This window comes from Oncorhynchus mykiss, chromosome 9 (genome assembly GCF_057628025.1).
Source record: "Oncorhynchus mykiss isolate SJ-2025 chromosome 9, ASM5762802v1, whole genome shotgun sequence".
In the NCBI taxonomy this organism is placed as follows: Eukaryota; Metazoa; Chordata; class Actinopteri; order Salmoniformes; family Salmonidae; genus Oncorhynchus; species Oncorhynchus mykiss.
In genome coordinates this window covers 39,724,166-39,854,388 of record NC_143030.1, presented here as the reverse complement: position 1 = coordinate 39,854,388, position 130,223 = coordinate 39,724,166, and the positions used below count along the sequence as shown (strand labels likewise).

The following is a 130,223-nucleotide window of genomic DNA, read 5'->3' as shown; positions in this document are numbered from 1 at the left end:
GTAATCCATGGCTTCTGGTTGGGCTATGTAAGTACAGTCACTGTGGGGATGAAGTCATCGATGCACTTATTGATGAAGCCAGTGACTGATGTGGTTTACTCTTCAATGCCATTGGAAGAATCCAAGAACATATTCCAGTCTGTTAGAAAAACTGTCCTGTAGTTTAGCATCTGTGTCATCTGACCACTTCCGTATTGAGCGAGTCACTGGTACTTCCTGCTTTACATACAGTATTCTTATACACAGTGCAGACCTGAGATGACACAAAGTGAAAAAAAACTGCTCAAAAGTAACATATAAATGTTCCTCAACACACAAACTGTGAACACATTTGTGTGTTTGAGGTTCTTGTTGTGGGTGTGGGGGGGGGGGGGTTCAATCCAATGCACTTACAATAAAAACACTCAAAACATCATCACTGTGTAATGAAACCATGCAATGATGAGATCTGGTGTTTGTTACTCTTGCACATGTGCAACCTGCCTAAATGACTACAGACCCGTAGCACTCACATCCGTTTGAAAGGTTGGTAATGGCTCACATCAACACCATTATCCCAGAAACCCTAGACCCACTCCAATTTGCATACCGCCCAAACAGTTCCAGTTTCATTGATTATGTTGGAGTGTTTGTGTTGACCAAATGCCCTCAATAGAGAACTGTGTTCAATCAAGAAAACCTACTCCTGACTCGTTTATTCCACCTTTCCACTTTAGTGACGCCCAATTACTTGGTCCGCTCACATTGACTACAGCTCAGCGTTCAACACCATAGTACCCTCATAGCTCATCACTAAGCTAAGGATCCTGGGACTAAACATCTCCCTCTTCAACTGGATCCTGGACTTCCTGATGGGACGCCCCCAGGTGGTGAGGGTCAGTAGCAACACATCTGCCACGCTGATCCTCAACACTGGAGCTCCCCAGGGGTGCGTGCTCAGTCCCCTCCTGTACTCCCTGTTCACCCACGACTGCATGGCCAGGCACGACTCCAACACCATCATTAAGTTCGCAGACGACACAACAGCCTGATCACTGACAACGACGAGACAGCCTATAGGGAGGAGGTCAGAGCCCTGACCGGATGGGGCCAGAATAACAACCTATCCCTCAACGTAACCAAAACTAAGGAGATGATTGTGGACTACAGGAAAAGGAGGACCGAGCAAGCCCCCATTCTCATTGATGGGGCTGTAGTGGAGCAGGTTCCATGGTGTCCACATCAACAACAAACTAGAATGGTCCAAACACACCAAGACAGTCGTGAAGAGGGCACGACAAAGCCTATTCCCCCTCAGGAAACGAAAAAGATTTGGCATGGGTGCTGAGATCCTCAAAAGGTTCTACAGCTGCAACATCGAGAGCATTCTGACTGGTTGCATCTCTGCCCGGTACGGCAATTGCTCGGCATCCGACCGCAAGGCACTTACAGAGGGTAGTGTTAGGGCTAAGCTGCCTGCCATCCAGGACCTCTACACTAGGCGGTGTCAGAGGAAGGCCCTAAAAATTGTCAAAGACAACAGCCACCCCGGTCATAGACTGTTCTATGAGTACCAGAGTGCCATGTCTAGGACAAAAAGGCTTCTCAACAGTTTTTACCCCCAAGCCATAAGACTCCTGAACAGGTAATCAAGTGGCTACCTGGACTATTTGCATTCTTCTTTTTACGCTGCTGCTACTCTCTGTTTATCATATATGCATAGTCACTTTAACTATTCATTAATGTCCATAATACCTCAATTGGGCCGACCAACCTGTGCTCCCGCACATTGGCTAACCGGGCTATCTGCATTGTGTCCCGCCACCAACCACCCGCCAACCTTTTTTCTACACTACTGCTACTCTCTGTTCATCATATGCATAGTCACTTTAACCATATCTACTTGTACATACTACGTCAATCAGCCTGACTAACCGGTGTCTGTATGTAGCCTCGCTACTTTTATAGCCTCGCTACTGAATAGAGCCTGTCTTTTTACTTTACTATTATTTCTTTACTTACCTATTGTTCACCTAATACCTTTTTGCATTATTGGTTAGAGCCTGTAAGTAAGCTTTTTACTTACTTACAACACCTGTTGTATTCGGCGCATGTGACAAATAAACTTTGATTTGATTGGATTTGAATTTGCTTAAATTAATAAGAAATACACACCTGGTGTGAACAAGAAACGAATTGTTCAGAGATTTGAAGTAATTGTTTTGAAAAAAAGAATTATCATTCGAGAATTGAGCCAAAGCTATTGAGAGAACCTGTAACATACACAACACAAAAAATCATACAAAAGAATGCCAAAACAGCTCCTACACCATTTTGCATGTCTATTTGAATGTATGAGAGACACTGTTCTTTGTTACCTTTTACATGCACAGAAACCCGAAAAAGTGTTTTAAACACCAATATGAAGAACCACATATTTCAGAGAACTTCTATTCTGTTTGAAAACACATTGTGTGTTTCAGAACACTTAAATTGGCTTTACAGCCTCCAAACACCAGATCTCATCTTAAGTACATTACTTTGCATGGTTTCATTATACAGTGATGGTGCTTTGAGTGTTTAATAGAGGAGGGAGAAGGCAAAGAATAAGTCCCTGATGAAATCAGAGCCACAATTGTGGACTGTGTCATCAAGCACAAGACATTTGCAATGTGGATACAGCAAACAATTCCATCAGGCTAAGAGGGATCCAAAGTGCAATCATAAATGACAACATTGCAAATATCACTTCTGTCAGCATTTCCACTCTAGATGGAGTTTAGAAAAATAATCAAATGACTATGAAACAACTCTACAAGGTGCCACTTGAGAGGAATAGTGACTGAGTGAAGGAGCTGCGTTACCAGTATGTCCAGGTAGGAGCTGTGGGACCAGTATGTCCAGGTACCAGTATGTCCAGGTAGGAGCTGCAGTACCAGGATGTCCAGGTAGGAGCTGCAGTACCAGTATGTCCAGGTACCAGTATGTCCAGGTAGGACATACTGCCCTGCCTATCTAAGGTCTTCGAAAGCCAAGTCAACAAACAGGTCACTGACCATCTCGAATCCCACTGTACCTTCTCCGCTGTGCAATCTGGTTTCCGAGCCGGTCACGGGTGCACCTCAGCCACACTCAAGGTACTAAACGATATCATAACCGCCATCGATAAAAGACAGTACTGTGCAGCCGTCTTCATCGACCTTGCCAAGGCTTTTGACTCTGTCAATCACCATATTCTTATCTGCAGACTCAGTAGCCTCGGTTTTTTCGGATGACTGCCTTGCCTGGTTCACCAATTACTTTGCAGACAGAGCTCAGTGTGTAAAATCGGAGGGCATGCTGTCCGGTCCTCTGGCAGTCTCTATGGGGGTGCCACAGGGTTCAATTCTCGGGCCGACCCTTTTCTCTGTATACATCAATGATGTTGCTCTTGCTGCGGGCGATTCCCTGATCCACCTCTACGCAGACGACACCATTCTATATACTTTCGGCCCGTCATTGGACACTGTGCTATCTAACCTCCAAACAAGCTTCAATGCCATACAACACTCCTTCCGTGGCCTCCGACTGCTCTTAAACGCTAGTAAAACCAAATGCATGCTTTTCAACCGATCGCTGCCTGCACCCGCATGCCCGCCTAGCATCACCACCCTGGATGGTTCCGACCTAGAATATGTGGACATCTGTAAGTACCTAGGTGTCTGGCTAGACTGCAAACTCTCCTTCCAGACTCATATCAAACATCTCCAATCGAAAATCAAATCAAGAGTCGGCTTTCTATTCCGCAACAAAGCCTCCTTCACTCACGCCGCCAAGCTTACCCTAGTAAAACTAACTATCCTACCGATCCTCGACTTCGGCGATGTCATCTACAAAATGGCTTCCAACACTCTACTCAGCAAACTGGATGCAGTCTATCACAGTGCCATCCGTTTGTCACTAAAGCACCTTATACCACCCACCACTGCGACTTGTATGCTCTAGTCGGCTGGCCCTCGCTACATATTCGTCGCCAAACCCACTGGCTCCAGGTCATCTACAAGTCCATGCTAGGTAAAGCTCCGCCTTATCTCAGCTCACTGGTCACGATGGCAACACCCATCCGTAGCACGCGCTCCAGCAGGTGTATCTCACTGATCATCCCTAAAGCCAACACCTCATTTGGCCGCCTTTCGTTCCAGTACTCTGCTGCCTGTGACTGGAACGAATTGCAAAAATCGCTGAAGTTGGAGACTTTTATCTCCCTCACCAACTTCAAACATCAGCTATCTGAGCAGCTAACCGATCGCTGCAGCTGTACATAGTCTATTGGTAAATAGCCCACTCATTTTCACCTACCTCATCCCCATACTGTTTTTATTTATTTACTTTTCTGCTCTTTTGCACACCAATATCTCTACCTGTACATGACCATCTGATCATTTATCACTCCAGTGTTATCTGCAAAATTGTAATTATTCGCCTACCTCCTCATGCCTTTTGCACACATTGTATATAGACTCCCCCTTTGTTTTCGACTGTGTTATTGACTTGTTAATTGTTTACTCCATGTGTAACTCTGTGTTGTCTGCTCATACTGCTATGCTTTATCTTGGCCAGGTCGCAGTTGCAAATGAGAACTTGTTCTCAACTAGCCTACCTGGTTAAATAAAGGTGAAATAAAAAAAAAAAAGTACCAGGATGTCCAGGTAGGAGCTGCAGTACCAGGATGTCCAGGTAGGAGCTGTGGTACCAGGATGTCCAGGTAGGCGCTGTGGTACCAGTATGTCCTGGTACCAGTATGTCCAGGTAGGAGCTGCAGTACCAGTATGTCCAGGTACCAGTATGTCCAGGTAGGAGCTGCAGTACCAGGATGTCCAGGTAGGAGCTGCAGTACCAGGATGTCCAGGTACCAGTATGTCCAGGTAGGAGCTGCAGTACCAGGATGTCCAGGTAGGAGCTGCAGTACCAGGATGTCCAGGTAGGAGCTGTGGTACCAGGATGTCCAGGTAGGCGCTGTGGTACCAGTATGTCCTGGTACCAGTATGTCCAGGTAGGAGCTGCAGTACCAGTATGTCCAGGTAGGAGCTGCAGTACCAGTATGTCCAGGTACCAGTATGTCCAGGTAGGAGCTGCAGTACCAGTATGTCCAGGTAGGAGCTGCAGTACCAGTATGTCCAGGTACCAGGATGTCCAGGTAGGAGCTGTGGTACCAGGATGTCCAGGTAGGCGCTGTGGTACCAGTATGTCCTGGTACCAGTATGTCCAGGTAGGAGTTGCAGTACCAGTATGTCCAGGTAGGAGCTGCAGTACCAGTATGTCCAGGTACCAGTATGTCCAGGTAGGAGCTGCAGTACCAGGATGTCCAGGTAGGAGCTGTGGTACCAGGATGTCCAGGTAGGCGCTGTGGTACCAGTATGTCCTGGTACCAGTATGTCCAGGTAGGAGCTGCAGTACCAGTATGTCCAGGTAGGAGCTGCAGTACCAGTATGTCCAGGTACCAGGATGTCCAGGTAGGAGCTGCAGTACCAGGATGTCCAGGTACCAGTATGTCCAGGTAGGAGCTGTGGTACCAGTATGTCCAGGTAGAAGCTGTGGTACCAGTATGTCCAGGTAAGAGCTGTGGAACCAGGATGTCCAGGTACTAGTATATCCAGGTAGGAACTGTGGTACCAGGATGTCCAGGTAGGAGCTGTGGTACCAGTATGTCCAGGTAGGAGCTGTGGTAACAGTATGTCCAGGTTAACCATTTGTGTGCACATGGTATATTGTAAAGGGAGTTTTACTGTACTTCAGTGATGCCTGTATATATTTCCTGAAGTTTTAGATACCCATAAAAACATTTCTACTTTACTAAACTGTCTGATTCCAGAAAAAGCTATGTTAAACTAACTTCATGTTTTGTTTCTGTGTTACTATATAGATAATAATGGAGCTGGAAGGACATGCAATGACCCACATTCTTGTTTTTGTGGAAGAGGCTAGGTTCAATCTGGCCGAAGGCAGAGACGTGGAAGCAATCTCATTGGCCACGAGCCACAATTGTCACACCAGGCCAACGTGGGGGCAATATTACAATGTGTGCTGCCATTTCTGAGAATGTTGTGAGCAAACATATTCCACACATTGGGTCCTATAACACCCAACTTCTCCTGTCCTTCCTAAATACACTGTACAGAGACCTAATACCAGAACATGAAAGAGATTGCATCGCAAGGGAAAACATCAGATGTGATTCTGACTAAAATCTCTGGCCAGACCAACAAGAGCAACAGGGTGTCCACCAAGAAGATGGGAACTTGTAGTGTGCGGAGGTACTATTTATTGTTTTTTACAGAACTGTCGCAGGTATTTTTTGCATAGATGTCATTTTGTGGCAAATTTTCTGTTCAATATATATGACTTTACATCTAAGAAATATGTAAAAATGGACATGCAAATGTGAATGTTCTGTAACACATTGCTATAAATGTTCTGTATACATACACATGTGCATATCCTTTTTCTGTGTACTACAGTATTGTTCAGTATTGAATTTTCCCAGTAAACTTTGACCTACTGTTGAAGTCGGTATCTAAAAAGCTCAGTGTGATACACAATAGCATTCAGGTAGACAAAACTGGTGTTCTGGTATAGTTCAGTTAGCAGTCAGTGTCCACAAAAAAGTAGAACAAAACTGAAATGTGTATTTAACAAACATTTCCAGGGTTGACTGCCATGGTGAAAAAACATCTAAACATTTTGACCAGTACGGCTCACACGATGACAAAAAAAACATTTTATTTTGGTGGCGTTGTTCAATTTACTGACACAATAACTAGGCTTTGAAGCACAAATAGAAAAAATTGGGTGAGTGACTACATTTTGCAGACATGCAGTAGAGTTGTGATGTCCCATAAAACAGTTGTGACAATTGCACTTACAGTTTAGAGAATGTTAAGCCTGTTTAAAAAATTGAGCCAAAGCGATTGAGGAAAAACTAATTATTTATATATATTAGCTTGTTTATACACTAGGGGGCACTATATGTTAGGGTCATTGGTCACTGGGCAACTACAGTTGCCTGGCACATTGTGATAGTATGCTGTTACAATCAAAATGTTTAAGGCTATACAAGTTATAGCAGAGCTAACATGTATAAAGTAGTTATTCATCTATGTTATTTACGTATTTCATGTTTATCATCATTGCTTGGTATGCTATTTCTCTGTCTCTGCAGAAAACCATACATGCAAGACAAGGATCACAGACAAATTCCATTAGAACTGTCAACGCAACCATGTTATCTAACGCTAATGTACTGTGATTCAATTAGAACAACACAAATGTCCCAACACAAAAATACAAATTTCCCTGACAGACAAAATAATGGATGACTATTTGATAGCATTGAGCCCTGGGCTGAAGTTTTTTAAGGGCTACTGTTTTAGAGAGTAGCACTATTTTAGACGACCATAAGAGCGTTTTAACCTTTCCCAGTAGTGCTCCCAGTCTCTGGCAAGGTGTTTCAGAACATGCAGGGTTCTCCCCATTAATTTCTGACAAAGTGGTGCTGATGTAAAGCATGGGGAGGGGGGAAGCTGGAGTAAATGCCATTTCTTGAAATCTTGAGCCTCAAATTATGGGTGCGTTTGTAAATTCACTCTGGCTATCTATTCCGATTTCAGAGCACTCTCGTCTGTGTGCCAGAGCGCAGAATAATTTATGATTTTACGAACATGCAACACCGTATATGACCTGTCAGCTAAAAAATGAATTAAATTGTTGCCAGCTGCACAGTTAGTCACCATAGCTCTAGATAACATGAAAACATCTTAACTAGCTCTGCTAGAGTCAGCAAAATGATCAGAGTGATGTGTTCTCTCATTTGTGTCTGGAAGTAACTAGTAAGCTAGCCAACTTTAACCGTTAGCTTGGGTGCTTCACTGCCGTTGTGGGGTCAGAACGCTCAAATCTATCCTACTCCTCTGCCAGAGGGTCCAGTGCGCGTTCTGAATGCTAGCTAATATCAATTCAGCAAAAAAAGAAACTTCCCTTTTTCAGGACCCTGTCTTTCAAAGATAATTCCTAAAAGTCCAAATAACCTCCCAGATCTTCATTGTAAAGGGTGTTAACACTGTTTCCCGTGCTTGTTCAAAGAACCATAAACAATTAATGAACATGCACCTGTGGAACGGTGCTAAGACACTAACAGCTTACAGACAGTAGGCAATTAAGGACACAGTTATGAAAACTTAGGACACTAAAGAGGCCTTTCTGCCGACTCTGAAAAACACCAAAAGAAAGATGCCCATGGTCCCTGCTCATCTGCGTGAACATGCCTTAGGCATGCTGCAAGGAGGCATGAGGACTGCAGATGTGGTCAGGGCAATAAATTGCAATGTCCGTACTGTGAGACGCTTAAGACAGCACTACAGGGAGACAGGACGGACAGCTGATCATCCTCGCAACTTTTTCACTCCGGACGCTTTATCTGGACACGATTCGTCAGGACCTCCAACAGCCGAAGCTAAGTAGTAACATTAACATGATGCCTTCTAATTGCAGTCGCTGTACTCGCCTTACGGCGAGGATAGCTGTGCTACAAGCCCAGCTTCAGACGCAATCGCTAGGCAAGGGTAATTTCAGTGTAGGAAAGGATGAAACAGCGTCTGTGCCACCAGTAAGTACAGATAGTAGTATAAATCCCCTGGCACAGTCCCCGCAGCCGGACAACTTTCTCACGGTTTCTGGAAGGAAATGCTGTAGGAACGCTCAACCAGTGTCGCTCATTCAGCCGACAGAAACTTTCAACCGGTTTTCCCCATTAAGCAGCGGGTCGGAGTCAGAGGCCAAGTCTTCTCTGGTCTCTACTCCTCCCGTTACGGGGTCTGAGACGCCGAAGCTTCCCACCATTAGCTCTGACAAATTGAAAACTCTAGTCATTGGCGACTCCATTACCCGCAATATTAGACTTAAAACGAATCATCCAGCGATCATACACTGTTTACCGGGGGGCAGGGCTACCGACGTTAAGGCTAATCTGAAGATGATGCTGGCTAAAGCTAAAACTGGCGAGTGTAGAGAGTATAGAGATATTGTTATCCACGTCGGCACCAACGATGTTAGGATGAAACAGTCAGAGATCACCAAGCGCAACATAGCTTCTGCGTGTAAATCAGCTAGAAAGATGTGTCGGCATCGAGTAATTGTCTCTGGCCCCCTCCCAGTTAGGGGGAGTGATGAGCTCTACAGCAGTCTCACAACTCAATCGCTGGTTGAAAACTGTTTTCTGACCCTCCCAAAAGATAGAATTTGTAGATAATTGGCCCTCTTTCTGGGACTCACCCACAAACAGGACCAAGCCTGACCTGCTGAGGAGTGATGGACTCCATCCTAGCTGGAGGGGTGCTCTCATTTTATCTACCAACATAGACAGGGCTCTAACTCCTCTAGCTCCACAATGAAATAGGGTGCAGGCCAGGCAGCAGGCTGTTAGCCAGCCTGCCAGCATAGTGGAGTCTGCCACTAGCACAGTCAGTGTAGTCAGCTCAGCTATCACCATTGAGACCGTGTCTGTGCCTCGACCTAGGTTGGGCAAAACTAAACATGGCGGTGTTCGCCGTAGCAATCTCACTAGGATAAAGACCACCTCCATTCCTGTCATTATTGAAAGAGATCATGATACCTCACATCTCAAAATAGGGCTACTTAATGTTAGATCCCTTACTTCAAAGGCAATTATAGTCAATGAACTAATCACTGATCATAATCTTGATGTGATTGGCCTGACTGAAACATGGCTTAAGCCTGATGAATTTACTGTGTTAAATGAGGCCTCACCTCCTGGCTACACTAGTGACCATATCCCCCGTGCATCCCGCAAAGGCGGAGGTGTTGCTAACATTTACGATAGCAAATTTCAATTTACAAAAAAAAAAAATGACGTTTTCGTCTTTTGAGCTTCTAGTCATGAAATCTATGCAGCCTACTCAATCACTTTTTATAGCTACTGTTTACAGGCCTCCTGGGACATATACAGCGTTCCTCACTGAGTTCCCTGAATTCCTATCGGACCTTGTAGTCATAGCGGATAATATTCTAATCTTTGGTGACTTTAATATTCACATGGAAAAGTCCACAGACCCACTCCAAAATGCTTTCGGAGCCATCATCGACTCAGTGGGTTTTGTCCAACATGTCTATGGACCCACTCACTGTCACAGTCATACGCTGGACCTAGTTTTGTCCCATGGAATAAATGTTGTGGATCTTAATGTTTTTCCTCATAATCCTGGACTATCGGACCACCATTTTATTACGTTTGCAATTGCAACAAATAATCTGCTCAGACCCCAACCAAGGGACATCAAAAGTCGTGCTATAAATTCACAGACAACACAAAGATTCCTTGATGTCCTTCCAGATCCCCTCTGTCTACCCAAGGACGCCAGAGGACAAAAATCAGTTAACCACCTAACTGAGGAACGCAATTTAACCTTGCGCAATACCCTAGATGCAGTTGCACCCCTAAAAACTAAAAACATTTCTCATAAGAAACTAGCTCCCTGGTACACAGAAAATACCCGAGCTCTGAAGCAAGCTTCCAGAAAATTGGAAAGGAAATGATGCCACATCAAACTGGAAGTCTTCCGACTAGCTTGGAAAGACAGTACTGTGCAGTACCGAAGAGCCCTTACTGCTGCTCGATCATCCTATTTTTCTAACTTAATTGAGGAAAATAAGAACAATCCGAAATTCCTTTTTGATACTGTCTCAAAGCTAACTAAAAAGCAGCATTCCCCAAGAGAGGATGACTTTCACTTTAGCAGTGATAAATTCATGAACTTCTTTGAGGAAAAGATTATGATTATTAGAAAGCAAATTTCGGACTCCTCCTTAAATCTGCATATTCCTTCACAGCTCAGTTGTCCTGAGTCTGCACAACTCTGCCAGGACCTAGGATCAAGAGAGACGCTCAAGTGTTTTAGTACTATATCTCTTGACACAATGATGAAAATAATCATGGCCTCTAAACCTTCAAGCTGCATACTGGACCCTATTCCAACTAAACTACTGAAAGAGCTGCTTCCTGTGCTTGGCCCTCCTATGTTGAACATAATAAACGGCTCTCTATCCACCGGATGTGTACCAAACTCACTAAAAGTGGCAGTAATAAAGCCTCTCTTGAAAAAGCCAAACCTTGACCCAGAAAATATAAAAAACTATCGGCCTATATCGAATCTTCCATTCCTCTCAAAATTTTTAGAAAAGGCTGTTGCGCAACAACTCACTGCCTCCCTGAAGACAAACAATGTATACGAAATGCTTCAGTCTGGTTTTAGACCCCATCATAGCACTGAGACGGCACTTGTGAAGATGGTAAATGACATTTTAATGGCATCGGACCGAGGCTCTGCATCTGTCCTCGTGCTCCTTGACCTTAGTGCTGCTTTTGATACCATCGATCACCACATTCTTTTGGAGAGATTGGAAACCCAAATTGGTCTACACGGACAAGTTTTGGCCTGGTTTAGATCTTATCTGTCGGAAAGATATCAGTTTGTCTCTGTGAATGGATTGTCCTCTGACAAATCAACTGTAAATTTCGGTGTTCCTCAAGGTTCCGTTTTAGGACCCCTATTGTTTTCACTATACATTTTACCTCTTGGGGATGTTATTCAAAAACATAATGTTAACTTTCACTGCTATGCGGATGACACACAGCTGTAGATTTCAATGAAACATGGTGAAGCCCCAAAATTGCCCTTGCTAGAAGAATGTGTTTCAGACATAAGGAAGTGGATGGCTGCAAACTTTCTACTTTTAAACTCGGACAAAACAGAGATGCTTGTTCTAGGTCCCAAGAAACAAAGAGATCTTCTGTTGAATCTGACAATTAATCTTAATGGTTGTACAGTCGTCTCAAATAAAACTGTGAAGGACCTCGGCGTTACTCTGGACCCTGATCTCTCTTTTGAAGAACATATCAAGACGATTTCAAGGACCGCTTTTTTCCATCTACGTAACATTGCAAAAATCAGAAGCTTTCTGTCCAAAAATGATGCAGAAAAATTAATCCATGCTTTTGTCACTTCTAGGTTAGACTACTGTAATGCTCTACTTTCTGGCTACCCGGATAAAGCACTAAATAAACTTCAGTTAGTGCTAAATACGGCTGCTAGAATCCTGACTAGAACCAAACATTTTTATCATATTACTCCAGTGCTAGCCTCTCTACACTGGCTTCCTGTCAAAGCAATGGCTGATTTCAAGGTTTTACTGCTAACCTACAAAGCATTACATGGGCTTGCTCCTACCTATCTCTCTGATTTGGTCCTGCCGTACAAACCTACACGTACGCTACGGTCACAAGACGCAGGCCTTCTAATTGTCCCTAGAATTTCTAAGCAAACAGCTGGAGGCAGGGCTTTCTCCTATAGAGCTCCATTTTTATGGAACGGTCTGCCTACCCATGTCAGAGACGCAAACTCGGTCTCAACCTTTAAGTCTCTACTGAAGACTCATCTCTTCAGTGGGTCATATGATTGAGTGTAGTCTGGCCCAGGAGCGGGAGGGTGAACGGAAAGGCTCTGGAGCAACTGGCGGTTCCCCTCTTTCCACTGGGATTCTCTGCCTCTAACCCTATTACAGGGGCTGAGTCACTGGCTTACTGGGGCTCTCTCATGCCGTCCCTGGAGGGGGTGCGTCACCTGAGTGGGTTGATTCACTGATGTGGTCATCCTGTCTGGGTTGCCCCCCCCCCCCCCCTTGGGTTGTGCCGTGGCGGAGGTCTTTGTGGGCTATACTCAGCCTTGTCTCAGGATGGTAAGTTGGTGGTTGAAGATATCCCTCTAGTGGTGTGGGGGCTGTGCTTTGACAAAGTGGGTGGGGTTATATCCTTCCTGTTTGGCCCTGTCCGGGGGTGTCCTCGGATGGGGCCACAGTGTCTCCTGACCCCTCCTGTCTCAGCCTCCAGTATTTATGCGGCAGTAGTTTATGTGTTGGGGGGCTAGGGTCAGTTTGTTATATCTGGAGTACTTCTCCTGTCCTATTCGGTGTCCTGTGTGAATCTAAGTGTGCGTTCTCTAATTCTCTCCTTCTCTCTTTCTCTCTCTCGGAGGACCTGAGCCCTAGGACCATGCCCCAGGACTACCTGACATGATGACTCCTTGCTGTCCCCAGTCCACCTGGCCGTGCTGCTGCTCCAGTTTCAACTGTTCTGCCTTATTATTATTTGATCATGCTGGTCATTTATGAACATTTGAACATCTTGGCCATGTTCTGTTATAATCGCCACCCGGCACAGCCAGAAGAGGACTGGCCATCCCACATATGCTCTCTCTCTAATTCTCTCTTTCTTTCTCTCTCTCGGAGGACCTGAGCCCTAGGACCATGCCCCAGGAATACCTGACATGATGACTCCTTGCTGTCCCCAGTCCACCTGACTGTGCTGCTGCTCCAGTTTCAACTGTTCTGCCTTATTATTATTCGACCATGCTGGTAATTTATGAACATTTAAACATCTTGACCATGTTCTGTTATAATCTCCACCCGGCACAGCCAGAAGAGGACTGGCCACCCCACATAGCCTGGTTCCTCTCTAGGTTTCTTCCTAGGTTTTGGCCTTTCTAGGCAGTTTTTCCTAGCCACCGTGCTTCTACACCTGCATTGCTTGCTGTTTGGGGTTTTAGGCTGAGTTTCTGTACAGCACTTTGAGATATCAGCTGATGTACGAAGGGCTATATAAATAAATTTGATTTGATTTTGATTTGATGTAAGGTCCCAGAGTTGACGGTGCATGTCAGAGCAAAAACCAAGCCATGAGGTCAAAGGATTTCTCCGTAGAGCTCCGAGACAGGATTATATTTTTGTAATTGTATTTATTATGGATCCCCATTACCTGCTGCCAAAGCAGCAGCTACTCTTCCTGGGGTCCAGCAAAATTAAGGCGGTTTATACAATTTTAAAACATTACAATATATTCACAGATTTCACAACACACCATGTGCCCTCAGGCCCCGACTCCACCACCACCACATATCTACAGTACTAAATCCATGTGTATGTATATTGCGTATGTTATTGTGTGTTTGTGTGTGTGTGTGTGTGTGTGTGTGTGTGTGTGTGTTATTGGAGGACCAAAAAAAGCCGATACCGATTAATCGGCCGATTTCTTAAAAAAAAAAAATTTAATAATGACAATTACAACAATACTGAACGAACACTTATTTTTAACTTAATATAATGCATCAATAAAATCAATTTAGCCTCAAATAAAATGAAACATGTTCAATTTGGTTTAAATAATGCAAAAACAAAGTGTTGGAGAAGAAAGTAAAAGTGCAATATGTGCCATGTAAAAAAGCTAACGTTTAAGTTCCTTGCTCAGAACATGAGAACATATGCCAGCTGGTGGTTCCTTTTAACAGTCTTCAATATTCCCAGGTAAGAAGTTTTGGGTTGTAGTTATTATAGGAATTATAGGACAATTTCTCTCTATACGATTTGTATTTCAAATACTTTTGACAATTGGATGTTCTTATAGGCGCTTTAGTATTGCCAGTGTAACCGTATAGCCAGGAACACATCGACAACAGCCACCCTCGAAGCAGCGTTACCCATCGCTCCACAAAAGCCGCGGCCCTTGCAGAGCAAGGGGAACAACCACTCCAAGTCTCAAAGCTAGTGACATTTGAAACGCTATTAGCGCGCACCCCGCTAACTATCTAGCCATTTCACATCAGTTACACCAGCCTAATCTCAGGAGTTGAAATGCTTGAAGCACAGCGACGAGCTGCTGGCAAAACGCACAAAAGTGCTGTTTGAATGAATGCTTACGAGCCTGCTGGTGCCTACCACCGCTCAGTCAGACTGCTCTATCAAATCATAGACTTAGTTCTAACATAATGCCACACAGAAATACGAGCCTTAGGTCATTCATATGGTTGAATCCGGAAACTATCATCTCGAAAACAAGACGTTTGTCACGTTCTGACCTTAGTTCCTTTGTTATGTCTTTGTTTTAGTATGGTCAGGGATGGGTTGTCTATATTCGTTTTTCTATAATTTGTGTTTCTGTGTTCGGCCTACTATGGTTCTCAATCAGAGGCAGTTGTCAATCGTTGTCCCTGATTGAGAATCATACCTAGGTAGCCTGGTTTCACTTTTGAGTTGTGGGTGTTTGTCTTCCGTGTCAGTGTTTGTTACCACACGGGACTGTTTCATTTATTCACGTTTATTCACGTTTATTGTTTTGTTCCAGTGTTCTGTTGTGTTTGATTAAACATTATGAACACTTTCCACGCTATGCATTGGTCCTCCGATCCTTCTCGCTTCTCAGAAGAGGAGGACGAGATCCCTTACAGAAACACCCACCACCAAAGGACCAAGCAGCGTGGTGACGAGAGGCAGCGATATTTGGAGAACTGGACTTGGGAGGAGATTCTGGACGGCAAGGGACCATGGGCACAGTCGGGAGAATATCGCCGCCCCAAGGCAGAGCTAGAGGCAGCGAAAGTCGAGAGGCGGCGTTATGAGGAGGCAGCACGGCAGCGCGGCTGGAAGCCCGAGAGGCAGCCCCAAAAATGTATTGGGGGAGGCACAGGTAGGAGACCTGCGCCAACTTCCCGTGCTTACCGGAGAGCGAGAGGGACCGGGCAGGCACCGTGTTATGGGGTGGAGCGCATGGTGTCCCCAGTACGCGCGCTTAGCCCAGTGCGGTACATTGCAGCGCCTCGTATCGGCCGGGCTAGAGTGGGCATCGAGACAGGTGCCATGAAGCCGGCTCAGCGCATCTGGTCTCCAGTGCGTCTCCTCAGGCCGGTGTACATGGCACCAGCCTTATGCATGGTGTTCCCGGTTCGCCAGCACAGCCCAGGGAGGGCTATTCCACCTCGCTGCACTGGCCTGGCTACAGGGAGCATTCAACCAGGTAAGGTTGGGCAGGCTCGGTGCTCAAGTGCTCCAGTGCGCCTTCACGATCCTGTCTATCCGGTGCCACCTCCACGCACCAGCCCTCCGGTAGCTGCCCCCCGCACCAGGCTGTTTCTATGTCTACTCCCTACAGGTGCTCCCGCCTGTCCAGCGCTGCCAGAGCCTTCCTCCTGCCCAGCGCTGCCAGAGACTCCCGCCTGTCCGGCGCTGCCAGAGCCTTCCTCCTGCCCGGCACTGCCAGAGTCTCCCGCCTGTCCGGTGCTGCCGGAATATCCCATCCATTCGGGACCCATTGCTAGGGTCCCCAGTCTGAGGTCGGCGGCGAGGGTCGCCGCTCAAAATAGGCCACGGAGGCGGTTGAGGAGGCGAACAAAGACTATGGTGGGGTCCACGTCCCGCGCCAGTGCCGCCACCGCGGACAGACACCCACCCAGACCCTCCCCTATAGGTTTAGGTTTTGCGGCCGGAGTCCGCACCTTTGGAGGGGGGGGGGGGTCTGTTCCACCCCGCCGCACTGGCCGGTCTACGTTGAGTATCCAGCCAGGACGGGTTGTGCAGGCTTGGTGCTCGAGACCTCCAGTGCGCCTCCACGGTCCGGTCCATTCGATGCCTCTTCCACGCACCAGGCCTCTGGTGGCAGCCCCACGCACCAGGCTGTCTCTCTGTCTCCTCCCTCCAGGTGCTCCCTCCTGTCCAGCACTGCCAGAGTCTCCCTCCTGTCCAGAGCTGCCAGAGCCGCCCGTCTGTCCTGATCTGCCAGATCCGCCCGTCTGTCCAGAGCTGCCAGAGTCTCCCTCCTGTCCAGCGCTGCCAGAGTCTCCCTCCTGTCCAGCGCTGCCAGAGTCTCCCTCCTGTCCAGAGCTGCCAGAGCCGCCCGTCTGTCCTGAGCTGCTAGAGCTGCCCGTCTGTCCTGAGCTGCCAGAGCCGCCCGTCTGTCCTTAGCTGCCAGAGCCGCCCGTCTGTCCTGAGCTGCCAGAGCCACCCATCTGTCCTGACTTGCCAGAGCCGCCCGTCTGTCAGGAGCTGCCAGAGCTGCCCGTCAGTCCGGTGCTGCCGGAATCTCCCGTACATTCGGGTTCTGCTGCTAGGGTCCCCACTACGAGGTCGGCGGCGAGGGTCACCGCTCTAAAGGCGCCACGGAGGCAGGTAAAGAAGCGGGCAAAGACTATGCTGGAGTGGGGTCCACATGGTGTGGGTAGTCTATGTTCTTTTTTCTATATTGTGGTTTTGTATTTGGCCTGGTATGGTTCTCAATCAGAGGCAGGTGTCGTTCGTTGTCTCTGATTGAGAATCATACTTTTAGCCTTTTCCCACCTGTGTTTTGTCGTTGATTATTTTCTGTTTAGTGTTTTCTGCACCTTTCAGGACTGTTTCGGTTTTCGTTTATTTCACGTTGTTATTTTGTATTTTCAGTGTTCATTAAAATAAACATCATGAACATATACTACGCTGCACATTGGTCCGACATTTCATACTCTTTTTCGCGAATACGCACCGCATCGATTATAAGCAACGCAGAACACGCTAGATAAACTAGTAATATCATCAACCATGTGTAGTTAACTAGTGATTATGATTGATTGATTGTTTTTTATAAGATAAGTTTAATGCTAGCTAGCAACTTACCTTGGCTTCTTACTGCATTTGTGTAACAGTCAGTGTCATCGTGGAGTGCAATGTAATCAGGTGGTTAGAGCGTTGGACTAGTTAACTGTAAGGTTGCAAGATTGAATCACGGAGCTGACAAGGTAAAAATCTGTCATTCTGCACCTGAACAAGGCAGTTAACCCACCGTTCCTAGGCCGTCATTGAAAATAAGAATGTGTTCTTAACTGATTTGCCTAGATAAATAAAAAATAAATAAAGGTGTAAAAAATAATAATAATTCAAATCAGCCAAATCGGTTCCCAAAAATACCGATTTCAGATTGTTATGAAAACTTGAAATCTGCCCTAATTAATCGGCCATTCCGATTAATCGGTCGACCTCTAGTATACATGGGTGTACAAGCTGTGTGCCAGTAGTTTAGACAGACAGCTCGGGGGATTCAACTTGTTAATAACTCTCATAAATAAAAGTAGTGATGAAGTCAGTCTCTCCTCCACTTTCAGCCAGGAGAGATTGACATGCATATTATTAATATTAGCTCTCTGTGTACATCCAAAGGCCAGCTGTGCTGCCCTGTTCTGAGCCAATTGCAGTCCTTTAAACACTTTTCTTTGGTTACTACATGATTCCAAAAGTGTTATTTCATAGTTTTGATTTCTTCACTATTATTCTACAATGTAGAAACATTTTAAAATAAAGAAAACCCTTTAATAGTAGGTATTCTAAAACTTTTGACCGGCAGTGTATATACGGTTGAAGTCCTGAAGTTTACACTTTAGCCAAATACATTTAAACTCAGTTTTTCACATCACAAGACATTTAATCCAATAAAAAATTCCTGTCTTAGGTCAGTTAGGCTCACCACTTTGTTTTAAGAATGTGAAATGTCAGAATAATAGTAGAGAGAATGATTTACAGCTTTTATTTCTTTCATCACATTCCCAGTGTGTCAGAAGTTTACATACAGTCAATTAGTATTGGGTAGCATTGCCTTTAAATTGCTTAACTTGGGTCAAACGTTTCAACGGCTCATGGTTCTCACCCCCTTCCATAGACTTACAAAGTAATTATGACAAATTCCGGAGGACGTCCTCCAACCTATCAGAGCTCTTGCAGCATGAATTGACATGTTGTCCACCCAATCAAAGTGATCCTTTGATTGGGTGGACAACATGTCAATTCATGCTGCAAGAGCTCTGATAGGTTGGAGGACGTCCTCCGGAATTTGTCATAATTACTTTGTAAGTCTATGGAAGGGGGTGAGAACCATGAGCCGTTGAAACGAATTCATCTAGTACTGAAAGCATTATCTACAGCTAGCTAGCGCTGCAGTGCATAAAATGTAGTGAGTAGTTGGCTCAAAGAGAGAGAAATAAAATAGTTCAACAGTTTTGAACAAATTATTTTCTTCCTAAATGAAGGAGAAGCAAGAGAGAAACCGATTTCAAAACGGAAACTTGACTCTTCTACAGACACAGACAATTTAATAATTTCACCACCGGGATTGGTAAAGGTCGAAACCGATCTGTTAAAATCAATAAATTACAAACTGGGTATACTTGAATAAGTTAGTAAGGATATAAAAGAGGCAAGCCTCGAGATGAGGAAACACACAAGCTAAAAGGGACAGTCAATAAGATTGAAACCGAAATGAACGAAATTAAAAAGGAGAACACCGTTCTGAAGGAAGCCTTACTGGACATACAAACTAGGTCAATGAGGGAGAATCTGGTACTTACAGGTATCCAGGAGAAAGAAGGGGAAGTTCCTGAATCTGTAGTTAGAGAGTTCCTCCTTACAGTGATTCAGATCCCACGCGAAGTTATCGACAAAATCCATCTTGAACGTGTACACCGCTTCGGACAGAGAGGCCAAAGGTATGACCGCCCAATCGTTGCCAAATTTGCTTCATTTAAAGATAAAATAATGGTTAAAAGCCTGGGTAAAAGACTTGCTGGGGCCAAAATTGGCATGAATGATCAGTTTCCGAAGGAAATTGCAGAACGGCGCAAAGTTCTGTATCCAATTTTAAAAGAAAATAGATTAAAAGCGAAACGAGTAGCTCTCGTCGTTGATGAACTATATATTAATAACCAGTTGTTCAGAGACACAAAGACTACTCCATGGTTATTTTAAAAATTGCAGTTCTCATAGATGAGGAAAATAAACACAATTCTATACCGGTTATGGATTGTAACAATACAATAAAAAAATATAGATTTTATATATATCTTCACATATAACTAATTGAACACACAAGCACTAATTCAACATAGTGAAGATAAAAACGAAGTAAAAGAAAGCACAGTATGTGTGGATGGTGTGGTGTACGTTTATTTTTATTAGATATGTTTGTAAGTTGAGTGAGTGAGTAATGAAATGGTTGCATATCCCAAAGCCAATGTATTGCTGTGGGCCAGGGTATGAGAGGGCTTTCAATGTTGTTCAGATGATGGATATACTTTTATAATGAATTATACGTCTTATTTATTTATTGTCCTATCATGGTGGAACAGTTTTAAAATAGATTATACATTTGATTTGTTATTGTCCTATAATGGGGAACTGCATTTTAAAACAAATGATATCTAATTATTTATTTATGATCCTATTTTAATGGTACGGTCCATGACCCTATACCCAGACACCCAACTGAATGACCCAGAGACTCAGGAGAAGTCCCTAACTGTTTTATGTGCATGCTGTAAGCGGTCTGTATGCAGCCAAATGATGGTCAGAGACCAAGAGCAGCACTGCCCCCTCAAGATTCTGAGCCTGCTTGGCAAGGTTGGTCCTGCAAAGCCAAAGCCCCCTAAAGGGAGAGCATACTACACAAGGAAATTCTCAAAGCTGCTAATGAGAACCTTGATGACCTTGTACCTAGCCGGTGGGGATTCCGGTGGGGTGCCCCCACCCAGGCAGTGGCAGTGCTGGCAACACTAGCTGCAGTAACCCATGGGGAGGGGGTCACACTCGGACATTCAGAGAGGGGGTATATTATTGTGACCCTAGTGGCACAGAATCAAATTTGGACTGCATGGAGATGCTTGGGAATATGGTCAATACGGGTGACCGTATTGTGGGTGTTTCAGGGAAAAGGTGTACATCTGACCTCCATCAGCTTATGGTTGTGTGGGGGTATGGGTTGAGTGTGTATGTGTGTATCCCACAACTGTTGCGAAGAAGTAAAAGATGTTAGGGACAATAGAGGATGATCCACAGCTATATATAATACAAATTGAGGTGAGGGCAATGGAAATGCATTTGGCAGTTAATCCACTTCAATTTGGTAAATGGCACTGTGTGCTCTTTTCAAAGGATGGATCCCAGTCGGTTATGGGTTATGGGATACAGGGGGTCGAGGGTGGTCTGCCGGGCATTGGGATGACAAATCAACTCGGGATGAGGAGGGCTTTTAGCGGGTGGAATAGTAGGGACCAATTGGAGGTTTACTTAGTAGAAAGGCAAAGATCATGGTACAGCTATATAGACACTCAATCATCATGTTACTTTTTAATGGTACGTTTACAAACATATATTTTGATAAAAATAATTGAAAGTGGTGTCTCATTATGATAGGTGGTGAAATAAGTATAGCCAGTTACAATTGTAATGGCCTAGCAGATAATAAGAAAAGACAATCAGTATTTACCTGGCTAAAGGAAGGAATATAATATATTGTTTACAGGAAACCCATGATGGTTTTAATTAACAATAATTTTGATCCAAATGTGCAAATTGTCCAAACAGATCCTCAAGGTAGATGGATTATTTTAAATATGTTATTGGACAATAAACTGATATGATTTATTAACCTATGCAGTCCGAATAATGATGATCCAAGCTTCTTTCTATCAACTCTACAAGCAACACTAGACTCTATTATTATGGTGGGAGATTTTAATACGGTCTTAAATACCTCTATGGACCGGAAAGGAAATCACACCACAAACTATCACCCTCAGGCACTTAAGGAAATCATGAATGTCATGGATATATTGGAATTAGTGGATATATGTAGACTTACAGTGCCTTGCGAAAGTATTCGGCCCCCTTGAACTTTGCGACCTTTTGCCACATTTCAGGCTTCAAACATAAAGATATAAAACTGTATTTTTTTGTGAAGAATCAACAACAAGTGGGACACAATCATGAAGTGGAACGACATTTATTGGATATTTCTAACTTTTTTAACAAATCAAAAAACTGAAAAATTGGGCGTGCAAAATTATTCAGCCCCCTTAAGTTAATACTTTGTAGCGCCACCTTTTGCTGCGATTACAGCTGTAAGTCGCTTGGGGTATGTCTCTATCAGTTTTGCACATCGAGAGACTGAAATGTTTTCCCATTCCTCCTTGCAAAACAGCTCGAGCTCAGTAAGGTTGGATGGAGAGCATTTGTGAACAGCAGTTTTCAGTTCTTTCCACAGATTCTCGATTGGATTCAGGTCTGGACTTTGACTTGGCCATTCTAACACCTGGATATGTTTATTTTTGAACCATTCCATTGTAGATTTTGCTTTATGTTTTGGATCATTGTCTTGTTGGAAGAAAAATCTCCGTCCCAGTCTCAGGTCTTTTGCAGATTCCATCAGGTTTTCTTCCAGAATGGTCCTGTATTTGGCTCCATCCATCTTCCCATCAATTTTAACCATCTTCCCTGTCCCTGCTGAAGAAAAGCAGGCCCAAACCATGATGCCGCCACCACCATGTTTGACAGTGGGGATGGTGTGTTCAGGGTGATGAGCTGTGTTGCTTTTACGCCAAACATAACGTTTTGCATTGTTGCCAAAAAGTTCAATTTTGGTTTCATCTGACCAGAGCACCTTCTTCCACATGTTTGGTGTGTCTCCCAGGTGGCTTGTGGCAAACTTTAAACAACACTTTTTATGGATATCTTTAAGAAATGGCTTTCTTCTTGCCACTCTTCCATAAAGGCCAGATTTGTGCAATATACGACTGATTGTTGTCTTATGGACAGAGTCTCCCACCTCAGCTGTGATCATGGGCCTCTTGGCTGCATCTCTGATCAGTCTTCTCCTTGTATGAGCTGAAAGCTTAGAGGGACGGCCAGGTCTTGGTAGATTTGCAGTGGTCTGATACTCCTTCCATTTCAATATTATCGCTTGCACAGTGCTCCTTGGGATATTTAAAGCTTGGGAAATCTTTTTGTATCCAAATCCGGCTTTAAACTTCTTCACAACAGTATCTCGGACCTGCCTGGTGTGTTCCTTGTTCTTCATGATGCTCTCTGCGCTTTTGACGGACCTCTGAGACTATCACAGTGCAGGTGCATTTATACGGAGACTTGATTACACACAGGTGGATTGTATTTATCATCATTAGTCATTTAGGTCAACATTGGATCATTCAGAGATCCTCACTGAACTTCTGGAGAGAGTTTGCTGCACTGAAAGTAAAGGGGCTGAATAATTTTGCACGCCCAATTTTTCAGTTTTTGATTTGATAAAAAAGTTTGAAATATCCAATAAATGTCGTTCCACTTCATGATTGTGTCCCACTTGTTGTTGATTCTTCACAAAAAAATACAGTTTTATATCTTTATGTTTGAAGCCTGAAATGTGGCAAAAGGTCGCAAAGTTCAAGGGGGCCGAATACTTTCGCAAGGCACTGTATGTAAATAGGGTATTTCTGTTTTTTGTTTTTAATACATTTGCAAAAAAAAAATATATATATGTTTTCGCTTTGTCATTTTGGCGATTGTGTGTAGATAAAAAAAATATTTTAGAATCTATCTATATACTGTATATTTTATTTTTTGTATGTATTTAATATTTTCTTGTTCATACCTGTGTTTTTGGTTTTGTTAGACATGTTTGATGTAGCGATGTAAGTTGTTGATCATTTTGTATTATAACATTTTTTTTTAAACAAATTACAAAATAAAAAAAAAATACGGCCCCCAGCCCAATAGTGCGCATGTGCACTTCCTATTAGGTGTTGTAACATAACACGTTTGTAATACATTACTGCTTATTAAAAGCATAGTAACTAATATAGACAGATATAGATCACCGATACTGCACATAGCACAAGTCAAAGTATTTCTCTGTCTACGAAATGTCACTGGACTAAAGATGAGCATTTTTTTGTGTTTAGTGAGACCCTCAATAGTTTGATAATAAACAAAGAATATACCTGCAAGCAAAGTTGTAATAAAATTACTTTCGTTTATTGCATTTTGTACAGACAAATCTATAAAATGGTTTGAGGAAACCATTAACCATTGTTGATGTATAAGCCTTTGACATGGTAAAACAACATGGTAAAACAACTGTTTATATATCCTTATTGAACACAATAGATAATACATATGTCTATATCTGTAAAATATTCAACTTGCATTGACACACAAATTAAACATCTAAGTTCTACTTTGATAGTTATTGATGTATTTACAGATGATATGTCTTTATCCCTTCCTTACAGGTACATACACCGTCATCTCTAACACACACACACACACACACACACACACACACACACACACCACTACATTTTTACACTACATCATCACTTTTGTTGCTAGGAGAGTGAACATAAAATTGTGAACACAAAACACCTACTAATCAATATAGCTATCTTTAGATCTACATCAAGTTGTACCTTTAAAAATGTGTTACAATGCTCCTATGGACCAAGTATAAATACAGTATCATAAGTGAAGATTTAGAAACACTAGTTCTTGTTTTGTTTTTCTTGCTCGCATTAAGTGCACACACTTCTCGAGATGATGAAGGAATCATGAGGGTTGCACAAAAATTCTACCTTCTAAAAAAGGAGGCTTATTCAACATTAATACAATGTGTTGAGGTTTACTTTACTGTCATGAAAACGACACACCTACATGCATATACTAGGTTCTAAAGTCTGAGGGAACCAGAATACTGAACACACAGTAGTGCATTCTCAGTAAAAGCTACCAAATCCCACTCACACTATGTATCATCCTCAGTGAAAACAACTAAAAAGTTCCTTGCTTAATCAAGAATCGGTCTGTATGGAAAACAATTGCTATTTTAGAAGAGTATGGGGTGGTTGTGCAGAACAGCAGTTGGAATTAGTACATAAAATGGGAGCATGGGGTATATTTCCAATGACACCCCATTACAAATATAGTGCACACATTTTGAACAAGTCCAAATATGCACATAATTGCAAATAAAGGGTGTCATTTGAGACACAGATATGGAGGAACGTTCTCTAAAAATAATTATGTGTCTAAATTTCCTTGGACTGAATAGCCCTTCAAATGTTATGATTGATTTAAGTTTTATTTCCCTTGTGACTTTAATGATTACACTACACTGGAAGCAGCTGATGTATGCAACTTAACATCATTGTTTTGGGGGGGGGGCAAATGTGTTGTAGTTAAATAATTGCATAATAATACATTTTCAATCTAAATCAACATGTATAAAATATGCTCAGTAGGACCATTGCATTTATTTGACCCTGTGATTAGTTTCACACAGTTAATGAAATACTTGTGGCCAAATTCTTTATCGAAATTGTAAAATAAATAAATGAATATTACATTGCAGAAACAAACTGTAGTATTCACTGAGTGAACAAAATATTAAGAACACCTGCTCTTTCCATGACATAGACTGACCAGGTGAATCCAGGTGAAAGCTATGATCCCTTGGTGATTTCACTTCAATCAGTGTAGATGAAGGAGAGGACACAGGCTAAAGTATGATTTTTAAGCCTTAGGACAATTGAGACATGGATTGTGTATGTGTGCCACTCAGTGGGTGAATGGACAAGACAAAATATTTAAGTGCCTTTGAACAGGGTATGGTAGAAGGTACCAGGCACACCGTTTTGTGTCAAGAACTGCAATGCTGCTGGGTTTATCAAGCTAAACAGTTTCCTGTGTCTTTCAAAAATGGTCCACCACCAAAAGGACATCCAGCTAACTTGACATAACTGTGGGAAGCATTGGTGTCAATGTGAGCCAGCATCCTTTTTGGAACACTTTCGACACCTTGTAGAATCTATGCCCTGCCGAATATTCTTCATGTTTTGTACACTCAGTGCACATTACTTGCATGCATTGAACAAATCACAGTTATTCACATTTGTGCACACATGCGCTAAAACTATCACAGTGCAATGCCTGTATCTGCTTTGGACTGACACAAATAGCCTCGCAGCAATATAACATGTTGGATTCTACATTAATTAAGCGGTTGTCTAATTAAATTGGTCAAGTTATTTTACAGGGTTGTAAACAGAAGTGCATTCCTGAATAACACTTTCATATCTCATAGTTTCAATGTAGTCGGCAAGGCAAGGTCCAATGTAACATGGTAAGAATACATGGATTCGAGAGCCCTTTTCACACCCTGTTAAAAAATGGATGTAAATTATCTGACATCTTTTTTTTGCATCTAATGTATATTGGGACATGATACTTTGGAAACACCTGAAGGATGGCAGCTTTACTGCAACAATTCTGTCACTGAAATCCCTCTCACTTCTAGAGATCGAGTCATCAAACATGGGAATGTGATACCATTCTGTAAAGGTCTCTCTGACCGCTGCCAAAGGTGGTTGTCTTTGATAATATTATTAACTACCACAGTCACACTGCTGGTGGATCAGTAGATTGGTAGGTTATAGGGGAAGTCTTATGTGTCTTTAGAAACCACATATCTAAGAGCCATGCTGTAGCCAAACATACACATTATCTGCACAACATACATCCATGTACCAACGCACAGTCATTTTCCAACCATAGATATTTAAGCTCTATAGTTCTATGGCTCCAGCACTTGCCATCTCATGTACCCAATAACCCCACGCACAAAAAATGGACGGATCTACTTGATTCAGAAGAATGCAGTAATTTAAACATCGTCCTCATGCAATAACAGTAGGCTCATGAGTGTACTCGCAAGGCCGGACAACATTTTTCGTCCATGTCAAACTGTTGATATGGGGATGGACACAGCTGAACTCCTATTCTGACAAAATATCAATTTCCAATAAATACAGTGGGGCAAAAAAGTATTTAGTCAGCCACCAATTGTGCAAGTTCTCCCACTTAAAAAGATGAGAGAGGTCTGTAAATTTCATCATAGGTACACTTCAACTATGACAGACGAAATGAGAAAAACAAAATCCAGAAAATCACATTGTAGGATTTTTAATGAATTTATTTGCAAATTATGGTGGAAAATAAGTATTTGGTCACCTACAAACAAGCAAGATTTCTGGCAAATTTCACAGACCTGTAACTTCTTCTTTAAGAGGCTCCTCTGTCCTCCACTCATTACCCGTATTAATGGCACCTGTTTGAACTTGTTATCAGTATAAAAGACACCTGTCCACAACCTCAAACAGTCACACTCCAAACTCGACTATGGCCAAGACCAAAGAGCTGTCAAAGGACACCAGAAACAAAATTGTAAACCTGCACCAGGCTAAGACTGAATCTGCAATAGGTATGCAGCTTGGTTTGAAGAAATCAACTGTGGGAGCAATTATTAGGAAATGGAAGACATACAAGACCACTGATAATCTCCCTCGATCTGGGGCTCCACGCAAGATCTCACCCCGTGGGGTCAAAATTATCACAAGAACGGTGAGCAAAAATCCCAGAACCACATGGGGGGAACTAGTGAATGACCTGCAGAGAGCTTGGTCCAAAGTAACAAAGCCTACCATCAGTAACACACTACGCCGCCAGGGACTCAAATCCTGCAGTGCCAGACGTGTCCTCCTGCTTAAGCTAGTACATGTCCAGGCCCGTCTGAAGTTTGCTAGAGAGCATTTGGATGATCCAGAAGAAGATTGGGAGAATGTCATATGGTCAGATGAAACCAAAATATAACTTTTTGGTAAAAACTCAACTCGTCGTGTTTGGAGGACAAAGAATGATGAGTTGCATCCAAAGAACACCATACCTACTGTGAAGCATGGGGGTGGAAACATCATGCTTTGAGGCTGTTTTTCTGCAAAGGGACCAGGACAACTGATCCGTTTAAAGGAAAGAATGAATGGAGCCATGTATTGTGAGATTTTGAGTGAAAACCTCCTTCCATCAGCAAGGGCATTGAAGATGAAACGTGGCTGGGTCTTTCAGCATGACAAGGACAGTGGCTTCGTAAGACAGTTTCAAGGTCCTGGAGTGGCCTAGCCAGTCTCCAGATCTCAACCCCATAGAAAATCTTTGGAGGGAGTTGAAAGTCCACGTTGCCCTGCAACAGCCCCAAAACATCACTGCTCTAGAGGAGATCTGCATGGAGGAATGGGCCAAAATACCAGCAACAGTGTGTGAAAACCTTGTGAAGACTTACAGAAAACGTTTGGCCTCTGTCATTGCCACCAAATACTTATTTTCCACCATAATTTGCAAATAAATTCATAAAAAATCCTACAGTGTGATATTCTGGATTTTTTTCTTCTCATTTTGTCTGTCATAGTTGAAGTATACCTATGATGAAAATTACAGGCCTCTCTCATCTTTTTAAGTGGGAGAACTTGCACAATTGGTGGCTGACTAAATACTTTTTTGCCCCACTGTATATACACAACCGTTCAAACATTTGGGGTCACTTAGAAATGTCCTTGTTTTTGAAAGAAAAGCCACATTTTTGTCAGAAATACAGTGTAGACATGGTTAATGTTGCAAATTACTATTGTAGCTGGAAACAGAATATTTTTTTTATTGAATATCTACATAGGTGTACAGAGGTGTACAGAGGCCCATTATCAGCAACCATCACTCCTGTGTTTCAATGGCACATAGTGTTAGCTAATCCAAATTTATCATTTTAATAAAACCCTTTTGTAATTATGTTAGCACAGCGCAAAACTGTTGTCCTGACTAAAGAAGCAATAAAACGGTCCTTCTTTAGACTAGTTTAGAATCTGGAGCATCAGCATTTGTGGGTTCGATTACAGAATCAAAGTGGCCAGAAACAAGTAACTTTCTTCTGAAACTTGTCAGTCTATTCTTCTTCTGAGAAATGAATGCTATTCCATGTGAGAAATTGCCAAGAAACAGAAGTTCTCGTACAGTGCTGTGTACTACTATCTTCACAGAATAGAGCAAACGGGCTCTAACCAGAATAGAAAGAGGAGTGGGAGGCTCCGGTGCACAACTGAGCAAGAGGACAAGTACATTAGAGTGTCTGGAATGATGGTTGCTGATAATGGGCCGCTGTATGCCTATGTAGATACTCCATAAAAAATCAGCCGTTTCCAGCTACAATAGTCATTTACAACATTAACAATGTCTACACTGTATTTAGATCAATTTTATGTTATTTTAATGGACAAAAAAATGTGAATTTCTTTCAAAAACAAAGACATTTCTTAGTGACCCCAAACTTTTGAACAGCAGTATGTTTTAGGTTTACAGTAGGTTTGTATTGCATATATACCAGAGTTTTAACACTCAAATCATAATCCACAGCTCCAAATCTCCATATCTTTTCATGTTTTCTGTAGTTAAATGATGACTGAGGCCGAACATATTGACTCAATTACTAGTTTCCCTAGGCAAACAGGTTGCCTCCCACAATGTAAACAACGTTCCAGCTCTTGCCCTAGGTCTGGGATATCTGAGACATATCAACTACCTATTTTGAACTCAAAAGATAAACTTTGGACAATTTTCTTCACCCATTAATTTATCAACAAAAAAGTGAGAAGAAAAGTGACACAACTGTGAGCTACGTGTCTTGTCCTCAATGACAACTAACCAACTCCTGTCTAAAAGGATATATGCAACTACTGTTACAAACACCATGCCAACAGGAATATAAAAAAATACATTGTTTTCAACCATCAACTTTTAAACAAGTCATATCATATTCATATGTCCAGTTACTGTATATATGTTATAGTATTTTTTATTTTACTTCAATACTATTATAGATTGTATAGTTAAATATTTCCAAGATTATATTATTTTGTTTTTCTGTAGTATTTGTGTGCCACGTAAAAAGTGTGCTGACTGAGGATAACTATCTACCACTATCTAACCCCAAACCTCATCACCTCTCACTCAGCTTAGAGCTGTCAACAAACACGGAGTGTCTTACTGGTATCTATGGGACCAGTCAAACACCTAAGTAGGTCTGTCCTCTTACTGATTTCAGCATATTTTAAAATATATTTGGGTAACAACCGAATATTTAATAATATCTCAAATAAACTCCATGAAGGATTGTATGTATATATTTTCATCTGCCCTTAGACCTGCCTTTCAATAACAAGTTCAAAATGTTGTTTTGTGGCTACATTTTCTCCAACTAAACAATGCTCAGTGGAGATGTTGATTGACTAATGTCAGCTATGATTTTTTTTCAGATCTTTTCACAAAGAAAACAGCGTCATGTCCAGGTCAATAACTTCATGAACTATGTGATTTGTTGGAGCAAACTGTAGCTGACTGTTGAACCTCAAGGACAGTGTTGAAAACCACTGACTAGTGTCAAACATCCCTGCCTTGCTACCCAAGTAACTCAAACCCTGTATACCCTTCCTAGTACCCAATCTGATTAATAGACTTCTTAAATTTTTATTTTTGGTTCAATATTTACACATGAATCAGAATAGCAGCTTTAATTGTTTTTAGAACATCTATAATATGTCCTAATATGTTAGATTAAGAATATCCTTCACAGAATACAGTGTTCATCACACACAAAATATATTGTTTTTACGTAAACTATTCAGTAAATTGAATTAAATCATTTTCTTCCGAAAACAATATCATACAAATGTATATCATATACCCTATATTTCTATCACGTGTTCAACAGTGCCATCCAGTGCACAGAAACTAACATGTTAAATACTTGCAAATATGAGGTCGACCTGTATGTACATATATCTGTATAATATTTGCTTACAAAAATAATGAATATGATTCATGTATTATTCCAGGGTAGATTCTTTAGACATACCCTTGTAAATATGCAGAACATAGGGATTCACAGTCATATTATATCTCGCAAATAAATAGCTGTGCCACACTGACAATAAATCGTTTCTTCCCATTCTAGTCCAAGGTTGTGAATATTTGCGCTGGCTTCAAAAATATCCATTCAAACCAGTTGTAATTTCACTGCTAATTTCCATCTAAAGCATAGTTTGTTCATTCACTACACAGTTTTGCCTTTGTACTAAAAATAGGTTTGTATCAAAAAGTTATTTATTGTCCTATGGCACAATTTGTATATTTGTATTTGGCAAGAATTGTAGAATTCACATTTCTAGACTGGAATTAGTGTAAACCAAATGATGACAAAGTAAAACAGAGGTATTTACTAAAATATATCAGTGTATCACAAACATTATATGTTTATGAGTGTCTCTAAATTAGCAATTTACATGTTCTAATGTAGACTACATGGTAATATATTAAAATTGTTGCCGTTTGATAATATAGTTTCAAACACATGGACTTTTGTTTTAGATTATAACACAGTAGTTTCTTGACATCCATATCTACTTTATATCAATACATTTCAGGGTTTCTCCTTACAGTTGTATAACTGTAATAACAATAGTTTATGCCACCTAAAAGTCTTGTCAGCACTAGTCACTGATCAGGAGGAGCATCAGGTGCAGCTGGTAATAGTATGTATTAAATGATAGGACAAAGCACACTATTTACAGTAATCAACACCAACCATCAGAATTCAGTGAGTTCAATGAGAAATGTAATCCATTCAATTCATTGATTACATTTCAACTCCCGTCTGTGAACTGACTGGTATGAAGTTGACCTCAATCCTGACAACAGCATCCTAGTAGCAGTTTGCCTGTCTCCTCCACACGTCACTGTGTGCTGTGCCTATGCATGCAGTTATCCTTCCTTCCTTCAAATTGATATAGACTGTGCTGCTGCCCAGGATTCGTCAATTGACCTTGTCCCCAAGGTGAAAATCGATAGGAAGACATGCTGATGATGATTGATGAATTCTCAACCCATCCCCTTCCCTCAACACATCATATCGTACATTACATTAAAACAACTAACGCACAACAACAAAAAGAGAAAAAGATATGAAGTGTATCCTCTAAACACTGGAACAGATTAATAAATAAAAGTAAGAAATAAAATAGACCAGCAATGAGAAGATATCAATCCCTCTCTTGCAAGTAACCCACATCCCTACAAAAAGAAGAAGAAAAGCAACAATATTGACAGACAGGTAGAAAAAAACACAAGGACAAACAGAAAAAAGACATTGGCGCTGCCAAACAGAAATTACTTTTAGTTTGGGGAATAATTTGTCTTTGGGATATGTCCACTCCTCAGTATAAGGAGAAACTCATGTGCCATTTGGCATCTAGTGATCTGATAGCCATAAAATAACAGGTTGATGCCACAGCTTTCTAGATGATGGGAGGAGTGACTGATAGTAAAAGAGAATTCAGCCAGTGCCTTTAGGGGGCTCGGGGGGGGGTACTAACTACGTGGTGCAAAGTGAGCTGATATGTTATGAGTGTGTGTGTGTGTGTGTCTGGGGAGGGGTTAGTGGGATGTGAGGGATGTGTAAGGGGAATGGAAAAATGTAAAAGTGTAGGGGGAATAGAAGCAGGGGCCATAAACCATTAAGATGCTAGGTGAGTGGGTGGTGGGGGGGTTGATGTTTTGATTTGAGGTTGTTTTCTCAGGAGTAGATGGTGATGACCTCACGTCCACCCCCACGTACTAGGAGGACCCGGTTGAGACCCTCGGTGAGGACCTCGAGGAACTCCATATCTGACAGAAGATTAGAGTTAAGGAATATGCAAGTTTTCACAACTGGCGTTCATAGTCTATTCATGCTAGCTATTTGCTATCTTGTATTTCCCTTTGGTTTCACTTACTTAAATGGCAGTATAAGCCACATAATGTTATAATATAATATCATATAATACGCTAGGCTATAATATGATGCATCATGCCAAAGAAGTGATAGGATACAATTTTCCTCTCCCATGTGGTTCTTGGGTGGTCCGGGCATGTTCAGCAGAACCAGTTTGGCATCCTTGGACTTCTTCATGATGACCTCGTTGAGCCTCAGAGCTGTGTGCATGCGCCTCACGTTGGACTGGTTCCTAATGGGACAGACAGGTGAAGAGGGAATACAGTACAGGGTGGATGTTGTGTCATTACTGCTATTTTTGCATGAAAGAAATTTAAACCTCATGACAATATAATACTTACAGGCTCTCCCACTCCCTGCAGCATGGTAAGAAGAGAATGACAATGCAAAGATGACTCTTTACAATACTGAAGATACATTGAGAAGTTGTGCTGTGCGAATGACACTAAAAGCCTTTCAAACTTTTGGGCCATTACTCCTGAAACTAGTTTTTAAACCACTGCCACTCCCCAACAGCAACAACCTATAAATACTTTCTCCTTATCCTCTGTTTACTTTAGAAGTAGCTGATGTCCGCAGAAGCCTTTGGACACAATGTGATTGGAAGTGAAAGTGACTCACGGCTTCATGTTGAAGATGTCTTTGACCCCGCCCTGCTCTGGGTGGGCTGCTGCGGCCTGGTGCTCAGCCTTGTCTGTCCAGGTCATCTGCACCTCCGACCCGGGGGTGGCAACTCCCCCTGCAGGCGTGATGGGGGACGTGGGGCTGGTGGGGGTTGCGTTCTTATTGTGGATCAGCTGCACCTGTTTGGGGCGGGAGACAGCCACAGACTAAGAGAAGGGCACCGCACGACAACGTGGGAGGGTGAAGGAAAGAAAGAGACATCTGTCGGTTGGGGTGACACATCAAAAACACCAGACCACCACTAGGCAGTGAGTTGAAAGCACAATTGGGTCATTTTAGCAAAGCAAGTATGTAAGACGCTGCTCTGTCATATCCCTTCTTTATGCTGCATAGGAAAAGATCCCCTTAAAATGCTACACGCCAGAGGACAATGTCAAAGCGAGAGAATTGGCATTTTGACAGAGGACAGAGGATTAGGTAATGCAGTAGGCCTAGAGATGAGAAAGAGGATAGACAGTAGAACAAAGAAAAATACAGTGGATGTGAAAGATGGTGAGAAATAAGAAGAACGTTTAAACAGCAGAATGAAGAAGAACTGATAGAGTAATCTTCTGCTCCTCAGTTGGCTGAGCATGGCACTTACAACCCCAGGATAGCAGGTTTGATTCCCAGGACCACCCATACGTAAAATGTATCCACGCATGGATGTAAGTCGATTTGGATAAAAGTGCCTGCAAATGACATATATTATTATGTTATATTATTATACTACAAAGGGTTATCAAAGAGCAGTGGAGGCTCCTCACAGGAGAAAGGGGAGGGCCATCCCCCTCAGTGAATTTAATACAAATAAAAATGGGAAAACTTTATTTTTTAAATTCCTTTTTAGATAAAACTATACTAAATATATTCACATCACCATATTATTGATTAAAACACACTGTTTTGCAATGAAGGTCTACATTAGCCTCAACAGCACTCTGTAGGGTAGCACCATGATGTAGCTGGAGGACAGCTAGTTTCCGTCCTCCTCTGGGTACATTGGTTCTCAACCCCTACCATAGACTTAAACAGTAATTATGTCAACTTCCGTAGGACGTCCTCCAACCTGTCAGAGCTCTTGCAGCATGAACTGACCCAATCCACCCAATCAAAGGATCAGAGAATGAATCTAGAACAGAAAGCATAAGCTACAGCTAGCTAGCAGTGCAGTGCATCAAAGATAGAGAAAGACAATAGTTGAACAGTTAGGAACGAATTCATTTCTTCCAAAATGATAGCTGAACGAGCTAGCAAAATGAAACTAGCTAGTTTAGCCTACTCAAACACTCCGCTCAAAGAGAGGGATGTTATGTTAGCTAGCTGGCTATGACTATCCAACACAACACTGGAACTCTTCCAAATCAAGGTAAGCTTTTGGTTTTACTAATTTATTACCACCGGGGCCTGCCGGTGTAAGTGCTAAACTGCTTACTGACTGTACACTGTAACGTTACTGCATGATTGTAGCGGGTTTACTAATGCATTAGTTCTATTAGCTATGTTGACTATAACGTTACTTTAGCTAATATGGTGACAATGATCTCGGCTGTGTGCAGCGGATATGGTTTGGCTTGGAATGGTTGTTCACCTGGTCACATACAGCTGATGTGTTGTGCATTGAAGTCAACAAGCAAAGGGAAAAGGTGAGAGGAGGAGAGTGCATAGATGCGAGAAGTGAATATGAAAGTGAACGTGTTTACGCGTGTATTCATTCCACCGATTTTGTTAAAAAACGTTTCTTAAATGGAAGCAAACAGAACGAAACGGGGATAAACATGCCTGAATTTGTCCAATAGAAACTCTCGTTTGCAATTGTTGGACTAATGATTACACCCTAGATCAGCTAAATGCAGGCACATTTTTCTCTTGACCTGTGTGCACCTAAGTTACAAACTTTCATTCATAGGTTTGGTTGTGGCAACCTTATGATAGGGAAAATTTGAGTATCATGTAGTAGCCTAAACCGTTGATACACTGTTACATTGAGCTGGGAGAATGGAATATGAATGACGGTCATCCAATTAGCTGCAATAGAAACAAGGGCATGCTCATGAAAAAAGTATAATATTCTCTAATCTTAAACGGCACCGACCTCCACTGTCAGTGAGTTAGGTAAAATGACACTGCTGTACCTCCTCCTCCGGTTTCTCTTCCACGCTGACTCCAGCCGGCTCCCCACTGCTCTGCTGAGACCGCAGGTTAGACGGGTTCTTACGACGGATAGAACCACGGGATGAATCAGTGATGCTCTGGATCTGTGACAGTCAAAGCAACAAGGTATTTGAACTTTTAACAGATAAAATGAGTTCAAACATGAGAGTTTGAGTCGAGATATGAGGGTGTCTGTTACAACACTTCAGAAAATCACATAAAATAAATGTGTCAACACTTGAAATATTATAATTTGCTCAACACAAAGCAGATTTGATGCATATAAATCTATAGCATGTGTTTTTCAGTAGATGTTTAGAAATGCATGCCATTATAGAATGAAGACTTCTTTGTAAGATCACACAGGTTGTTCTGTAAATCCTCACGGGGTATCTTAGATTCCCTGATATTTTATTGTTGCTTAGTCTGCTTTCTTGATTAATGAGACAGATCAAACTGGGTGTCACGCCCTGACCTTAGTATTCTTTGTTTTCTTTATTGTTTTGGTTATGTCAGGGTGTGACATGGATGATGTATGTGTTTTTGTACTGTCTAGGGGTTTTGTAGGTTTATGGGGTTGGACATCATCTAGGTGTTTATATATGTCTATGGTTGCCTAGATGGGTTCTCAATTAGAGGCAGGTGTTTATCGTTGTCTCTGATTGGGAACCATATTTAGGCAGCCATCTTCTTTGGGTATTTCGTGGGTTATTGTTTATGTCTATTTGCCTGTACTAGTATTATTTAGCGTCACGGTTTTGTATAGTTTGTTAAGGGTTCTCCGTCTTCATTAAAAGTATGTATTCACATCACGCTGCGCCTTGGTCTCCTCCGTACGACGAATGTGACACTGGGCAAGTGCAAACACAGAGATGACATTTTAAAACCAGCTCAGTAATTCTAATCATTCACACGCAGCTTGCCCTGTTGCTGGCATTTCAATTTGAGTGAGTGATGATGGCTGGTAATGACAAGTGTTAGAGAAACTGCTTAGGAGCTTTTTTTTGGACACAATGGTTTTTGTTTGGTGATCGCTAACAACTACACTGATAATATAAAATCTAATTCAGTTACCTACGTATGAATTATACTGTACATATTACATGGGATGTGTCAGGGCTTACCTCTCTCTCCATCTCGTTTTTGGTGAGGTGCATCTGTTTGAGGATCTGGGAGCGCTGCTCCATCACTAAAGTCTTCTCATATGTATAGGCTGAGATGTCACTGTCATGCTAAAAAGGGACATGGGTGTTAAAACATATATCAATGCACAGTATTCGACTGAACTGCTATTACTCTCACCAATAAATCAATTTATAGAGCATATAATAGTTTTTCGTTTTTGTCTCTCACCATTTCCACCACCTCGACCTCGGCATCGATACGCAGGTGATACAGGAAGGTGATCAGGTCTTTCTTCATTTGGATGCTGTTGTCATCCATCTGGGCCACGGTGAAGATGCGCATCTTACACTTCCTCCACACCTGTCAACACATGGAAGTCTATGACTGATATCTCAATAACCAACACCCAAAAGCATCCCAATGGGCACACACTGGTTGAATCAACATTGTTTCCACGTTATTGCAATGAAATTCAGTTGAAACAACGTGGAATAGACATTGAATTGTCTGTGCCCAGTGGCATGTGCTATCTCTCCAAATGCCCAAATGGGGTCCAAATAGGGCCGTTGGTTCCCACCTTGTGCTGGCGCAGAAGGAAGGGCAACAGCATCAGCATGCCTCCATCATGGACAATCCACCACACATCAATATGGCCTTCAGTGAAGCGCTCTCCATTGGACGGGTAGGCAGCAATGTTCTTAGGGACCAGCAGGGCCATGCTGGCTGCAGTCGTCTCCCTAACCACCTCTACAAATAGATTGAACAGGAGTTTGCACATAATGATGATAACACACAAAACCATCCAAAGCCTAGTTAGCCTATGGAAAAATGACTTCTCTAACTCACCAATGAAGTTCCTGAAGCGCAGGTTGTCCTCAGCTTGTTTCCAGGTGCGTGGCCAGCTGACCAGCACAGTGTTGTGCTTCAGGCCTCCCAGCCCCCCGACCTGGATCAGGTGGGAGGTCCCATCCCTCAGGTTGGAGGAGATCACCACCTGGGAGAAGCCCTTCACCTTCTCTGTCTCCATCAACTTCCTCAGAGACTGGAGCACACAGTGGGAGAGGGGCAGGGGCAGAGACCAGGGTGTTATAAATGATTAATCAATCATTCATCAGTGTATGTGTCTGTGTGTTTGTCTCAGACAATACTGACCTGGTCTGCCTGCTGGGCCTCTGCATGGTTGTTCAGGTATGTGCCCACCACCGAGGTGCCCACAATGGTCAGGCCTTTTCCTGCTTTCAGCTGATTGGTCAGGGACAGCAGACGGGGCTGCTCTACATTATGTTCTGCATCCACGCTCACCAGGACCATGATCTGAGGCCTAACCAAGAGGAATATCAAATTCAGTCACATTCAGATTTACAGAGAAAGTAACTAAAGCTGGAAACCGACAGAAAACATGGGATAGACATGGACTGTTGATGTAATGTATGTTTTTGAACATACTTGAATATGCATGTGTTACCTACAAACAAATACAGTACCAATCGAAAGTTTGGACACCTACTCATTCAAGGGTTTTTGTTTATTTGTACTATTTTATACCATTTAGAATAATAGTGAAGACATAAAAACTATGTTATAACACATATGGAATCATCTAGTAAGCAAAAAAGTGTTGAACGAATCAAAATATATTTTATATTTGAGATTCTTCAAAGTAGCCACCCTTAGCCTTGATGACAGCTTTCCACATTCTTGACATTCTCTCTACCAGCTTCATGAGGTAATTACCTGGGGTTCTTTGCTAAAAGTTAATATGTGGCATTTCTTTCCTTCTTAATGAGTTAGAGCCAATCAGTTGTTTTGTGACAAGGTGGGGTTGGTATACAGAATATAGCCCTATTTGGCAAAAGACCAAGTCCATATTATGGCAAGAACAGCTCAATTAAGCAATACATAAATAAATAAAACATGGTCAGTCACTATGGAAAATTTCAAGAACTTTTAAAGTTTCTTCAAGTACAGTCGCAAAAACCATCAAGCGCTATGATGAAACTGTCTCTCATTAGAACCGCCACAGGAAAGGATGACCCAAAGCTACCTCTGCTGCAGAGGATAAGTTCATTACAGTTACCAGCCTCAGATTGCATCCCAAATAAATGCTTAACAGAGTTCAAGTAACAGACACATCTCAACATCAACTGTTCGGAGGAGACTGCGTGAATCAGGCCTTCATGTTGCATCAGATGACCTGGGGCCTCATTTTATAAATGATGCGTGGGCACAAAAGAAGACGCACGCCACTTTCGAAGCAAACGTTGTGATTTCTTTTAAAAAACTAACTTGAAGGAAGAATGTGCGTTCCTCCACGGACACTTTGACCCATACATACACACATAACCTGGAGAAATGAGAAACTGCGACTCCGATGGCAGAAGGATGAAACTTGAGAAACGCTTTGAAATTGACACCATTGTGTAAAAATAAATTGAAATATTACCTCTCACATATTATATATGAAGAGTTCCCTGGAGTGCACACAAAATAAAAAACATTTAGGATAATAAATACAAACGGAGATATCTGTTTTTGCAAAAGAACCCCTCAAATACGTTGTACAGTTTAATCGGGAATCATATTTAATTGGATCTGTAATTATTAAAAATCACTTGCATGTTATGAAATGTATTCTCATTAATAATGATGTGCACTTGTATCTGCCCGATTGAGGTATCGAAACGAAACAGTTTAAACGTAATTTGTCTTACTGTTCACCGTTTCATACAGTTGAAGTTGGAAGTTTACATACACTTATGTTGGACTCATTAAAACTAGTTTTTCAACCACTCCACAAATTTCTTGTTAACAAACTATAGTTTTGGCAAGTCGGTTAGGACATCTACTTTGTGCATGACACATGTAATTTTTCCAACAGTTATCTACAGACAGATTATTTCACTTATAACTCACAGTATCACAATTCCAGTGGGTGAGAAGTTTACATACACTAAATTGACTGTGCCTTTAAACAGCTTGGAAGATTCCAGAAAATGATGTCATGGCTTTAGAAGCTTCTGATAGGCTAATTGACATGATTTGCTTGACATTATGGGAAAATCAAAATAAATCAGCCAAGATCTCAGAAAAATAAATTGTAGACCTCCACAAGTCTGGTTCATCCTTGGGAGCAATTTCCAAATGCCTGAAGGTACCACGTTCATCTGTACAAACAATAGTACGCAACTATAAACACCGTGGGACCACGCAGCCATCATTCCGCTCAGGAAGGAGACGCGTTCTGTCTCCTAGAGATGAATGTAATTTGGTGCGAAAAGTGCAAATCAATCCCAGAACAACAGCAAAGGACCTTGGGAAGATGCTGGAGGAAACAGGTACAAAAGTATCTATATCCACAGTAAAACGAGTTCTATATCAACATAACCTGAAAGGCCGCTCAGCAAGGAAGAAGCCACTGCTCCAAAACCGCCATAAAAAATCTAGACTACAGTTTGCATCTGCACGTGTGGACAAAGATCATACTTTTTGGAGAAATGTCCTCTGGTATGATGAAACAAAAATAGAACTGTTTGGCCATAATGACCATTGTTATGTTTGGAGGGAAAAGGGGGAGGCTAGCAAGCCAAAGAAAACCATCCCAACCGTGAAGAACAGGGGTGGCAGCATCCCCTTGTTGTGGGGATGCTTTTCTGCAGGAGGGACTGGGGCACTTAACAAAATAGATGGCATCATGAGGGAGGAAAACTATGTGGATATATTGAAGCAACATCTCAAGACATCGCAAATGGGTCTTCCAAATGGACAATAACCCCAAGCATACTTCCAAAGTTGTGGGAAAATGGCTTAAGGACAACAAAGTCAAGGTATTGGAGTGGCCATCACAAAGTCCTGACCTCAATCCTATAGAACATTTGTGGGCAGAACTGAAAAAGCATGTGCGAGCAAGGAGGCCTACAAACCTGACTCAGTTACACCATCTCTGTCAGGAGGAATGGGCCAAAATTCACTCAACTTATTGTGGGAAGCTTGTGGAAGGCTAGCCAAAATGTTTGACTCAAGTTAAACAATTTAAAGGCAATGCTACAAAATACTAATTGAGTGTATGTAAACTTCTGACCCACTGGGAATGTGATGAAAGAAATAAAAGTAGAAATTAATAATTCTCTCTACTATTATTCTGACATTTCACATTCTTAAAATAAAGTGGTGATCCTAACTGACCTAAGACAGGGAATATTTACTAGGATTAAATGTTAGGAATTGTGAAAAACTGAGTTTAAATGTATTTGGTGTATGTAAACTTCCGATTTCAAACTGCATATCGTTGCGCAGAACTGTCAATGTGATAATGGCCCTGTCATGGTCAGTTACAATCAAGGTAATTACCACACCTGAAGATGTTACGCAATTGGGTAGCTTTGACAATCAAATGGGTGGCTATAAAAAGGCATGCAATTACAATGTGTAATGATGCACAATGGCTGCTTTGGCACTGTTGGAAGATTTGGCGAATGGAAGAATTTGGAGAGAGACCAATGATGATGAGTGGCTTATGATCCGTTTCCGATTACCAAGAGCTGTTCTCTTGGATCTCTGTGCTGTAGTGGGCCCAGCTTTACAGAGAAGCATCCACAGAAACCAAGCTTTGCCTGTCCCACTTCAACTCCTTGGCAACCTCGTTAATAGCGTCAACGGTGCCTCTTTTTGGCCTCCACTTTTATGTCAGGACCACGTCTTTTTTATTTCTGAGATGGTCCGACCTTCTGAGCTAGCAGCATTCACAGCGTCCGACACATAGTGCCAATCTAACGCCTTTTTGTCGTTTGTAATGCCCACACTGTGTCCACCAAACAATATATTTGTTCTTGCTTCAACCTCCCCGACAAGAACTTCCATTTCACACTGGGTGAAATGTCTTTTTTTTTAGATGTCATTGTTGTCATGCAGTCAGTATGGAGGAATATTAATTAGGGGCGTTTCACTGACTATTCATAAGGCAACTATGGGCGTTAAAAGGGTGGGACAAGACGCTCGCTCACGTGCACCAAATTTCGTGTTGATTGTGATTTATTAAGGGAATCCGGCGCGGGGATGTGTGCGCGCACTGTGTTATAAATCAGAATATTTTTGTGCGTAAGCACTTTCTGTGTTTCTTTTGACGTGAAGGATTTGAATCCTACGTACAGTTTTATAACTGTGCCTCCACAATTACCCAACCTCAACCCAATTGAGATGTTTTGGGATGAGTTGGACAACAGAGTGAAGGAAAAGCAGCCAACAAGTGCTCAGCATATGTGAGAACTCCGGCAAGACTGTTGGAAAAGCATTCCAGGTGAAGCTGGTTGAGAGAATGCCAAGAGTGTGCAAAGCTGGCATCAAGGCAAAGGGTGGCTACTTAGAAGAATCTCAAATATAAAATATATTTAGATTTGTTTAACACATTTTTGGTTGCTACATGATTCCATATGTGTCATTTCATAGTTTTGATGTCTGCACTATTATTCTACAATGTAGAAAATAGTAAAAAATAAATAAAAACCCTTGAATGAATAGGTGTGTCCAAACCTTTGACTGGAACTGTACATTTCCCTTGAGTTCAGTATGGTACAGATGATGAATAAAGCTTGTGCAATATTATAAGTCTATTTTATAGATGTGAGTAGAGGCATTTAGCCTCTCTGTGAGTCACTGACCTCCAGTTCTTGGTGTGAGGCGGTCCCTCCTCCAGCCTCATGAGGGCAAAGCGAGCAGCGCTGAGCGAGATGCCACGTATACCATCTCCCCATTCCTTCTCCGCCCTGTCACACACCACCAAGCAGAGAGTTCGAGTCAATCAACCATTAATTAACTGAAATGTTCACTGGTACTAAGTGTTTGGGTTTAGTAACCTGTGAGTGTCAGTTACTAATGAATATAAGAACATCCCAACAGTGTTTAACCATTGTATTTGAAAATCTCCGGTTTGATTTATATTTCATTCAAATTTATTTTTGGATGGCCCATGTGTGAGAATAACATAAGTGCTGGTACATCAATATAGACTCCCTGATTTCTCAAAGCAGCCACATTAATCAGTGTGACTCAGTTAATACAACTTGATAACCCTCTGAACAGAATCAGGATAAATTGCTAAGAAAACGGAGAAAGACAACTTTTCTCTCTAGACTCAGCCAAGTCTGTTATGGGTCTTGGCTCTGGGAAAAACCCATGTGAAAGGATAAATTATTTCTTAGTTGCAATTTTTCTCTGCTTTGTAGTCCAAGGACTGGAAGCTCACTCACCCAGCGAACTCAATGTATTTGTAGATGCAGGTAGCGATCACCATGGCAACAATGGCGTAGTACCAGGAACAGATGAACATGAGTGACAGACACAAGCTCATGCCCAGGAAGGAGAGAGCCCTGTGGGGCAGAAGAACAGGAAGTCACGTCCTCAGTCTGATGTTTGTTGCTGCTAGAGTCACACCACAGCTCTGATCATAATAATGGCCAGAGATTGGAGACAGGACATCTTGTCTCTCTGTCTGCTTTTGTTGTGGTCTTGCCAATAGAGGATTAATATAGGCTAAGACAAGCTCCAGATTCCCACAGTGTCTCTGGCAGACTACTCAGGTAAATAACAGCTTCCTAACAGAAACCTACTTGGCCTGGCCAGATATTCGGTGCCAGACATAAATGCTATAGTAGACTGTTTCACACTTGAGAATATTAGCACTCTTTGGTGATGATCCCACAGCTAAGAGAGAGACCAATGATGTTGAGTTGTTCAACTCACCAGTGGTAGAACTTGAAGCGCGGCCTCCAGTTGGGGGTTCTCAGCAGAGTCTGCAGGGCACAGGCCAGGTTGACAAACATGTAGCACATCAAGAAGAACCTACACAGAAATAAGAACTCAGTCAGAACAGCTGTACTTGCTACCAAGACATAACCATCTCCATAGTGTGTTTAAGGTGAAGCAAAATGAATATTAGATGTGGGATTATCTTACATGGAGAGGATGGGGGCAACAGCGTCCAGAGATGCGATGATGATGCCGATCTCACAGATACTAGCTGTGAGAAGCAGGGCCCAGGTAGGCTCTCCGTTGGCCTTGCCATGCCCAAACACCTACAGACAATACAAAACAGTGAGATACTATTAACTATTCCGAGTGGCGCAGCGGTCTAAGGCACTGCATCTCAGTGCTAGAGATGTCACTACAGAACCTGGTTTGATTCCAGGCTGTTTCACAACCGGCTGTGATTGGGTCAGTGTTTGGCCGGGGTAGGCTGTCATTGTAAATAAGAATTTGTTCTTTACTGACTTTCCTAGCTAAATAAAGGTTAAATAAAATGTAAAAAAACACACATGCATCACAGCACATTGTAGTAAAAAATTGAGTGGACTGTAGGAGTTTCAGTGTCTCCTTTTCTCTCATTCAGGTCACACTGTTCCCTGCTGCAGGGTGATTAATCACTATCTACCCACAAGCTGCAGACGGTGGGTTTGGCAGGGGGGGTAAAGACAGCTTCCATCACAGCAAGTCAACCTGAACCTGGACTATAGTAGGGCCATGCATAAGTAATCACTGCTAGCTCCTACACACTTGAGAGGTATTTGAATAGAGTGGACTTAAATTGCTCAGAACAAACAGATACATTCTCTACGTGGTATTAAAACAGTAGTAGCTGTGGTTCTGGTAATAGTATACAGTAAATTTACTATACAGATCATTACCAATGTTGTGTGTGCTTGTTCGCTGATTGACCACTCCAAGAAATAGCTGTGCTAGCGTGGTTGTGAAAGTGTGTTTTATTTGCCTTTATATGTGTGTGTGTACTCACTTTAAGAAAAGGGATGACGCTATCGCGAGAAATGGCCTGCAGGAGGCGTGGCGCTCCAGTCAAACTCTGAAGCCCAGCCCCACAGGTGGAGAAGAAGGATCCAATCACGATGACCCATGGTGACGGCCAAGCCAACGTACCAATCACAAGGTTACCGTCCACCCCCTCACCAAACCTGAGGTCAGAGTGATACATTTCTAAGTTGTCTTTTTCAATGAATGTTTTTGCTATAACAACTGGCTTCTTCCATTGCATAATACATTCAGTATACACAACTGTTTTTTGGATTCTCAGTGTTTGGAAAGTTATTTGTTATTCTATGTTTTGTATCTGATTACATAGACAATTAGTGGGAGTATGCTAGTTACAGTCGCTAGTGAAAGTCTACACACCCCTTGCCACAGTCTTCACATTTTGCTGCCTTAAAATTACATCTGAAAAAGGGATTGATGTGTTGATTGCGTATGTCTTCATGCCCCAGAGTTAATATGGAGCAAAGCCCAGGTAATAACTTACCTAACCCTGGGACAGAGTTTTATTTTTCAGCAAGACAATTATACACATTTTAATGCCAATGTCACACCAGAATGGCTTTCCAAGAGGTGGTGAGGTTTCCTGAATGGTCCAGTCTCAGTCCTCACTTTAATCTACTTGAAAATCAGAGACAAGGTTTGAATATTGCTGTCCATCAATGATTCACAACCAAATTTACTGAGCTTGATCAATTTAAAAAAAAACAATGGATACATTGCCCTTAGAGTTGTGCAAGGTTGGTAAAATCTTATTCAAAAGTATTCACATCTGTAATGGCTGCCAAAGCTGCTTCAATCAAGTATGTACTCTACGGTGTGAAAACATATGCAATCAAGACATCTATTATTATCTTTATTATTAATAGTTTGGAGAAAAAATGTCACTTTGAAAATGTGGAGTAGGTTGTGTAGATCTGTAAAAAAATAAAATAATGTATTCCCTTTTAAGTTTTAATTTAAGGCAGAAAAATGGGAAGACTGTGCAAGAGGTTGTAGACTTTCACTAGGCACTGTATAGTAATAATGAAGGCAGTGGATGTATAGGAGAATAGTAATGACTCACTTGTCCCTCAGGACCACCCCTTCAATACAGGCCCCAAACAGGACCACTGCAGACATGTCTGAGAGAAGCAGTGAAGGAATACACCTGCAGACTGTCTCCCAAACAAAGTTAGCTGAGCGTTTACAAAAGCTCAAAGACATATACACCTAAATAAAGGATCAAATGCTTCATATGGTTTATTCAAACATTCAAATAAAGTATAGTTAATATTCCAGCGTATTATTGTCAGCAGTCCCTGAGAAAGTACAAATCAAATTTCAGCACAATGGACAGCACCGCTTCAGTAATACTGGCAGTGGACCATGTTTCAGAACCATGGACAGCTCCGCTTCCAGTAGAACTGCCAGGGGTAGTACAGTGCATTCCATTCACAAAGTAATCAGACCCCTTGACTTTTTCCACATTTTGTTACGTTACCGCCTTATTCTAAAATAGATTAAATAAAAATGTTTCCTCATCAAGCTACACACAATGCCCCATAATGACAAAGTGGAAACAGGTTTTTTGACATTTTTGCAAATGTATTACAAATAAAAAACAAAATTAACATAACATTCAGACCCTTTGCTATGAGACCCAAAATTGAGCTCATGTGCATCCTGTTTCCATTGATCATAGAGCTCCGAGACAGGATTGTCTTGAGGAAAAGATCTGGGGAAGGGTACCAAAAAATGTAGGCAACATTCAAGGTCCCCAAGAACACATTGGCCTTCATCATTCTTTAATGGAAGAAGTTTGGAACCACCAAGACTCTTCCAATAGCTGTCCGCTGACAATCAAAACTGAGCAATCGGGGGAGAAGGGCTTTGGTCAGGGAGGTGACCAAGAACCTGATGGTCACTCTGACAGACCTCCAGTGTCCCTCTGTGGAGATGGGATAACCTTCCAGAAAGACAACCTGCAGCACTCCACCAATCAGGTGTTTATTGTAGAGTGGCCAGACAGAAGCCACTTCTCAGTAAAAGGCACATTACAGGCTGCTTGGAGTTTGCCAAAAGGACTCTCAGACTATAAGAAACAAGATTCTCTGGTTGGATGAAACCAAGATTTAACTCTTTGGCCTAAACGACAAGCGTCACATCTGGAGGAAACCTGGCACCATCCCTACGGTGAAGCATGGTGCTTGCAGTATCATGCTGTTGGGATATTTTTCAGCGGTAGGGACTGGGAGACTATGCAGGATTGTGGGAAAGATGAATGGAGCAAAGTAAAGAGAGATCCTTGATAAAAATCTGCTCCAGAGCGCTCAGGACCTCAGAATGGGGCGAAGGTTCACGTTCCAATAGGATAATGATCCTAAACACACAGTCAAGACAATGCAGGAGTGGCTTCGGGACAAGTCTCTGAATGTCCTTGAATGGCCCAGCCAGAGCCCGGACTTGAAGCTGATCGAACGTCTCTGGAGAGACCTGAAAATTACTGTGCAGCGACGCTCCCCAACCAACCTGACAGGTTTTGAGAGGATCTTCAGAGAAGAATGGGAGAAACTCCCCAAATACAGGTGTGCCAAGCTTGTAGCATCATACCCAAGAAGACGCGAGGCTGTAATCGCTGCCAAAGGTTCTTTATCAAAGTACTGAGTAAAGGGTCTGAATACTTATGTAAATGTAATATTTATGTTTTTTATTTGTAATAAACTTGCAAAATTGTCTAAAGACCTGTTTTTGCTTTGTCATTACTGGGTATTGTGTGTAGATTGAGGGGAAAAAACGATTTAATCAATTTTAGAATAAGGATGTCGTGCAACAAAATGTGGAAAAAGTCAAGGTGTCTGAATACTTTCCGAATGCACTGTATATACTGTGTTATAAACCGGGTGGTTCACGCCCTGAATGCTGATTGGTTGACAGCAGTGGTATATCAGACCGTATACCACAGGTATGACAAAACACTTATTTTTACTGCTCTAATTATGTTGGTAAACAGTTTATGATAGCAATACGGCACCTCGGGGGTTTGTGATATATGGCCAATATACCATAGGCTAAGGGCTGGGTCCAGGCACTCTGCATTGCGTTGTGCGTAAGAACAACCTTTAGCCGTGGTATGTATACTACATCCCCTCGGGCTTTATTGCTTAATTATAAACCGGGTGGTTTGAGCCCTGAATGCTGATTGGCTGAAAGGCGTGACCATCTACCACACCCCCTCACGCATTATGGCTTAAGCAAAGGATACACACTATAGAAGTCGTGGTGATGGCTGCTATGGTGCCTATGGGGATGGACTTCTGGGCATCACGCAGGTCTCCAGAGCGGTTAGAGCCAGCCATGATGCCTGGGAGGCAGAGGAACAGATACAAACAGGATTAAACAGGACCAATTCCCATCCTTCACACTTGATGTGAAATGGCTTGTCCTCTGTTTTACACGTTTAACTTTTTTCATTACACTGTGCTAGGAAGTGCTTTTTTGGAATTATGTGGTGCACATTTTCAGAAGTGAAAAAGTGGAGGCACAACAAAAAAACGAATCGAATTTTCGATAAAAGACCTTAACAAAACTTATTCTTTACTTGTAGCAACTGTGTTTTTAAAAATGATCCAGCAAACGGGTGCTGTGTTCAACAAACCAGGAGCATCTCTCACAAAACATGAGTACTGATAATACTATACTGTATGTCACAGAGCAAATGTTCATACACAATGGGCATTTTCTTCAGCTGTTATGCCATTGGGATGATAGTGGGAATGTGACTCATGTATTCCCCAGAATTTCTGCTGATGTGGTTTTTGGCAGCAATTCTACTTCCTCTCATTTCGCCCTATTCAGCTCCTTTTGTGTCATCAGTTGTGGAATGTATTTCTCTCTCTCTCTCTCTCTCTGCATTTGGGCCTGTGGAGAGACTCTCACGGCACTATTTGTCACCATGAAGTGGATATTACAACAGGAATAATGTTTCTCGCTGGTTTCCTTGGGTCTAGGAATGGTGCTTTTGATCTGGTATTTACTTTGAATTCATAAGGTAAGATCTTTAAATGTAATTATAATAACGTAATATAGGTTATTAGATAAATCAGGTTACTGCTTGGCTGAAACAAAAGCCTGTACCTATACTGTCCTTTTGGGATAAGCTTGACCTAGTCGGTCCCCAGCAGTGACCCCTGACCCTTGACCCAGTGACTGACCTGTTACCCAGCAGTGACTAACCTGTGACGGAGGGGAAGTAGATCCCCACCAGTAGGGTGAAGAAGCTGGTGATGTCAGCCAGGACGTAACGGTTGGAGTTGGTGATGACAGCTTCAGGGTCCTGCATGGCAGAGATCCCCCGCTTCTCCAAGAAGTCTCCCTTCTCCAGATAGTAACCAAACAGATTCTCTGTGTAGAGAGAGAGTAGAGAGAGAGTAGAGAGAGAGTAGAGAGAGAGAGAGTAGAGAGAGAGTAGAGAGAGAGAGAGAGAGAGAGAGAGAGAGAAATGCACATCATAACAATTTACATACCTTTTGTGGAGTACCAGTACATCGCTCTACTACAGACTACATTTGATTACAATACATTCTGAGTGGGCACCTCTTACCAGCCAGTATACCACTGCTGACCCCTGGGATACCCTGGATCTCAGAGACATTGTTGTTTGCAAAGTATTCGTCACAGGTAGCATTGAGGAACTCGGAGTCACAGAAAATCTTCCACAGTTTGGTGGTGACTGTGCCGTTGTCCCGCTCAATGACCTTGGCACAAACGTCAAATCCCTTGGAGATCAGAGTACGGTTCCCCAGGATACACACGCTGTAGGGGGTAGGACAGACATTACATAATCATTAGCTCCTTATTTATTTAGAGGTTGGGGAAAGCACAACATAAATCAACATAAATATGCAAGGCACATGGCTTGATTGAGTGAATGAAGTAAACATTAAACAAACAAATCAAAATCCGCTGGTTGCTTTGAGTTTATGGCTAGAGACAAGGTCATCATGGTTTTGTTTGTTTGGTTTGTAAAGCTCCGAAAGCTTTAAAGCTGGAACCCTTAACTGGTGAAATTGCTATGTCCGTTTGAGATATTACAACAACAAAGAAGTTACTGCAAACAACAAATATTGTTTTTTCCCCCTCAGACATCATTGCACTAGGACAGCAGAATATGCACTGCAATTTATTTGACCACGCTGCCGAATGCTCTTCTCTTCCGTTTTCATAAACAAAACAAAAATAATAACAAATACACTGGGGTGAACAGTGGCACTGTTTCCCCTAACGCGTATTTAATCTTTAAGGGACAGTTTGAAAATGACTGGGGGAGGAGGGAGTCAGAGACCACTCAGAGGTCAGAGAAGTAAGTGAACGTCATGGTCATCTCGTTTTTGGCATGCTGGATGCCCTATGCCACAGTGGCCTGTTACATCTTTACCAATCAAGGAACCAACTTCAGCCCTGTCATGATGACCATCCCAACCTTCTTTGCCAAGAGTGCTGCCCTCTACAACCCAGTCATCTATACTGAGTGTACAAAACATTATGAATCTGCTCTTTCCATCACGTAGACTGACCAGGTGAATCCAGGTGAACGCTATTATCCCTTATTGATGTCACTTGTTAAATTCATTTCAATCAGCACAGACGAAGGTGGAGGAGGCATGATAAAGAAGGATGTTTAAACCTTGAGATAATTGAGAGATTGATTGTGTCTGTGTGCTATTCAGTGGGTGGTTGAGCAAGACAAAAGATTTAAGAGCCTTTGAACGGGGTATGGTACGTAGTAGGTGCAAAAACGCACCGGTTTGTATCAAGAACTGCAACGCTGCTGGATTTTTCTCTTTCCCATGAGTATCAAGAATGGTTCACCACCAAAGGACATCCAGCCAACTTGACACAACTGTGGGGAGCATTGGAGTCAACATGGGCCAAAAAAGGGTGCAACTCAATATTAGGAATGTGTTCTTAATGTTTTGTACACTCAGGTGTTCTTAATGTTTTTTAAATTCAGTTACTAGGGTGGAGGGTGGTCCAAAATAGTTTTTTTTTTAAAGCTTTTGGGAGGATTTAGTGTGTGTTTTTATTCGGCATGGGAGGGTAGTGCATTTTCCTCCTGGTTTACATTCACTATTTTGCAGGCTTTACTATATAATAGATTCCATCTTATGCAAATTTCCTCATCTGCTTCCCTTATGCACTATGCTAACTATACCACATGTCAATATAGTCTATCTTGTCCTCTATCCACTATTCATAGTGGCAGAAGTGGTAGGTGGATTGTTTGTCCAGATCTGCAATAGGCTAACTAGCAATCATACCACACATAAATAATTTAAGCTGCCCCAATTTTATAGACAGTGGGGCAAAAAAGTATTTAGTCAGCCACCAATTGTGCAAGTTCTCCCACTTAAAAAGATGAGAGAGGCCTGTAATTTTCATCATAGGCACACTACTATGACAGACAAAATGAGAAAAAAAATCCAGAAAATCACATTGTAGGATTTTTAATGAATTTATTTGCAAATTATGGTGGAAAATAAGTATTTGGTCACCTACAAACAAGCAAGATTTCTGGCTCTCACAGACCTGTAACTTCTTCTTTAAGAGGCTCCTCTGTCCTCCACTCATTACCTGTATTAATGGCACCTGTTTGAACTTGTTATCAGTATAAAAGACACCTGTCCACAACCTCAAACAGTCACACTCCAAACTCCACTATGGCCTGATCACCTATTCTCTGTTGTCCTGCACTTGACTTGAATGATCAGCAGCGAAAACCCTGACAGAATTCCACATCCACCATGGAGTCAGCAGGAGCAGGTAGCCCGGTCAGAGGAGTCGAGGAGCACGTCTGAGAATACTCGGCGATGCTGCAACATCTCGGCACCACGATGGATTGCGTTGTCCAGTCCATGGACCGCTGGGAGAGACAGGGACTCTCCAGCGCCTCGACCAGCACAACCGGGGTTACCTCTACCCGTCCCTCCTGGATCCAGTCCCAGTGGGATGCGTCTCTCCCTTCCCAGGGAGTATGATGGGACGACAGCACGGTGCCAGGGGTTCCTATTACAGCTGGACCTATACCTGGCCACCGTTCACCCAGCTCCCTCGGGAAGGGAGAGGTTGTCCGCCCTCATCTCATGCCTCTCGGGGAGAGCTCTGCAAACTCCGTGTGGGGAGAAGGAGAAGCGGCGTTGGATCACCTTGAGAAGTTCACCCGCCGCTTCAGGGCAGTCTTCGACCATCCGCCCTAGGGTAGAGTGGCAGGGGAACGGCTCTTCCACCTGAGGCAGGGGACGAGGAGCACCCAGGAGTTCGCCCTGGAATTTTGGACCTTGGCAGCCGGAGCAGGATGGAACGACAGACTCCCTAAATTCTATCAGCATATTGATTGTGCTACCAGGGCTTGTAAAACCCTGGATCATTGATATTCTAACTTCCACGAGGCCCTCCCCCACCCTCTTTTTGGAAAAGCTGATCACGACCCCATTTTGTTGCTCCCAGCCTATAGACAAAGACTAAAACAGGAAGCTCCCGTTCAACGCTGGTCCGACCAATCTGATCCCACGCTTCAAGATTGCTTCGATCACATGGATTGGGATATGTTCTGCACTGCGTCAAACAACAACATTGACGAATATGCTGATTCGGTGAGCAAGTTTATTAGCAAGTGCATCAGCAATGTCGTACCCACAGCAACAATTTACCTGTTTGGGGTAGCAGGCAGCATTTTCACTTTTGGATAAATAGCATGCCCAAACTGAACTGCCTCCTACTCTGTCCCAGAACCTAATGTATGCATATTATTATTAGTATTGGATAGAAAACACTCTGAAGTTTCTAAAACTGTTTGAATCATGTCTTTGAGTATAACAGAACTTATTTAGCAGGCAAAATCCCGAGGACAGACAATTCAGATTTTTTTAAAAATTTGATTAAAAAAAATCACTGTCTTTTCAATAGATTTTCATGGGGAATCCAGAATTCTAATCTACTTTCCTGCAGTTCCTACCGCTTCCACTTGATGTCACCAGTTTGTAGAAACAAATTTCCTTTGTGTAATGAAGAAGTACCATAGCTCAGAACGAGAGTCACTTCATGTGTACATTTTGATAGAGGCACGTAACCAGAAAAGTAGCGTCAGTTTGTTTTGCTCCTGTATTGAACACAGATCATCCCGTCTTCAATTTGATCGATTATATACGTTTAGAAATACCTAAAGTTGTATGACAATAGTAGTTTAAAAGGTTTTGGCAAAGTTGACAGGTAACTTTTGAGATATTTTGTAGCGACGTTGCGTAAGTTGGAAGTGGTGTTTTTCTGGATCAAACATGGCAAATAAATGGACATTTTGGATATGTATCGACGTAATTAATCGAACAAAAGGACAATTTGTGATGTTTATGGGACATATAGGAGTGCCAACAAAAGAAGCAGGCATGATTTATATTTTAATTCTGCGTTTTGTGTCGTGCCTGCAGAGTTGAAATATGCTACTCTCTCATTGTTTACTGTTGTGCTATCATCAGAAAATAGCATCTTATGCTTTCGCCGAAAAGCCTTTTTGAAATATGACAAATTAAAGTGTAGCTTTAATTTGATATCTTGCATGTGTAATTTAATGAAAGTTAGATTTTTATAGAAATGTATTTGAATTTGGCGCTCTGCATTTTCCCTGGCTATTGGCTATGCGGGACACAAGCATCCCCTCTACTCCAGAGAGGTTAAAACATTCCCAAACTAGAAACCGCGGATTGATGGCAGCATTCGTCCGTAACTGAAAGTGCGAACCACTGCTTTTAACCAGGGCAAGGTGACCGGAAACATGACCGAATACAAACATTGCCTCTGCAAGGCAATTAAACAAGGTAAGTGTCAGTATAGAGACAAACTAGACTCGCAATTCAAGGGCTCAGACACAAGAGGTATGTGTCAGGGTCTACAGGGTCTACAATCACGGATTACAAAAAGAAAACCAATCCCGTCGCGAACTAGGATGTCTTGCTCCCATACAGACTAAACAACTTCTTTGCTAGCTTTGAGGACAATACAGTGCCAATGACACGTCCCGCTACCAAGACCTTTGGATTCTCCTTCACGGCAGCCGACGTGATTAAAACATTTAAACGTGTTAACCCTCGCAGGGCTGCAGGCCCAGAGAGCATCCCCAGCCGCGTCCTCAGAGCATGCGATGACCAGCTGGCTGGTGTGTTTACGGACATATTCAATCAATCCTTATCCCAGTCTGCTGTTCCCACATGCTTCAAGAGGGCCACCATTGTTCCTGTTCCCAAGAAAGCTAAGGTAGCTGAGTTAAACGACTACCGCCCCGTAGCACTCACTTCCGTCATCATGAAGTGCTTTGAGAGACTAGTCAAGGACCATAACACCTCCACCCTACCTGACACCCTAGACCCACTCCAATTTACTTACCTCCCCAATAGGTCCACAGACGATGCAATCGCAACCACACTGCACACTGCCCTAACCCATCTGGACAAGACGAATACCTATGTGAGAATGCTGTTCATCGACTACAGCTTAGCATTTAACACCATAGTACCCTCCAAACTCATCATCAAGCTTGAGATGCTGGGTCTCGACCCTGCCCTGTGCAACTGCGTACTGGACTTCCTGATGGGCAGCCCCCAGGCAGTGAGGGTAGGTAACAACATCTCCACCCCGCTGATACTCAACACTGGGGCCCCACAAGGGTGCGTTCTGAGCCCTCTCCTGTACTCCCTGTTCACCCACGACTGTGTGCCATGCACGTCTCCAACTCAATCATCAAGTTTTCAGACGACACTACAGTGGTAGGCTTGATTACCAACAACGACGAGACGGCCTACAGGGAGGAGGTGAAGGCCCTCGGAGTGTGGTGTCAGGAAAATAACCTCACACTCAACGTCAACAAAACAAAGGAGACGATTGTGGACTTCAGCAAACAGCAGAGGGAGCACCCCCCTATCCACATCGACGGGACAGTAGTGGAGAGGGTAGTAAGTTTTAAGTTCCTCGGCGTACACATCATGGACAAACTGAATTGGTCCACCCACACAGACAGCGTTGTGAAGAAGGCGCAGCAGCGCCTCTTCAACCTCAGGAGGCTGAATAATTTTTTTTGTCACCAAAAGCGCTGACAAACTTTTACAGATGCACAATCGAGAGGATCCTGTCGGGCTGTATCACCGCCTGGTACGGCAACTGCTCCGCCCACAACCGGAAAGCTCTCCAGAGGGTCGTGAGGTCTGCACAACGCATCACCGAGGGCAAACTACCTGCCCTCCAGGACACCTACACCACCCGATGTCACAGGAAGGCCATAAAGATCATCAAGGACAACAACCACCTGAGCCATTGCCTGTTCACCACGCTATCATCCAAAAGGCGAGGTCAGTACAGGTGCATCAAAGCAGGGACCGAGACACTGAAAAACAGCTTCTATCTCAAGGCCATCAGACTGTTAAACAGCCACCACTAACATTGAGTGGCTGCTGCCATGTAAAAAATGTATCACTAGCCACTTTAAACTGTGCCACTTTTATGTTTACATACCATACATTACTCATCTCTCATGTATATACTGTTCTTGATACCATCTACTGCATCTTGCCCATGCCGTTCTCTACCATCACTCATTCATATATCTTTATGTACATATTCTTCATCCCTTTAAACTTGTGTGTATAAGGTAGCTGTTGCGAAATTGTTTTGTTAGATTAGTCGTTGGCTATTACTGCATTGTCGCAACTAGAAGCACAAGCATTTCGCTACACTCGCATTAACATCTGTTAACCATGTGTATGTGACAAATACAATTTGATTTGATTTGACCACTCGCTTGCGCGAGGACTTCCATTGGGAGTTGGACTGCAGGGATGCCACCATCACGTTTGACCAACTGGTGGATCTGTCCATATGGTTCGATAACCTGCTGGTCACCTGCGGATGTCCAGAGATGGCTCTGTTGGTTCGAGCTTCCATTACCACCACTCCATTACCACCACTGCCAATGGAGCTGGGAGGGGCTGCCCTTAGGGAGGCTGGAGGAGGGGCCTTCACGTGCACCATCTGTGGCCGCAGAGGGCACACTGCCGGTCAGTGCCGGGTTGGTACCTCTGGGAGTCGCGGCAGCAGGCAGGGCTCTCTGGTGTCACCCCAGATGAGTCTGCACCACTCTCATCCAGAGTCCTCTGTTGTGCACCTGTTTGTACCGGTTTGCTGTCCTGAATTTTCCCCGCATTATCAATATAAGGCGCTCGTCGATTCAGGCTGGGAATTTTGTCGACAGAGCGTTCGCCCTTAGTTTAGGGATCTACATTATTCCTGTGGTTAGTCCCTTCCCGGTACACGCTCTGGGATAGTCGACCATTAGGGTCAGGGTTAATCAGGGAATCCACCATCTCTCTGACCGTGGTAACGCAGGGGGGTCACGAGGAGAGAATCAGTCTCTTCCTCATTGACTCTCCTGCATTTCACCTGGTACTAGGCCTTCCCTGGTTGGTTCGTCATGACCCCACCATTCCATGGCAACAGAGGGCTCGGGGAGGTGCATCATCGGGGAGGTGCATCATCGGGGAGGTGTGTAGTGGTTCCCGTTGGTGCTACCACGGTGGTAAGTCCAGACCAGGTCTCAACGTGCTCATTCCCCCAGAATATGTCGATTTGGCTCTCAACTCCTCCAAAAAGGCAACTTAATTACCACCCCATCGACGGGGGGATTGTGCGATAAAACTCCTGGTAGACGCTACATTTCCCAGGAGTAACATGTATCCCCTGTCGCAAGTGGAGACGGTGGCTATGGAGACATATGTCTCTGAATCCCTGCGTCAGGGGTACATTCGGTCCTCCACTTCACCCGCCTCCTTGAGTTTATTTTTCGTGAAGAAGAAGGAGGGAGGTCTGCGCCCGTGCACTGGCTATCGAGGTCTAAATCAAATCACGGTGAGGTACAGTTAACCGCTACCTCTCATCGACACGGCGATTGAGTCAATGCACTTCTTCACTAAACTGGATCTCAGGAGCACTTACAACCTGGTGCGTATCCGGGAGGGAGACGAGTGGAAGACGACGTTTAGTACCACCTCAGGGCATTATGAGTACCCCGTCATGCCGTACGGGTTTTCCAATCCTTTGTAATGAAAATTTCAGGGAGCTGCACGGGCAGGGTATAGCGGTATATATCGATGACATTCTGATATACACTATCTCCTGCCCGTGACCAGTTCTATTGAGCCCACATGTCACCCTCCTCTGGTCATCCGGGGATCGGTTGGACGGTGCGCTGTCTGAGTGGGAAGTACTGGTGGCCTACCTTGGCAAAGGACGTGAGAGTTTATGTTTCCTCCTGCTCGGTGTGCGCCCACTGTAAGGTCCCTAGACACCTGCCCAGAGGTAAGCTATCTCTGCTCTCTTGCACTTGACTCGAATGACCAGCAGCGAAAACCCTGACACTCGTGTTTCTCTTGTGTTTCCCTTACCCGTTCCACAATGGCCTTGGTCACACCTGTCGGTGGATTTTCTGACCGATCTTCCCTCACAGGGAAACACATGAGTCCTGTTGTTTCCTCCATCTGTCCAGTCTCCCTACGGCCCTACAGACTGTGGAGGCCTTGTTTACACATGTCTTCTGGCACTACTGGGTGCCTGAGGATATAGTGTCTGATCGCGATCCCCAGTTCACTTCGAGAGTCTGGAGGGCGTTCATGGAACATCTGGGGGTCTCGATCAGCCTCAGGATGTGGGCAGGTTTCTGCGGTCTTATTTATTGCCAGGACCGGACGGGGGAGTGGGCGGCGTTCGTGCCCTGGGCTGAGATGGCGCAGAACTCGCTCCGCCACTCCTCCACCAACCTCTCCCCCTTTCAGTGGGTATTGGGGTACCAGCCGGTTATGGCACCTTGGCATCAGAGTCAGACCGAGGCTCCTGCGGTGGACGACTAGTTCAGGCGCGCGGAGGAGACATGGAAAGCCGCCCCTGTTCACCTCAAGCAGGCTGCGCTGTGGCAAAAAAACAATCGCGGACCTTCACCACAGTGAGGCCCGAAACCTGCCGGAAGCTGGGCCCGCGGTTTGTGGGTCCATTCAAAATCCTGAGGAGTGAACGAGGTATGTTACAGGTTACAGCTTCCCCCCGATTACCATATTAACCCCTCGTTCCATGTGTCTCTCTCTCTCTCGTTCGTCCCATCCTGGATACGAGGTGTCGGGAGGGGGGCCTTCAGTACCTCGTGGAGTGGGAGGAGCACGGTCCGGAGGAGAGGTGCTGGGTTCCGGTGGCCCTGAAACCCTGAAATGCTGCAGGCGTTCCACCGTCCCCGGCCTGATCGCCCTGCGCCTCGCCCTCCGGGTCGTCCCAGAGTCAGCTGCGTGTCAATTCCTCTGTTCCCCCCATGTCTTTGTGTGGAATTGTTTTTGTTTTGTGTTTATTGTATCGAGCCAGTCTGTTTTTTTCACCCTGGGCATTGCCTGTACCCTATTGGGGAAACCCTTTTTGTGAAACTTATGGTTGTATTCTTGACGGTATTTTGTGCTTGTCACTTTTGCCGGTTGGCTTGAATTGTAGCTGTTTGCGCCCGTCTTTTATTTCTCTTGGAAAAGTCTCCTGATCACCTATCTCTGCTCTCTTGCACTTGACTCGAATGACCAGCAGCGAAAACCCTGACACTCGTGTTTCTCTATTCTGACTATTAACTCTAGAAAAGCTGGGCATCGAGCAATGTGTTCTGAGCCAAAGTCAAAACAATAAAATAAATGCGTCATTTTACTGTAAAAAAAAAATCAAAAAACACCACAATTCAAGTGTTATACAACATCATAAAGAAATTAATTTTAATTTTGTTAAGGGAGGACTTTAGAAGCAAAAAAAATGAATACATTTTATTTCAAAAGAACATAAAATTATAGTTGTATTATGTTACTAGTCTGCTTTAGTGGCCTATGGCTATACTTCTGCAAGTTGTCACTTGTAGAATGCATGGAACAACAGATGTAATATTCTACAAAAAGTGATATTTTGAAATAGAGCGCATCCCTTACTTTTAAGAGTTGTTTGGCAAATAAACAGTACCAGTCAAAAGTTTGGACACACCTACTCATTCAAGGGTTTTTCTTTATGTTTACTATTTTCTACATTGTAGAATAATAGTGAATACATAAAAACTATAATAACACATGTAGTAACCAAAAAAGTGCTGATCAAATAAAAATACATTTTATATTTGAGATTCTTCGAAGTAGCCACCCTTTGCCTTGATGACAGCTTATCACACTATTGGCATTCTCTCAAACAGCTTAATGAGGTAGTCAGCTGGAATGCATTTCAATTAACAGGTGTGCCTTGTTAAAAGTTATTTTGTGGAATTTATTTCCTTCTTAATGCATTTGAGCCAATCAGATGTGTTGTGACAAGGTAGGGGTGGTATACAAAAGATAGCCAGCCCTATTTGGTAAAATACCAAGTCCATATTATGGCAAGAACAGCTCAAACAAGCAAAGTGAAACGACAGTCCATCATTACTTTAAGACATGACGATCAGTCAACATGGAAAAGTTCAAGAAATTTTAACGTTTCTTCAAGCGCAGTCACAAAAACCATTCAGCGCTATGATGAAACTGTCTCTCATGAGGACTGCCACAGGAAAGGACAACCCATCCTCTGCTGCAGAGGATAAGTTCATTAGAATTACCAGCCTCAGAGATTGCAGCACACTTAACCAGCATGGCTACCACAGCATTCTGCAGCGATACGTCATTCCATCTGGTTTGCGTTTAGTGGGATTATCAATTGTTTTTCAATAGGACAATGACTCAACACACCTCCAGGCTTTGTAAGGGATATTTGAACAAGAAGGGGAGTGATGGAGTGCTTTATCAGATGACCTTGCCTCCACAATCGACCGACCTCAACCCAGTTGATATGGTTTGGTGAGAGTTGGACTGCAGAGTGAAGGAAATGCTAGCCAACAATTGCTGAGCATATTTTGGAACTCCTTCAAGACTGTTGGAAATTAATTCCAGGTGAAGCTGGTTGAGATAATGCCAAGAGTGTGCAAAGCTGTCATCAAGGCACAGGGTGGCTACTTTGAAGAATCTCAAAAATAAAATATATTTTGATTTGTTTAACACTATTTTTACTGTTTTCTACATTGTAGAATAATAGTGAAGACATCAAAACTATGAAATACGACAAATGGAGTCATGTAGTAACCAAAAAAAGAAAAATCCTTGAATGAGTAGGTGTGTCTGTCACACCCTGATCTGTTTAACCTGTCTTTGTGCTCTTCATTATCCCCAGTGTATTTATACCTGTGTTCTCGGTTTGTCTGTTGCCAGTTCGTCTTGTCTTGTCAGATCTTACCAGTCTGTTTTCCCGGCTCCCTGCTTTCTCAAGTTCTGTTCCCTAGTTTCCCCAGTTCTGACCATTCTGCCTGACCTGACCCCGAGCCTGCCTGTTGAGCTCTACCTGCTTGACTGACCCGTTTACAAACTTCTGCCTGTCCTTACCCTGAGCCTGCCTGCTGTTCTTTACCTTATTGTGTCTACCCTGGATTACAGACCTCTGCCTGCCTTTGACCTATCTTTTGCCTGCCCCCTGTTTGGGTCAATAAATCTGTTACTCTAGTTGTCTGCATCCGGGTCTTATTCTGAGTTCTTATAGTGTCCAAACTTTTGACTTGTACTATATGTGTTTTAGAAACCTTGTAAGAACCTGCTCTTTCCATTATGAAATCAAAACGTCTTACCTCCATGAAGGATAATTTGAAAAAATTGGTAAGCCCTGTTGTCTTCTTTGTCAATTACCCACGCTGTTCTGCTATCTCTTCATTCACATTTTAGCGCCCGGCTCTGCAGACGTGCGCAAGGAGTGTGGATGAAATGATTGAATAACATGTGCATGTCAATTTATTTTGGAACGCTCGCACAAGCAACGTGTTGTTGAAATCCAAACAAATAAAATAGTATTTGTCTCGTGCTTTGTAAACAACAGGTGTTGACTAACAGTGAAATGCTTACTTACTGGCCCTTCCCAACAACGCAGAGAGAACTTTTTGAAATAATAGCACAATAATAACATGAGGAATAAATACACAATGAGTAACGATAACTTGGCAATATACTCATGTTCGAGTAACGAGTCAATGTGCAGAAGTACGAGGTGTTTGAGGTAGATATGTACACATAGGTAGGGATATGGCGACCAGGCAACAGGGTAGATGATAAACATTAGTAGAAGCAGCATATGTGATGAGTTAAAAGAGTTAGTGCAAAAAGGGTCAATGCAGATAGTCTGGGTAGCTTTAATTGGATAACCATTTGACAGTCTTATGGCTTGGGGGTGGAAACTTTTGAGGGTCCTGTTGATTCCGGACTTGGTGCATCGGTACCGCTTGCCGTGCAGTAGCAAAAAGAACAGACTATGACTTGGGTAGCTGGAGACAATTTTTAGGACCTTCCTTTGATGGTGCAGCTGTATAACTTGCTGAATTTTTTCAGTCCTCCTGAGTGGGAAGAGCCTTTGTCGTGCCTTCTTCATGACTGTGTTGGGGTGTGTGGACCTTAGTGATATTGACTCTGAGGGACTTGAAGCTCTCAACATGCTCAACTACAGCCCATCAATGTGGATGGGGGTGTGCTCGGCCCTCCATTTCCTTTAGTCCATGCGCAGCTCCTTTGTCTTGCTGATGTTAATGGTGAGGTTGTTGTCCTGGCACCACACTGCCAGGTCACTAACCTTCTCTGTATAGGCCGTCTCATCGTCATTGGTGTTCAGCTCAACCACCGTTGTGTCGTCAGCAAACTTAATGATGGTGTTGGAGTCGTGTGCGGCCATGAGTGAACAGGGAGTGCAGGAGGGGACTTTGCACGCACCCCTGAGGGGCCCCCATGTTGAGGGTTATTGTCTGGTTTGGGTGTAAGTGAGCAACAGCAGGAAAACGTTTTGGAAGCACCAATGTGTATGGGAGAGCATTTAAAGGACACCAGCATGCACCAGCACAAGGCTCAGGTCAAACTTACGGGAAAACAGGGGGTTCAAAGGCCGTCTTGATGACCCCAGCATAGACAGCCAGGATGGACAGAATGACGCAGGCCAGGAAGACCAGAGCCAGCTTGTTGACATATTTGACCCCCACAAACACCACCGTGGCCATGAAACTGAGCACAATGGTGCCGTATACACGCATGTTGTTCAGCATCGCTGCCTCCATATCAGCACCCTCCAGACCCTCCATCTTAAAAATGGCTGCCTGGGGGAGGATGTAGATCTGGAGAAGGGAAAGATGGAGGAAGAGAGAGAAAGGGAGGTGGAGGGAAAAGGAGAGAGGAAGAGAAAAGAGAGTAAGAATAGGATGGAGGGAGAGAAAGGGTGTGTTAAAAATGACATGGTGGGACGAGGATGGAGGGAGAGTGGGAGCGAGCGACAGAAAAGGATGAGGAGAAAAAAGGAAGCAGGGAGTGAGTGAGAGGGTGTGGGAATAGATATCAGATATTATCTCAAACATTGGAAAAATCATATAAATGTAATGGATAATGGATTTCTTTTATATCATTATAATGGCACAGACAAGGCACTAACAAATGAACAGTTTTCTGTGAGTGTGACAGCTTGCTTGATTAATCAATTATAATTTAGATATTATCAGGAATTGCAACAGCTTTTCATATTTGTCTAAAATGAAAATATATCAACATAATTGATTGTATTTAATGGATAATTTTTGGCATAATCTATTGCACCACAATCTGTAGGCAGAAGAACAAACATCTTCCTCCTGCATTCATTAATGTTGCATGTGGTCTCGCCCCCAAAATAAAACGCCAGACAAACGGCACAGGGGGAAAGAAAACAGATAGCAAACAAAACAATAAAATAATAGCAATCATCTTTCCTTACCAGCAGAAGTTCGATGGCACCAAGGATGTACATTGCACCTGCAAAAGTAGTTCCTAGGTAGAAGCAAATTCCGACAGCTCCGCCAAACTCAGGGCCAAGGGAACGGGAGATCATGTAGTAGGAGCCTCCGGCTGAAAGACACAAACACAAACACAGCCATTGGCATTCCTCTTTTGCTCAATATTGTTTTCAATGATAAACCCCTGGTCTGCACAACCAGTAAGTCTAAAGACTTCGGGTTTGAACATGCAGAAGTAGTAGTTTGTCAACAGAAATATAGTGCTGCATAGACATTGCTTAGGCATGTTAGAGCTTATCAGGAAAAAAGCCCTAGCCTTTCTATACAGTGTCATGACTCTATGGATAGGCACAGAATAGTTTGAGTTTCCGAATAGAAATAAAAAGGTTTCTGATGTTTCACACTTTCACACTTTCATACTTTGTACAGATGATAGAAGGGGTACTAGTACAGTGTGGTTCTGGTTTAGCCATGCTAGCATTAACTGTCCTATCACAGACCAGTGAAATATCAGATGTGAAAACCTAACTGGTTGGGGAAAAAACAACAAGATTGCCATGCGTCACCCAGACCGTCCATTCATGCACGCACCAAGGTGTTTCTGTGACACGCACTCACCTGGCACCACTCCATTTGTTGCGATGGCACTCATGGAGATAGCTGTCAGCATGGTCTGAGAGGAGGCAGAGGGGAGATAGCACTATTTTAAAAATGGAGCAGTTCCATCTGTTTTAGCCCTCAGCTGCAGAGTGCTGATTCTTAGTGAAACAGTGTAAGGCAAGGCACCACACCCGAACAAAGGAATTATAGTCCTTTAATCATATCACAGTCCACTTTTACCAGTTGAATGTGGACACAAATATAATGCTTTTTTTCTTCACCCTGAATGATGTCAGCCTTTTGGTTTCATTTTGTTAAGACACTCCAGGACATACACATAGGAGATTGTGGATAATTATGTTTTTCATCTTCATTTCAATTGCACTTTGGGTGCTTTTAAAAAAAAAGAAAATGTAATCTAGAATAAAACTTTGACATCATACCAACAATTCCCTAAGTGTAAGTCTGGAGAACATGTCTAGTGATATATACAGTGCCTTGCGAAAGTACTTTGCGACCTTTTGCCACATTTCAGGCTTCAAACATAAAGATATAAAACTGTATTTTTTTGTGAAGAATCAACAACAAGTGGGACACAATCATGAAGTGGAACGACATTTATTGGATATTTCAAACTTTTTTAACAAATCAAAAACTGAAAAATTGGGCGTGCAAAATTATTCAGCCCCCTTAAGTTAATACTTTGTAGCGCCACCTTTTGCTGCGATTACAGCTGTAAGTCGCTTGGGGTATGTCTCTATCTCTATCTATTTTGCACATTGAGAGACTGACATTTTTTCCCATTCCTCCTTGCAAAACAGCTCGAGCTCAGTGAGGTTGGATGGAGAGCATTTGTGAACAGCAGTTTTCAGTTCTTTCCACAGATTCTCGATTGGATTCAGGTCTGGACTTTGACTTGGCCATTCTAACACCTGGATATGTTTATTTTTGAACCATTCCATTGTAGATTTTGCTTTATGTTTTGGATCATTGTCTTGTTGGAAGACAAATCTCCGTCCCAGTCTCAGGTCTTTTGCAGACTCCATCAGGTTTTCTTCCAGAATGGTCCTGTATTTGGCTCCATCCATCTTCCCATCAATTTTAAACATCTTCCCTGTCCCTGCTGAAGAAAAGCAGGCCCAAACCATGATGCTGCCACCACCATGTTTGACAGTGGGGATGGTGTGTTCAGCTGTGTTGCTTTTACGCCAAACATAACGTTTTGCATTGTTGCCAAAAAGTTCAATTTTGGTTTCATCTGACCAGAGCACTTTCTTCCACATGTTTGGTGTGTCTCCCAGGTGGCTTGTGGCAAACTTTAAACAACACTTTTTATGGATATCTTTAAGAAATGGCTTTCTTGCCACTCTTCCATAAAGGCCAGATTTGTGCAATATACGACTGATTGTTGTCCTATGGACAGAGTCTCCCACCTCAGCTGTAGATCTCTGCAGTTCATCCAGAGTGATCATGGGCCTCTTGGCTGCATCTCTGATCAGTCTTCTCCTTGTATGAGCTGAAAGTTTAGAGGGACGGCCAGGTCTTGGTAGATTTGCAGTGGTCTGATACTCCTTCCATTTCAATATTATCACTTGCACAGTGCTCCTTGGGATGTTTAAAGCTTGGGAAATCTTTTTGTATCCAAATCCGGCTTTAAACTTCTTCACAACAGTATCTCGGACCTGCCTGGTGTGTTCCTTGTTCTTCATGATGCTCTCTGCGCTTTTGACGGACCTCTGAGACTATCACAGTGCAGGTGCATTTATACGGAGACTTGATTACACACAGGTGGATTGTATTTATCATCATTAGTCATTTAGGTCAACATTGGATCATTCAGAGATCCTCACTGAACTTCTGGAGAGAGTTTGCTGCACTGAAAGTAAAGGGGCTGAATAATTTTGCACGCCCAATTTTTCAGTTTTTGATTTGTTAAAAAAGTTTGAAATATCCAATAAATATCGTTCCACTTCATGATTGTGTCCCACTTGTCGTTGATTCTTCACAAAAAAATACAGTTTTATATCTTTATGTTTGAAGCCTGAAATGTGGCAAAAGGTCGCAAAGTTCAAGGGGGCCGAATACTTTCGCAAGGCACTGTACATAACCTTTGATGAATGCAGATGTTTCTGAGGCTGAGAAAAAGGATTTGGCATGTGGGAAGAGTCTGCCTTTTGGAAAATGGCAGTTAAAGATAAGTACACTAAATTTAGACTACCAAATGCCAAACACCAATTTAGACCCAATCCCCATCTCTCCAAACTAAGTTGCTATAACATTCTCTATGAAATGATGTGTGATTCAATGTAGTGAGCTTTGAAGTTATGCATGTATGTCCATTTACAGTTCAATACATTTTTATGAGAGTAGTATAATTAAGGAACAAAAGTATACACTTTCATCAACTTTTTGACATTTTTACTTCTATTTTTTGAAAATACTAATGTTAATGGACCAAAATACCCCAAAATCTCAAAATTGTAATTTTAGCCTGTGGTGCCTGACCTTAATACTATATTGTTTGTGATGAATATGTATGAATATGAACTTTGGGAGGATGGTTCCAAACAGTTTCTTAGCTATTTGGCTGATGATCGATCATGACAACATACACAATGCAACCTTGAACTAAACTGACGCCTCATCAATCTAATCAACATCCCTGATGGAAAAAAATAGAGATCACAGTAATCAATAGTTTCAGAATTTATATCTAAGGTGTGAATAATCACAGATCTAGGATCAGATGACACTACCTCCAAATAACCATACCCGATGGGTGAAAAAATAGCAGACTCTGGATCAGTGGTTTATGTATACCTAATCTGTGTTGCTTATCTGCCCTTTCAGCTGGGTCCCAAAGCCCCAGAGGAGAAAAGGGCATCAGCTAAATAAAGGATTAATCATTTATATGTTTGGGCAGGCAGACCAACCATCTCTGCTAAAGCTCAGTGCAGGTAGGGCATTTCACAAAACCACAAGGTAGAATGAAAATGAGGAGAGAGAGAGAGGGGGAGAGGCAGGAAGACAGAGAGGGCAGAATGAGAATGGAGAGTGGAGAGAGAATGAAAGGGACAGATATGGAGAGAGGTGGGAAAAGAAGGAGGGAGAATTAGGCTCGTAAGAATGGAATCATGAGAGATAGAGCATGAGAGGAGTAGAAGGGTGCCTGTGAGAGGGGAAAGGTGACAGTAAATTAACAAGACGGAAGAGAGAGACAGTTGTGGGGTGTCAGGAAGAGGGCGAGAAGGACAGTAGAAAAAGGAGGTAGAGCATGAGGGATGGTATTAGAGAGAGGCCTAAAATTTAAATTAAAAAGAGAGAGGGGTAGTTAGCCAAAGAAAGATAGAGCTAGTCATGGGGAGAGAGAGAGACGGCTAGATAGAGACAAATACGGAACAGATCAGGGAAGAGTCGAACGGAAAGAGAACAAGATATCTGGAGAAAGGGAAAGAGATGGATACAGAGAGACACTGAAGAAAATAGATCTCAGGACAGAGGGAGAGAGAAGAAGTCACGGAGAGACAAAAAATAGTGTGACATAACAAATGTGATAGAGAGAGATGATTGAGCTCAATCAATAAATCAAATAAAATGTTATTTGTCACATGCACCAACAACCGTGAAATACTTACTTACAAGCCCTTAACCAATAATGCAGTTGAAAAAATAGAGTTAAGATAATATATACAAAATAAACTAAAGTATAAAATAAAAAGTAACACAATAAAATAACAATAAAGAGGCTACAGTGCATTTGGAAACTATTCAGACATCTGGAATTTGAGATGTTTCTACAACTTGATTGGAGTCCACCTGTGGTAAATTCAATTGATTGGACATGATTTGAAAAGGTACACACCTGTCTATATAAGGTCACACAGTTGACAGTGCATGTCAAAGCAAAAACCAAGCCACGAGGTTCAAGGAATTGTCCATAGAGCTCTGAAACAGGATTGTGTTGAGGCACAGATCTGAGGAAGGGTACTAAAAAATGTCTGAAGCATTGAAGGTCCCCAAGAACACAGTGGCCTCCATCATTCTTTGGAACCACCAAGAATGTTCCTAGAGCTGTCCGCCTGGCAAAACTGAGCAATCGGGGGAGAAGGGCCTTGGTCTGGGACGTGACCAAGAACCCGATGGTCAGTCTGACAAAGTTCCAGAGTTCCTCTGTGGAGATGGGAGAACCTTCCAGAAGGACAGCACTCCACCAATCAGGCCTTTATGGTCGAGTGGCCAGATGGATGCCACTTCTCAGTAAAAGGCCCATGACAGCCCGTTTCGAGTTTGCCAAAAATCCCTGAAAGACGCTGACTAACAAGATTCTCTGATCTGATGAAACCAAGATTGGCCTGAATTCCAAGCATCACATTTGGAGGAAACCTGGCACCATCCCTACAGTGATGCATGGTGCTGGCAGTATCATGCTGTGGGATTTATTTATTTATCCGTTATTTTACCAGGTAAGTTGACTGAGAACACGTTCTCATTTGTAGCAACGACCTGGGGAATAGGAGGGGGATGAATGAGCCAATTGTAAACTGGAGATTATTAGGTGAGGTCCAGATTGGGAATTTAGCCAGGACACCAGGGTTAATTAACACCCCTACGATAAGTGCCATAGGATCTTTAATGACCTCAGAGAGTCAGGACACCCGTTTAACGTCCCATCCGAAAGACAGCACCCTACACAGGGCAGTGTCCAATCACTGGGATATTTTTTTTAGACCAGAGGAAAGAGTGCCTCCTACTGGCCCTTCAACACTGTGGCTGCAACCAGACTAGATTGCGAATGACATTTGGCGGAATGCATTTCTTGCCGTGAGGGTGACAATATCGTTTGTACCCGAAACAATTCGTCCTCAAGTTCAAGTTTGTTGAGCAGAGGCTATACAAAGCTGTGTCCATAACACTCAATAATCAATTAATTGTATACATTCTTGCACCATGGGATCAATTATTAGTTGAAATTATTAGATGTATTTCAAGGCATACCTCAGTGCCTTTTTGCTTGACATCATGGGAAAATCAAAAGAAATCAGCCAAGACCTCTGAAAAAAACCTCCTCAAGTCTGGTTCATCCTTGGGAGCAATTTCCAAATGCCTGAAGGTACCACGTTCATCTGTACAAACAACAGTACGCAAGTATAAACACAATGGGACCACGCAGCCGTCATACCGCACAAGAAGGAGACCCGTTCTGTCTCCTAGAGTTGAACGTACTTTGGTGCGAAAAGTGTAAATCAATCCCAGAACAACAGCAAAAGACCTTGTGAAGATGCTGGAGGAAACAGGTACAAAAGTATCTTTATCCACAGTAAAACGAGTCCTATATCGACATAACCTGAAAGGCCGCTCAGCAAGGAAGAAGCCACTGCTCCAAAACTGCCATCAAAAAAAGCCAGACTACGGTTTGCAACTGCACATGGGGACAAAGATTGTACATTTGTAGAAATGTCCTCTGGTCTGATGAAAAAAAGATAAAACTGTTTGGCCATAATGACCATTGTTATGTTTGGAGGAAAAAGGGGGAGTCTTGCAAGCCAAAGAAAACAATTCCAACCGTGAAGCAATGGGGTGGTAGCATGATGTTGTGGGGGTACTTTGCTGCAGGAGGGACTGGTGCACTTCACAAAATAGATTGCATCATGAGGCAGGAAAATTATATGGATATATTGAAGCAATATCTCAAAACATCAGTCAGGAAGTTACAGCTTGGTCGCAAATGGGTCAACATGCACACTGTTTTTAGAATTTACCTTTATTATTCCCCACAAACCCCACCACCCCTCCCCCAATTTGAGTAAACTAATAAACAATAACACTTAGGCTTCTACCTTCAGTTTATACATACTATACATATTTTACAGACACAATCTATTTTAAAATAATTATATTTTGTTTGTTGTTAGTCCTGGCCTTCCTCTATTTCTGATGTCCATCCAGTTGATTTCTATTTGTAACTGTGATATTTCACAAAAGTTCTGATCCTATACAGATTTTTCAGTCCCAGTTTGTTTTACATTTGTTATCTTGTTGTTATTAGTCTCACCCTTCAGCTTCATTCAACCACTCCCATCTATTGCTTAACACTATCCATTTTGGATTTTTATTTGCCATATATTTTTCAACTGTGCTGTGATGATTCACAAAAGTACTGAACCTTTCTATTCTCATAGTTTCTACAGATTGTAAATTAAAGATAAACAAGAATTTTGTATAATAATTTTTAATCCGGTGTCGTTTTGTGTGTCAATTCATAAACCATGTGCCATATAATCGGTACATCTCTTCCCAACTATTTTCCAATTTAGATGGCACCTCTGTCAATTTTTTGGTCCTTAAATGAAACTGGCATATATTTTTATTTATCACAAATTTCTTAACCATTTTTGGTCTTTAATGCAGGGATGACAGACACGTTCTACATGCATTATGAAATTTAAGTTACAGTTCTTATGGCTTAAAATCTTATTTTCAGTAGAAAATTATGAAATGACTGTGAACCGGAATGTGATGGAATCTGAAAATATACTTGGGTATACAACACTTTAAAAAAATATATATATATTTACGTAAGTAAGTTAAGGGAAATTTATTCTGTAAAGCTTTCAGGGCTACCTCAGGTCAAAACAGGATTAAACTAGGATTTACTCAACTGGGAGAGCTTTGGGACACCAAACATAATTCAAATGGAAGTGGCATTGAGTATATCCTTATCAGTGCTGCAAACGTGCCTCTCTTTCTGCTCTGGCTGGCAGAGTGCCCATTCTAACAATGATGGAGAGAGGATAGAGGGGAGGGGAGAGACAAAGTGGATGGAAGGGAGAAAGAGAAAAAGAGGGAAACACGGAGGGTGATATAAAGAGAGAGAAAGTTTAAGGGGAAGAAAAAGGAGGAGAACAGGAGAGAGAGAGTGAGTGAAAAGAATATGGTCCAGAGCTGTGACTCACCGTGGAGCAGCACATGAAGACGATGATGAAGGAGCCAAAGACCCCTCCTATGCCCACCATCCAGGTCATCCGCAGGAACAGGATCACACCAAAGATATTCTGGATGCAGGGCAGGTACACCCCCATCAGAGTGCCCAGCGATGGTGCCTGGAGAACAAACACAAATCAGTACTGATTAAATATGAAAATGTTTAACTGTGGAATGGCAGTACAAACTTGATAAAAGTACAGTAATGTACCCCACACCATTAGTGGAACAAAACAAATTCCTCTAGTGACCGGCTCCGGCATCTGAGTTGAGTGGAGGAGTCGAGTGGGGGACATCTCCTCCCTCATTAACCTATTTGAATGGCAGCAGAAAGAAAACACTTTCTCCTCCTTTTCCTAATTATTTTGGTCTCTCCATGGTTGAAGGCTTTTTTTGCTTGTGAGGCATAAAGCTGAAATTCAGGCAACAGAGATTCCTCGGTGTCTCACTACATGGATTTAAAATAATCCAGATGTATGATATCATATTAGTGGACACTTACTTTCACTCTTCTATTCACGCAGGTGGAGGTGGCTCTAGGATACTGGCTGAGGTTGCACAAATCCTCTATCTCTGTCAGCTCATTTAGCTAATGACTAGCAATTGTCCTGTTACTAGGGAGAAGGACCATCTAATTATTTTCTTAATGTGGGCCTGTCTGTCTAGATATGTATAGAGGAGAAAATGTAGTTCTCAAACTCTTCAATTGATCAGACATGGCTTTCAGCTATTGAGTTATATGGGATTGGATCTCCCATAGGACTTCACTTCACCATTCTTCTCTGAAGATTCTCTCAAGCTCTGTCAGGTTGGATGGGGAGCAATGCTGCACAGCTATTTTAAGGTCTCTCCAGAGATGTTTGACTGGGTTCAAGTCCGGGCTCTGGCTGGGCCACTCAAGGGCATTCTGAGACTTGTCCCGAAGCCACTCCTATATTGTCTTGGCTGTGTGCTCAGGGCCGTTGTCCTGTTGGAAGGTGAACCTTTGCCCCAGTCTGAGGTCTTGAGCGCTCTGGAGCAGGTTTTCATCAAGGATCTCTCTGTACTTTGCTCCGTTCATCTTTCCCGTGATCCTGACTAGTCACCCAATCCCTTCTGCTGAAAAACATCCCTACAGCATGATGCTGCCACCAACATGTTTCCCCATAGGGATGATGCCAGGTTTCCTCCAGACGTGATGCTTGGCATTCAGGCCAAAGAGTTCAATCTTATTTTCATCAGACCAGAGAATCTTGTTTCTTAAGGTCTGAGAGTCCTTTGGGTGCCATTTGGAAAACTCCATGCGGGCTGTCATGTGCATTTTACTGAGGAGTGGCAGTCCGCATGAGAGCCAGTTTCATCATAGCGCTTGATGGTTTTAGCGACTGCAATTGAAGAAACTTTCAAAGTTCTTGAACATTTCCGTATTGACTTACCTTCATGTCTTAAAGTAATGACGGACTGTTGTTTCTCTTTGCTTATTTGAGCTGTTCTTGACATAATATTGGTCTTTTACCAAATATGGCTTTCTTCTGTACACCACCCCTACATGGTCACAGCACAACTGATTGGCTCATACATATTAAGAAGGAAATAAATTCCGCAAATTAACTTTTGACAAGGCACACCTGTTAATTGGAATGCATTCCAGGAGACTACCTCATGAAGCTGGTTGAGAGAATGCCAAGAGTGTACAAGGTGTCATCCGTGCCAGAGGTGTCTACTTTAAAGAATCTCAAATATAAAATAATACATAATATAACACTTATTGGTTACTACATAACACATTCCATATGTGTTATTTCATAATACCACATCCTAATAATATTCTCTCATAATACCAGCCTCTTGTGGCCTCTTGGCTGGAAGGAGCTGTCAAATTAGGATGTAGATAACAAGAAAAGGAGTGGATGTGAATGATACAGTAACCGGACTCAGACCAGTGTAACAAGACAGGCCTAGAGAGTAGCTTCATGTATCAGGATTATGCTCCACTGCACATAACAGGGCTAACAGGGCTAATGTGGCCCTGCTCAGGTCCTATATATTACCAAACTGATGTGTAACATCAGGGAAGAAAAAGGGCAGCACACACAGCCATCAATCCCGTCCTGTCCAGGCCTAAACATGGCTGACAGCGTCATCAGTAATCCTCCTTTCTGTTCTTAATCAGCTTAATCCTCCACCTTATCATGTGGACAATGGTGACCTGGAAGGACCATACTCTGCCGCATCAGATCAATTCAAACTCCAGCTAATGTTTATGTTTAGGGACCACTTTAGATTAGATGAAGTACCTTGACAGCAGGTTTTTTTTTGGACGGAGCCGCCCCCTCCTCGTTCTCGGCCTCCTCGTGCTCTTTGCTGCCCTGAGGCAGGTTGGAGTAGTTGGCCAGACTGCTGAGTATGGACGACACCATGGGACTGTTGTCCATCTCCTCCTGCAGTACACAGGGACAGGTGGACAGACATCATATCAGCCCTCTAAGGTGTATTGACAACTGAGAAACCACTACTTATTTCAAAGAATTCAAACCACCTGGTGCCTGAGCAAGCAAGGTGTCGTATAAACTGTAGGTGGTCGTTTCAAACGAAGGGAACAAAGTTCAAAGAATTCAAACCACCTGGTGCCTGAGCAAGCAAGGTGTCGTATAAACTGTAGGTGGTCGTTTCAAACGAAGGGAACAAAGTAACGACAGTATTTAATTATTGTGTAATTATAGGGAAGCAAGTTAGGGAGCCCTGTGTTACAGACCTCAAACAGGGCCATATTCTTGCCATTGTACTGCTGGCTCTTCTCCACGTCGCTGGCACTGCTGCTGTTGATGAAGGGACTGCTCTCCTTGGGGTTCCCATCACCTGCAACAAACAGACAGCACAACAACAGTTAACAGAGAAACACACATTATACAAAATATAATCATTAAAGGAGAGATGTTGATTAAAATGGGGGCGAGGGGTTTTAGATTTTTTCTTTCTATGAATATAAATGTTTGCAAAACACAGACATTAGCCACACTGAAAATGTACTTTCTCAATTACTTTTAAATGAGAGACCCAGTTTGTTTTAACGGGAGGAGAGAAATGATTGGATTTCGCTGAGTATGAATGTGTTGTTGTCACGTTCTGACCTTTATTTCCTTTGTTTTGTCATTATTTAGTATGGCCAGGGCGTGAGTTGGGGTGGGCAGTCTATGTTTGTTTTTCTATGATTTTAGGATTTCTATGTTTCGGCCTAGTATGGTTCTCAATCAGAGGCAGGTGTAATTAGTTGTCTCTGATTGAGAATCATACTTAGGTAGCCTGGGTTTCACTGTTTGTTTGTGGGTGTTTGTTTCCGTGTCTGTGTTTTTCACCACACGGTACTTGTTACGGTGCGTGAATGAGGACCCAAAAGCGAATCAACTTAAACAGAGCTTCTTTAATTACCAAACATAGGTAGGCTCAGATGGACCGGCAGATTCCGACAGGACAGGACAAGGTTACAGCAAACATGACGACAGTCTGGTTCAGGCATGAATGACACAAACAAACAAGAATCCGACAAGGACAGGAGCAGAAACAGAGAGAGATATAGGGACCTAATCAGAGGGAAAAAGGGAACAGGTGGGGAACGGGGTGAATGGGTAGTTAGAGGAGACAAGGGACAGCTGGGGGAAAGCGGGGGAGAAAAGGTAACCTAACACGACCAGCAGAGGGAGACAGGGTGAAGGGAAAGGACAGAGACAAGACAACATGACAGTACATGACAGTACCCCCCCACTCACCGAGCGCCTCCTGGCGCACTCGAGGAGGAAACCTGGCGGCAACGGAGGAAATCATCAATCAGCGCACGGTCCAGCACGTCCCGAGAGGGAACCCAACTCCTCTCCTCAGGACCGTACCCCTCCCAGTCAACTAGGTACTGATGACCACGGCCCCGAGGACGCATGTCCAAGATTTTACGGACCCTGTAGATAGGTGCGCCCTCGACAAGGATGGGGGGGGGGGGGGGAAGACGAGCGGGGGCGCGAAGAACGGGCTTAACACAGGAGACATGGAAGACCGGGTGGACGCGACGAAGATATCGCGGAAGAAGAAGTCGCACTGCGACAGGATTAATGACCTGAGAGATACGGAATGGACCAATGAACCGCGGGGTCAACTTGCGAGAAGCCGTCTTAAGGGGAAGGTTCTGAGTGGAGAGCCAAACTCTCTGACCGCGACAATATCTAGGGCTCTTCGTTCTACGCTTATTAGCAGCTCTCACAGTCTGCGCCCTATAACGGCAAAGTGCAGACCTGACCCTCTTCCAGGTGCGCTCGCAACGTTGGACAAAAGCCTGAGCGGAGGGGACGCTGGACTCGGCAAACTGAGATGAGAACAACGGAGGCTGGTACCCGAGGCTACTCTGAAAAGGAGATAGCCCGGTCGCAGACGAAGGAAGCGAGTTGTGGGCGTATTCTGCCCAGGGGAGCTGTTCTGACCAAGACGCAGGGTTGCGAAAAGAAAGACTGCGTAAGATGCGACCAATAGTCTGATTGGCCCGTTCTGCTTGACCGTTAGACTGGGGGTGAAAGCCGGAAGAGAGACTGACGGAAGCCCCAATCAAACGGCAAAACTCCCTCCAAAATTGAGACGTGAATTGCGGACCTCTGTCCGAAACGACGTCTGACGGAAGGCCATGAATTCTGAAAACATTCTCGATGATGATTTGTGCCGTCTCTTTAGCAGAAGGAAGCTTAGCAAGGGGAATGAAATGAGCCGCCTTAGAGAACCTATCGACAACCGTAAGAATAACAGTCTTCCCCGCTGACGAAGGCAGTCCGGTGACAAAATCTAAGGCGATGTGAGACCACGGTCGAGAGGGAATAGGAAGCGGCCTGAGACGGCCGGCAGGAGGAGAGTTACCGGACTTAGTCTGCGCGCAGACCGAACAAGCAGCCACGAAACGACGCGTGTCATGCTCCCGGGTGGGCCACCAGAAACGCTGGCGAATGGAAGCAAGCGTACCCCGAACGCCAGGGTGGCCGGCTAACTTGGCAGAGTGAGCCCACTGAAGAACGGCCAGACGAGTAGGAACGGGAACGAAAAGAAGGTTCCTAGGACAAGCGCGCGGCGACGGAGTTTGAGTGAGTGCTTGCTTTACCTGCCTCTCAATTCCCCAGACAGTCAACCCGACAACACGCCCCTCAGGGAGAATCCCCTCGGGGTCAGTGGAGGCTACTGAAGAACTGAAGAGACGAGACAAAGCATCAGGCTTGGTGTTCTTAGAGCCCGGACGATAAGAAATCACGAACTCGAAACGAGCGAAAAACAGCGCCCAACGCGCCTGACGCGCATTAAGTCGTTTGGCAGAACGGATGTACTCAAGGTTCCTATGGTCAGTCCAAACGACAAAAGGAACGGTCGCCCCCTCCAACCACTGTCGCCATTCGCCTAGGGCTAACCGGATGGCGAGCAGTTCGCGGTTACCCACATCATAGTTACGTTCCGACGGCGACAGGCGATGAGAAAAATACGCGCATGGGTGGACCTTGTCGTCAGAGAGGGAGCGCTGAGAAAGGATGGCTCCCACTCCCACCTCTGACGCGTCAACCTCGACAACGAACTGTCTAGAGACGTCAGGTGTAACAAGGATAGGAGCGGATGTAAAACGATTCTTGAGGAGATCAAAAGCTCCCTGGGCGGAAACGGACCACTTAAAGCACGTCTTGACAGAAGTAAGGGCTGTGAGAGGAGCTGCCACCTGACCGAAATTACGGATGAAACGACGATAGAAGTTCGCGAAGCCGAGAAAGCGCTGCAGCTCGACGCGTGACTTAGGGACGGGCCAATCAATGACAGCTTGGACCTTAGCGGGATCCATCTTAATGCCTTCAGCGGAAATAACAGAACCGAGAAATGTGACGGAGGAGGCATGAAAAGTGCACTTCTCAGCCTTCACAAAAAGACAATTCTCTAAAAGGCGCTGGAGGACACGTCGAACGTGCTGAACATGAATCTGGAGTGACGGTGAAAAAATCAGGATATCGTCAAGGTAAACGAAAACAAAGATGTTCAGCATGTCTCTCAGGACATCATTGACTAATGCCTGAAAGACAGCTGGAGCGTTAGCGAGGCCGAAAGGAAGAACCCGGTATTCAAAGTGCCCTAACGGAGTGTTAAACGCCGTCTTCCACTCGTCCCCCTCCCTGATGCGCACGAGATGGTAAGCGTTACGAAGGTCCAACTTAGTGAAAAACCTGGCTCCCTGCAGGATCTCGAAGGCTGAAGACATAAGAGGAAGCGGATAACGATTCTTCACTGTTATGTCATTCAGCCCTCGATAATCTATGCAGGGGCGCAGAGACCCGTCCTTCTTCTTGACAAAAAAAAACCCCGCTCCGGCGGGAGAGGAGGAGGGGACTATGGTACCGGCGTCAAGAGCTACAGACAAATAATCTTCGAGGGCCTTACGTTCGGGAGCCGACAGAGAGTATAGTCTACCCCGGGGGGGGGGTGGTTCCCGGAAGGAGATCAATACTACAATCATACGACCGGTGTGGAGGAAGAGAGGTGGCCCTGGACCGACTGAACACCGTGCGCAGATCGTGATATTCCTCCGGCACCCCTGTCAAATCACCAGGCTCCTCCTGTGAAGAAGAGACAGAGGAAACAGGAGGGATAGCAGACATTAAACATTTCACATGACAAGAGACGTTCCAGGAGAGGATAGAATTACTAGACCAATTAATGGAAGGATTATGACAAACTAGCCAGGGATGGCCCAAAACAACAGGTGTAAAAGGTGAACGAAAAATTAAAAAAGAAATGGTTTCACTATGATTACCAGAAACAGTGAGGGTTAAAGGTAGCGTCTCACGCTGAATCCTGGGGAGAGGACTACCATCCAGGGCGAACAAGGCCGTGGGCTCCTTTAACTGTCTGAGAGGAATGTCATGTTCCCGAGCCCAGGTCTCGTCCATAAAACAGCCCTCCGCCCCAGAGTCTATTAAGGCACTGCAGGAAGCTGACGAACCGGTCCAGCGTAGATGGACCGACAAGGTAGTGCAGGATCTTGAAGGAGAGACAGGAGTAGTAGCGCTCACCAGTAGCCCTCCGCTTACTGACGAGCTCTGGCCTTTTACTGGACATGAAGTGACAAAATGACCAGCGGAACCGCAATAGAGACAGAGGCGGTTGGTGATTCTCCGTTCCCTCTCCTTAGTCGAGATGCGGATACCTCCCAGCTGCATGGGCTCAGCACCCGAGCCGGCAGAGGAAGATGGTAGTGATGCGGAGAGGGAGGCGACGGAGAGCGCGAGCTCCTTTCCACGAGCTCGGTGACGAAGATCAACCCGTCGCTCAATGCGAATAGCGAGTTCAATCAAGGAATCCACGCTGGAAGGAACCTCCCGGGAGAGAATCTCATCCTTTACCTCTGCGCGGAAACCCTCCAGAAGACGAGCGAGCAAGGCCGGCTCGTTCCAGCCACTGGAGACAGCAAGAGTGCGAAACTCAATAGAGTAGTCTGTTATGGATCGATTGCCTTGACATAGGGAAGACAGGGCCCTGGAAGCCTCCTCCCCAAAAACAGATCGATCAAAAACCCGTATCATCTCCTCCTTAAAGTCTTGATACTGGTTAATACACTCAGCCCTTGCCTCCCAGATTGCCGTGCCCCACTCACGAGCCCGTCCAATAAGGAGAGATATGACGTAGGCGACACGAGCAGTGCTCCTGGAGTAAGTGTTGGGCTGGAGAGAAAACACAATATCACACTGGGTGAGGAACGAGCGGCATTCAGTGGGCTCCCCAGAGTAACACGGCGGGTTATTGATTCTGGGCTCCGGAGATTCGAAAGCCCTGGAAGTGGCCGGTGGATCGAGGCGGAGATGGTGAACCTGTTCTGTGAGGTTGGAGACTTGGGTGGCCAGGGTCTCAACGGCATGTCGAGCAGCAGACAATTCCTGCTTGTGTCTGCCTAGCATCGCTCCCTGGATCTCGACGGCTGAGTGGAGAGGATCCGAAGTCGCTGGGTCCATTCTTGGTCGGATTCTTCTGTTACGGTGCGTGAATGAGGACCCAAAAGCGAATCAACTTAAACAGAGCTTCTTTAATTACCAAACATAGGTAGGCTCAGATGGACCGGCAGATTCCGACAGGACAGGACAAGGTTACAGCAAACATGACGACAGTCTGGTTCAGGCATGAATGACACAAACAAACAAGAATCCGACAAGGACAGGAGCAGAAACAGAGAGAGATATAGGGACCTAATCAGAGGGAAAAAGGGAACAGGTGGGGAACGGGGTGAATGGGTAGTTAGAGGAGACAAGGGACAGCTGGGGGAAAGCGGGGGAGAAAAGGTAACCTAACACGACCAGCAGAGGGAGACAGGGTGAAGGGAAAGGACAGAGACAAGACAACATGACAGTACATGACAGTACTGTTTTGGTTTTTGTTTGTTTCACGTTTATTGTTTTTTTAATCAGTTGTGTTCATGTTGAGTATTTCTTATTAAAAGAACCATGGACACTTACCACGCCGCATATTGGTCCTCCGATCCTTCTCGCCTCTCCTCTTCAGAGGAAGTGGAGGAAAACCGTTACAGTTGTTTGTAAATAAATGATGTTAGCTTGGAGAAATGATTAATTGTTCAGTATTTAATTATGTTAGCACTCATAGTTGCTAGAGCCAGGAAACGCTCTGTTTAGATGGACCGATACAGGCTTTGTGTGGGGAGGGTCCGTGCTGGCAATGACAAATGGAACCAGATATTCCAAATTGTGTGTGTTCATTATCTTGGAAAATATGTATCATATCACACAGAAAACCTCATAGAAATGAAAACAAATCAGTGTGGTTTTGATATTAGGAGGTGTTATTTCACTTTCGGGGAACACAGAGGGGCAGTAGACACGCATACATGCAGGCAAGCAGGAATGCTGACGCTCGCACACATACACACACACCTTAGACAACACACCTAACAGAGTAGTTAACAGTCTCTTGGCTCTGTGTTCATCCTCTGTGGGTCCTACAGTCAGCAGCCCCTATCACTTTCTGACAAACAGAGAGGCCCAGTCATCCAATCAATACTTTTTGGATTGCCTGCCCTGTCCCCTCTCCAGCCTGGCCAGGCGCTCTGACTGTGCCCCCTGCATGGCCCTGTCTGCTGCCTGCCACAGACTCTGTGCGCAGGGCTTATTAATAGTGTGTATGGAGGGCGGTAGGGAGCGGTGGCCGATATGGGCACCGGCTGCATCTCTTCCCCGCCACTCCACGCCAGTCCCAGAGGAGAACCTTCTCAGACGGCAGGAGAGGAATACTAAAGAGCCACTGCAGTGCATTAGCGCCAGGCAGTCAGGAAGCACAGAACAACCAACCAACCACACCAACAAAAACTAAAACACGCAGCACATCACTGCACAGTCAACCCAGCACATCACTGCACAGTAAAAGTGAGTCTACACACTCTTAGAAAAAAAGAGTTCCATAAGGATTCTTCGGCTGTCCCCTTTTTCATTACAGGTAGAACTCTTTTGGGTTCTATGTAGAACCCTCTGTGGGAAGGGTTTTACATGGATCTTAAAAAGGTTATATCTGGAACCAGATCAAACTCTTGGAAGACTTGGAAATCTCTAACAAAGCATTTGCAGCACACTATGATCTTCTTGCATGGTAGAACCCCTATAGTGTATGGATCTGGATAGCACCATGCTACTAGAGTTATAACATGTCATCTTAATATGCTGTATATAAACCTGAACATCATCCTGATCTCATTCCTGAGATGCCCATTAGGGAGCAGATGGAGTGGCTCATATCATTAACAATAGCCCGGCTCTTTTAATCAACAGGCATGGCCTCGCAATGTGCACAGCAGTTTATTCTGCTTTATACTTTTCTATGTCCCTATCCAAGTGCATGTGCTTCAACATTGAATTAGTCTTTATCTGCATGCTTTATAGAAATGGGCCATGAAATGGGCTAACTTTCCTCACAAGGTCTCAAAGTGCTTTTAAGATGTGCTTTTAAGATGTTAATTAAGTGCTTTTAAGATGTTCTGCATGCTCTGTTTGGAATTCAAGTTGTTCACTGAACATATTCTTACTGTAGTAATTGATTATTCATTATAATTATTGTAAACTAAATAGATTGTTATCGAGTTGAGAAATCGAGAACAATAGAGGATGTTGTAAGGGAGCGTCTGTATGCCTGTGCCATCTGTGAGTGTGTTTTGTGTGTGGATCGATTTGACCTCCGTTAGATTTACATACAGCTCTCTTCGCCCTTTACCTGCCATATTGATCGTGACAGGTAAGGACGTCCACACACTTTAGTTGTGAACTGATTCTCCCGCTCAGCTATCCTGCACCATCTTAACTGCTTTGGTCCCGCATACCTCACTCTCTACCTCCACAGTGATACCAGTTGGAGGGAGATAGTTAGAACATTGAGAGGGACAAAGTGAAAATACAGATCTAAGCCTAGATTCAATCATGTCACGCGTTAACCAGTGGTAGCTGGACCCGCAATAGCTGGTGTTTTGCGTTAAGAGCTGTCAAATCAGTGGCTGCTCGTGTGGTCATTGTCACGAAGCCACACGCACCCCATTTGCATTAGAAGAAGTTCAGAACGAGAAAGTGTAGACTATACAGAAGTAATGGCACTGACATTTAAAATCTTTCAACAAAATAGTAGTGATTAATATCAGCCTAATCGAGGTGTAGATTACAACACACATTCCAGTGTTCCAACTTGTAACAAGGCTGCATGGGATTACTACTAATCCAACTCGGCACATCCAATGGCAATGTCCGCAATAGGTATAATTCCAGGAGCCGCTTGCTGATTTGACAGCTCCAATGCCGTTACACCTGCGACACGCCTAAATAAAAACAATGAAACTTCTATGCAGTTGTCGGTTATTGCAGATTAAGGCAGAACTGATTGAATTTCTGGACATGTGGAGAAGGGGGCCATTTAGTGAGGGTAGGTGGTGGTGTGTGTGTGTGTCAGCGTGTGTGTGTGTATGTGTGTGTCTGTGTGTGGGTGCTTGTGTGACTATGCTCTATATACATTCTCTTTAATTAAGACCACAGTGTGTGCGCTCATGATAAAGGTCGCCCCATACAGCGTGTCCACTGAGTCCTTGCTGCCACAGAAAATGTTGCTTAATGCCTCAGGATAAGGCTCCATGTTATTTAGACCACTCTCCTTTCCTCTGCCTCTACAGGTCCCTCACTGTTAAAAGATAAAAAGTGGATTCAACGTACAATGTAACTCTTTCTGACAATACTTTACATACATCCTAAGGCCTTTCTTTGAGGGCCTAGTTACACCCTAACGCAGTGATCTGAAATTCCTGGTTTTCAGGCCACGACAAGCCTGCAAGTCACATTATGCTGGCTTGCAAAGGGCAGTGTAAATCCTATTGGAATCAAGCCAGAGTGAGGATATCCAACAACTGGAACTTTTAATCACCCGCAACCTACATTGAGAATAACTGCCAGAGTAAGGAAGATTGATTATTGAGAGTACTTAAATCCTATAAACTTGAATAGCCATTTCAGTCACGTTTGTGTTTTTACTCAATAAGCTTGTTCAAATTCAGCTCATTTCGATCAGAGTTTGTTGATTCAACGTACCATTGTAAGGCAACAAGCTACAATAGGATTTTGAGTTAGCTCAACATTTGTGCAAATAGCTAAACCAACATACAGTGTTGCCTTCCAAAGGCAAACATGAATTTGTAATTCGACACAACACGTTTTTATACATTCAGCCTACTGTGTGTAAAGTTTGTTTAGCTCAATTTGTTGTCTTTCTGAAGTCCACCCAACTCACAGAATAACTATGATTAAGTCATTGGTTAAGTTGGCATTTTTACAGTGCTACGATGTACTGCCTAGAAGGTCAACATCCCGGAGTCACCTCTTCACTGTTGACATTGAGACTGGTGTTTTGCAGAGACTATTTAATTAAGCTGCCAGTTGAGGACTTGTGAGGCATCTGTTTCTCAAACTAGACACTATGCACTTGTCTTCTTGCTCAGTTGTGCACCGGGGCCTCCCACTCCTCTTTCTATTCTGGTTAGAGACAGTTTGCGCTGTTCTGTGAAGGGAGTAGTAGACAGCGTTGTACGAGAACTTCTGTTTCTTGGCAATTTCTCACATGGAATAGCCTTAATTTCTCAGAACAAGAATAGACTGATAAGTTTCAGAAGAAAGGTCTTTGCTTCTAGTCATTTTGAGCCTGTAATCGAACGCATAAATGCTTATGCTCCAGATATTCAACTAGTCTAAAGAAGGACAGTTTTATTGCTTCTTTAATCAGAACAACACTTTTCAGCTGTGCTAACATAACTGCAAAAGGTTTTTCTAATGATCAATTAGCCTTTTAAAATTATAAACTTGGATTAGCTAACACAACGTGCCATTGGAACACAGGAGTGATGGTTGCTGACAATGGGCCTCTGTACGCCTATGTAGATATTTCATTTCCAGCTACAATAGTAATTTAAAACATTAACAATGTCTACGTTGTATTTCTGATCAATATGAAATAAACAGGAAATCCATGACATTCATCATCAGCTTGAGCCATAGGTCTGATGGCGTAGCAGTGAAGACGTGTTTGTTTGTTTGTTTGTTCCTCTCGTGTACTTTTGTATTTTTCGTATTTTTTGTATATATATTTAAATTTATTTTCAATCTCTTTTCGATTTTTAATTTGATTATACATTCCAGGAAACCTGCCTCACCCAATGTGATACGGAATCGCTATTATTTTCAATTTTAGAACACATTCAAGAACCTCCAGAAGCTAACCAGCTAATTAGCTACAAGCTATTTAGTCATTGTTAGCCACTGCTAGCGGCTTTTACCTTCTGCACAGATACCAGCCCTGTTCTTAGCCTGGATAATACTCGCTAGTCTACCAGTATCGGACTGTCTCTCCACAACAACGCCGGATTCCTGCCGTAATCCCTGGACCACTACTTCTGATCTTCACAGCTAGCTCACAGCCTGCAGCTAGCTAGCTCACAGCTAGCTTGGACTCACCGTGGCATCCAGTACCAAAGCTATCCCTGAGGCCCACCTCCCAGCCTACTCAGCTGTTCACCCGAACCCCACTCATACACGGCTAGAGCCCAATACTCCACCGGATCCTCGCGGTAAACTCTGGACCTTGACACCAGATCACCGCTGCTACCGTTTGGCTATAGTGGCAAATGCCACTGCCACGAAGCTAGCACCAGTTAGCCGTGAGCCAGGCGCATCTCCCGGTTAGCTAACTAAATTCTACAATACCTCTTTTGCCATCTGGCTTGGATTCTCTGTCGACACAGCGCCCCGCCGCACCACCACGACTGGTCTGCCGATGAATACTCCATCCGCTGGGCCTTCAACCGGCCTACGTCGGAGCAGACGGACTGCTGCTGGACTGTCCATTAATCACGGTACTCCATTCTGTTTATTTATTTTTTATCTGGCGGCCCCAGCCGCGAACTCAGACTCTGTGTGTAGTTAATCCGACCCTCTCTGCCTAGTCATCGCCATTTTACCTGCTGTTGTTGTGTTAGCTGATTAGCTGTTGTTGTCTCACCTGTTGTTTTAGCTAGCTCTCCCAATCAACACCTGCGATTACTTTATGCCTCGCTGTATGTCTCTCTCAAATGTCAATATGCCTTGTATACTGTGATTCAGGTTAGTTATCATTGTTTTAGTTTACAATGGAGCCCCTAGTTCCACTCTTCATACCTCTGATACCTCCTTTGTCCCACCTCCAACACATGCGGTGACCTCACCCATTACAACCAGCAAGTCCAGAGACACAACCACTCTTATCATCACCCAGTGCCTGGGCTTACCTCCTCTGTACCCGCACCCCACCATACCCCTGTCTGCGCATTATGACCTGAATATACTCTACCACGCCCAGAAATCTGCTCTTTGTCCCCATCGCTCTAGGTGACCAGTTTTGATAGCCTTTAGCCGCACCCTCATTCTACTCCTCCTCTGTTCTGCGGGTGATGTGGAGGTAAACCCAGGCCCTGCTTGTCCCAAGGCACCCTCATTTGTTGACTTCTGTGATCAAAAAAGCCTTGGTTTCATGCATGTCAACATCAGAAGCCTCCTCCCTAAGTTTCTTTTACTCACTGCTTCAGCACACTCTGCCAACCCTGATATCCTTGCCGTGTCTGAATCCTGGCTTAGGAAGGCGACCAAAAATTCTGAGATTTCCATACCCAGCTATAACATTTTCCATCAAGATAGAACTGCCAAAGGGGGAGGAGTTGCAGTCTACTGCAGAGATAGCCTGCAAAGTAATGTCATACTTTCCAGGTCCATACCCAAACAGTTCGAACTTCTAATTAAAAAAAATAATCTCTCCAGAAATACTGGTTGCCGCCTGCTACCGACCCCCCTCAGCTCCCAGCTGTGCCCTGGACACCATTTGTGAATTGATCGCTCCCCATCTAGCTTCAGAGTTTGTTCTGTTAGGTGACCTAAACTGGGATATGCTTAACACCCCGGCAGTCCTACAATCTAAGCTAGATGCCCTCAATCTCACACAAATCATCAAGGAAACCACCAGGTACAACCCTAAATCTGTAAACAAGGGCACCCTCATAGACGTTATCTTGACCAACTGGCCCTCCAAATACACCTCTGCTGTCTTCAATCAGGATCTCAGCGATCACTGCCTCATTGCCTGTATCTGCTACGGGTCCGCAGTCAAACGACCACCCCTAATCACTGTCAAATGCTCCCTAAAACACTTCTGCGAGCAGGCCTTTCTAATCGACCTGGCCCGGGTATCCTGGAAGGATATTGACCTCATCCCGTCAGTTGAGGATGCCTGGCCATTCTTTAAAAGTAACTTCCTCACTATCTTAGATAAGCATGCTCCGTTCAAAAAAATGCAGAACTAAGAACAGATATAGCCCTTGGTTTACTCCAGACCTGACTGCCCTCGACCAGCACAAAAACATCCTGTGGCGGACTGCAAAAGCATCGAATAGTCCCCGCAATATACAACTGTTCAGGGAAGTCAGGAACCAATACACGCAGTCAGTCAGGAAAGCAAAGGCCAGCTTTTTCAAGCAGAATTTTGCATCCTGTAGCTCTAACTCCAAAAAGTTCTGGGACACTGTAAAGTCCATGGAGAACAAGAGCACCTCCTCCTAGCTGCCCACTGCACTGAGGCTAGGTAACATGACCACCTCCAATAAATCCATGATAAGCTAAAACTTCAACAAGCATTTCTCAACAGCTGGCCATGCCTTCATCTGGGCTACTCCAACCTCGGCCAACAGCTCCGCTCCCCCCCCCCCCGCAGCTACTCGCCCAAGCCTCCCCAGCTTCTCCTTTACCCAAATCCAGATAGCAGATGTTCTGAAAGAGCTGCAAAACCTGGACCCGTACAAATTAGCTGGGCTTGACAATCCAGACCCTCTATTTCTGAAACTATCCGCCGCCATTGTCGCAACCCCTATTACCAGCCTGTTCAACCTCTCTTTCATATCGTCTGAGATCCCCAAGGACTGGAAAGCTGCCACGGTCATCCCCCTCTTCAAAGGGGGAGACACCCTGGACCCAAACTGTTACAGACCTATATCCATCCTGCCCTGCCTATCTGAGGTCATCGAAAGCCAAGTCAACAAACAGATCACTGACAATCTCGAATCCCACCTTATCTTCTCCGCTGTGCAATCTGGTTTCCGAGCCGATCACGGGTGCACCTCAGCCACGCTCAAGGTACTAAACGATATCATAACCAACATCGATAAAAGACAGTACTGTGCAGCCATCTTCATCGATCTGGCCAAGGCTTTCGACTCTGTCAATCACCATATTCTTATCGGCAGACTCAGTAGCCTCGGTTTTTCTAATGACTGCCTTGCCTGGTTCACCAACTACTTTGCAGACAGAGTTCAGTGTGTTAAATCGGAGGGCATGATGTCCGGTCCTCTGGCAGTCTCTATGGGGGTGCCACAGGGTTCAATTCTCGGGCCGACTCTTTTCTCTGTATATATCAATGATGTTGCTCTTGCTGCGGGCGATTCCCTGATCCACCTCTACGCAGACGACACCATTCTGTATACTTCTGGCCCTTCCTTGGAGACTGTGCTATCTAACCTCCAGACGAGCTTCAATGCCATACAACACTCCTTCCGTGGCCTCCAACTGCTCTTAAACGCTAGGAACACCAAATGCATGCTCTTCAACCGTTCGCTGCCTGCACCCGCATCACCGACTAGCATCACCACCCTGGATGGTTCCGACCTAGAATATGTGGACAACTATAAGTACCTAGGTGTCTGGCTAGACTGTAAACTCTCATTCCAGACTCATATCAAACATCTCCAATCTAAAATCAAATCTAGAGTTGGCTTTCTATTTCGCAACAAAGCCTCCTTCACTCACACCGCCAAACTTACCCTAGTAAAACTGACTATCCTACCGATCCTCGACTTCGGCGATGTCATCTACAAAATAGCTTCCAATACTCTACTCAGCAAACTGGATGCAGTTTATCACAGTGCCATCCGTTTTGTTACTAAAGCACCTTCTACCACCCACCACTGCGACCAGCATGCTCTAGTCGGCTGGCCCTCGCTACATATTCGTCGCCAGACCCACTGGTTCCAGGTCATCTACAAGTCCATGCTAGGTAAAACTCCGTCTTATCTCAGTTCACTGGTCACAATGGCAACACCCACCCGTAGCACGCGCTCCAGCAGGTCTATCTCACTGATCATCCCTAAAGCCAACACCTCATTTGGCCGCCATTCCTTCCAGTTCTCTGCTGCCTGTGACTGGAACGAATTGCAAAAATCGTTGATGTTGGAGACTTTTATCTCCCTCACCAACTTTAAACATCTGCTATCTGAGCAGCTAACCGATCGCTGCAGCTGTACATAGTCCATCGGTAAATAGTCAATACCCAATTTACATACCTCATCCCCATACTGTTTTTATTTATTTACTTTTCTGCTCTTTTGCACACCAGTATCTCTACCTGCACATGACCATCTGATCATTTATCATTTATCACTCCAGTGTTAATCTGCTAAATTGTCATTTTTCGCCTACCTCCTCATGCCTTTTCTTTTCTTCTGTGCTATTGACTTTATTGTTTACTCCATGTGTAATTCTGTGTTGTTGTCTGTTCACACTGCTATGCTTTATCTTGGCCAGGTCACAGTTGTAAATGAGAACTTGTTCTCAACTAGCCTACCTGGTTAAATAAAGGTGAAATAAAAAGGTCTGACATGAACATAATGCAAACATCAACACTGATTATGACACCGCATCAAGGCGATTGTCCTTTTATTGTAATCTGTGTAATGTCTCCGGTGCAGATAATCAAACCAGTATACAGACAAGCAGAAAACCACACAAACACAAGGCCTTAATCCCTGTAGCGTTTTAAAACACTGATACACTACAGTACCTGAGTGAATGAGCCAAAACACTTGGGGAGAGTGCCAGGCGATGGAAGACACAAAGCCCTTTAATTGATTGGATGGAGAGAGAAGAGAGGTGGCTAGGGGATAGGGCTGTGATAGGGCTGGGAAACCTGTTGTAAATCATCTGTTGGTCTCTGTGGAGAGATACGTTAACACCTCAGCTAACTAAAAGACCAGCATTAAAACACTCTTAGTTAAATTAGCTCCATAAGGAATTTACTTGAACTGTATAGCTAGAACAGAACCATAGACCTAGAATGGGAGCATTACAAATCCTGCTCAGTGCCAGTGGGCTTCCTTCTTTCTTTACATGCAAAGCCTGCCTCACTGTTTAACAGTCAAACCTGTGCTCAACACTGACGTGATCAGGCAGCTGCAATTCATGTGCAGCAGAAGTGGAACATCTTTTTTTCAGTTTTTTCTCAGATATTATGATGCGCTGACTGAATAGAGGTTAAGAGGTTAAGTGTAGAGGGTAAGTGTTTCTCATCCATATTCATGAGCTACAGTTGGGCTGGGGTAAGGGTGCTGTATGCATTCTGAAACCATTTGGACTGAGAGACACTACACTTTTAAAAGCTTTATTGGAACAGTAACATGCACAGTAACACCCTTTCCTGTGAGCCAAGTTAGCGCCCTCAGCAGGGACATTCAGAGACAATGTGCACTTCCTCTTTAGAGTCTGATACTTCCTCTGCTTCTTAACACAGCGTGCATCCAACCCGGAAGCCAGCCACACCAATGTGTCAGAGGAAACACAGAGGTAGCTACAGGCTGGTCATAATAGCTCATAGTCAGTCAGTTGTGTTTTTTTGTATCGAGGGCTCCAATGGTATTATACTCTAATCTTAAAAGCAAGGACAAAAAGGCAAATAGCAGCCAAATTGCTCTCACACAGCACAGTAATCCTTTGAAACTTGGAACATTACCCTAAAGACTCATTACCTGTCAAATTTGATAAGCAAACATGTAATGCTATGTAGTTTGAGCTTGTACAGAGGATTATAGCATTTAGCTGCATTGTTTAGCCTATCCATACCTGAACTCAATGCTCCCTCATCTCAGTGCTATACCTGAATGTAAAGCAGTGCTCTCATTTACATCGATGTAATGAGACCAAAAAACATGTCCCAAAATCACTGCTTTTATGAAGATGTTAATATTCGAATGAACATATCACTTTTCATAATGCTTTTGGTTTAGAATGTAATCTGCTTGGATTTTTTTGTACTTTTTCCAGGTTTTCTAAAACGTGTTTATTTGTGTGCATGTATGTGTATGTGTGTGTATATTTTTCATCTTCTCTGGTGCATTACTTTGAGTCCCAGTCACCCAACATCAGAGCCATATATCTGAAATGTCTAATATTTGGTAGGCTGGTAAGAGGCATGAAGATTACCCAGCACTGAGGTCAAGCAGGCCAACATCCCACTGCTGGCTGATGATTTAACCTCCGCCGATACTTTTTCAAACACTGGACACACAGTCAAAAACTGCTGTATCTCTCTCTCTCTCTTTCTGTCTCTCTCGCTGTCTCTGTCTCTTTCTGTCTCTCTGTGTCCCTCTCATGCCTCTAAACCATGTCGACACTATTGCTTCTTGTCACACCCTGATCTGTTTCACCTGTCTATGTGATTGTCTCCACCCCCCTCCAGGTGTCTCCCATCTTCCCCATTATCCCCTGTGTATTTATACCTGTGTCTCTGTTTGTCTGTTGCCAGTTCATTGTGTTTGTGAAACCTACCAGAATTTGTTCCCCTGCTCCTGCCTGTTTCTTGCTCCTGTTTTCTAGCCCTTCCCGGTTTTGACCTTCTGCCTGCCCTGAGCTTTTATGCCGTTTTGTACTTTACCCCACTTTACTGGATTATTGACCCCTGCCTGCCCTAACCCTAAGACTGCCTGCCGTTCTGGTCCCTTTGCATCCTCTCTGACCTCTGCCTGTCTTTGACCTGTTGTTTGCCTACCCCTGTTTTAGAAATAAACGTTTGTTTCTCGACACTGTCTGCATCTGGGTTATACCTTAACGTGATAGTAAGAACTGGCCATGACCGACCTAACAGACTCGGACCAGCTCCGCAACGCTATCTTCTCCCAAGGAGCCACCATTGGAAGGCTCGAGGAGTTGTTTCTCGGTCTTATGGAAGGGTTCCAAACGCATTGCTGGAGCAATTTTGTAGCTTGTCTGTCAGGCAGCCTACCACAACGGTAACCTCCCAGCCCCTGAGTAACTCAACTATTAGCAGTGTCACCTCGCCGGACACCCCAGTGTTCCGGAGCACTATGATGGAGATTCCGGGACCTGCCGGCCTTTTCTCTCCCAGGGCTCCCTCATTTTTGAGCCGCAGCCATCTTCGTTCCCCTCGGACCGCTCGAGGATAGCATAAGCCATTACGCTGATGTCCGGGAGGGCACTCACCTGGGCCATGGCGGTGTGGGAGCAACAATCCGTTGTCTGCCTCGGGTTGTCTGCCTGGAGGAGTTCATGGAGGAAGTTCGGAACGTGTTTGATTCTCCGTTGTCTGGGAGAGGGGCTGCTTGCAAGCTGCTCCAGCTACGCCAAGACTCCCGTAGAGTGGCAGGCTGTGTGATGGATTTCTGCATGTTGGCAGCTGAGAGTGCTTGGAACCCGGAAGCGCTGTTTGACACGTTCCTACACGGAGTATCGGAGGAAGTTAAGGACGAGCTTGCAGCCTGGGAACTACTGATGGATCTCGACTCGCTTATCACCTTGACCATTTTGATCGATGGACGACTACGGGAAAGAAGGAAGGAGAGGAGAGTCAATTCCACTTCGCCGCCAAGGTATCCCGGAAGTCCCTGACGGCTCCATTGCTGAGAGAACCTGAGGCTACCCGAGTTCCGATCGGGGGCCTCCTAAGACTGCGGATTCACCTCTTCCCAAGCCAATGCAACTAGGCAGAGCTAGGCTGTCTCCAGCCGAACGCCTATGCAGGCTTCACACTAAGAGTTGCCTGTATTGCGGGACTACTGGTCATTTTGTTTCCCCCTGTCCACTAAAAGACCAGGCTCACCGGTAGGTGTGAGTACTCTGGTGGGCCATACAGATAACTTTTCCTCACCCCTTACTTGCATTCATTTTCATGCCATTTTCAGGCCATGTCAAAAAAAGTGGGGATAACCAGTCAAAATCTCTCTGGGTACTCATCAACTCTGGGGCTGATGAGAGCTTTATGGACACTACCCTGGTTTCCGAGCTGGATATCCCCACTCAGCCCCTCTCCATTCCCATGAATGTTAGAGCACTGGACGGGCGCTCTATTGGCCGAGTCACCCACAATACCACCCCCATCAACCTACGTGTGTCAGGGAACCACATAGAGACGATCCAGTTCCTGCTCATTAATTCTCCTCAGGTTCCCGTGGTATTGGGATTCTCCTGGCCAGCTCTGCCCCGCCCATTGCCTGAAATCAGTGTAGCCTTCCCTTGGGACATCTTCCTGGAAGCTCGGAAGCTGCCCTGGACCTCTCCACCATCCCGGCAGAGTACCAGGACCTCCGGGAGGTGTTCAGTAAGGCCCGGGCCACTTCGCTGCTGCCGCACCGACCATATGACTGCGGGATTGATCTTCTCCCAGGCATCACTCCGCCACGGGTACGACGGTACTCCCTGTCGGGTCCGGAGACCAAGGCTATGGAGACCTACATTGAGGACTCCCTAGCTGCTGTTTTCATCCATCCTTTTGCCTCTCCCGCCGGCACAGGGCTCTTCTTTGTGGAGAAGGACAAAACCCTGGGCCCGTGCATCAACTACCAAGGTCTCAACGACATCACGGTGAGGAACCGCTACCCTCTACCTCTCATCTCCTCGGCCTTCGAGCCGCACCAGTGGGCCACTGTGTTCTCAAAGCTGGACCTATGGAATGCCTACCACCTGGTGTGGATACAGAAGGGCACGAGTGGAAAACTGCCTTCAACACGGTCAGCGGTCACTACAAGTATCTGGTTATGCCTTTTGGCCTCACCAAAGCCCCTGGTGTTTCAGGTTCTGGTTAATGATGTTCTCCGCAACATGTTGAACCGGTTCATCTTCGTCTACCTCGATGACATACTCGTCTTCTCCCGCTCCACCCAAGAACATGTGCTCCAAGTCCAAAAGGTTCTCCAATGCCTCTTGGAGAACCAGCTTTTTGCAAAAGCAGAAAAGTGTGAATTCCATTGCTCCACCATCCCCTTTCTGGGTTACATCATCGCTTCAGGGAGCGTACAGATGGATCACGGGATGCTGAGAGCGGTGGTGGATTGGCCCCAGCCTACGTCCACAGTATAGCTGCAGCGTTTCCTGGGATTCTTGGCACCGCCAAGCGCCTCAATTCCAGGCAAGCTAGGTGGGTCCTGCTGTTCACCTGGTTCAACTTCTCCCTCTCATAGCGGCCAGGATCCAAGAATGTCAAGCCGGATGCGCTGTCACGCTGCTATAGCCTCACGGCTACTACCCTGGAACCCGAGACCATCCTACCCACCTCATGCCTGGCATTGGCACTCATCTGGGGATTAGGGAAGCATGTTCGTGAGGCGTTCCCAGCTGAACCTCGGGGGAGAGGGGGTTGATAACCGGATGTTAGTTTCTGACAAGGTCCGCTCTGCGGTCCTGGAGTGGGCCAACTCCACCAGGCTTGCCTGCCACCCAGGCTCCCGTCGGACCCTGGCTCTTGTGCGACAATGCTTTTGGCGGCCTACCATGGTCCGTGACGTCTTTGCATTCGTCGCTGTTTGCATGGTTTGTGAGTAAAACAAGACTCCTCTGCAAGCTCCGGCTGGTCTCCTCCAACCTCTGCCTGTCCCTCACCGTCCCTGGTCTCACATCTACCTGGACTTTGTAATGGGTCTTCCCCCGTCTGATGGCAACAACGGCATCCTGAATGTGGTGGATTGATTTTCCACAGCCGCCCACTTCAGTCCTCTCCCCAAACTGCCAAAGAGATGGCCCAGCTCATGGTGCAGCACGTCTTCCGGATCCCTGGACTACCAGTAGACATGGTCTCTGACTGGGGTCCTCAATTCTCATCCCGGTTCTGGAAGGTGTTCTGCAGCCTCATTGGGTCGTCAGCCAGGCAGTCCTACGGGTTCCACCCCCCAGTCCAACGGCCAGTTAGAGCGAGCCAACCATGACCTAGAGACTACTCTGCGCTACCTTGTCTCCACTGCCTTGTCTCCGCCAACCCAACCACCTGGAGCCAGCAGCTTGTGTGGGGCGAATATGCCCGCAACACCCTTCCCTGCTCTGCCTTGAGTGTTCCCTGGGGTATCAGCCCCCGCTCTTCCTTGAGCAGGAAGAAGAGGTTGGCATAACTTCTGCCCACATGTTTGCCCGCCTCTTTTGTTGTACCTGGAGGAGAGCCCGGTCGGCCCTCCTGAAGACCACCTCCAGGTATCGACAAGTGGATCGCTACCGGAATCTGGGTCCCCGATATCGTCTCGGGCAAAAGATTTGGCTGTCCACTCGGGATCTGGCCCTCTCGGTGGGAACTACCCCCCCCCCCCGGTTTATCGGCCTGTTTCCCATCTCCAAAATCATTAGCCCCTCTGCTGTTCATCTTCTATTGCCCCGTACCCTTCGTATATATCCTACCTTTCATTAAACCGATGTCTCACAGCCCTTTGTCTCCTGTATGACCTTCTGCCAGCCCTGACCCTGAGCCTGCCTGCCGTTTTGTACCTTACTACACCTTACTGGAATATTGACCCCTGCCTCCCCTGACCCCGAGACTGACTGCCTGCTGTTCTGGTACGTTTGCACCCTCTCTGGATTACGGACCCCTGCCTGCCCCTGTTTTATAAATACATTTTTGTTTCTTCGACACTATCTTTATCTGAGTCATACCTTAAACCTGATACTTCTCATGTAATGACGTGGCCTGTCAGCGTCAATAAATGAACAGTGATGTATCCTTGCTGTGGCCCTGAGATACTGTATTACCCTGGGACCGCTGTAAATATCTTCCATTACAGAACATGAAGTTAACACAGAAAAAATGGGCCATATTTCTTGGGCAGGGATGTCTGGAGGCCACATTTGCTATATTTCCGCATCTGTGCAAAGTTTGCAGTTGTTATTTCTCTAACAATTGGTGTGATGTTAAAAAAGGCTACCTAGCAATATCACTGGTGTCGTGTCTGGACTATCATTAAATGACTGTTAATTTATCAAATACATTTTCTGTGTAATTATTATTACGTGATTCAAATAATCATGTAAACATAATTTAACTTAATTTAACTTAACTTAATTAACTAGGAAGTAGGTGCACCATGGAAAATGTTGATTAGAAAGTTTCAGACTTTCAGACTATAACTCTTCAGATATTTTAATATCTGATCAATATCTGTCTTCTATTAATTAATTATTAATCGTTACCTCATTAGTCTCATTCCAAACATTCTAAAATTCTTGGTTATCTTCACGAAGCCTAGTTTCCATAATGAATCAGCAATATGCAAATTGGCTTAATTATTTATTTACTAAATAAGTAAATAATCACAGAAATCCATAACAAACAAACAGCAGATATTGGTTACTAACAATGATAGAAAAGTCCCTAGTGGGCTAAGCCAATATGGCGGCTTGGTAGACATAAGTAAAAGGGTTGGGACTGAGACAGAGCGGGAAGGACCAAATGGATTCACTACACACAGTCCATAATTATATTCTAATCCTTTGCACATGAATGGCCACTCATTCGAGAATAATTGCAATTTATATATTTACGCCCGTTGTTGTCTTCTCTGTTGAAATCCTCGATCGTCCTGTGGGTTTATCAGAGTCTAAGGTTCACTTTCCCAGAAGTCACGATGTCTTTCCTGGTTGTAGGTGGTTAGAATGGATACTTCAGAGTACCATTCAGAAAAGTTCTCATAGGATAGATTCTTCGGCGGTTGTCGGTATTCTTGTTCTAGATTTAGGTAATTTCTAGCTGCAGACTAGTAATTATAGTCTAAGATTTACTCTTAATCTGTAGTGATCGATAGTCTCAGAGTTGAATTATTTGCAACCTTAGTTTACACCGTGGTTTGCGTGGTCTTAACCACTCGAGATCTCCGGCTTACCGTGGGTCTCTTTGGCATGAAATGTACATTTCGTCACGGGTGGTTTTATACATTTCAGTAGAAAAGGGCGGTTCCTTGACACCGACGTAATGGCTATGCTCACGTTGGCGTGGCCACTGACTAGGTAATCTTTATTTGAAAATCCATACTCTCATTTAGAAGGTTAACATCACATTACATATTTTCACAAATAGTTTCATGTTTAATCCCATATGTTTCACAATATTTAGATGTAAACCTGACAGCTGGGAAATGTACACTTTAAGAGGTACCGTTATGTGTTTCCTGTCCTTCCTGAGATCACCAAATTAAACACACTTGTCATAACTGTCCCTTAAGTGTCCGTGGACCATTCCCACAATCTCAAAAGTGGAAATACTGTTTAATTCTCCCATTTTGGGGATTAGGAGTTTCTAAAGAGAAACTCTTTGTTCTCCATAGGCTCTCTCTCTCTTTCTGCATGACCAGGAATGTATAACCTGAGATAATAAAACCTGGGTTAGGAGAGAGAGTGAGGGGGAGGCACGACCTACACCCAGAGAGGGCCATGTCATAACACTGGTTTCATGCATAGTATAACATCAGATAATCATCAATAACCCCACTGTCAGATGGGTCCATCCATAGCCTCTTCTCCTTCATGAAGTTTAAAGATGAAGCCTAAGAACCTAAGAAATCATGAATCATAACCGGTTATTAAGTATTTCCTGACTGTTACAGTTTTCTTTTGGTGAAAGAGAGGCGAACCAAAACACAGCGTGGTTATTTATAAACATCTTTAATAAAGATGATAACGTGAACAATATACTTATACAAACCAAGAAACCGTGGAAAACCGAAAACAGTCCTAACTGGTGCAAAACACAGAGACAGGAACAATCACCCACGAAATACCCAAAGAATATGGCTGCCTAAATATGGTCCCCAATCAGAGACAACGATAAACACCTGCCTCTGATTGAGAACCACTCTAGGCAACCATAGACTTTCCTAGACTACTTAACTAAACACAACCCCATCAATCTACAAAACCCCTAGACAAGACAAACACATAATCACCCATGTCACACCCTGGCCTAACCACAATAATAAAGAAAACACAAAAAAATAAGGCCAGGGCGTGACACTGACCATAATCCACAGGGTTTTAGCTGCATGTACATCCCTCCATACTGTACCTGTATTTCATTCCAATCTACCAAATTAGCTTTACCAATGAACCCTCACCATTGATCTTGTTCTGACATCACTCTGAATTCCTCCCTCACTATTTTCTATTGAAATCTGAACTTTTACAATATGTAAAATGTTTTCGACACCTATCATGGATTCTGAAATGTGCAGCTATTATACTAGTGTAAAATCCTACCATAGCCGTCAAAGCTTGTTGTTAAAGTACAAGGCATCCAAACAATTTCCCTTGCTCCATGCCAAGCTGCTATAATAGGCCCAGTCCCGTCTATACCTACAGTAGATGGGTTATTGCTATTGGGGCCATTACCTCTTGTATTCCCTTCCTTCCCCACAACCTTTAAATCAAACAGCTACAATATAGCCTCACATTTAGACTGCCCTGGCAATGACGTGAAAGGCTGCAATAGCAGCAAGCCTCCCTGAACAACAAGAAAGGAACAGAGAGAGAACAAGCAATGTAACAGTCTGCTCAGTGCCACAAGGTCAGCTTCGGAGTCTGCTCCAATCAAACTTGTCCATCTCCCAGTGAGTTCCACCCAATTAGACTTGTTCTGTGTTTTTTCTCTCAGTTGGCTTACCTGTCCAGAGGGTTGAGGTTAAGGCTACCTGCTGCTCTGCTGCTCGTTTGAGGAGGGGATCAGATGTGTGAAGCTTTGGGGTTGCTCTCTCCTCTTCAGTCCCTCACCTGCAACTGAAATCTCTAAATTGACCCTTCTTCTTCTTCTTCTCTGCCATACCCACTCTCTCTCGCCCTACCCTGTGACACGTTGAATTCCTTTCCTCCCTTAGGGATAAATTATGGTCTGTTCAAACAGACCCTGTATTGATCTCACCATTGACATGCTGTCAATCAGAACCATCTGATATTCCTGTGTTAACCTAGTGCCATTAGTTATAGAGTGAACAATGCCAATGCAAATGGTGACTTATTGATTACTTATGGCTGTGTGGTTAATGCTGTGAATTATTCATTTACACACTAATTATATACATCCAAGCCTCAAGGTTGAACTTGTGCCAAGACAGTGCAAGTAAATAAAAAGTGCAAGTAATGTTGAATAATTAATGATAAGAAATGTTTGGTCAACTTTATCACTCCTCTGTAATCCTCTGTTTTCTTTCAAAACATTTCTCCTCTCATTATCCAGTACCTGCTATGCTGTGAAAGGTTGAGCAGTGCAGTGGCTTGGGGGGGGGGGGTCTGAATGAATGGGCCAGTTTTCACATGGGCATACAGTACCAGTCAACAGTTTGGTCACACCTACTGATTCAGTAAATAAAAACTATAAAATAACATGTTTTCCAACTCATCCCAAACCATCTCAATTGGTTTGAGGTCGGGTGATTGTGGAAGCCAGGTCATCTGATGCAGCACTCAATCCACTCTCCTTCTTGGTCAAATAGCCCATACACAGCCCGGAGGTGTGTTGGGTCATTGTCCTGTTGAAAAACAAATGATAGTCCCACTAAGCGCAAATGAGATGGGATGGCGTATCGCTGCAGAATGCTGTGGTAGCCATGCTGGTTAAGTGTGCCTTGAATTCTAAATAAATCACTGACAGCGTCAACAGCAACGCACCCCCACACCATCACACCTCCTCCTCCATGCTTCACGGTGGGAACCACACATGCGGGGGTCACACGGCAGTTGGAACCACAAATCTCAAATTTCGACTCATCAGACCAAACGACAGATTTCCACCATTCTAATGTCCATTTCTCATGTTTCTTGGACCAAGCAAGTCTCTTCTTCTTATTGGTGTCCTTTAGTAGTGGTTTCTTTGCAGCAATTCCGCATGAAGGCCTGATTCACAAGGTCTCCGCTAAACAGTTGATGTGTCTGTTACTTGAACTCCGTGAAGCATTTATTTGGGCTGCAATTTCTGAGGCTGATAACTCTAATGAACTTATCCTCTGCAGCAGAGGTAGCTTTAGGTCTTCCTTTCCTGTGGAGAGCCAGTTTGGTGATGTTTTTTTGCGGCTACAACTGAAGAAAGTTGCAAAGTTCAATTTTTTTGTATTGACTGATCTTCATGTCTTATGGACTGTCATTTCTCTTTGCTTATTTGAGCAGCTGAGCACTTTCCTTCTCTTTGCTTATTTGAGCAGTTGAGCACTTTCCTTCTCTTTGCTTATTTGAGCACTTCTGTATACCAACCCCACCTTGTCACAACCCAACTGATTGGCTTAAACTCATTAAGAAGGAAATAAATTCCACAAATATACTTTTAACAAGGCACACCTGTTAATTGAAATGTATTCCTCATGAAGCTGGTTGAGAGAATGCCAAGAGTGTGCAAAGCTGTCATCAATGCACAAAGGGTGGCTACTTTGCAGAATCTCAAATATAAGATATATTTTGATTTGTTTAACACTTTAGTAGGAGTAGGTGTGTCCAAGCTTTTAACTGGTACTGTATGTCAAGCAATGGCTGGATGTGCAGACTCACTGGGCACTAGACCTGTTACTGTTTGAGGCAAAAATCACGAGAGGAATTGTAAAATAACCACAGAAAATGGATTTTGTTATATTAGTGTAAAAACAATGCTTGGGCTGTTACATTCACAGAAAGAGGATCTTAGCTGGTGTGTTGCGAAAGCTCAAACATTGAAAGTTCAAACACTTAAAAACTGATCTCGTTTTTTTAAGATGCAGTGTATGCTCTCTAGCACTCGCCACTAGTCAACGTATTTGTATCTGGGTAAGAGTTACATATAATTAAGTAGCAAACAAACTGCCAATCATAAAACATAACGACACTAATAGGCATGGCAGAGGAAAGTTTCTGCTTTAATCATCAAGGATTCTGAAAAAAAAAAAAAATTCCTTCCCTAGAATGTAATATAATAACTAGATCATGTAATTGCTCTATATGTTTTACAATCTATTAAATAATAACATAGCACTAAACCAACCTAATGTATTCACTAATGGTCCTCATCCAAGGTGGAGGTCTAGAGTGCAGAGCCAATGCAGAAAGACCAGTCTCACCTGGGGATTAGCTTTCATTGGCTGACTGAGCCTGCCACGTTTGTGGGGGTAATATGGACATGTGTAGGAGCACAGAGCTACAGTAATCCCTGCTATCCCTCATTTTGTAGGTCAGACATCACGAGGAAGAAGAGTAGCTTCGTCTGACCCATTTTGCCCTGCCCATGGTGAAACGCTGGTCAAAGATGGGTGTCGTACACACACATACAAACACTATCGCTTACAGCACAGACTTAAGTGAAGAAACACACAAGTTAGTGCACAAAGACCTACATGCCCGCACTTGCATGCATGCACAGAGCGCCAAAACAGTGAGCCTCCACATACCTCTGTCCGCACTAGCATATCATCCACAGTCAAAAAGAGGGAGAATAATAACCACACTCCAGTGACTCAATGACTCGGCTTATGTATTTCGATATGCAGGGCTAGAGGTTAAGGGCTTAAAAATGCAGACAAAGGTTGTTAAACTCCGAATCTAAAATTGGACATGGCCTGTCAGAGCACACTGTTAACCCCCAGGAGTGTAGTGTGCGCACGACTCTCAGAGTTCATTAGCTGACGGGATAAATCCCTGTGCCTCTGTGGCCCAGTCCAGCCTTGACATTTAGGAGAGAGGGGTGCTGAAAAGCAGATAAGCTGCCATTCTCTACCAGGCCTAATTGCCACAGCAGCCCCATTTACAAATGTAAAAAAATGTACTTGTCATGCTGGTGGCACATTTGGAGGCAACAGCATTATCATGTCTCAGTGACGCTGAGGCTTGTCAAGATAATTATCTGTCAAAAAAATAAAATGAGCAAAATGAATCATGCCTCCTTTTTTGTAGAGAACAAACTCTCTCTCTCTCTTTTGAACAGCTTAGATATGGGTTAACAGTGACGTACAGTAAAGACACTTTTTCATAACAGTGATGTGATTCGTGTTCCGTGCTGTTTGGTCGTCTCCTGATGACCATGTGCATTTCCCAACCATTCAGCCACACAACACAGCAGACATCATCCCCATAGAACCATGAGAATTAAAAAGGCCTGATGTAGTGATGGGTTTGCCATCATCAGGCATTAACAAACACTCATAAAGAGTAAGAGACCGTCTGTAAGCTGATGTCATAAAACGGTGCCACAGAAACTGCAGGAGCCTCTGGCTGCTACCAACCGCTGCTTCAGTGGAGTTGAAAAGCTGCAGGTGGTGCATATTGTATCTTTGATGTGACATGGATATTACAAAATGGACAGATTATACCGGCTTTTAAAAGCTTAATAGAAGGCTGGCTCAAGGGGATTATCCAACAGCTGCTGGAGGCCACAGTGGAGGGAAGACATGAACCTCTGCATGTGAGAGAGAGATCTCTCTCTGTCACTCTCTGTCCATCTGACACAGGCACACATACACACATGTCACACACACGCACATACGCGCACCAGAACACACACACACACATGCACAAATCTATCCGAGAAGGTAAAGGTCATTGCTCTAGGTCTGCTGCTAATAAGACACCTATCTCTGTTTTGTTTTAGGATAGTGTTTTTGTCTCTGAGTGACAGCATTGCCTGCCGACCTGTCGGTCCATCTGCAGTGCTGCTCACATCCCCAACCCTATGAAATGTGGCTCAATCTGCCAACAACGCATCCACTTTAAATGTCAATTCATTGTGCATTTCATTGCCACTTGTCATCAAAACAGATGTGTTGCTGTGTTAAAAAGTGACGACCCCTGGCAGCAGTGTGGAGGAAATAACAAATGGAGGAATGACATTTTATGGGATGGTGGGAACTCAATGTCACACAGTTGAGATCTGCCCTTGGCAGGCAGGGTAAATATGGGGTGAATTACAGTATGGTCAAGTTGAATTAACTGAACAGGGTATATTGCTTACTTGCTTATGGCAGGCAGCCCATTGTGCCAACTGATGGCGTGCCATACCTATGTGTCCTTGATAGAAGCTGGGGCACCTGGCACTCTGTAACAGTGATGCTTAACTATTGCATACTCCTGAATCCTGATGCCCTTTACTAAAGTTAACTCTCTGTCTTGTTCATGTAACAAGGGAGACAGGTGAATATTGCAAAATGTCAGTAAATGAAAGTAGCATGCATCATTGGGTTTCTGATTAAAGACGCCCCATGCAGTGTTATTCTAATAAAATGCAGTGCATTGTTTCTACCGACAGGTATAGTGCCTTGTAAACCTGTCAGTCAAAACTGCCAACTGAGCTGCTCTACATTGTGGATAACATCATTAAACCCACTCCTCCTTCCACATAAACAGCCAGCATGAGAATGTTAATAAGGGAGATTGTAGAGTGAGATTGTTGAGTGAGATTATTTAACTGTGTCCACACCACAATTTAACTGCACTTAAGACACACAGGCGTCAGATCCTTAGTAATCCCCACTTTTCTTTCCCCCTCTTTCCTCTGTCACCCTCGGCGAGGCAGTGGTGGCTGCTGTGAGCTAGAGAGATAAGATGGCGTGGGGATGATAAGATAAGAGAGAGAGGGTTACAGAGCATTGAGTTGGCCCGATCTGTCCAAATGAAATTACATCCCTGTTGCCATCTACAGCTATTTACAGGGTTCCAGATATTAATGAAATAGAAGGCTGTTTGGTATGCAGGCTGGCTGCGGCTGACAGGGCTGAGATGGGTACTGAAAGGGGTCATCCATTGTCCAGGCCCTGCTTTTAATTCAGATTAATGCTCCGCCTGGCACGGGATCTCTCTCTCTCCCTTCCTCTCTTTCTCCCTCTCTCTCTTATTACATGCACTCTCTATCTATTTTTCTCTCTTTCTCCCCCACTCTCCCTTCCTCTCTATTTCTTTCTCTCTCTACCAGTCTTTCTCTCTACTTCACTACCAATCTCTCTCTACCAGTCTTTCTCTCTACTTCACTACCAATCTCTCTCTCTACCAGTCTTTCTCTCTCTCTCTCTCTCTCTCTCTCTCTCTCTCTACCAGTCTTTCTCTCTCTCTCTCTACCAGTCTTTCTCTCTCTCCCTCTACCAGTCTTTCTCTCTCTCTCTCTCCTTCACTACCACTCTCTCTCTCTCTCTCTCTCTCTCTCTCTCTCGCTCTCTCGCTCTCTCTCTGTCTCTGTCTCTGTGTGTGCACCTTGGCTAATGGGTACATATCAGTGACATCATGAAGAGGCTTCGGACGGGCCTGACTGTAGGAGATGATGTTATGGACTGGATGTATAGGGAGAGAAAGAGGAAGACATAAAGATGTAGAGAAATAATCTACTTTACTTGCTTTGGCAAAGTTAACATATGTTTCCCATGAGAGAGAGAGAGCAGTGGTTCTTGTGGTTGATGGTTATATAACTGTGACTTTCTCTTTATTCTCACGCAGCCCAGGTATCTGCCTGTGGATGGGGTTATAAATAAATCTGCAGAGTGTCTTCAAAATGAGACTGTGAGAAGAGAGCACGGAGATGGATCCTGGGTAGAAGCGGCCATGTTTGTGTGTGCGGAGGGGAACGTGATATGACCTAGATAGAGACTGTTCAAAATCACTGCCTACTGTCTACAGGTGAATCCACATCACCAGCATGTCAATGATTACACCTAGGGCATAGCTACCAGTCAGAGATTCTCATTAACCAGCTCTTCACCTAACCAAGCTTGTGACGGAAAAGAAAAACTGAGATCTCAGAAGCACATATAATACCTTATATAAGAGCACAGTACATATTATCTATAGTAACAGTACAAAGTATATGTCCATAGCTGTATAGTATAAGAAAACCAACTAATAAGGAATACAAATCCCAGCTTTTCTCACTTCTAAAAAACACTGTTCTCACCACCGAGGCATCTTTTCAGCATAATCTCTTACATCCATGAAATCACCTTACAAAAAAAGCCCAACACCTCCATAAGCTTGTGGTGCTGCAGCTTGCAACATGACTGTCCCCTGAGGGTGGCAGTGAGCCGCTGAGCTCCTGGTGACAATACTCTGGGGAGATGGATTTTCTGTGGAGCACAGGCAATAATGAGCGCACTCTGTTCCGCTGTTTGTTGGCACGTTAGCAGCCGATGGAGAGGGTGAGGGAATGAAGGGACCATGACAGTCATGGACCTGTGGAAGCAGTCCCTCTCTCTTTCTCTGCCTCTCATTGTCACCCTCACTCGCTCTCTGTTCCCTCTCTCACGTTCTTTCTCTCTCTTCATCTCTCTCCCTCTGCCTGCCTGCAGTTTGACCTATATACAGTAGTTGAGTGTAGACAGTGACAGAGAGAGTCCGATGGGTCAGGCAGCTGCACAGTCAGCCCTGCTACAGATTGTGTCTCTGTGCAACGGAATGAGCTCACACTGCAGGGGAATACAGTGTACAGATACAGGTCAATACAGTTGAACACATACACCCACAAAAGCGCACACACACACACGCACACACACACACACACACACGCACACGCACACGCACACGCACACGCACACGCACACACACACACGCACACACGCACACGCACGCACACGCACACGCACACACACACACACCGAATAGGGAGGTAAGGTAGTGCCCGGGGCTGAGGCTAAGATGAGTCCTCTAGACACTTGGCTTATAGTGGGCTTCAGACCATGACACGTGCCATCCCCAGCTGTGTGAGACAGAAAGGCCTGATCTGAGGCTGGCATATGTCTAAGACTGCTGTCCAGCCCTTCTGCTATTGCTCAGTCAACCGCAAGGCAGCCACATGGGCCTGCTGTTTACACAAGCGACCAAGCAACCGTGATGTCATTCAGAACCCTACTGCCATTCCGGAACTCACCCTATGGGACGTGTTCACGGCAGCCAAATTACACAGGGCTCCTCCAATCCCTGCTAGGACAATTGGCCCTGTGACTGTGGGTGGAGATGTTCAAAAGAACATCCTTTTGTTGTGCAACAAAATGTCAAGGGCCTCTTCCCTTGAAAAGAGAGGCTAGCTACCTTTTTTGCTGTGCTGATAGTAATCCTCTGTTTGCTAGTCCTAATCCCGGCCCTCTAGTCCCCAGAGCACTATGTTAAAAAAGATTAGTGTCCTTCCTGTTTGGGCTTAGTCAGGCCTAACAACAAGAGCACAGCAGGACAGCAGGAAGGCAGGGCGGTGAGACAGCATGACAGTGGTTCAGAGCCATGTTACTGGGCAGTTAGCAGGTACTGCTCACACTGGAGACAAGGAGAACCATTCTGACCAAGAAAAAATGCAGAGATGTTGTACTTGGCATGGCACTTTGCTTTATAGTATTGTGTAACATCTCTGCATCCCAGCTTCATTTCCATAAGCAGGGTTGGGGGTCAGTTCCATTTCAGAATATTAATGTCCACCTGCTTTCCTGGAAATGGAATTCAACTGAAATTGAACAGAAATATAACCTCAACTCTACGCCATGAAGCAGGGATGAGACTTTTCACTGTCTGTGAATGAACAAAAACACTTTGGAGGCAGCCTGTTAATTCTGTAAAACAAGACTGTTCTGCAGAGAGAGGCAGTTTTCATTTTCCACTAGGGAGGAATGAGACAGAACCACTAGGGGGAATTGGCCACCAACCACCAACAGGACTTAAATGACTGATTGGATCCCATGAGGGTCTAAGGCTAGTTCCTGCCTGCATAAGAGAGATGATCGTTAGCAGGGGAAAAGTAGGGGAGGGGGGGAGACAATGCTTTGGCTTCTGTACAAGGTAAAGGTAAAGTTAAACTGAGAGTGATTTTCATCCATGCAATCCTTGGCCAAACCACACCTCTTAAAAATCCCAGTTTACTCTAATAATGGATTCAAAATTTGCCGGTTCTTGCTTCCAGTTAACAATAAAGACAGTTTCAAATGCTTTTTCCAAAATCAAATAACTGGAAGCCTAGCCTAGTGCTAGAGACTTAGAGTATCTTTACTGTTTGCAAGCAGAGGCAGCATTCAGCACAAACCAAATTGACTATATGGTTTACCCCTAATTGAGGACAATAGTATATTTAATTATAATTTTTTGGCTGGAGCTCAAGATGAAAGTGGTTATTCAGTATTTGTTTACAGGCCCGAGGCCTGCTTTCAAATTTGGATGCCACTATACGCCTTCAAAATTGAATCTCAACACCGAACCTTAAACCATTTATTGACTGTTCCAGAGTGTTCCAGAGCAGTACACTCTTAGAAAAGATGCCATATAGAACATAAAATTGTTCTTCAGCGGGCCCCATAGGAGAAGCACCCTTTTGGTTCAAGGTAAAACCTTTTTGCGTTCCATGTAGAACCCTTTCCACAGAGGGTTCTATGGGGACAGCCGAAGAACCCTTTTGGGAACCCTTTTTCTAAGAGTGTAAAGTATCAGAGAGTAGGGGGAGCTGAGCTAGCTAGTGAGACACTGTAGAGGAAACGTGTCTACAATAGCAAGCAGACCTCAGATGTGCTTAATTCAACCTGCTGACAATAACTGTGCCTTCATTTGTTTTGCACAAATGTTGAAAAAAGCTACCTCTACCCAGCACCAGCCGAGGCTGTGTGATGATGAATCAGATAGGCTTTTTGAAGAAAACAAGTTGCACCCCAAGGCCAGACTCGCTATCATGCAAACAGCCCTCCAAAGCCCATCAACCTTTTCTCAGGTGCACCCATTGCTTGATATCTTCAAAGTTGTGTGACATAGCCTCTAAGGTGGGTATTAGGATGCAGGCGGCCTAGCGTTGGGCCAGTAACTGAAAGGTCGTTGGTTTGAATCCCTGAGCTGGCAAGGTGGAAAAATCTATTGTACTGCCCTTGAGCAAGGCAGTCAACTCAAACCAACTGCTCCCTGGGTGCAGATTATGTTGATTATGGAAGTCCCCCCACACCTCTGTGATTCAGAGTGGTTTTGTTGAATGCATTCTGTTGTGCAACTTCCCTTAAGGGAACGTTGGCTTCTTCCGAACACTTCTGAGCTAATTACCTCTGGTGTTTGCTTCAATGCTGTGGTGGAGAATAGTGAGAGTGAGATAGATGCAGAGAGAGAAGGAGAATGAGAGCAAAAGAAAAAAAACAACAGGGAGAGATACAACAAGTGAGATGAGAATGAGTAGGCCTCTAGTCTCAATCAGAACACCAGCCTCAGTGCAGTCACGTAATAACTCAACCAGGGTTGGCCCTGACCGATCACCCAGGGAAGTACACTCACATCCATCCAAGTAAGGACAACATCCACTACTATTTTCATTACTCAAAAAGACTGTTGTCATCTAATCTTCTATTAGCTGTTTTGAAATGGATCCGATTTCGAAGCACGACTCCTTCGCACATTTGTGTTGCTTGAGTAGAGGGTTTATCCTACTAGAAATCATAATGTTATTGTATGTATGGAGGAGACAGATACCCTGCTGTGTATGCTCCCAGTAATGGGACTTCACATGGGCCGCTACACATGGGCCCACTGTCTCCCCTGGACACAGCTGCCTGGTGTCACCCTCCCTTCCCTCCATGTTTATGATCAAACCTAAGCCAGCTCCCGAACTTCATTACCCACTGGAAACATTTAACCAGCCGCTGTGATCACACCTTGCCTGCGTATCATCAACCTGCGCTGCTGACAGGCACAGCTAATCAGCAAAGAAGGCTCCGATACGGTACGGAACGCCACAGTAAGGCAATTCCACGGTACGCTGCAGCAGGACTGAAGCATTGTTCCACTTATTTAATGTTCCACTTCTCACCGGGACCCCTTTAAGGGCTAGCTGTGAGACTGACATGTTCACTCACAGATAGACACATGCCAATAGTAACAGCTATCAGGTAAATATTTAGCCAGCTACCTTAAGTATGGAAATTCAGAGTGTTTAGCCTGGTACCAGATCTCTATGTACTTTAGCCAACTACTCAATCAATGGCATGGCAACAATAGTCAAAGTTATTCCAATTGTATACAACATTATGGTCGGCTATGGGGAGGGCTGCCTGCCAATGAACATGAAATAGTGAATAATGATCAGATATTTCTTCTGTATTCTATGGAGCCTGTTTATTCCTCTCTCTCTTCTTCTCCCTACTTACTGTGCATGCCTAAAGAACTTCATCTCAGTATCCTCTTTCCCATCGCAAGGATCTAGAAATGCTAAAATATACAGAATATGCTGAATAACTACAACTAGATACATTGTGCAGCTATTTCCTGTGGAGAGAGAGCATTGTCAATAAGCAGATTAAAATGTATATGATGGAGTTGGTAAGCAGCTAATGTGGAACAGTGTGAGCTGGTTGCGAGAGAAGAAATGACGAGGAAGACAAACAGGAGGAGAAGGGGATTAGATGAGAACGATATTTGATAATCTCCAATCTAAAAAGACAGGGTGGAGATAAAGTTTCAGATGTATTATTTTAGCTCGAGGATTAGTGTTGTGTCTCTCTCCCTTTCTCTCCCCCTCCCCGCTTTCGTTCTCTCCCTCCTTCCTCGATTTTTCTGCGCTGTGCAAAGTGCTGTCAAAACAAAATGAAACAGAGGAGTAAACACTAAAGACTAAGGGGCCTCACTCGCAACCCTTTGGTCGTCCTCAGCATCATGGCTAATTGTGCCAGGTTGGCCTATGAGAAAAGCTAGCAGCTAGCCATTTTAGACACAGGTATAAACCTTGGTTCTAAGCAAAAGTTTGCGAGTATGGCACCCATAGGCCTTTCTACCCGAGACAAGTGGCAGAGCACTACTACCCATTATTTAGGCAGGCAGGCCCTAGTTGTGCAATATCTGTTAGAGGTTTCTCTTACCGATGAAAACAGAAGCCCATTTAAAGCTCCAGCACTGCACTTCTGGCATTCTGATGATCCCTGCGATCAAAGTTAAAGAACAGGGATTTAATACAGCTCCAATCAGCAGCAGGAGAGGCAACAAGCCTCTTGATTGCATCAATAGATAAGTGTGACTTTCCAACAAGATCTCCCGGTTTACCAATTTAACTATAGATTCTGACATTTCTCCACGTTTCTCCAAATATCCAATTTCTAAATGTTTTTAAGTTAAGGGTCAAAACCCCAAAAATGTCAAACAAGTGTCTACCACTGGGACTGTGTGACATTCCAATCTAGGGTCATGGGATTATGCAGATCCGCCAGACCCATCCACAATGCCCTTGCAAAACTAAAGCCTACTTGATGGTAACAGTGCTTACTGTTGCCCCTAGGGGTCGGTTTTGAAGGCATTTCCCAATATACTCAGGACATTGGGAGATGTCCAATTTCAAAGTCAATCTTGAACGATCTCCCTGGATTTTTCTATCAATATTGTGTGATCGTTTGAAGTGCTGGTGCTATTTGATGACACTTATGTGTAATACAATGCTGCAATATACTAATGAATAATACTAAATGCAGTATAACACTAGAACTAGAGGAGATGGCAAGGCAATGTTTGTTTTGGAGTGGATCTACATCAATCACATTTTTTTAAATCTGATCACTGCATCTACATTATTGAGTACAAGATGTTCAAGCATTTTTTTATATCTGAACAAGATAATATGACCTTTTCACTCGCTATCGATTAATGACAGCTTCTGACACCCAAGTATGAGACTGGGCACAAGCACTGCTAAACTAAGCAACCCTCAACCTCCCTATTGATATTCCAGTTCTTCCAAGATCAGATCAGTTGGCCGTCCTTCACCTGCTGGGATGTAGGAGCAGGTCTGAGATATTTAACTACCACCACCATCGTTATGATACAGATAGTTGTCTAGTATCCTATCATCCAAACCAGCCAGAAACAGCTGGCAATTTCCAAAAGCCATAAATCAACTGAGACACCAGTGGAATTACCAGGAAGCAGCAGCGATATTAAAACCCTGTATATGGTAATACGAGGAGAAATACCTTACATAATGCATCACTCTACTGCAATGACATAATACCCAACACACTCCACAATTATATAATGACTGCTCCGCTCTCTCACTAAAACCTGCCGAAAAATACGCAAATTAGTGAATGAATGAACACACTACTGAATAGATAGTTAAATGAGTAGACATTGTAAAGAAGGAAGACAGGACATTCACAAACATTACTGCACTGCATGCACTGTGTTCCTTCCCTCCACCGAATAAATATAATGTTCTCCCACATCTACTGTGAACCTGTTTATTCAAGCAAACCACATCACCACTCTTCATGTCTTGTTTTCCAACACAATATTTCCATACAATATTCACCTTGGAAACAATAGGCAAGGAACAGACTGTGAGAACCTGAAGAATCTGGTGGGTAATGGAACCCACTGTACATTATGATATTGGTTGAAGCAGCACCATGAAGCACAGACCTGAAATCTGTTTAATTTCTGCCTCCCTGCTGGTTGAGGTGAGGATTGGGATGGGGTAAACTGACTGGTGACTGTGGGAGAGCACCTGACCAGAGTTGACCTCTGCCAGGTTGGCCAATGAGATGCTGCCATAGACAATGAAATTCTGCCTGCATTGCAGTGGAATGACAGAGTAAAAGACATCAGGACCAGATGAGTCTGAAGACACCCGGCCATCTCTCTCTCTCTCTCTCTCTATCTCTCTCTCTCTCTCTCTCTCTATTACTATAATTGCAGTGGGGTCATTCTGCATTAGTGTATGGGCAATCACGCACATTGATTCAGATCCAAAACACTGTGATGGGCTGGTGACATCTGGCAAGCAGATTACGCCAATTCAGAGAGAGAGCGATGGGGGAAAGAGGGAGAGAGAGAGAGAGCGAGAGAGAGAGAGGCAAAGACAAAGACACAAACAAAGACAGAGACACAGATAGACAGACAGGGACAAAGGTAAAGAGTCAGGGAGAGAGTCTGAGAGACAGAGAAGGACAGGCAGATGATGCCTCTGGTCAGGCCCACAAACCTTGGGATGGAAATGTTTCAATTATTTTCATTATTCAACCTAATACTCTAATACCTAATGATGCCACCGTTCATCATTTACCTTGGAGTGTGCAGAGATGACGTGTTGGGGAGCAACTTCAGGTATGGGTTGCTGCAGCCCAATAAGGGGACTGGACTTTGCATGGCTAAGTGGTCTGCACGACGAGATGATAAGTGCACTGGTGTATCGACCTATCTGCCGACTTGCTTCTTACTGGGTGTCACAGTCGTGTCACCAGCGGTAGCGCGGATGTGGATTTTTTTTTTTTATCTCACAGACTTTTTATTCATGTAGGATAGCAGCCTACACAAGAAAATACTAACATTGATAACCATCTAGATGTCACCTCTATATACACTACATAGCGTACATTAAAAACCTAGATGGGTATGGACAGAAATTGCTTGCCATTTCCATCTACCTTTCCAGTCACCCATTGTCTGTCAATAGATGTTCCTAATTTGTCCACTGGATGTCAACTAAAAGTATGTGGACACCTGCTCGTCGAACATCTCATTCCAAAATCATGGGCATTAATATGGAGGTTAAATATGGTGGTGGTCCCCCCTTTGCTGCTATAACACCCTCCATTCTTCTGGGAAGGCTTTCCACTAGATGTTGGAACATTGCTGCAGAGGCTTTCTTCCACTCAGTCACAAGAGCATTAATGAGTTCGGGCACTGATGTTAGGCGATTAAGCATGGCTCCCAGTCCAATTCATCCCAAAGGTGTTCGATGGAGTTGAGGTCAGGTCTCTGTGCAGGTCAGTCAAGTTCTTCCACACCGATCTCAACAAACCATTTCTTTATGAACCTCGCTTTGCTGAAACAGGAAAGGGCCTTCCCCAAACTGTTGCCACAAAGTTGGAAGCACAGAATCATCTAGAATGTAATTGTATGCTGTAGAATTAATATTTATCTTCACTGGAACTAAGGTGCCTAGCATGAAACATAAAAAACAGCCACAGACTATTATTCCTCCTCCACCAAACTTAACAGTTGGCACTATGTAATGCAGCAGGTAGCATTTTCCTGGTATCCGCTAAACCCAGATTCGTCCGTCAGACTGCCAGATGGTGAAGCATGATTCATCACCCCAAAGAACGCGTTTCCACTGCTCCAGAGTCTAATGGCAGCAAGCTTTACACCCCTCCAGCCAATGCTTGGCATTGCACATGGTGATCTCAGACTTGTGTGCGGCTGCTCGGCCACGGAAACCCATTTCATGAAGCTCCCGACGAACAGTTCTTGTGCTGATGTTGCTTCCAGAAGCAGTTTGGAACTCGGTAGTGAGTATTCCAACCGAGGACAGGCGATTTTAACACTCTACGCACTTCAGCACTCAGCGGTCCCATTCTGTGAGCTTGTGTGAACTACCACTTAGTGGCTGAGCAGTTGTTGCTCCTAGATGTTTCCACTTAACAGCATTTACAGTTGACCGTTCTAGCAGTGCAGAAACTTGACGAACTGATTGTTGGAAAGGTGGCATCTCATGACGGCGCCACGTTGAAAGTCACTGAGCTCTTCAGTAAGGCCATTCTGCTGCCAATGTTTGTCTGTGGTGATTGCATTGCTGTATGCTCAAGTTTATGCACCTGTCAGCAACAGGTGTGGCTGAAATAGCCGAATCCACTAATTTGAAGGTGTGTCCACATACTTCTGTATATGTAGTGTACATACAGTCTACTACCCAATGGGGAGGACAGGAAAGGCAAGAACACAGGGACACAGTACCCTTCGCTCCAGCTTGACAAGTACTACGATCTGGCAACGCCATGGGAAGTAGCTACCTTCGTAGCCAACAGTACACAAACAATAATCAGTTTAATAATTGAAAATTATTTGTAAAACTAACTTTGAAAAACAACTCAGACTCATTATCTGGCTTAAAAACAGAAGTCCAAACTCTCGTGTTACGGTATCTCAATGTGCAGTAGTTTCCTGGTAAGAAACAGAAGAACCTATAGCAGAGCACTTGACACACCCACTCCTTTCAACACACCCACTACTTTCCTTTTGTCACACCCACTCCTTTCCACACACCCACTACTTTCCTTTTGGCACACCCACTCACCCATACGCTGGTCGCCATATTGTGATGCAGCTACCCTCTTTTCAGCAATTTCATTAAAGCAATCCGCTTGAACATCCTAGAGCCATACAAAACATAATTTACGTGTTTCTGAGCACCTCTAAGATGAATGATACCTACTAATGGTCTACTTACTTGAGACAGAAGTGAAGGTAGTTAGGTTGTTCGGGGAGGATGGGTGGGTGTAATTCATGACAGTCTAGCAATCCAAAGGTTGCACGTGCAAGTAGCATCGGGGTCAACTGTAGCATTTAGCTAACCCTTATTCTAAACCTAACCCAATTCAACTAACCTGCTACCTAAATTCAACATTTGTTGTTTTAGTTCTCTTAACCTTTTGTGGTTAATTCTCCTAACCATTAACCATTAACATAAATTATCTTTGTTGTTACGGCAAAACAAGAAACTTGGTCTCAGATAATGAAGCACAATACTATCCCACTGGTCACAACCCATAATTTCAATGTGGATAATTGGGTAATATTTGGTTGAGATGTTGATCATTGAGATTACAATTTATATGTGTAACGTCTGCTTCCAACTCATACTTTCATGCATGTAGATCCCCTGAACGCAGTTCACTTTCCAGCTAACTTTCCAGCTCACACTCTCACACACATCTGGACCCTCTCTTTCTAAAATTGTCAGCCAAAATTGTGGCAACCACTATTACTAGCCTGTTCAAACTCTCTTTCGTATCGTCTGAGGTCCCCAAAGATTGGAAAGCTGCCGCGGTCATCCCCCTCTTCAAAGTGGAGACACTCTAGACCCAAACTGTTATAGACCCATATCATCCTCTCCTGCCTTTCTAAAATCTCAGAAAGCCAAGTTAATAAACACATCACCAACCATTTTGAATCCGCTATGCAATCTGGTTTCCGAGCTGATCATGGGTGCACCTCAGCCACGCTCAAGGTCGTAAACGATATCATAACCACCATCGATAAAAGACAGTACTGTGCAGCCGTCTTCATCAACCTGGCCAAGACTATCAACTCTGTGAATCACCTCACTCTTATCAGTAGACTCAATAGCCTTGGTTTCTCAATTGACTGCCTCACCTGGTTCACGAACTACCTCTCAGCTAGAGTTCAGTGTGTCAAATCGGATGGCCTGTTGTCCGGACCTCTGGCAGTCTCTATGGGGGTGTCACAGGGTTCAATTCTCAGGTCAACTCTTTTCTGTGTATATATCAATGATGTCGCTCTTGCTGCGGGTAATTCTCTGATCCACCTCTACGCAGACGATACCATTCTGTATAAATCTGGCCCATCTTTGGACACTGTGCTAACAAACCTCCAAATCGAGCTTCAACGCCATACAACACTCCTTCCGTGGCCTGGAACTGCTCTTAATGCTAGTAAAGCTAAGTTCATGCTCTTCAACCGATTGCTGCCCGCACCCTCCCATCCGACTAGCATCACTACGCTGGACGATTCTGACCTAGAATATGTGGACTATTACAAATAGCTAGGTGTCTGGTTAGACTGTAAACTCTCCTTCCAGGCTCACATTAAGCATCTCCAATCCAAAATTAAATCTAGAATTAGCTTCCTATTTCGCAACAAAGCCTCCGTCACTCATGCTGCCAAACATACCCTCGTAAAACTGACTATCCTACCGATCCTTGACTTCGACGATGTCATTTATAAAATAGCCCCCAACACTCTACTCAGCAAATTGGATGCAGTCTATCACAGTGCCATCTGTTTTATCACCAAAGCCCCATATACTACCCACCAATGCGACCTGTATGCTCTTTTTTGCTGGCCCTCACTACATATCCGTTGCCAAACCCACTGGCTCCATGTCATCTATAAGTGTTGCTAGGTAAAGCCCCGCCTTAGCTCACTGGTCACCATAGCAACACCCACCCGTAGCACGCGCTCCAACAGGTATATTGCACTGGTCATCCCCAAAGCTTACACTTCCTTTGGCCGCCTTTCCTTCCAGTTTTCTGCTGCCAATGACTGGAACGAATTGCAAAAATCTCTGAAGCTGGAGTCTTATATCTCCCTCCCTAACTTTAAGCATCAGCTGTCTGAGCAGCCTACCGATCGTGGTACCTGTACAGCCAATCTGTAAACAGCACACCCAACTACCTCATCCCCATATTATTTACTTACCCTCTTGCTCTTTTGCACCCCAGTATCTCTGCTTGCACATTCATCATATGCACATCTATCACTTCAGTGTTAATGCTAAATTGTAATTATTTTCACCTCTAGGGCCTATTTATTGCCTCACCTCCCTACTTTTCTACATTTGCACACACTGTGCATATATTTTTCTATTTTTCTTTTCTTTTGTGTTATTGACTGTATGTTTTTTCATGTGTAACTCTGTGTTGTTTTTGTTGCACTGCTTTGCTTTATCTTGGCCAGGTCGCAGTTGTAAATGAGAACTGGCGTACCTGGTTAAATAAAGGTGAAATAAATAAATAAACACATAGATCCCCTGAACGCAGCGCACTCTCCAGATCCCAATCACCCAAATTCTGATCACCTGTTCACACACCTGTATGTCATTATCACACTATTTAGTTCCGTTCTTGGCACCCCATCTTTGTGAGGTATTGTTTGTTTTTGACACACTTCTCTTCTGAGCTTTGTTTTCCCTGTGATTTATGCCTCCCGTGCATGATAGTTTTTGCCTTCCTCACTATTGACACCTTTTGCCTATTCCCTGCCTGTACCTTAGCCTGTCAGATATCTTGTTACTCACCTATTGCCTGATCTCCCGGACAACGTTACTAGCCTTTTCCCTACCAGTACTGTTGCCTTTTGGACCCCCTGTGTATAACCTGCCTGCCCCTGGAACCAGCTACCTGCCTCCTCCTGTGGTACTTTACATTAAGCATGCAGAATACCACATTACTTCAAACGCTGTGCAATGCATTTTTGTTGTTGATAAAGACGGAATATTATTATCCAAAGAAGATTACACAGGAAAGACCAGTTGTCTTGAAAATGTAGATGTGATTTTCAAGTTCTGAGTTCAAGGCTGCATCATTCTTCTCTGCAGAAACAGTAAGTAGTTACAGAACATACAGTTGAAGCCGGATGATTACATAAACTTAGGTTGGAGTCATCAAAACTCCCTTTTCAACCACTCCACTAATTTTTTTGTTGACAAACTATAGTTTTGGCAAGTCGGCATGCCACAGTCATTTTTCTAACAATTGTTTACAGACAGATTATTTCACTGTATCACAATTCCAGTGGGTCAGAAGTTTACATACACTAAGTTGACTGTGCCTTTAAACAGCTTGGAAAATTCCAGAAAATTATGTCACGGCTTTAGAAGCTTCTGATAGGCTAATTGACATAATTTGAGTCAATTGGAGGTGTACCTGTGGATGTATTTCAAGGCCTACCTTCAAACTCAGTGCCTCTGCTTGACATCATGGGAAAATCAAAAGAAATCAGCCAAGACCTCAGAAAAAAATGTGGAGACCTCCACAAGTCTGGTTCATACTTGGGAGCATCGTCCAAACGCCTGAAGGTGCCACGTTCATTGTACAAACAATAGTATGCAAGTATAAACACCATGGGACCACGCAGCCGTCATACCACTCATCAAGGAGACGCGTTCTGTCTCCTAGAGATGAACGTACTTTGGTGTGAAACATGCAAATCAATCCCAGAACAACAGCAAAGGACCTTGTGAAGATGCTGGAGGAAACAGGTACAAAAGTAAATATATCCACAGTAAAATAAGACCTATATCGACATAACCTGAAAGGCAACTCATCAAGGAAGAAGCCACTGCTCCAAAACTGCCATAAAAATCCAGACTACGGTTTGCAACTGCACATGGGGACAAAGATTGTACTTTTTGGAGAAATGTCCTTTCTGGTCTGATGAAACAGAAATAGAATTGTTTGGCCATAATGACCGTCGTTTTGTTTGGAGGTTAAAAGGGGGAGGCTTGCAAGCCAAAGGACACCATCCCAACCGTGAAGCACGGGGGTGGCAGCATCATGTTGTGGGGGTGCTTTGCTGCAGGAGGGACTGGTGCACTTCACAAAAAAAAGATGGCATCATGAGGTAGGACAATTATGTGGATATATTGAAGCAACATCTCAAGACATCAGTCAGGAAGTTAAAGCTTGGTCGCAAATGTGTCTTCCAAATGGACAATGACCCCAAGCACACTTCCAAAGTTGTGTCAAAATGGCTTAACCTCTTGAACCTATAGGGGCGCTGTGTCATTATTGGATAAAAAGACGTGCCCGTTTTAAGCGCAATATTTTGTCACGAAAAGATGCTTGACTATGCATGGAATTGACAGCCTTGGAAAGACACAACTCTGACGTCCCCAAAACTGCAAAGATATTATCTGTGCGTGCCCCAGAACTAATGCAACAGGCGAAACCAAGATGATGTTTCATACAGGAAATGCCCCGGATTCTGAAGGCGCTGTGTTCCAATGTCTCCTTATATGGCTGTGAATGCGCCAGGAATGAGCCTGCGCTTTCTGTATATTCCCCGAGGTGTCTGCAGCATTGTGATGTGTTTGTAGGCATATCATTGGAAGATTGACCATAAGAGACTACATTTACCTGGTGTCCCGCCCGGTGTCCTGTGTGCGTAATCAGTAAGTCCATGCGCGTTCCATTTCTTCAGAATTGAAAGTAAACTGCCACGATGGATTTTATCGTCGATAGATATGTGAAAAACACCTTGAGGATTGATTCTAAACATCGTTTGCCATGTTTCTGTCGATATTATGGAGTTAATTTGGAAAAAAGTTTGTTTTAATTACTTTTTTTTTTCTTACCCAAACGTGATGAACAAAACGGAGTGATTAGTCGACACAAATAATATTTTTTGTAAAAACGGAACATTTGCTATCTAACAGAGTCTCCTCATTGAAAACATCTGAAGTTCTTCAAAGGTAAATTATTTTATTTGAATGCTTTTATGGTTTTTGTGGAAAATGTTGCATGCTAAATGCTAGGCTTAATGCAATGCTAGGCTATCAATACTCTTACACAAATGCTTGTTTAGCTATGGTTCAAAAGCATATTTTGAAAATCTGAGATGACAGTGTTGTTAACAAAAGGCTAAGCTCGAGAGCAAATAGATTAATTTCATTTCATTAGCCATTTTCATGAATAGTTAACGTTGCGTTATGGTAATGAGCTTGAGTCTGTATTCACGATCCCGGATCCGGGATGGGGAGATCAGAAAGGTTAACCTCTAGGGTATGTGAGACGCTAGCTGGCCAACATCCAGTGAGATTGCAGAGTGCCAAATTCAAATACAGAAATACTCATTTATAAAAATTAAGAAAACAAAACATATTTTACATAGGTTTAAGATGAACTTCTTCTGAATCCAACCACAGTGTCAGATTTCTAAAATGCTTTATGGCGAAAGCATACCTTACGATTATTTGAGAACATAGCCCAGTTGAAAAATTATTACAAACAGTAACCAGCCAAGCAGAAGCGTTACAAAACTCAGAAATAGAGAAAATTAATCCCTTACCGTTGATGATCTTCATATGGTGGCACTCAGAAGACCTTCATTTACTCAAATGTTCCTTTTGTTCAATAAAGTCTCTTTATATCCAAAAAAACTCAGTTTTGTTCGAGTGTTTTCTTCAATAATCCACAGGCTCAAATGCAGTCAAAACAGGCAGACAAAACCAATCCTAATTCTATCCGTAAAGTTCATAGAAACATGTCAAACAATGTTTATATTCAATCCTCAGGTTGTTTTTAGCCTATATGATCTATAATATTTCAACCTGACAATAACGTCGTCAAAATAAAAAGTAAACAAGAAATGCACTCTCTCGGGATTGCAAAAAGCTCTGTGACACGTCAGGGTCCACTCATTCAGACTGCTCTTACTCCCTCATTTATAAGAATACAAGCCTGAAACAATTTCTAAAGACTGTTGACGTCTAGTGGAAGGCATAGGAACTGCAAATCGAGTCCTAAGTCAATGGATACTGTAATTGCATTGAATAGAAAATTACAAAAACAAAAATACTTCCTGAATGGATTTTTCTCAGGTTTTCGCCTGCCAAATCAGTTCTGTTAAACTCACAGACACTATTTTAACAGTTTTGGAAACGTTAGTGTTTTATATCCAAATCTACCAGTTATATGCATATCATATCTTCTGGGCCCGAGTAGCAGGCCATTTAATTTGGGCATGCTTTTCATCCAAAATTCCGAATGCTGCCCCATACCCTAGAGAGGTTAAGGACAACAAAGTCAAGGTATTGGAGTGGCCATCACAAAGCCCTGACCTCAATCCTATAGTAAATGTATGGGTAGAACCGAAGAAGCGTGTGAAAGGAAGGAGGCCTACAAACCTGACTCAGTTACACCAGCTCTGTCAGGAGGAATGGGTCAAAATTCACCCAACTTATTGTGGGAAGCTTGTGGAAGGCTACTCTAAACGTTTGACCAAAGTTTAACAATTTAATGGCAATGCTATCAAATTCTAATTTAGTGTATGTAAACTTCTGACCCACTGGGAATGTGATGAAAGAAATAAAAGCTGAAATAAATCATTCTCTCTTCTATTATTCTGACATTTCACATTCTTAAAATAGTGGTCATTCTAACTGACCCAAGACAGGAATGGTGAAAAACTGAGTTAATGTATTTGGCTGAGGTGTATGTAAACTTCTGACTTCAACTGTAGGTTAATCTAAGTTTATCAACATGTATAATAGATGACATCAAGCCTCGCTACCTTACTTATGGTCTTACATGTATTTGTAGGTATACATGTTTATACATATTTTAAATGCCAAACGTTCATATATTTGCAATTATGGAATGCCCTCAAAATTGTATTTTGGGAGCTGGTGACAGACAGATGCTATCACAGTTGTATTGCAGGTGTCACTAGTCTCCTGTCTGCCTGTCCTTGTCTAAGTGGAGTGGGTCAGAATGATCACCAGGTGGTACACACCTGTTGTTGGGTCTGTTGGAACTGACAGATTAAACAGGGGCTGGAACCATGGAACCATGTCACATGGAATGTAGATAACAACACGCTATGGGCTAGCATTCATTCACCCTCCTAATGTTGAGTCTCCCTCGTAAGCAATGTGGCAGTGTGACCATGGCATCAGTGTTGTCAATGTGTGACACTCCATTTAGTATGCCCCTGTCAAATGTTACATTATGAATGGCTTATCATGCGAATTTGAGTATAGTATCACACATCTTACCCGGTTGTGCAATAGCATGCGAATTGGATTGTCATTGATAGTACTGTATATTTTGGAGGACGTATCCCACTGGGAACAAACTGGTTACGTTGTTAAACGTAATTTGTTAACCTATTGTGATGTAGAATCAACTGTTGTTCTGAGGGTGAAATTTCAACCACAGGATTATGTCACCATGGTAACCAAATGTCAACATACTTTATACAAGGTTTGTCTATGTTGAATTTAAAACGTCAGATCTTCAACGTTAAATCCACTATCAGAAAATAAACTATAGGCTGGGCAGCACCTCTTACTGGAGAGATGATATATCTACAGCTATCCATTTGGTCTACCATCCAGGGTTTAATCAAGCCCAGCCCTGCATACAGTAGCTATGATATTTGTCACTGTGCTATCATGAGAATGATTGAGAGAACTACACCTAAAAACTAAATATATTCACTGTTGCAATCAAAGTCATTCCAAATGGTAGTTTTAACATGGAAAAATAATAATTAATCCATAATCAATTCTGCTATTTAGGCCTATATACCATTTGGAAAGTCATAAACTGCCATTGTTTCAATTCAACCCAGAGATCAGCAAATAAATAGACAACAGGCCTAGGGTTTGAATGTCTGGTTGATTTCAAATAATCTTTTGTGATACAGTATTTAACTGTGTTTGGTGGCAACACAATCAAATATCAACATTTGAAGGAGTGGTATCTTCTGATTGGATAGTTCCATCTGTGCCACTAACTTAGTCTGGGTTTAATTCCAGTTTGTTTACAAATGAGTAAATAATATGTTGGATTCACGTCTCCAACTCAACCAAAAATCTAAGTTAGAGAATTGTCACGTTCTGACCTTAGTTCTTTTGTTATGTCTTTTTTTTAGTATGGTCAGGGCGTGAGTTGGGTGGGTTGTCTATGTTCCTTTTTCTATGATTTGGGATTTCTGTGTTTGGCCTGGTATGGTTCTCAATCAGAGGCAGCTGTCATTCGTTGTCCCTGATTGAGAACCATACTTAGGTAGCCTGGTTTCACTTTTGAGTTGTGGGTGATTATGTTTCCCGTGTCTGTACCACACGGGACTGTTTCGATTTTCGTTTGTTCATGCACGTTGTTATTTTGTATTTTGGTAGTGTTCAGTTTTACATATTAAAATGGACACTTACCACGCTGCGCATTGGTCCTCCGATCCTTCCTATTACTTCTCTTCGTCAAAAGAACATTGGATGTTCTTCACCCATCTCATTTTCTTTTAGATCATAGTGATAGCACATTGGAAATTCAACACATTTTTGGCTGTCTTTTTGAGTGGTCCATGTTGTGATGAACACGAGGGAGACAGAGAGCTGGTTTCAAGCGCAGGGCGCAGCAGGTGTTTAAATGCTTTAAGTATTGTATCTGGATTTCTACAATTTATAGTTGGTTTGGGGTTTTTAAGTCAGTGACATTTGGAGATACTGATATTTTTAAATATTGCCCCAGGTATTTTGTAGAATTTACTGATGGTCTCCATCTAGCCCCATAGGGATATCGAATGTCAAACTAAATTCACCATGGGCATGTTGATTGTGTCACATGCAGCTGAGCTCCGAACTGATGATTGCCTGGGTGCTGCCAACCCACACCCTTTTTTCCTACCATCTCGCAAATCTCAGTTTTGGACGAGACTGACATCATGGCGCAATTTTTACACATCTTTTTACACATTGTCGTCAATTTAATAAATGTCTCTGACTCATATTGACGCCACATGGGCCATTTTAGAAATGAAAAGTTGCTTTTTAGGGGCAGTCACTCTTTCAATAGACATGGGGGCCTCAGACTGGGCTCTGCCTGGGGACTCCAAGTCACATCCTGTGTGTGTGTGTGCGTGTGTGTTTGCGGGTGAGGTTAACCAGGTAGAATACAGTGTTCTGGGGCATATGCAGTAATATTTAGATCACTGCAGACAGAAAGGTGATGTATACTGTGAAGAACATATAGTTCACATTCCGTATCCTGAATCAGAGTAAAAGGGAGACATTTTTTGAAAAAGAGGGAGAGTAAGCGAGGAGAGGATAATGACCTTTCCATCTGACTGTAATTGGTGAAAATCAATGTGTATCAAGACCGAAAGATGTTTAAGGGAATTAAATCTGAGTTTACAAGAAGTGAGATTGATAAACAAAAAAATACACTTGGCCTTCAGATGGATGCACTTAGCTTGGATTTATGAGTTTACATAATTTATTCTGTAGAGATAGGCAATAGGGTCCTTAAAAACCTGATTGGATGTTTTGCTATGTGGTTCACTGCGCCAGTATAAAATAATCTATTGAGTTCTTTAGTAATGCATACTCTCATAAATTCAAATCTGCAAACATGTAACACAATGCTGTTTAATTAGCCAATGACGAGTGTTGCTGCATTATGCACGTATCAGCTAGCTTGGGGGATTAGGTACATCAGAACTCTGTTGCGTGGGATGGGAGAGGGAAGATCATGTACTAGAGCAGTCGATACAGAAATGGAGTGAATTAAAGTGTTTCTGATGTGCGAACACATTCCAGAAGAGAGCCTCCCGTCCTCTCTCCTCTCCTCACCTTAGCGCCAGTCCCATTGATAGACTATTGATTAGCCCCCAACGTGTCAATTTGTATTGCTGCTTGGCAGGCAGTGAGCTGAGGCTCTGGGGACTCTGTAGCCTCAGTGTCCCTTGGAATGGGCCATTTTTTTCACATTCTGACTTTTGTTTTATGTAGTTTGTCTTTGAAAAGGATCAGAGTATGTTCCAAGGCCTATTTCATTATTATGTTCCCGTTCTGTCTGCCTCTATGGGGCCAATGATCACTCTCCTGTGTGTGTGTGTGTGTGTGTGTGTGTTTGTGTTAAGACTGCAAACTGCCTCATTATCCCACTGTTTGGCATAATGATGTATCTCAAATGTTGGATTGAAAACAAAAGGTCACGCTCCACCTGTGAGCCGTGTCTGACACCCAAACAACTAGAGGTTGGTGCATTTCCCAGTCTCGTATCTACACAGGAAACAATGGACAATTCTGGTTTGGATGGGCAGTGAAACGTGGATTCAATGACTATGTCCTGTACTGACTTTGTTTCACTGTATATTGTGGGTGTAGGATGTGATGCACATATATCTTCTGCATTGTACATTCAAATGCATATTCTGTGCTCTAAATGTTGAGACATAAGTGTTGAGACAGAAACTTGAAGACCTATCCTCAAGTGGGGGGAGGACCTTTGAGGGGTATTTCAACTTTCAATTTCACAGTTGCCCTTCTAGATTGTGTATCAGCCAGCTAGCTGTGTCTTTCCCAGAACTGTTTGTGCTGATATAATAATAATAATAATAGAGAAGTAATTATCTGGGATCACACGCAGGGGACAAATGGAGCCACATGCAGTCAGGCTGTGATATAACCAAAGCATAGATCAGAGTACAGGAGGAGAAGGTAGGTGAAGAAAGGAGTGACTCAGGCTACTCTCTCTCTCCCTCCCTCCCTCCCATCTCCCGTTTCTGTGTTATGTCATCTGCCTGTCTGTCTCCCTCTTATTCTATACCTGTTTCTCTCTTCATCTCTATGAGAAGATGCATAAAATACTAACTGAACAATCTGAGCTATGTCTGTATGTTCTTCAATGGCCTCAAGTACATTACCATTACCATATTACAGGGGCACAAATCACTCCTGATATGAGATTCATGTGTATTTCTCCACAGGACCCTGAAAGCTGGTGAGACGCAGCTGAACAATCCTTTACCCCCAGAGATAACAATCTGTCTGCTGGTCTGACAGCGGGCCAAGGCTTATTTATCAAGTGTATCAATTTCCATTTGTCTTGCCATTACACTCCTCTGTGGCTGTCCACTTACTCCCTAGTCATTTTAACAAACGTGTCAAATTAAACCCGTGTCATCATATTTTGCCTCTCTCTCTATCTCTCTCTCTGTGTCGCTCTGAAACGTATTTCAGAGCTGATTGGGAGAAATAAACCTCAGAAACAAGGATCGGGACCTCTCTAGTCACAGTCCCTCACCTTCCATTAGTATTAAGCTCAGAGCTACAAAAACATGTTTAATCACTGCTAAATAAAAACAAATACATGTCACTCTTTTACCAGGGAGGGACTTGCGTCAGCCGTTTCCGTCAAATAGAATAAGTACAGGTTGGAACCGAAGTAATGACTAGTTATATTTTTAAACAGTCACCAAGCAATTACAATGAAGTAGATGGCAGAGCCTGCTGTATAATTAAGATGTTTTTCTATATATATTCCCTCCATTTTCTACCTTTTATTGGCAATATACTATGGGGCAGATTGAATTAAACATTTGCGTCAGTGCAAAGTTTGCACCTGCTCTTTTCACAGTTTTTATGATTGTGATGCCTGTTATTGTTATTTTCTGATAATAGCAGGTGCCAACATTCAATTGTGAATAAACCTTTCCAACAACATTGCATGCAAACAGGTGATAATATTGCATGACACCTATGGCAGTAGGTGTTAATGGGCCAAATTTGCCATGAAGATCTATTTGAAGTCTTAAATGTTTGAATATGATGTTTGCTCTACTGAGGTGGGTGTTTAGTATATATGCTGGCTATTAACAGTTTGATTTGTCGTCCTGTCTTTGTGTCACAGCGGTGCAAATTAGCACCTTCTCTTGGAACATTAATCTTATGCTGTGTCAGTCCCATAACTCAGACTATTGACCATAACCTCTTAACTCATCAGAGGTGTGTGTGTGTGTGTGTGTTCAGCAACTCCAGGAGACCGCAGCAGGGTCAATGCTCACTGAGTTTCAAGTCAATAAAGAGACAGCACATCTTCGCTGTTAATCCAATTTAAATTTTAGGGCTCTATTCCATCCATATCGTGGAAGTTCAGCATTACAGCCAGTGGCAACTCCTCCTCAGAGGAGGAAGCAGAGGACCATGCGGAGAACCATAAATAATAAATCATACATTTTTTTAAATCCTTTTTAGATAAAACTATACTAAATACATTCACATCACTAAATACCTGATTAAAACAAACTGTTATGCAATAAAGGTCCACAGTAGCCTCAGCATCACCTTCTAGGGTAGCACCATGGTGTAGCCAGAGGACAGCTATTTTCCATCCTCCTCTGGCTACATTGATTTCAACACAAAACCTAAGAGGTCATGCTCCTCACCCCTTTCCATGGACCTACTGTACATGGTAATTATGATGACTTCTGGAGGAAGTCCTACAAATCAAAGATGTTGCAGTATGAACTAACATGTTGTCCATCCAATCAAAAGATCAGCAAATGAGCCTAGTACTACACATTTATGATTTAGAAGCCTGGTGATTTGGTGACATTGTTGGATAGATTAAGATTGAAATTGAGATCGTGAATAATGACAGTTGAGAATTTTTAGGATGTTATTACATTCAAATTAGTTTCTTCAATCTACAGGAGATGGATTATATATTTGTTGCTTGTTTTTATTTTTGTGTTGTGTTAGCAAAGCATTTTGAAATAAATTACACTAACTTCAGTAGCAAGTAGATAGATAGATAGCTACCAGAGTGCCATTTTCTCTGCCAGAATGGCTAACTCTAACAATGTAGTGGATTTTATGTTGAAGAAGCCCTTTCATTCATTGACCTCAGATTCCAGCTTCTGGGAAAAAGCTGTATAGTCCATGTAATGGACAAAGGTCTGTGTGTTCAAACTGCGCAACACAAGGAGAAGTTAGGAAGGAACAGGGATGTTTTCTCAAGCAGCTTATCGACACTACTGCATTTTTGGGCATGCAAGAGTGGCTTTTACTTAGGGGCACGATGAGAGGGGAAGTTTTGCTAACAAGGGCAACTACAAAGAGCTTGCAGAGGTAATTGCATGTTACAATGCTTTACTTGCCGAGTTTCTACTGTCTAGAGACTCAGCAAGTTTCTACATGTGGCCGTTTCTACTGTCTTCTCTGGGATGTAGAAATCAATTCTGAATGATTTCATAGCTTCCATCGCATCATCCATCAAAAGTGAGATTAAAAGACAGGTTGATGCAGCATGTTTTTTGGCACGTGCTCAAGTGCACTTTCCTCTGATATTTATTTAGCAAACCCGATTACATGACCGACACAAGCAAACATTTTCGGGGGGGGGGGGGTAACCGAAAGGTTGCTTGATTGAATCCCTGAGCTGACAAGCTAAAAATCTGTCATTCTGCCCCTGAACAAGACAGTTAACAAACTATTCCCCCATAGGCCGTCATTTTAAATACGAATTTGTTCTTAACTGACTTGCCTAGTTAAATAAAGGTTCAAATGTAAATTTGAAATATATAACTGTTGCAGCAGTCTAGGCTACAACTAAACATTAGCAATCTGACATGCTGTATGGGATGAAAACAACATTTGGATCAACTGTATGATGCTAACAACAGCAGCTGCGTTCAGCCTATGCGCCCTGTCCACCTGGTCAGGGTAAACTAATTGGTAACATTATTTATACTGTAGTCCATTTGTTTGTATCAGGAGAAAATGCGAATGTGATCAAATTTGGTTTATATTCCAAATTGGGCTGGCTATGCTGCCTAGACATTTTCAATAAAAAATGATTAACTGGAATTAATCCATCAACACAATAGTGATGACATAGACTGTGAGTGAATTCTTTATTAGGCCTACAGTTGCATAGGCCTACATGATGCAAACATGCATAAAGCAATCTCAGCCCTGTAATTTCTATTGTCAATCAATTGTTGTCTCTGTGTCTGTTTAAAGGAAACCACCCTTTTAGTCTAGTCTAAATATAAGTACTTAAGGTCGGTGCAGTTTGACAGGGTTTTCATCCTGCCCAGGGCCAGGAGTTTTTTTTTAAACCATGTGACCTGATTAGGAAAAACTGGTCCCATAGCCGTTATAAAACCTTTTTACAACTGATTAATCACTGTCATACCCTATAGGGTCCAATGTTTTATCTGGTTATTAACCTATGATGATGCCACTGTAATGGAATGTTTCTGCTATTTGTAGTCCCCTCCTGTTCCTGATTAAGAGGTGATGACCACTCGACTCTACTACCAGCGTCAACTTTCTCCTGACATGAACTTAAGCCATGTCTCATGTGCCCTCTCATCTACTGGCACATCGAGATCATCCTGACGGGTTGCATCACTGCCTTGTATGGCAACTGCTCGGCCTCCGACCGCAAGGCACTACAAAGGGTAGTGCGTAAGTCCCAGTTCATCACCGGGGCCAAGCTTCCTGCCATCTAGCACCTCTAAACCAGGTGGTGTCAGAGGAAGGCCCTAAAAATTGTCAAAGACTCCAGCCACCCTATTCATAGACTGTTCTCTCTGCTACCGCACAGCAAGCGGTACCAGAGCGCCAAGTCTAGGTCCTAGAGGCTTCTAAACAGCTTCTATCCCCAAGCCATAAGACTCCTGGACATCTAGTCAAATAGCTACCCAGACTATTTGCAAACTGCAGGCCTTGTGACAAATGCCAAGTCAGGCAGTCAATCCAAAATATTACAGACCAGATCAACGCTCCATTAAAAAAGACATGAGTTGGACAGGGATTACGGCAACACTTTTTTTTATAACCCACCTGTATAATGCATTATGAATTAATTTATTGTTCCCTCTATCACACATGGTGCATTATAAGACTTGCTATAAGCATTCATAATGCATCACATAGCATTATGCATTATAAAACAAAAAATCCTTTAGAAATACATCAACGTTTATAATGCAGAAGGCTCATATGCTGATATATGCATGTTGCTGCAGTAGTTTTAATTGCCTAATGTTTTATTCCCTGTGCAGCACACATTCGGGCTCTCTGCCCATTCTATGCAACACCGGGTAATAATTTAACTTCAGACAATGACCAATGACAAGCCAAAAACCAGCCAGGGCCACAAGAGTTCAATGAGAAACCCAGGAGAATTCAGAATGAGTTTAAAATGTGCACACACTCCTACACACACACAAACAAAAACACATTGATGCAAGAATGTGCACAGAAATGCACACACTCTAGGAAAGATAGTTTAGCAGGAATTTTACTATTCCTTGGTAACGTGAGATCCTAAAATCCCATACAGCTGGGGATTGAACATGACGCAGAGTTTGAGCATTTGCAGCAGACTGGGGGCAGGAGTAGAGAGAGAGATTTCCGCACAGCCTCATTTCAGCACCATGGACAGAGTCTAATCCCAGCAATGTGTGCAGTCCACTGTATTAACAAATGCAGTAGACTGGAACAGCATTGCATAGTTCCAGAGAACAACAGTATTCAGAACCAAGGACAGCGACTGTGTGAATACCAAGATTAATGCTTGCACCATGGAGGTAAGACTGCAGTGGCTTTGAAAGTGTTGCTTCACATTTTTAAACGTAAGTAGTTCAAAAGCATAATTGAAGTGTTCAGAAATAACATCAGCTTAATACATTTTGGGAAATCCCTGTGATTCATAATTAATTTGTCTTATCAGCACTTAATTAATCCTGCCTTTACAGCAGTGGTGAGCTGTAGAGCACACACAAATACGTGTGCGTGTACATGCAAAAACACACGCATGCACATGCATACACAGATGCCTGTCATGGAAAGTCTGTTTTTGCCCACATATGCATACTGTCAACCTCCATCAAAAGGCTTTTCAATATGATCCAAGATGACTGAAGTGTGAGCTCAATGTGAACACACAATGTGTACACACACACACACACACACACACACACACACACACACACACACACACACTAACAGGGGCTATCGTAATTCTCATCATGCCCCCTTGAGACAATATCTTTGATGGGGTGAGCCATCAGCATGAATGAGTTCTGTAGATCCCTGGAGTTGAATCTAAAGACAGGATTCCCCAGACGCTCTGTAGGGGCTGACTTTCTGCTCTGCTCACTCTAAGCCTTATCATAGAGCAGAGAAAATGGCTATGACAAGAATACAATAATCTACAAGCAGAGGTTGAAAGCACTGCAAGCCACATCTGAAGGAAACAAGTTTCTCTGCAGGTACACAGAAACGTTACTGCACCGCTCTGGCGCAAAGACGCAGGGGTCGAGGAACGTCCTTCCTGCCAATGTATTTACTCAACTTCAGAAGAAAACTGAGGGATTATAGTCAAGGAAAAAAGGAAATGTTCTGAATGCTTGGCAAACGGACTGTGGTTGACATATGCATCCCCAGGCAGTCCCTTCACCCAAACATGACTCTGCCTGGGAGCCAAGTGACAGTGCCATGAAGCAGACTGGTCCTCTGGCTACAGGAATACAATAATCTGCTGCTCCTCTCCTTTCCTCTTCTTCCCACTGAAACACCATTATTATTCCTGTCACTGCAGCCTTGCAGTAACAGCTACAGCTGAAAACTGTAAATGCCAGTGGAGGAAGAGGAGTGCAGAGATACAGATACATTCCTCTGTCCATCCCTTTCTCTCTCTCTCTTTCTGTCTCCCTCTCTCTCTCTCTCTTTCTGTCTCTCTCTCTCTCTCTCACTCTCTCTCACTCTGTCTCTATCTCTCTCTCTCCCTCTCTCTCCCTCTCTCTCTGTGTCTCTCTCTCTCTCTGTCTGTCTCTGTCGTGGAGTGACATTCACATGAGTGTTTGCACACCCCCACATATCCCTGAAAACAGACACACACTCACTCCCACAAACAGTATACTGTAACTTGCAGACACGCATTGTACTCACATGCACACATTCATGAGCACACCCCCCCAAAATACTATTGCCATAAACACCTTGTACTCCCCCTCACAAACACACTTATTATCCTCCCTCCCCTCCCACCTTCCAACACAAACACAGTCACCCCACACACCCCCTCACACCCCCTCACATCTCTGTGATAGATTTCATCACTCACCCTGGCAGTTGGGTCCCCCCTCTCCCTCCTCGGTGTCTGTCAAGTTGTTTAGCATCCTCTCTTCCTCAGGCTGCTTTCTGTGGAGAGAGAGACACTGCTACTGCGCTAGCGCTCTGCTCTTTGCTGGCTGACAACCAGAGCTCTGTGGGTTGGAGCCACAGCAGGGAAAGCAGCACGAATGACAAGAAGCACCTTTTTTATTTCTGCGGCTCACTGCCTTCCTGTCTCTCCCTCTTCCCTTCCCTCTCACGCTCAGAAAAAGAGCAGTGTAGAGAGGAGAGTCTTTGCCTCTGCAGATTTTTTTCTCTCCTACACTTCTTGTCGTCTTTTCCCTGGCGTGTTGCGTGATCTCTCTCTTTTCAGGAGGAGGATAAGGAGAGTGAGACAGGCTGTAGGGTATAGCTGATGATGGAGTGCCGGTCTCTCACTTGCACGCACGCTCCGTGCACTGCACAACTACGATCGCCCCCCAGTCGGCCTAAGCTGTTGACTAAATTCCTCGTGCATTCAAAACACATTATCTCTCTCTCATTCTCTCGCACACACACTCATCACCATCCACCATCTCATCACGAGAGAGAGAGAGAGAGCACATCAAATGGAGTTCTGCCTTCTGAGATTAAGCCTCTCTTTTTATGTTATTTTCAAATGCAAGACAATATTTAATTTCATTATTGATTATTTATCCCTCTTTTAATAAAAAATTTCTACTTCGCACTTTAATTTTATGCCTGTATAGTTACTGTCAGTTATAGCATTCTCTGAACCTAATCATTTGAAACTGAAAGCTTTCACCGTCACCAAGCTGTGGATGCACTGGTCTAACTGCTAATAGCCTGACAAGGTTAAGTTGAAAGATTACACTGGTTCACCAGCAGCTTCAGTCAAAGGGTCATGACTTTGTACAGTTGAGATTCTAAATGACCTATGGAGGGAAACTCTTAGCCCTTACAGAAAAAACACATGATTTCACATGAGGAAAATCACATGATGAAAACATGTGGTTTTTGGAACACTTCACACGTGACATTTCCCATGTGAAAACATGTGGTTCACATATGTCTTGAGGTCGACATCAATTCTTACTGACCTCCAGGCATTGACCTGGAAATTATCTGATGACGTCAGACTCATTCTGAACAGATTGCAGCCTACCAGGATACTTGGTTTTCTTTCCCTTGGCAAATTAAGATTTATGCTAGGATCACTTAACTTCTCTAGGATAGTGGGCAGCATTCGGAATTTTGGATGAAAAGCATGCCCAAATTCAACTTTCTGCTACTCATCCTCAGAAGATAAGATATGCATATTATTAGTAGATTTGGATAGAGACCACTCTGAAGTTTCTAAAACTGTTTGAATCATGTCTGTGAGTATAACAGAACTTATTTAGCAGGCGAAACCCAGAGGACAAGCCATTCAGTTTTTTTTTTGAGGTCACTCTCTTTTCAATGGTTTTCATTGGGAATCCAGATTTGTTAAGGGACCTTCTTGCAGTTCCTACCGCTTCCACTGGATGTCACCAGTCATTAGAAATTGGTTGAGGTTTTTACTTTGTGTAATGAAGAAGTACGGACGACCATCCAGAACGAGGGTAACTTGAAGTGTACTGTTAGATAGAGGCGAGTGACCAGAAAGCTTGCTACAGTTTGTTTTCCTCCTGTATTGAACACAGATCATCCCGTCTTCAATTTTATCGATTATTTACATAAACAAATACCTAAAGTTGTATTACAAAGTAGTTTGAAATGTTTTGGCAAAGTTTACAGGTAACATTTGAGATATTTTGTAGTCACGTTGACCAAGTTGGAACCAGTGTTTTTCTGGATCAAACGTGCCAAATAAATGGACATTTTCAATGGAATTAATCGAACAAAAGGACCATTTGTGATGTTTATGGGACATATTGGAGTGCCAAAAAAAGAAGCTTGTCAAAGATAAGGCATGAATTATATCTTTATTTCTGCGTTTTG

General features: G+C 43.6%; 1 protein-coding gene across 1 annotated transcript; it reads right to left on the bottom strand.

The window, feature by feature from the left end:
• Positions 1–29,426: 29,426 nt before the first annotated feature.
• On the bottom strand, positions 29,427–128,858 carry LOC110531958 (solute carrier family 12 member 5). The gene is made up of 26 exons (XM_036987843.2): positions 128,251–128,858; positions 72,304–72,407; positions 71,846–71,989; positions 69,542–69,688; positions 62,607–62,661; positions 61,970–62,100; positions 61,093–61,340; positions 48,678–48,889; positions 48,311–48,478; positions 47,340–47,438; positions 45,162–45,219; positions 44,067–44,241; positions 43,232–43,350; positions 43,019–43,117; positions 42,526–42,645; positions 41,938–42,042; positions 37,436–37,604; positions 37,130–37,325; positions 36,861–37,030; positions 36,512–36,643; positions 36,283–36,390; positions 35,140–35,262; positions 32,963–33,144; positions 32,683–32,697; positions 32,440–32,573; positions 29,427–32,235 (listed from the first exon to the last, which is right to left on the bottom strand). The coding sequence occupies exons 1-26, from the start codon at positions 128,303–128,305 to the stop codon at positions 32,144–32,146; spliced, it is 3,360 nt and encodes a 1,119-aa protein (XP_036843738.1). The 5' UTR covers positions 128,306–128,858; the 3' UTR covers positions 29,427–32,143.
• Between the last annotated feature and the right edge of the window lie 1,365 nt (positions 128,859–130,223).

Coding starts and splice junctions, on each gene's coding strand:
- LOC110531958 (XM_036987843.2), bottom strand. CDS start 128,305: ATGCTAAACAACTTGACAGACACCGAGGAGGGAGAGGGGGGACCCAAC. Junction 71,990..72,303: donor AGAATATGGCCCTGTTTGAG/GTCTGTAACACA, acceptor TGTGTACTGCAG/GAGGAGATGGACAACAGTCC. Junction 43,351..44,066: donor GCGTCATCCCTTTTCTTAAA/GTGAGTACACAC, acceptor TATTGTCTGTAG/GTGTTTGGGCATGGCAAGGC.